Below are 144,179 nucleotides of genomic sequence, written 5' to 3'. Positions count from 1 at the left end.
TATAAAAGGAGATGTATTTAGCTCAATTTGTTGGATTTGTAGTTTAAGGAAATGAAGGTATGGTGTATAACTTCAACTGATGTCATTCTTTGCATGACCCTTCTTTTGAGTCAATTTTGCAATTAAATTGATGTGTTAATTGCCTCAACATAAAAGGACTTTGGGAACATTTCCTTAACAGAGCATTTTGATTCTCGTTCATTGAAGGCAGAAGTTTTAGTATGTCTAGGATGAACTAGTCTTGGTTCACTGATTGAAGCAACACCTATACTTATATCTTTCTCAAAACATATCATTTGTTCTTCAGCCGTGTCAATATCTTCTCTATTTCTTCGTAAATTATACCATCATCACATAAAATCAGCAAAACCATAACTTTTTGTTATGATGTTCTAAATTTTGAAGAAATAAGAGCAAAAATTGACAATAATGAAGAATCAATGGTAAGCATTGAGTTTGAATAAGTGCAAGGGTTGCTTTTGTCAGTGCACCAAGAATATTTAGCAAAAGAGAACTAACATTTATTCCTATAAGAAACAGAAGAAACAAAGCTCTCGAAAGAAAAAGTTGTCAAAGCCTTTTTTGGACAGAGTAAATAAATACATATATTTATTAGCCAAAGACACTTCCAACAAGGGTCGTGGATTGAATGACATCACTTGTATATTTGAACTTCATAAGACCATCAATAAGAATCTTTAAAGTGTTTGGTTCATTATGTTATACTCATGTACCAGCTTTCAAATGGAGAAAGTTTTTGTTGTTACGTGTTTCAGGATCATCTTTAATTGGGTCACAGACTTGAGTGGATTAGTAGGAAATTTCTTTTATTTTAGTCATTATTCAATTAACTAGTTATAGTTGTTCCAATTTTATAGTCATATTACCTGTATTTTAGTAGTCCATGTTTGTTGATAATTATATTGCCCCTCTACTTATTTGATCAGCTTTAAGTTCAATAAAAGTTATTCTTCATATCTCAATTTATCTTGTTGTTTCAGTTTATTAATAACATTGGTATGAGATCTTTATTTCTTATGGGACTTGTGAAAAGCTTGTAAGGTTCTTTTCTAAGTGTTTCTTCAAAAAAATTCTCTACAAAACACCATCAAAACAATGGAGAATGCAGACTCTTTTTCTACTATGGCTCCACAAGTTGTCGATAGAGAAAACTATCAATCCTGGGCAATGAAAATAAATGTTTATTTGCAGTCTTGTGATTTTTGGGAGACTGTCGAGGAAGACTAAAATGTGCATCCTCTTCCACTGAATCCAACTATGGCTCAGATAAGAACCCACAAGGAAAAGAAGACGTGAAAATCCTAATCTAAATCTTGTCTCTTTTCTCCAGTTTCTACCATAATTTTCAGTATAATAATGACATGTAACTCAGCCAAAGCAATATGGGATTTCCTCAAGAAAGAATAATAGGGAGATGAAAGAATTATAGGAATGATAGCATATAACTTGGTTAGAGAATTTAAGATGCAGCGTATAAAGGAATCACAAACCATTAAGGATTATTATTATAGGTCAGTTGTAATTTCCAATAAGGTACAGATACTTGGAACTAATGTTACTGATATTAAAGTGGTTTAAAAGATGTATGTAACTTTACCTCATAGATATAACGCAATTATCGCTTCATTGGAAAATAAAAAATATCTTTCGAAGATTAGCCTGGAAGAGTTATTGAGTGCACACCAGGCACAAGAACAACAAAGAATGATGAGGAATGATGGATCAACATAGGGAGCCATGCAAGAGAAGTTATAGTTCGGTTCAATTTCCAATCGTAACAAAAGAAAAGGAAAGAAAGGAAATCATGGAAAATACGAAGCTACAAGAGAGAATAATTGTGTTGCTTCAACTAAGAACAACAGAGAAGGCAAATATCCTCCGTGCTTATGTTGCTTAGACTCATTAAAAATGTTTGCGGGTGCGTATCGGATTTCCCAAAAGTGGTGTATTTTATAAGAATCTGAGATGTGTGCAGCATCAAAAGTGAAGAGTCCGCACAACTAAGCTCCGTAAGACATTGTGGGGGGGGGGGAAATCATACGCACTTCAAGTGTTAGAGAAAATCTTATATGAAATGCAGAAAGTGTCACCAGCTTGGTCATGTTGACTATCTTCAAAGAAAAGGTATTACAACAATCAAATGATGAAATATTACAGACCAACAAGAAGAACAACAACTATTTGTGGACACTTATTTTACAAGCAAAAAATCAAGTGAAAGTTTGCTTGCTGACAGTGGTTGTACGAATCACATGGCCAGTGATGAAAAGATTTTTATAGAACTTACAGATCATTTAAATTAATTGCCACAATTGAAAATGAAGAATACCTCCTAGTGAAAGGAAAGGGAACCATATCAACTGAAAGTTACAAAGGTACAAACCTTATTTGTGAAGTTTAATTTGTTCTTGAAATTGATCAAATTTTTTATGTGTTGGGAAACTCCAAGAAATTTGATTAAAATTATCATGTGAAGATAAAGCGTGCCCAATGATTCTAGTGTCTAAGAAATATTAAGAATTAAAATTCAAAGAAAAAGCTTTTAACGAATGCATTGAACGAGAATCACATAGATTTTCCAAGCCAACTCACTGTAGCGGAAACGTGGCACCAAATGTTTAGGGACTTCCATCACAAAGCTTTATTATTTATGCAAAGGAGAAAAATGGAAAATGATCTACCAAACATGGAGGGATCCCCTCAAGTTGTAGGGCTTGCATTCTTGGAACGCACACTAAACTTCCATTTAAAAGTTCCACTTGGTGAGCTACGGAAAATTTGCAACTTATTCACACCAATCTTTGTGATCCACAAAGAACTCCTTCACACAATAACAATAGATATTATATTATCTTCATTGATTTTCTAACAAGAATTTGTAAAGTGTTGGAATTGAGCACCAACTCACTGTACCTTATCTTCCACAACAAAATGGAGTGAGTGAGAAAAAAATTAATGAATGATGGAGATGTTTAGATTCTTGTTACATGAGAAGAATCTACCAAAAAAGTTTTGGGCTGAAGCAACAAACGCTGTTCCTTTTTTGTTGAATAGAGTACCAACACGATCAATGAAAGGTGAAACTCTATTTGAGGCATGGTATGGTGTTCAATGAAGGAGGGGATGGCCATGGTAGAAAAGTGACAATCTAGGAAGCTCATGGAAAAACCCCAAGATCGAAAAGTGATTGGAGTTAGATAGATTTTTTGAACAAAGTTAAAGAAAGATGGTTCATGTTAGAAAACTTAATATGCACACCGGAAGTATACCAAATCATACAACTTACATGAAAAATAGACAACACATTGTTTATGCTACAACAAGTACAATCATGTAAGAGCATATAAACTTTCTGAATATAATTTAAGAATTAACTATTGAAGCTTGAGCAAATACCTTCAATGAATCCACAAGCTAGGAAACAAGCAAGAACCTTCAAGAAAATCAACAAATCTAATCCACAAACTGGACCATAGTTCTGCGGTCTTCTATAGTTATCCAAAGTTCACTTCCGAACTCACTCAATACTTGGGTGGGTAAGTAATTTTTAGGTTATTTATCTACTTTCAAGGAATAGAAAATCCCTATTTATAGAAATTTCTTCCAAGTCCAAGGAGAAAGAACACCATGCCTTAGAATATAAAGACATGTACAACTCTCTTTTCTTTGAATAAAGAAACACACTATTTCTCGTTTTTTCGTTTAAAATAAATTCCAAGTTCTAATTAAATATAAACATTGTAGGAACCATATAATTAATTAATGAGGCTTCCTATTATGGGAATAATTCTTAATAATTAATTTGAATTAGTCTTAACATAGTAAATTACAAATCATTCCACTAGAAATTTGTAATTTCACTCCCCGGTTTATATTTCGAAATTCAATATTAAACACATATGTAATTCCCCATGTTATGATTCTAATCAATAACTTAAATTACTAATGAACATAATTCAACAACCAATTTCCTTTAGATTTAACTAATTTCATTTTTTGATTTTTTAAAGCCCCTTGCAAGGCTTAACACGATGAAAACTATTAAGCTTATCAAAAAGACATATAAGTCAATCTCCATATCAAGACATGGATTCTGTCAAATAACTTATTGTTTCACTGATATATATTATCATTATTCAATCTATCAGAAATATTGACCCATCTTCGAATCTAACCTTTTAATAAATGAAAACGATAATTATCATATACACTTTATAATAGTCATGCCCGGATTAAGAGTATATGTACATTTAATACCTTAGCGAATACGCTTTTGTCAGTCACTCTAAAGCAACTATCTCTACTCGGTCCTGTTTAATACATATAAAATTACTAACACAAGAAGTTGGACCTATAAAATTCCCATAATCAAGATAAATTACCTATAATTTTGTGCTACAATTTTACCGATAGCATGTCCAATTCGCATATTAGATTGGAACAAAAAAGTTTATACTTATAAGAATCGATGATTTAATACTCTGTGTATAAGCTTAAATACTATACACTAAATGATATATTATATAAGTAAACGAACACCATAAATGAATAAATGATTATGAAAAATAAATAAATTATTATTCTATAAATAATTCAATATATAAACACATAGTTAATAGTATATATTCCAATAATCTCTCACTTAGACTTATAACCATCTTGATTGTTATAATGTAATATATCTAAATGCATGATTAATAGTATATATCGAACAATATCTCACTTAGGCTTTTAACCATCACGATTGTTATAATGTGCTATATCTAAATGCATGGCTAATAGAATAAACCCTGACAATATCGCAGTAAGATATTTAATCTTTAAAATTGTTAGAATATTATTTCTAAACACATGAGTAATAGAATATATCTTAACAATCTCCCGCTGAAACTGTTAACAATGCATTAACAACATTCACAGATATTTCTTTTATATTTCTGATCAAAAGGATTTTACCAAGTTGTTTTCTTCTGCAATGTCGTGTACTAGTGTTAAGTCCTATCTTATAGATTTTGTATTAGATCTCCCGAGGCCCTAACATGAAACACATGAAAAGCTTACTTCTTAACATGATTTCTATCTTGAAAGTCCTCTTAAGCATACAAAACCAATCAATCTTCATTATGATTTTCCAACTAAAGCTTAGTACTACTATTATTATCACACTTTCATGTTCTTGAGTTTTAATATTCTCTTAAAAATCTTTCAGTATTTAAATATTAACAATTTTTCATGAAGTGTTCTCTTAATTTGCGTAACATCATTCCCACTACCTGAGATAGTAGTTTTCATATGTCTAGAAATGTTTCTCCCACTACTTAAATACAATGGAAAGTCAATTCTTATATGCCCATAGATGTTCTTGAGCATCAGAAATTTTGATTGAATCTTTCATTATTTCTTTGTTCAAGTCCTATAGAAAAGTTTACTTCTTGGAACATGATAAACTAAATGATCATTTTATAGATTTCAGACAACTGTGTTATCAATTTCCTTATTTTCTTTATGTCATTATAATAAACCCTATTTCATTCTTTAGGATATCCAATTAACAAACATTCTATTTTTAATTTCATTTCTTTAATTCTAAAACTCAGCACATGTGCTGAACAATTCTATATATGAACATGTCATAGATTGGACTTACTTTAAATAAAAATAGTTCTATAGTTGTTCAAGGTCCTGACCTGGAAGAAATGGAATTCACAATGTTATATCTAGTTATTGGAACATATCACAAAATAAACAAAATAACTAAGAATCAGTTAATAACTAATATTATCATCATCATAAGAATGTACTTCCTTTCTATTCTATACCAATATATTCTAGAGTATGTGGTGTAGACAATTGAAATGTAATTATTCTATAAGATAAATGACTCATAAGCTCTACAGAGAGGTTTAGGTCACTACAAACAGAATGCAATGATTATATATTTTTCATGATTCGATTTTCATTTGTCTTAAATATTTTGATCAGCTTATCAAGACATTCACACTAACAAAGCATCAAAAAACACATATTCATAACATGAGTAACCGTTTTTGAAAATCTCAAAATATTCAAAGGCATCTTGCCTAAATGTTTAGTTACCTCACATATCAAAATACAGTAATTATAACTTATCAGTACATATTTTTCGTTTTTTAGAAGAAATATCTCATAGTTATTTCTCCTCCTAAACAGAACTCATATGTTGGTAATGACTTCACTTTCAATGTAGCATGATATTCATTCATTAACCAACCTAGAAGTTCTATTGAATATAAATAACCTAAATACTAGTGTACAATAAGTTTCATTCATCTTAAAAGACACTTTCTCTTATGAGTTAAATTAATACAATTAAATTTATGAGAGATGATAATGATAAAACAATATCATGCATCAATATATCACAAGAAATGAAATATTCATCAAACTCAATGATAGGAGAATTACCAAAAAATATATCAAATATTCATATCTTATCTAGTTAGAAATTAAATAATTTCTTATAACATAAGGTATATATACAATCCATTCTTTGAACTAATATCTTATCTCTACCAAAATAAAATTTTAAGTAGTACTAAAAGGGTGTGTAAAAGTCTATTGAGAATTTGAGATCTAATACATTAAATAGATCATAATATATCGAATAATCCTAAACAAAAAAATTCAGGGCTAATTCATACATATATGTATCCATGTATCTCGAAGAGATAATTGATGGGATTGGTGAACTACTCATGCAATAAACATGTACAATGACCGATTATTAACTCCATAAAAATATATAGAACTAACTCAAATGGATAGTATACTGTTAGTGTAAGCCAAGTGTAAATCCTCTAGTTACGTTGATTGAATCATATATTGCTCAGTTTATGAGAGTTGATACCGATTATCAAAACTAAATTATGAAATATAGTGATTTCTATCGATTTTATCCGATAGGGAGAAAGGTATAAGACAATACATTAACTAATTTGTCAATATTATTAAATCAAATAAGATCAGAAAAACTCATATAACGGTCTGAAATATATAAATTTCTTATTGCACCATTTTTATGAATATACAAAAAAATTTATTAATCGAAGTTCATTTTTTATCCGAATTTTAAAACTGTGATAAATTTGGTTCAAAATGTTATTTGAAAAAATTAGAATTGAAGATTTTCCTGCTAAATAATTTTTATCAGATATAATCATTTTATGAAATAGATATACGAATTAAGAATAAAGAGAAAAATTCTAAAAATCTTTACTTTATCTAAGTACTATTTTCCAAAAAATAAATGTTTATGTATACATTTAATATTAAAATTCAAAACACACCTCATAAATATAAATGCATCATAAACAACTATTTATTATGAAAGAATGACTACTCATGCAACATACATAGTGGTATCAAAGATTCACTTCAACAAATTAGAACAAAACTTACTCAAATGAAGAGTACATGTTTATTTAGGTTAAGTGAATATCATTATACCTAGATCCATTGATCCGATAAGATATTACTCACATAGTGAGAGTCAATATAGATAATCAAAACTAGAGATAATATTTAATAACTTGCAATAATTTTATCTAATAGGGAGGAAAGTCTAAGCAAACACATAAACTTAATATTTCACTAAAATTTACTCATGAAGACCTTAAAGATCATAGTTGAGTAATTTTTTAGTAAAATAATCTTTTTCAATATATAGAAATTATCTAAAAACATCAGCAGAATGAGCACAAATTACCAAATCACTACATAACAATGAGTGTTTTAAATTTGATCGTAACCTACCGAATGTCAGATTCAAATGGTTTAAGTTTTTTTAAATGAATACAAAATGATTTTATCATATTCAGATCAAATTTTAATCCGATAAACTACCTAAAATTCTTCTAAATAATTTTTTATGAATCCATCAAATTTCAAGTCAATCAGAGATTAGGAAATTCATGACCACTTAAACTATGATCAAATTTGAAAAATAATTGTTTTAGACATAGTAAAAGATTAAAATAACATAATTAAGATTTTCATTCCCTTTTTACAAATATCTCATAAACGTGAAACAAATGGTGTGTCCTCCCTTTGGCTAAGACACTCAATACCTTCTTATGATAAATTATTCTCTAAATTAATACACTTGAGAATCCAAGATATCTTTTTCTCTCTTTTGAGTGAAAACCTCATACCTCTTATCATGAATTGATCAGGTGCTACTAGTATTTTACGATAAATCACCATTTACCTAAATAAATATTTACCACTAATATTCACTTAGAATAATTTATACATGATGAATGGAGGATGCTCTAGTGACTCAAATAAATTGATCATTTTAGTGAATCCTATTTAATACTCACAATTCTCAATTCATTTTTTCCACAATATATTATCAAATGTATAAAGTCTAACAAATTTTCAACGATTTCAAATAAATAAACCACTTAAGTGATAACTATTTAATAACAAAAAAAAACTTAATTTATACAAATTTATATATGTGTAATGAATAAAAAGTTCAAATAATTATTGAACAAAAAAAAAATTAATCTGAACACTGACTGCCAGAACCAGTTGACAAGGTTTGGAGTCAACAATTAGTCAATAACAAATTTTAAAAAGTTAAAAAAAAATTTCACAATCAGTTCAATGATAATTTATTCATCAACAACCACAATGATTCAGTTTCTTAGTAACCTTTGGAAGATGGATTAATAACAAACAATCCTAAAAAAAATTCCAACTAGCCTCTCATAAAAAAAAATTACATATCCAAAAGTTCTTTAGTTCATTTATTAAATAAAATATGTCCATTAAACATTTGACTTTTCTTTTAACGGTTGAAAAAATTTCAATTTGCGTTTCATAAATTTTAAAACAAAGGACTTCAAATAATCATTAGGACAAGTGTTTAGTGTTGTTGTTCATTCACACGTGAAAGTGAAAAATTGTGGCCGACACGTTTATCCCTCTTGATAATCTCAAAATATAAAAGCGTATGTACTTAATCCAATGAATAAAAATAACTTCAATTTTCACATTTTCTCTGTTTTTGTGATAAAAAAAACAATTAAGAATCATAGATGCAATTGCACATACATATATTTTAGATTATCTATAAAGATGCAAGTATGACTCTATACCAATTGTTAGAAAACTTCTGGAAGGATACCAGAACCATAAAACATACTTAAATAATAGATAACATATTGTGTGTGCTTGGAAAAGTACAATCATGTTTGAGCATATAAACTTTCTGAATTTAGTTTAAGAATTACCTCTTCATGCATGAGCAGATACCTTAAAATGAATCCACAAGCTAGTCGACAAGCAAGAAACTTCAAGCAAATCCACAAGTTGGTCCACAAACTGGACCACAATTCTGTGGTCTTCTACAAAGATCCCAAGTTCACTCTCAAACTCACTCAATACTTGGGTGGACAATTATTTTTTTGAAAAACTTATCTACATTCAAGGGTTAGAGGAGTCCCTATTAATAGGGATTTCTTTTTAGTCCAAGGAGAAGGAATACCATGTCTTAGAATAGAAAGACATGTACATCTCCCTTTTCTTAGAAAAGAAAAATTCATGTCCTTTTCCCTTTTCTTAGAATAGAAAAAAAGTGATAAACATATCCCTAGCCTTAGAACAGAGAAAGATACATTCATCTCCTTTTTCTTAGAATAGAAAAAGACACATGCTTCTCCTTTTTTCCTTTAAAATAGATTCTGAGTCTTTGTTAAATATGGGAACTATATGGAAAAAAAATTATTTACTAAGACTTCCTATTATGAAAATAATTCCAAATAATTTAAATCACTCTTACCATCATAAACTTTTTACGGCCCGAGCCTACACCCTGCACGTGACCGCCAACCAATGACCATTGCTTGTCTGGAGTGAATCCTTGGTCTTACTTACATAACTCAACAGAAGAATTAACTCTAGAAATAACTTAACAATAATACTTAGCCAAAATGACAACTCAAGTCTTATAATTTACCAGAGATATAAAACGACTAAAGATATTAACTTTATTTGTCTATGAAGCCTCTAAATTAAAGATGGATGTTAGGGAAGGACGTCCAATCATCCTAACAACTGAAAACTCAATGAAAATAACTGAATGATAAGGATGTTTTCCGTAATGAAGAGAGTCTCAACAACTAACTCTGAGCTTCCTATTGGATCAACGGTGTGCCAAATGCCGATCCTAGTTACTTGCGTCTGCGTCATTATACAATGCAGGCCAACTAGCATCAGTATATTGAATGTACGAGTATGCGAGTTGGAATGTCAATCAACAACCTAGGCTTGAAAAAAATAGTAAGAAGGAACACTTACCTTGATTTTTCTCAATTCATGAATAACTATCTCATTATACATAACTCATTTCATTATACAAGATTTTCAAGACATAAGAACTATAAAGAAAAGTTGTTCAAATCATTGTTTTTAACTATATGTATGCGAAAATTCAATTGACTCTGAGAAGGTTGTAAAAATACAAAATTATATAATGCAAACTCATAATATTCATAATAAAGAAAACATATAATGTTTCTTCTCAAAATCTACTCGTGCAATGCATGAATGAAATCTCATACCTCCATTCATATTAAGCAGAACCATTTCAGGAACCATACAACTACTTCTGTAGGAGTTTGTCTAACCGACAACCATCACTTAATAGTTCAAGTGATGAAACAACGTTTTACCTCATGCTAAAAAACCTTTTTTGCTTGATATTAAGCTCTTTCTAACTAAAGACATGCCAAAAACTCTTGTGATTGGTGAAAACATCCCCATGAACACTATACAGATAATAGTGTCATTTTTTGAAGCAAATACCTCAACAACAAACACAGAGTTATGGGTTAGGTAGTTTTTATAATGAGTTTTCAAATTTTTTGGAGGCATAAGTTATAACTTTTTCATTCCATATTAATAGTCATCAGAAACAAACTCTTGATGCATCACAATGCACAATAAAAATTGAAAATTTCGTGCATTTGGCACCAATAACTCCAATTTTATTTTTTTCTTTGAGGTTTTCGAAAGAGCATAAATAGCTTAGAAGTTGCACGAGTTTTTCATATGATTGGCATGGGACAACTCATCTCATAATACAAATGTTGACAGAAAACTCACTTGCCGCATTCACCTTCCTTACAACCTTTTTGATATGAATTTGTAATACACTTAATCAAAGATCAATAGAACTCAGTGTCTTACACTATATACAAGTTTCATATCAAAATTACTACCACATTGTTCATAATTAAATTCTGAAGTTGCTTATGAATTTTTATCTCTTTCGCAACTTTGAACGATTTAATAGGAAAGTTGTGACATGGAGTAAGAGTATTGAAACCATGATTTTCTTCTTCTGTTGGAAAGACGAAACAAATAACTACACAATTTATAAAAATCATGGCCAAAGAATTTTTTGATTGGTACAGATATCGCTTCTCTCAACTCCTCATCTTTACACGACTTTGGGTGAAAAATCATTAACTCGGTGCAGGAGCTGCAAACTGATATAATTCTTATTTTTTTTTGAATAATAACTCATAGATGTATAGCATATGTAAAATTACGGCCAAAATCCTTCCATAGCAGTACAAATATATTTTCAAAGTTATCTTCCATTAAGTCTCGCTCAACTCTTAAGCATTGAGCAACTTCGGGAGAGTTAAAATAACTCGGTGTGCGAGCCGCAAAATGATAAAAAAATTTTTACGTCGGAACCATAAGTCATAGATGTACAACAAAAGTAAAAATCACATACAAAAGATATCCAGATTAGCGCAAATATATTTTCAAAGTCATCTCAAATTCCGCCTTGCTAAACTCTTCATGTTTGTGAAACTTCGGGAGAAAATCAATAACTCGACGTGGGAGTCTTGAAATGATTGAATTATTTTTATGTTGGAAACATAATTCATAGATGTACAACATATGTATCATGCACACAAAAACATTTCCAGAGTAGCGCAAATATCGTTTCAAATGCAACTCAAATTCTGCTTCACTAAATTCTTCAGCTTTGAGAAACTTCGGGAGAAAATCAATAACTCACTATAGGAGCCTCGAAATGATACGATTCTTGTTCAATTGGAAGCATAAATAATAGAGGTACAACATATGTAAAAATCACAGACAAAATATTTTCATATTAGCTATGATATCTTTTCAAATTCATCTCAAATTATGCTTCTCTAAACTCTTCAACTTTAAGCAACATCGGGAGAAAACGAATAACTCGACGTAGGAGACTCGAAATGATGTGATTTTTATTCAGTTATACCCAACAGAACTCAAGATTACCACAGATCTTTTTTCAAAGTCAGCTCAAATTCTACCTCGCTAAACTCTTCAGCTTTAAACAGTCAACTCCTCAGCTTTGAGCATCTTGGGAGAAAATTAATAACTCAATGTAGAAGTTTGTGTTTACTAGCTTCTTATTTTGTTGAAGATATGCTTCAAGAATCTACTTCTGTGATCATTTGTGACGCGTTTGAACTCATGTACTAGGTACTTGATTTTAAGAGCTTGTGTGATGATCATGCAATGCCGCAATTTTTTATACTCATTTGAGTGAACATAGGGTGATTACTCAAAGCGCTTACATACATCGATAAAGAGGATCAAGTCATATCGTACTTCAAGATTATGAGTTTTTTTTTATTTTTTGGGCCATACACAGTATATACTCTTTCCCCTACAATGAGTTTGTTTTTTCAATTTTTGGGTTGTACACTGTTTATACTCTTGGCGGCCAAGTGTAACACACAATTTATGATCATACCTTAAGGAGAATAGACGACCTTCATGATAAGTGTTACTTCAGAAACATGGCATACATTGGACTAACTCTTACACCATCTTACACTATAATTTTATAAGCGCCACTTGAATATACTTCCTTCACAACATACGACCCATCCCATTTCGATGTTAATTTGTCACCGATGTTTTTGTTGAGGGTTATGGGTCTCCATACTTTCAAGACAAAGTGTCCCACTTGAATTAATCGAGGTCGCACCTTTTTGCTTAATTCTCTCGCAAGTCAAGCTTGAAAACACTCCAGCCTTTATTGTGCTTCCAATATCTTCTTATCCAATGCCTCCAACTTTGCTTGACCAAGTTGAGCATTTATTTCAATTGTAATTCCCTCTTGGACTCCTATTCGCAATGATTGAATTTGCTTCCCCAATAGAAGGACTGCTTCTACGCCATACACAAATGAAAATGGAGTCGCTTGAGTAGCTGTTCTAAGGGTGGTACAATAGGACCACAAAGTTTCACCAACTATCTCATTCAAGTCCCTTTTATTCTTTGAAACTACTTTCTTCAATGGATTACCAAGGTCATGTTAAAAGCTTCAACAAGACTATTAAAAGGTTCATTGTTAGTTGAAGACTTACACTGCTTAAAATTGATCTTCTCCCACAAACTACTCATGAGTTTATTGTTGAAGGGTGGTCAATTATTCGTGACTATACATATTTTTATGCCATATCTTATAGTTATGTTTGATTTGATAAAACCAACTACATATTACTTCTTTACCTCTTTTAATGGTACAAGTTCAGCTAAACTAGAAAAATATTCAGTGTCATCCTAGATATACATTTGTCCTTTTGACGACTTTTGAAGGGTTCTAACAAGATCAAGTCCCCATGCATTGAAAGACCATAATGCTACAGTCGGATGTAGATCCTATAAGTGATCGATGGATGTAGTTAGCATGGAATTGACACACTTGAAAACGTTTTTGCATGTTATAAGCAGTCCATCACCAATATTGGCCAATAGTAGCCCATCCTCTTGATGCAAAAATAAATTTTAGGACCTGATTGGTGTACTCCAGATGTTCCAGAATGTGCCTCCTCTATTGTTTGTTGAGCTTCTTCTATGTCAAGACATCGCAAGAATAGTCCCTTATAAGAACGGCGAAACAATATTCCATCGTCAAAGATATATCATGGTTCCCTTCTCTTAATATCTGCGCTTACTCATTGATTCTCAGGCAGTCTTCCATGTTAAAGATACTCAATCAGTGGTTTTCTCCAATCTTCTTCTTCAACAACTCGAATAGGTATATGATGGCTTTCATCGATTTGAAGTTAAAGACAACCACGAATAAACCATCGATGACATATAGACACCTTTGTTGTAGCATTTTCTCCAAGTGTCATTGTTGTAGCCATGTTAGCCAAAGCATCTGCAATGCGATTTTCTTCTCTTAGGACATGTTTAAGAGCGCTGATAAAACCTTTCAAGTAAGAAAGTAGCATATTTGTAATATGATAAAATATATTTCATACAAATCTTTGATGAAAAAGATAATGTTTAAAATCCAACTGAAAAAAATAATAATCATTTTCTATCAATTAAAGAAGAGTTTGAGAGATATTTTAGGACCTCCCACTGTAATATGCATCTATTTTTTTAAGAGTCAACCCGTTCGTCATGTAAAAGCTTCTATACAATGAAATGGATTTTTGGCGAGACTGTCCATAGCCATGAGGAGAAAAGCCAAATTTTGGGTCCAATTTAAGAATTTTATTCCCATCGATTCGGAAGGTTTCTAACGTTTTATTTAGGATGTGTCGTAGTAATCGAAGTCTAGTTTCTCCAGAATCAAGCCATTAATCGTTTGAATCCTCCTACACCAAGAAAATGATATTTTGGCGAGATTCAGTATTGCTGTTAGAAGTATTGCAAGATTTGGGATCCAACTTCAGAAATTGATTCCCATCAATTTCTAAGGTGTTTGACACTGATTTTTGGATAGATAGCAGTACTACGAATCTCGTTTCTTCCAAGCATAGAAGATAGTCATTTGGACATTTCTATACTGAGAAAATGATATTTTGGCGGGACTGCATGAAATTGTGAAAAGAAGACAACGAATTTTGAGTTCCACATTGATTTTGTTGCGAGAATTATTTTTTTTCAACGATTCTCTGATCAATCCTTTGTACATAGGAGATTCTTCCATTGAAGTTCATTTGAACAATTTTTTCAAGGAAAGCTTTGGTAAAATTGGAGGAAGCAAATTATATCAATTCTTAACCATCTAAATGGAAGGTGCTAGCACTCAAAAAAAAAGTCACAAGTCTTGAGATTTCGATAATGATTTATAAAAAATCAACGAAAGGAAAGAAAATTTGGTGTGATTATTTAATTACTAATTGTTTCCATGTTGATGTTTGGAAAAAAAAGAAGAAGAAAATCAACTTATTTCCTTTTTTTATTCAACTTTGAGGATTTGTATGACACCCTAGTGTTGGTGACCAAATTTTTATTCAAGTCTACGGCGAAAGTTTTTTGAATTTAAAATTCATACAGCTTTGTCATATTAATTTTCGTATCCCTCTGTCCCCCTGACAAGAGTCCTCCATATCTTCGTTGGTGTGTATTGAAGTAAAACAAGTCTTTAGAAGCACATCGAAATATAGTTGCACATGGGCCTACCATGCGACTTGTTTCATCGCAGGAAATGGAGTCAATCAAATGTCTTAAATGTGATATTGTTGGTCTCATGAAGACTTCAACTCTCATCGTCAAAATCGGCAAGCTTACACGTTGAAAAGTCTCAAAAAATGAAAACCCATTCACGACTACTTTAAGTCTCGTCGCCAAACTTTGGCATGCATACACGTCGACATGTGTCGAAGTAAGGGGCATTCGTAGACACATAAATTTTATTGGATCAAAGTCATACAAAATTTGTATTTAATCCATGTTCATTTCGAATGAATAATTCATTTAGGATTTATAAATAAATAAGTCTGTCTTATTGAATTCAACTCCAAGGTCTATTTCACCTTGAAGCCCAAACCCATGCCACGTGTCACAATTACTAGGCATCGAACATCAATAAGGTGAGATCATGTGTCTAAATGAGGTGTTAGTCTGGTCAAGTGCAAGAACCAATTACATCATGTAAAGTGTAACAATGACATCCTTTGTACAATCATATGAAACCTTGTCTACCCTTACAACTATAAATAGGGGATGGATATGACATTGTAGAAGCATAAAAAATATTCTTCAAAAAGCATTCTGCAATTGAATAAAGTTACGTCATTAACTACATAGGTATTCGGAGGAGTGATCAACGGAGTTCTACCCGAACATCGACTTCAAATAAATAGGAATTTTCCCGATGACCGGAGATTGAAAAATCTTAAGGAGGTCTACACCATCCAAAAATTTGAGAAGTACACTATTGAAGGATATCAAATTGCAGAAAAACCTAGGAGAGAAAATCAAGAGATAAACAAAATTGCACTCACAATTATTCATTAATATAATCAAAAAAATTTTGATTTATTTTGCTTGCAATCATATTTTATTTATATCACCTTGTTCAACTGCCTATAGTCAATACAGATATTCAACAATAAAAAAAACATTATTCTTCATGAACAAAACATTACCACCTCAACGAGAAACACTAGTCCTAAGGAACCCCTTACTCACAAGGTCCTATGATTGCTCCATAAGGTTACTCAATTCAATTGGATCCATCTGATAGAGAAATATAGAAACTAGTCGTGTGTACTGTTAAACATCAATGTTGAAGTCAATGTCACTATCATGAGAAAGACATGTAGAACGAAAAGAAACACATCAAAAAACTTTCTAAAAAAAATCATCCTTGTTAGAAGGAATTTCGCTTGAGGTATCCCAAATATAAGCAAGATAAGCTATACAACCCTTCCTACCAACCCCCACACTATAAAAATAATATCACACCCCTTGACATATGGATATTGACATCCATCTGCACAATCTGATGAATATCGTGCATGCTCAAAGTGATAGTATTAGAAAAGCAATAAAAGACCACATAATAAAGAGACGACCAATCCATGCGTAATATCACATAATAAATATATTGTCCAACACAATAAAGTCTTAGAAGTGAAATACCCCAATATAGACATTACATAGGATTTGTACTCTCGATCCACAACTAAAACATCATCAACGGAGATAGTTACATCCACATGTACATGCAATGTCGTGCAAGATAAATTAGAATGTGTATCATAAAAAGAAGATATAAATGAATAAGTATATCTTATATAAAAATTACAAGAAGGTTGATGAGAGATGAAGATCAAACCTATGATGACAACATATGAAACCTCCAGCTCTAGCCTACATAAAATGTATTTATATTGTCGTATCCACTTCGAACCTGAGCGACTGAGAAACACCTTGATCATCCTAGCGACCAACCCTGCTACCTTGTGTACCACCTTTTATCAACGGTATCAGAGCTCTATGGGCTGGAAACTATTAAACCTATCTTACTTAGTGATGAATCATAGGACAATGTCTAGCATAGTAACCCAACATATTACACTTATAAGATCCCCTACTAGAATAGATTTGTTAAGACGAACTTATTGGACACAACTAACCATAACGACCCATCTACCCCTAACGTGAACACTAAGAAGTATGGGCAAAGCATGGCTACCCTGCCTTATGACACAATGGAACCATTATCCTAAATTTGTGAATAAGCCATAGTTGGCTTACTAGGATAAAACTATTGTTGCTGACCTCCAATTGGGAAATGCTTACATCATGAATCAAATCTTGTTAAACCATAATCAAGGTGGGGACTCTTTTTGTTACTTTCATAGGCCTCACGAAGTATCCCCTCGATGATGTGCACATGATAAATTATCATATATTTGTATAAATGTATTTATTTCCAAAACAAGCATTCCTCTTTCATGAAAACTGATATACTTATCAAAAGTTGCGACTATAATGATAACATGCGACTCTTTATAAATATTGTGAATCTAATGAACAGTTGCAACTGTTATAAAAACTTTTAATTTTATGAAAGTTCCGACTTAAATGAAGAGTTGCGAATTTATGAAAAGTTGTGACTTTTATGGAAGGTTGTGAATTTTCCAAAGGATTGTAACTATAACGCACCCTATATGAACTAGGATTATATAGAGATTCATCATTGTTCTATAGGCTTAAAATAGCTCAATTAATGTGTTGGCGCGTCTTGAAGTCAATCTAGTTAAGTTTGGAATCAAACGTGAAGGGATGACCAAGACGTTTGACGACTTGTCCTTATGTGCTTGCATGTGTTTATGTGTGTGTCATTAGATTATGAGGTCCTTATATGGTTAATAAGATTTTTTAAAGGTAGCATGTTTATTTTGGTATGGTTTCAAGGTCAAACGTCTTAGATGTTCGAAAGTTAGCCTTTGGACGTCCTTGTGTGGTGTGTATCTTAGCATGGTTTACGTGTTCGTTTGTGTTGAATTTTACTGTAGATGTTCCGAAAACCTAGACGTGCATATTTAGGGGTTCAACGTCCGGGGATGAATCTACCTAGGACCCACAAGGGGCCCAAGAAGTGGACCCCAAATTCAAGGGTTTAGACTCCGGCAGTGGCGAACCACGACCTCCAAACGATGGCCACTCGACCAGGCGACGAATCGTCGCTAGGTGAAATTGGTGTTTCCATGTAGCCTTCATGTTTGAGAGTTTAAGACTTCTAACAAACCCCAATAGATGGGACGTAGGACAGTTAACGGTCCGTGGGTGATAGCGCATCGATGGGCACTGCAATTTGCATGATTTAGTATATGGTTGGGGTGTTTTTGGAAAACTAAGCCCAAGACTTACAAAATGGAGGACAATTTATTTAGGTGTATTTAGGTGTTTTAAGAGGATGTAGTCATTAAAATCTAATTTAGACCCTAGCGCCTAGAACAAAACCCTTTCCCTCCTAAAGTTTCTTCAAAAATCTCCATGAGAGCTCAAGATGAAGATGGAGCTTGATTATGGATCTTCAATGGAATGTCTTCTTCAAATCTCTTTGGATTATTCTAAGAAGTTATGTTAGTTATTCATAAGGCTTGCTATATCCTTAGAGTAAATTTCGAAGATGATTTTCAAAAATTTCAAAAAGATGAAAAGTCGAATTTCCACTCTAAGTCATGGGTTCTTTCTTGAAATGTTTTTGAACATTATGATATGATATTATTGATGTTTTTCAAAGAAAATCTCCATGAACTCTTGACCTTCTCAAATCACTATATTTGCCTATGCCAGGGTGAATTGGTTATGGATAAGAAGTAATGAATTCATTTGTAGATTACTTAGAGCTATTAATTATGTATAGGCCATGATTGTATGGTTTATAGGATGTCTAAATTTGATTATCTTCATGGCCATTTATAAGGGCCTTTGAGTATTGTGTTGGGTGATTGTGCTATGGATTGAAGTTGTGAGATTTGATTAGTGATATGTTGCCCTAACTCTCTTAATACTGTATTGCATAAGTCTTAAACTATGATTATGATTAGTACGGTCCACTTATGGTGGCGCTGTTTATGCGTTGTACTTGTGAATTATGTGGACTCGTTGATGTTACTTTATGAATTGTGAAACAATATGGTATTGTCGGCATTGTGTTATGTATTATGATATTACAATTTTATAGTTTTATTATGTGATTATTGAGAAGTTCTTGATGACTTGTGTATATATGAAGTCTAAGAATGAGTTCTGCTAGTTGATGATAGGTGTCTCTAGTAGGCTATAGTGAAGTTCTTATGTGTATTACGTGATGTTGATTTATGATGATTCTTCATGGTTTAAATGAGACTTGTGATAACTTATATTGGTGATACTTTACAAGTGTGTAGGGTGACTTGAAAGTATATTTAGTAGTCACTATGTGGTTATTGAATGATATGCTATGTGTGACAAGGTAAAGAATATGTGTGTCTTGCTTTGGTAGACTTATGCCCCTTACTTGATTCATAAAAGCTGTAAATATGGATCCTTGACTTAGTAAGCTAAAGCTCCTTAGTATTGTATGTGTTATTAACATGTGACGTTGAACATAATATGAAGGTTGTTTATGTAAAACCTTTAGAATGAAAGTTATGATATAGTTGTAGTTGAAAGTCGTAATGGTATCCGTCTTGCAGGAATGTGGACTCTAGGTTAATTGGATGGAATGACAAGAAATCATCCTTAGTAATGTCACTGAGCTATCCTCTTAACCAATGTAAGGCAACCCAAGGTGGCCTCTTTGGTAAGGTGTAATGTGATTGGGTTATGAACCAGATATGGAACCTGTTCATATGCTCCTTTATGTTAATTACACTATGAGAACAAAGGGTAGCATCGAGTCAGTATTTCTTGGGGAGTTATTCTAAAAAAGATGAAACTAGAGAACAATGAAACCCTTCATACTCCATAACCATGTGCCTACATACATGAGATATGTCCATGTTGTACCATTGGAAAGTAGAACACCCTCCATCGGAGTAGGTTCTAAATCCGGATTCCATGCTTAGCTACCATCTATGCTGGTTATAGCCGATTCTCATTATGTGGAATACATGCTAGTGTTGGATAAGTTCTATGAAGTTTAGGTTGTGAAATGAGACACTATCTATACATTGCACGAGTAGGCTTTGAAGATATTAATATGTATTGAGTGTCTCCTAAATGGTTAAATGAACTTAATGACTTAAGTTTAATGGATGTTAATGAAAAGATATCGATATAGAGAAGCTTTGAGGATTGCTTAGGTAGACTTGGAGAGGGTGTATGAGCATATTTTTTTTAATTTATTACTTAGGTGAGGCTTATAGTAGTTCTTGGTAGGGACATGAATATATGAAATGGGAATAATCTTATCTTAGGTAATCTTTAGATCTCTTTGGTGGGTGTAAAGGGATTGTATGGGCGGTCGCTTCATAACTCACTGAAGTGAACCTTAGCATTTCCTTGGGTAGAAGGGTCTCATGCTTATGTGAATTGCTGTGATAAGTGATATATTGGAATAACTTACTTTAGGTAGTCCTGGGGATCATCTAGGTGTATGTGAAGGGGTTGTATAGGCGACCTCTTCATAACATACTTAGGTGAGTCTTAGGATAACCTTTAGTAAGGAGTCCATGTGAATATGCTTATGGTTGGATGTTACTTTAGTATGTCTAATTTATGATAATTGAATTGTTTGTTGTCTCTTAAACCTTTTATGTAGGTTTTATATCAATGTAACTTGAAAGCATGTTTATATACTAAATATCCCTTTTTTCATAGTTTTTACATAACTTCAATACTTAGTGCATTCAATGTTCTTACCCCATTCTTTTTCCTTTTAACTGAACGATAGGGAATTATAAGTCTGATCTGCCATAGAGGATTGATAGGTTTCTAAGGGTTGAAGATGAAGTATTGGTGAGTCATCATCGATGCGAGGAAAATAGTTACAAATTCCTTTTATGTCTTAAGTCTTTATTTTATTTTTTATGGGCTTAGTCTCAAATGTTACATTCCAAAGTATAGATGGGTTAATGAGACAATGTAAACATTTAATTCTTTAAAGAAAGTCTTTCGGTTGCGTGTTGTTCAAAGAGTTCTTCGTGTCAGAAGAAAGTTTTAATTTTTACTCATTATAGAGTGTGTGATTGATACGAGTGTCTTAATTGAGACTTTTTGGAGTCTCATATGCCGTGTGAAAACTCAAGAATGCTCTAACTTCTAGGGTGTACTTGTGCGTCGTTATAAAATTGGTATTAGAGCATATCGTTTGGCAGTGTCTTAGTTCTCTCATAAACCACATCTTGTAGAGTCTTGTTCATTATGTGAAGTGTGCCATATTATGAATAAAAGACTATTGTGTTCTAGGAAAAGTTTCACTTCTTCATTTTTCTAATCGTGCCTAAGAGCTTTGTATATTTTGTCTTTCCCTTGTTCCTTTATGTGTTGGTCCTTGGAGTGTGTCCTTCGAGGAGTTTTGGTTGAGGAAAAGAAAAAGATACAATGTGACTTGTTAGATGGGATATGGAAGGTTGTGATTGTGACCTTAGGTTGGTTGAGTTACCTTTTGAAAGGTAGTATATTTTTAAGAAATGGTGAAGTGTAGTGTTAGAAAGGTGAAGGAGTGGTTGTTGAGGTGATTTGAAGTTGTTTAGATCCGACTTTAGTATGGAATAAGGTGAAGCTAAAAAGAGTAAAAATGAGTTTCTCCTAGTAAGGGGGATGCTTTTGTTAGATAATGAGACTTTTGAGAGTCTTTGTTTTTTTCGGGATGGACTAAATGTTGTAGTTTCAAGGGGTCTAATACATTGAAGAGTTTGTGAGAAGGTGTTAGTGAGGTTTAAGGTTTTTCTGAGAGAGTTCCTTGTAGTATGTTTATTTTGACCTTAGATTGGGTTTATCCTATGTGGGGGAGTATGGTGAAAAGTTTGATTATTCAGAGTGACATATCCTTATATGTTTATTCGAGTCTAAAAGAAATAGTTCCTGGTAAGTAGGTTTATGTTGGAGTCTTTTTTTAAAAATGAGTTTCCAAATATTTTCCTTATGATATGTATATTGTGGTTAAATTCTTGTTTTATGAAAAAAATGAGTTTTCATGCATGTCATCTTCCTCATAGTTCATGTGCTTCTAGTGTAGACTGCTATTTGTTTCAAGGAAATGAATAATGAGCATGTCAGTTTTTTTTATATGAAATTGATTTGTTAAGCATGCTAGTGTGTTTTTTAGAAGTTGCATATTGATTCTTGTGAGAAAATTTGCTTTATTGTGATTTGTTGTAAATTATTTTGCTTTGAGGAGAACTTGCATGATGTGCTATTTGATGTTCCTCACAGCTATCTGTATGATCATGATATTGTGTGCTTAAATGTGGGCTGCTTTCTATGGTCATTTCCCTAAGTTTTTAAGCGTCATTCGAGGACGAATGTTCTTATGTGGGGGAGATTATAACGAATTTAAAATGAACTAGGCTTATATAGAGATTCATAACTACTCTAAAGGCTGATGAATAGCTTAATTTATATGTTGGTGAGTTTTGATGTCAATCCGGTTACGTTTTAAGTCAAACGTCAAGGGATAACCAAGACATTTGACGAATATTCCTTATGTGATTTCATGTATTTATGTGTTCTTAATGTGTTCTTAATGTGTTCGTATATGGCTATTATTAGTGTTTAAAGGCAGCATGGTGAGTTTGGTAAGGATTGGAGGTCAAATGGCTAAGAACACCCAAAACGTTTGAAAATTTTCCTTTGGACATCCTTCTGTGTTGGTGTGTGTCTTAGAATGTTTTACGTGTTCGTTTGTGTTAAATTTTATTGTAGATGTTCCTAAGACCTATAAGTGAATTCTTATAGGTTTAATGTCCGGGAATGACTCCACCTAGGACCCCCAAGAGGCCTAGAAGTGGAACCCAAATTCTACGGTGTAGAGTGTCTGGCAGTGGACTATCACGATCCTAAACGACGGCCAATCTACTAGGCGACGGCTCGTCTATGGGTGTATTTTATGGTGCCATGTATACTAGATGTCTGGGAGTTTCAGAACCAATCAATAGACACCAATCGACGGGGTGTAGGCCAGTCGACGATTCGTTAGTGATAGGGCGTCTTTGGCACTGCAATCTGCCTACTTTACAATAATGTTTGGGGTGTTTTTGGGAAAATCATCCCAAGTCTTATAAAATGGAGGACCATTTATTTAGGTTTATTTCGGTGTTTTAAGAGTATTTAGTCATTAAACTCTCATAATGACCCTAGTACCTAGATAAAGACCCTTTCCCACCCAAAGTTTCTCCAAAAATCTCCATGAGAGCTCAAGATGAAGATGGAGGTTAATGATGGATCTTCAATGGAATTTCTTCTTCAAATATGTTTGGATTCTTCTAATAAGGTATGGTAGTTATTCATCTATGTCTTGCTATCTCCTTAGACTCAATTTTGAAGATGATGTTTAATGATTTCAAAAATATGAAAAGTCCAATTTCTATTCTAAATCATGGGTTCTTGCATGAAACGTTTTGAACATTATGATATGATATTATTGATGGGTGAATTGATTATTGCTAAATAGTAATGAATTCATGTGTAGATTGCTTAGGGATATTAATTTATGTATAAATCATGATTTTATGATTTATAGGCTTCCTCAATTTGATTTAAGTCTATGACTTTTTAAACAATGAGAGCTCATCGATATTACCTCATATATTATGTTATTACTATGTTATAACTTTGTTATATGATTATTGTGAAGTTCTTGATGACTTATGTGTATATGTGAAGTCTAAGCATGAGTTCTCCTAGTTGATGGTATGTGTCTCAAGTAGGCTATAGTAAAGTTCTTATGTGTATTACTTGATGTTGATGTATAATGATTCTTGATTGTTAACATATGATTTGTGATAAATTATATTGATGATACCTTAGAAGTGTGTAGGGTGACTTGCAAGTCTATCTAGTTATCCCTATGTGCTTATTGAATGATATTCTATGTAAGACAAGGTCAAGCATATATATGTCTTGTTTTTCTAGATTTATGCCCCTTACTTGATAAATGTGAAAGATGAATATGGATCCTTGACTTAGTATGCTAAAGCTCCTTATTCTTGTATGTATTATTGACATGTGTCCTTGAACATTTTTAAGAAGGTCATTTATGTCAAAACCTTTAGAATAAAGGTTATGATATCCTTGAAAATGAAATTTGTAATGCTATCATTATTATGTGAATGGTGGACTCTAGGTTGATTGGATGGAACAACAAGAAATCATCCTTAGGAAAGTCATTGAGCTATCCTCTTAACCAATGTAAGGCAACCCAAGGGGACCTCTTTCGTAAGGTGTAATGTAACTGGGTTGTGAACTATATATGGAACCTCTTCATATGCTCCTTTTGGTGAATTACACTATGATAATAAAGGATAGCTTTGAGTGAGTATGTCTTGGGTAGTTGTTATAAATAACATGACATTAGAGAATAAAGAAACTTTTAATATTCCTTAACCGTGTGCCTACATGAGATGTATCCTTATTCTATCATATGCAAGTAGAAAATCCTCATCGGAGTATGTTATATCTCCGGATTCCATGCTTAGATACCATGGACTATGCCGGTTATTGTCTATTCTCATCATGTCCGATACATGCTAGAGTTGGATAAGTTCTATGAAGTTTAGGTAGTGGAATAGGACGCTATATATACATTGCACGCATAGGCTTTGAGGACATTAGTATGTGAATTCCCTAGGTCTTCTCAAAGACCATTATTTGAATGTCCTTAAGTGTTGAGTGTCTCCTAAATGGTTAATTGAACTTAATGAGTTGAGTTAAATGCATGTTAATGAAAAGATATCCATCTAGAGTATCTTTGAAGATTGCTTAGGTAGGCTTGGAAAGGCTGTACGGACGTTCTCTTCATGTTTTACTTAGGTGAGTCTTAGAGTTATTCTATGTAGGTACATATATGTATGAAATTGGAATAATCTTATCTTAGGTAATCTTTAGGATCTCTTCAGTGGCTGTGAAGGGATTATATGGTCGGTTGCATCATAACTCAAGTGAACCTTAAAATTACCTTGGGTAGAAAGGTCTCATGCTTATGTGAATTGGTGTGATAAGTGATGTATTGGAATAACTTACTCTAGGTAGTTATAGGGATCATCTAGGTGTATCTTAAGGGGTTGTATAGGTGCCCGCTTCATAACTTAGTTTGTGAGTCTTAGGATAACCTTTTGTAAGGGGTGCATGTGAATATGCTTATGGGTTGGATGATATTTCTATATTTAGTTTACGTGATTATTGAATTGTTTGATGTCTATTAGACTATTTTGATTGAGGTTTTATATCAAAATATCTTGAAAGTATGTTTATATACTAAATGTCCCTTTTTCATGGTTTTTGCATGACATCCATACCTAGTGCATTGAATGTGCTAACCCCTTTTTTCCCTTTTTTGACTAAACTTTAGGGATTTAGAAGTCTTGATATGTCATGGATGATGGATAGGTTTCTAAGGTCTGAAAATGAAGTATTGGTGACACCTCATCTATTAGAAGAAAATACCCAAATGTTCCTTTTTATGTCTGAAGTCTTTATTTTATGTATATTATGGGCTAGTCCCATGTACAATCTAAAGTATATATGGTTTAATGAAACATTGTAAAGGTTTAAAGCTTTAAATAATATCTTCTGCTTGCGTATTGTTGAAAGAGTTCTTCGTTTGTATAGAAAATTTTAATTCTTACTCATTTTAGAATATATATTATGCGATGATTCATACGAGTGGCTTAACTTAGACTTTTCGGAGTCTCATATATCATGTGACGATCAGGAATGCTCTAAATTTTGGTGTGTACTTGTGGGTCATTGTAATGTTTGTATTAGACCATAAGGTTTGGCAGTGTCTTAGTTTTCTCATAAATCACATCTAGTATAGTCTTGTTCATAAAAGGAAAGGAACCACATTATGAATAGGAGGATATTGGATGCTAGGATGTAACACTCGAGAAAATGCACTAGTCTAATGAAGAGTCAATTAGGTTTTAAGAATATGTATTTGGGTACATAGGCATCCCAATGCCCAATATTGAGTAATATTGGGTATGTTAAAGAATATTGGCTTAAGGGTGTTAGCCTATTTCTATGTATTAACAAGCAACTTAAGATATACTTTAATGTTCAACTACTCCAATCCATTTCTTTTAGAAATTGTACCTTCAATAAAGACCCTAAGCTAAAAATTTTGATTTCATAGCTTACACACAATAGGTACAAGACATCCAACTGTCAAGCCTATGTACCATAGCACATGATCATTTAAAATGATTATGTAGATTAAACAGTGCCCAAGGACATAATGAGGATCCTTGGGACAAGAAGTGAGCTTTACATGTGCAACTACAGAGTGCACGACTAGGAAAGTGCACGGCAACACACGTGAAAGCACATGTGGTACCGACTGAAAGACCAAACGACTAAGCTTAATCGATTCAGTTAGGGCGGTTAGTGGGCCGGCACGCGTCAGGTCAAGCCACGTGGGGACGAACTTCCTTAACAATCATAGGCTCTAACTAAATTGCCTAACTAGATAACTAACTAAAATGAACCAACTAGCGTGCTCGAAATCCTATGACCTAACCGGGTTACACTAATCTAGTAGGTAACTAAAGAAACATCCTAGTACCTAACTTAGGATGGTCCAAAGGGGTTGGTTATGGTCCTAGTGACTTAGGGGTACTTTAGAAATTATCCTAGGTAACTTAATTAACCAAATTAGAAACTTAATTAATTAATTTAAATTCATGGTCAAACCCGAAACCCTTACAAAAATTTCAGAATTTGGTTAAGTCAAAGGCTCTCCTAGTTTTAGTCAATTTTGGAGGGGTATTTTTGTAATTAGCTAATTTATTTATTTAATTAAGTTAATTATCCTAAGTTGAATTAGTCAATATTCAATTCCTAAGACTTAGACTCAAGTTTATCCAATAGAAACCCATGACTGAAAAACAGTGAACAAACGTAAGAAAAATAGAAAAATACTCTCGGTTCTCCTTAGGCAATTTCAAGGCAATTCTTCAATTCTGCAGTAAGGTATAAGTTTTCTCTCTTTGATTTCTTCTCCCATGAGGATTTTAAAATGTTTTAAATTCAAGAAAACCGAAACTAGGGTTGTTTCCAATGAAATTTTTGAATATTCATCTCCCTAATTCTCCGTATTTCCGATTATAGTAGAATATATAATGAAAATCTCGAGCATGTTATTGGTATGTGGTGCTAACTGATCATTATGTCTAGGAATCTGCGATTTGATAATGTTGGATGAGACTTATCAGTTAGATCCGTATGATTAGAGTATCATTTACATGAGATAAGCAATGTTGTAATGCCTAATTGTGTTCAAGAAGATGAAATTATTATAAGTCATTTACGAAATTCAATTTTCTGTTGAAAGGAATGAAGTTTCCGATTACTATTTCTGTTTACAGTCGATATGTTTGTAAGTGTTTGGAATGCAATTTTTCCAAGAACAAATAAGAATCAGAATAAAACCTAGTTAATGAATCTTCAATGCCAAATAACTTTTACAGCTTGGCCAAACTAACGCTAATTCAATTCACCCTACCAGGGTCACATCACTACCTTCCAGCGGGAGAGAGAAGAGTTCCTGTGCCAAGCCTAAGAGGCTTAGACCGCTACCTCCCTTCGACAATCATTATTCCCCCAATAACTGATTCTCTAGCACCGTCGTCTTCCTAGGCTAAAAGCCACTGAGTTGTTATTATGATCTAATAAAATGTTAAAAGTTGGCTTGCTTAAAATGAGGAGATTACTATAGTATATACATGATGTTAATTTACTTGGCTTGTGATAATATCATGACAAGTGTTTAGTGAAAGTTTAGTGTATACCAATAAATTGGCCAGCAACATTATTCCAAAACATGTAATAGAATTGGCCAATGACTAAGTCATACCAATCTTATATGGCCAATGTAAATTATGATGTTTCTTGTAAGGCAAAATACATGTTAAAGATTGACTGACTTCACAAGATGAAACTCAATGAACTAATAACCTAGGGTATGCCAATGATTGGGACAAGTCCCGACATACCCTATCTAAATGAACTCATGAATATAGTAACACATTGAATAAGTCCTTATAAATTTCATAAAGAATGGTACAACACTACCAAATAACATTGAACAAGATAAGGTGAGTAACGAAAGAACTAATAGCTTATGAGTTATGAAATTGACCTAGAATGGGGTGTTAAAGTAAGTGAGATAAGTAGCACTTGCACTTAAATAATTACGTTAAAGATACTCACAAAAGAGAGTGTTAGAAATCGTGAGACAAGTCTCATTCACACTATAATGATAATGTAAGATTTAAGCTCACATTCATCAAGTATAGAAAGGGATGAAAAGTCATCCATTCAGCAAAGAATACCTCATACTAGAAGAAAGCTTCCATAGTGGATGAGTCAACTCTAAAAGTTGTAAAGTATAATAAATTGAGCGAAGCACCGATAGACCTAGTAATGAGCTTGTGCAAGCACATGTAATACTCATGAGATGAGACTACCACCAAGGTTGATAAGGGTCTCAAAATTCTCCTAGTCTTTAAACTATGTCGCCAACATAGGTTACTAGCTAGGGGATCGACCTAAGAAAGCTAGTGTGGGGAAGATATTGGATTTCATGTCAACTCACATGATCTATGTGGGGTAAATGCTAAAGATTTCATTAAGAATGTACGAAATAAAGAAATAAAGAAATAAAGAAAGAACTAGGAAGATGAGGGGTGTTCGGATAGAACAACCAAAGGGTGAGGTTAGACTTAGTAATGATGTAAGTCATTCTTAGTCATTGCACAGAAAGTCTTAAACGAATATACTAATTCAACCTAGCATGTTCAAGGTGAAAATGATATCAAAGAAGAAGAAATGAATGTTCAAAGTGAACTAAGTAAGCAAAATCATGAGTATATTAAATCACCAGTGTTTTGATAAGAATGAAGTTTTAAAAGTTATTGGCTTATTCCAATAAAGGGAGCAAAACAAAATGACTCATCAATTGGAGTATGAATATATGCCCCAGAATCTTTATATTATGCAAATGATCAAAGAGTTCGCATAGCCAATAAAGATTGGCTTGTAAAGGCTTTAAGCCTAATTTAACAAGAATGGAAAGAATAACTTGTGCGAAGTATAGTCAAATCATTTCCTTAGTCTTTTTGATTACTTACATGATTCATTGTAGCAATGGGATTACTATAAATCATTGCACTCGTAAGAAAAACATAGGATCAAAGGATATCATGGAACTACACAACAAAAAGAAGAAAATATTGAAAAATAAACTAAGAGATCATTGAACTACATAACAAAAAGAAGAAAATATTGAAAAATAAACTAAGTCTGGCGGAGGGAGCTCTCGGCCTATGGGGAGCAAAAATAATAAATTTTGCTTGATTTGCTCTAAAATTATGTTCATAATTCGAGGTCTTATGTTAATATATAAAATTATTTGTGTGCTTTAAATGCATGATAACATGTCACATTCAAAGCATGATTCATAAATAACAAATTAGGAAAGATAAGTGACTTCACTTTCGAAAAATGGCATGTTGTTATAGGAAGAATTTTCCTTGATCATGCATTGTCCGTATGTGTTTATGTGCACACACTCATACTTATTACAAGTGTGTAATAACCGATATACAATTACTATCTTTATAGGTGCAGGTCCTTGAAGAAGATTGAAGATTAGTTGAAGCTGTTTGGACTAGTACCTCCAGACTTAGGTAGGTGCTCTTGAGTTCAAGGATGCCTACTCTTTATTTTATAGCTTTATTAGATTATACATTGCTAGTGGATGTTTTCCCTAATGTTTCCTTTCAAACATTTGTTCAAGCTTTTGTATTAAGCCTGGTTTGGAAACTAGTAATGATACAATCTATTAATAGATATTGTTTATTTTGAATTGTTAGTATATCACTCTTATGCAAGAATTATATGAAGTCTAAGTACACTTCATTAAATTTAATAAGTTTGAAGTTTTCAGCTAAATTCAACTGTATGATTGTGATGAAAACAAATAACAGGCTTGTCTGCGACCTCTGAGAGGTTAATGACGCCAGTCTCATCATCTAGGACCCGGGTATCACAAACTTGACATCAGAGCATGAGGGTAAATTACCTAGGAACTAAGTCTCAAAACAACCATGTTGCGTAATATCTAGCTTATAGTTGTGAGGTGCTCCACACCCATGACTTTGATACTTAGTGATGCTATGCATCATCCCTTCTTCTACTCTTTATCGTGCCGTGTAGAGCTCTAATATTTTGTGTAATTCTGGCATCTAACTTCCTTCTTGTGTGTGCGTGGAGAAAAATGAACACAAGAAGAAGCACAAGTAGGAAAAGTCAGCTGATGTGGTCACTGGTATCTTACAAGTCTTTTCTTTATTCTGTATGCATTGTTAGATCAAGGATCCACGTTGTCTTTTTTTACTCCTATAGTATCTAGTAAATTTACTTTCTTCTTGAGATCTTGCATGAACGTTTTCTATTTAGTACTCATATAGGAGACATCACTAGAGTTGAAAGAGTATATAGAGATTGACCAATAGTTTTCTTGATAGAGTTACATATATTGACCTAATAGAATTAACCATGCTTGACTTTGATATAATTTTGGGTATGGATTGACTCCATAAATTCTATGCAACAGTAGACTGTTGAAATAGGGTAGTAAGTTTTTAGTTTACTAATGTGTTAGAGCTGGAACGGGAAGGGCGTACTTCAAATCGAATAGGCCAAATAGTTTCCCATCTTAAAGACAATATGATGTTATCTAAGGGGTATCTATACCACTTAGTAAGAGTCAATGACTTAGAACATGAAGTTCTTTCCATAGATTCTGTATCCAAAGTGAATGAGTTTCAATATGTCTTTCCGCAGGATTTACAAGGAATCTCTCCATCATGAGCAATTGACTTTTGTATGACTTAGATCCCAACACCAAACCAATTTTCATTCCTCCCTATAAAATGGCTCTAGCTGAACTCAAAGAGTTGATGTTGCAGTAAAAAAGAACTACTTGATAAGGTCTTCATCTAGACGAGCATATTCTCATGGAGGTGCTTCGGTGTTGTTTGTTATGAAAAAGGATGGAACCCTTAGAATGTTTGTTGATTAGCGGCAACTCAACAAAGTCACTACATAGAACAAATACCCTTTTCCCAGAATTGATAATCTATTTGATCATCTCAAAGGTTCAAGTATCTTTTCTAAAATAGATCTACGGTAACGCTATACCTGCTTAGAGTGAGACAAGAGGACATTCCTAAGACTACCTTCTATACTAGGTATGGTCATTACGAGTTTTTTTTCATGTCATTTGGTCTCACTAACACACTTGCCGCGTTTGTGGACCTTATCAATAGGGTCTCTGCGAATACCTTTATTATTCTGTCATAGTATTCATAGATGATATCCTCATACACTCTAAGACCAGAGAAGAGCATGAACAACATTTGAGAATGACATTGCAAGTACTCAGGGAACATCCATTGTATGCATAATTCAGCAAATGTAAATATGGCTTAGATCAGTGACCTTCCTTGGTCATGTGGTGTCCAACCAGGTTGTAGAGCTTGATCTGAAAAATATTGAGTCAGTAAAGAATTGGCTGAGACCCCTTACTCATATAGACATCCGGAGTTTCTTGGATTTGGCTAATTACTATAGCAGGTTTATTGATGGATTTTCCGCTATTGATGCTTCATTGACAGCTTTAACACAAAAGAAGGTGAAGTTTGAGTTGTCTAAAACTTGTGAAAAGATCTTCCAATAGATCAAAGACCAACTCACTTCAGCCCCTGTTCTCACATTGCCGAGGAGTAGTGAAGGGTTTGTGGTGTACTATGATGCTTCTCGAGTAGGTTTGGGATGCGTTCTTATGCAAGATTGGAAGGTGATTGCATATGCATTAATATAGTTGAAAATCCACGAGAAAAATTACCCTACCCGTGATCTTTAGTTAGGTGTTCTTGTATTTTGCGTTAAAACTTTGGAGACATTACTTATATGGTGTACATGTTGATATATTTACAGACCATAAAAGTATTCCGTATGTTTTTACACAGACAGAATTGAATCTTTGTTAGAGAAGATGGCTAGAGTTGCTCAAGGATTATGACATGAGTGTCGACTATCATTAAGGTAAGGCCAATGTAGTGGCCGATGCTTTGAGTCGATTAAGCATGGGCAGTGTGTCTCATATTGATGATGAGAAGAAGGAGCTGGTTAAAAAGGTACACCAACTGTCAAGGTTAGGTGTACGGCTGGTAAATCCACCAAGTGGTAGTGTTTTAGTTCATTCCAGTTCTGAATCCTCATTTGTTGTTGATGTTAAAGTTAAGCAGCAACTCGACCCAGTACTCATGGAGTTGAAAGACTCAGTGTTGAGTAAGCTGAATGAATCAGTCTCCCGGGGGGGATGGTGTGCTTAGATACCAAGGCAGATTATGTATGCCCAATATTGATAATATGAGACCTAATATTATTGAAGAGGCTCTTGGCTCCAGGTATTCCATTCATCAAGGTTCTACCAAGATGTATCGTGATCTCAATGAGATCTATTGGTGGGAAGGTATGAAGTGAAATATTTCTAAGTTTGTGGAGGAGTGCCCCAATTGCCAGCAGGTTAAGGACGAACAACTTAAGCCTGGAGGTCTTAACCAGTCGATTGAGATCCCAACATAGAAGTGGGAGGCTACCAATATGGACTTTGTGGTTGGTCTGCCCAGGACCAGGAAACTACATGATTCCACTTGATTCATTGTTGATAGGATGACTAAGTGTGCTCACTATATTCCTATGAAGTCTACTTACAGGGCCAAAGATTATGCCAAGCTATATATATTAATGAGATAGTGAGGTGGCATGTGATCCCTTTATCTATCATTTTTTATAGGAGAGCCAAGTTCACTTCTCACTTTTGGAGATCTTTCCAAAAGATCTTGGTTACAAAGGTAAATCTCAGTACTCCTTTTCATCCTAAGATGGATGGACAAGTAGAGCGTACCTTTCATACCCTTGAAGACATGGTGAGAGCATGTGCTATTGACTTCAAGGGGAGTTGGGATGATCACTTGCCACTTATTGAGTTCTCTTATAATAATAGCTACCGTTCTAGTATTGCGATTTCACCTTTTGAAGCACTGTATGGAATGAGATGTAGGTCGCTAGTTGGGTCGTATGAGGTAAGAGATTCTTCCATCCTTGGACCTGAGATCATACATGATGTTGTGGAAAAGGTGAGATGATCAGGGATAGATTTGCTACTCCTTACAGTCGTCAAAAATCCTATGCTGATAACAGGAAGAGGGCTCTTAAATTCGACGTAGGTGATCAAATGTACCTTAAGATATCACCCACGAAAGGGGTGATGAGGTTTAGTAAGAAAGGGAAGTTGAGTCCGAGGTATATAGGTCTTTATGAGGTCCTATAGCGAGTACGGAATGTTGCCTATGAAAAGAAGTTACTAGATGACTTAGATTCTGTTCATCTAGTGTTTTATGTTTCGATGCTTAAAAAGTATCTAGGTGTTTCAGCATCCATCCTTCCTGTTGAGGGGTTTGGAGTCTATTAGAACCTTTCTTATGCAAAAGTTCCAATTGAAAATTTAGATCGCCAACTGAAGCATCTGAGGAACAAGGAGTTTGCCACCGTAAAGATGTTATGGAGGAACCACGTTGTTGAGGGAGAAACATGGGAGGCCGAGACAGACATGACATCACATTACCCTCACTTGTTGAGTGCTTGAGGTTAGATATACTCTTGCTAAGTTTAATTTTGTTTATGAAACTCTAAATTTTAGTGCATTAGTCGGTGTTGGTGTTTTAACTCCCTAACTGTGCCTTTTATAATTACACTATTTGAGTTAATATGAGTTCATGCTTGCATTTTTGTTGCTTTTTTGTATAGAGTTGACGTCATTTTTGTGTCACATGAGTTGTGATGTGCATTGAGATAAAGTGAGAATGAGAATGAAGTTCCTCAATCTAAGATATGAAGCTTTAATTAAGCTTTGAGTAATGTGCATCATCAAGAGTATGTAGTGAATAAGATATTCACAAAGAGTAAGGTTTCAACTATGTTGAAGTGTTTTTTTGAAAATACCCTCTTTTATCAAAATGATATGTAGTGTCATCTGAAGATGAATGTTCCTAAGGGGGGATAATGTAACATTCCAGAAAATGAACTTGTCTAGGGAAGAATCTAATAGGTCTAAAGAATATGTATTGGGGTACATAGGCATCCCAAGGCCCTATATTGAGTAATATCAGGCATGGGAGAGAATATTGGTGTAAGGTGTTAGCCAATTTTTATGTATTAACAAGTAACGTAAGATATACTTTAATGTTCAAATGCTCAAATCCAAGATTCTTTACGAATTGTACCTTCCATGAATAATCTAATCTAAAGTTTTTGATTTCATAGACTACACACATTAGGTATGAGGCATCCATGTCTCAAGCCTAGGTACCATAGATCATTTTAAATGATCATGTAGATTAAGCATTGGCCAAGAACATAGTGAGAATCCTTGGGACAAGAAGTGAGATTTCAAAGCGCAACTACAGAGTGCACGACTAGGAAAGTGCACGGCAACACACGTTCAAACACATGTGCTACCGTAAGAGAGACCAATTGACCAAGCCCAACCAATTCAGCTAGGGCGGTTAGAGGGGCGGCACGTGTAGGGTCAAGCCACGTGGGGCCGAGCTTCCTAAAAAATCCTAGGCTCTAACTAACTTACCTTGCTATATAACTAACCTATGACTAACTAAAATGAAATAACTAGTGTGCCTGAAATCCTAAAACCTAACCGCGTGACACTAGCCAGTAGCTAACTAAAGAAACATCCTAGCACGTAACCTAAGATGGTCCAAATGGGTTGGTTATGGTCCTAGTGACTTGTGAGTACTTTAGTAGTTACCCCAGGTCACCTTATTATTTAAATTATAAACTTATTAATTAATTTAAATTCATGGCCAAACCCGAGACCCTTAGCAAATTTTAAGAATTTGGCTAAGTCAAATGCTCTCCTATTTTTAGTCAATTTTTGAGGGGCATTTTGGTAACTAGTTTATTTAAATACGTTAATTAGACTATGTTGAATCAGTAAATATTTAGTTCTTAAGACTTAGACTCACGTTTATCCAGTAGAAACCCACGACTGAAAAATAGTGAACAAATGTAAGAAAAAAAGAAAAAAATTCTCGGTTCACCTAAGGCGATTTCAAAACAATTCTTCAAGATATTCGTGCAAAGTACAGGTTGATCTTCGTAGATTCAATTCTACAGTAAGGTATGTCTTTTCTCTCTTTGATTCCTTTCCCCAGAAAGCTTTTTAAACATTTTGAATACAAGAAAACCGAAACTAGGGGTTTTCCCAATGAAACTATTCAATATTCATCTCCGTAGTTCTCCCTGTTTCCTATTCTAGTAGTATGTATAATGTAAATCATGAGCATGTTGTTTGTATTTGGTGCAAACTGATCATTATGTGTACGTTTATGTGATTTGATAATGTCGAATGAGACGTATAGGCTAGATCCATATGCTTAGAGTATCATTTACATGGGATAACCAATGTTTTAATGCCTAATTGGGTTAGAGAAGATAAAATTTTTATAAGTATTTTATGAAATTAAGTTTACTATTGAAAGGAATGAAGGTTTCGATTACGGTTTGTGTTACAGTAGATATGTTTGTAAGTATTTGGAATGCAATGCTTCCAAAAAGAAAGAAGAATAAGAATCGAAGCTAGTAAATGAATCTGCAATGCCAAATCAAATTTATAGCTTGGCCAAACTAAGCACTGAATTATTATTATGATCTACTCAAATGTTAAAAGTTTGCTTGGTTAAATGACAATATTTCTATAGTATATACATTAAGTTAATTGACTTGACTAGTGATAATATCATGATAAGTTTTTAGTGAAAGTTTTGTTTATGCCAATAAATTGGTCAGCAACAATATTTCCAAAATATGTAAAAGAATTTGCTAATGACTAAGTCATACATTTTATATGGCCAATGTAAATTATTATGTTTCTTGTAAGGAAAATAAATGTTAAAGATTGACTTGACAAGATGTAGCTCAAGGAACTGATAACCTAGGATATGCCAATGATTGGGACAAGTCCCAATATACCCTATCTAAATGAACTTGTGATTATAGTAGAACATTGAATAAGTGCTTATAAATTTCATAAAGAATGGTACAAGACTACCAAATAACATTGCACAATATAAGGTGAATAATGAAAGAACTTAAAGCTTATGAGTTATGAAATTGACCTAGAATGGGGTGTTAAAGGAAGTCAGACAAGTCTCACTTGCACCAAAATATTTATGTTAAAGATACTCACATAAGATGGTGTTAGAAATGATGAGACAAATATACTTTACACCATAATGATAATGTAATATACAAGTTCACATTCATAAAGTATAGAAAGGGATGACAAGTCATCCATTGATCTCTGCATAACTCATACTAGAAGAAAGCTTCCATAGTGTATGAGTCAACTCTAAAAGTTTTAAGTTATATTAAATTGAGCTATGAACCGATAGACTAGTAATGAGCTTGTGCAAGCACATGTAAGCCTCATGAGATGAGACTACCACCAAGGTGGATAAGGGTCTCCAAATTCTCCTAGTCTTTGAACTATGTCGCCAGCATAGGTTACTAGCTAGTGGATCCAAATAAGGAAGCTAGGAAGTATTTGATTTCACTTTTGGCCGGTGAACCACCTCTTTTCAGTGTGGGGAAGAAACTGGATTTCATGTTAGCTTACATGATCTTTGTCGATTAAATTCTAAAGATTAAGAAAGAAATTAAGAAAAAACTAGGAAGATGAGGGGTGTTCGGATAGGACGACCAAAGGGCTAGGTTAGACTAACTAATGATGTAAGTCATTCTTATTAATTGCACAGAAATATCCCAATGGAAGTCTTAAAATAATATCCTAAGTCAACCTAGCATGTTCAAGGTGAACATGAGATCAAAGAAGAAGAAATGTAAGTTCAAAGTAAACTAAGCAAGCAAAATCATAAGTATATCAAATTATTAGTGTTTTGATAAGATGAAGTTTTAACAGTTATTGGCTTATGCCAATAAAGGGAGAAAAACATGATTACTCATCAATTGGAGTATGAATATATGCTCCAGAATTTTTAATTTTTGAAATGATAAAAGAATGGGCATAGCCAATAAAGATTAGCTTATAAAGACTTCACGCGTAATTTAAAAAGAATGGAAACAATGGGCATAGCCAATAAATATTTGTTAGTGCTCGTTGATTCGAGGACAATACCCACATGTTACTTTTGATGTCTTAAGTCTTTATTTTATGTCTTATATGGGCTTAGTTCCAAATGTTGTACATTCCAAAGTATAGATGGTTTGATGAGACATTGTAAAGGTTTAATGTTTCAAATAAAGTATTCCTCTTGTGTTTATTGAAAGAGTTCTTCATGTGCGAAGACAATTTTAATTCTTACTCATTTTAGAGTGTATATGATGCGATTATTGATACAAGTTGCTTAAGTGAGACTTTTCGGAGTCTCATATGTCGTGTGGCGACTCAAGAAACATAAACTTTGTTGTTTATGCTCCTACAAAGTTATTCTCTAGTTATATTGAACATATACACATACACTATGTATATAAAATGTTAAAAAAATAATTATTGTAATTACTTCCAAGAATTTATTGTTTGATAATCTATATTAATATATATGACTTAAAAGGACTATATGTAAGCTTACACATTATCTATTTTAAATAGATACGAAAATTTTCACTTATGAATTGAAGAAATTCATTGTGCAAGTCGAAAAGTTGTAATTGTTTTCATGTTCAAGCGTAATTTATTTTTTTAATATGTTGATAAATTTGTGAATTTTCTTGTAAGACATATAACACAATTGTATAATCTATACAACACAAATGTTTCTTCTTATTACGAAATATCATTGTATATATATTATTATTTTCTTCTTTATTTTATTTTTAATTTTGATTAAAGAACCAATGATTTATTATTTCGTGCACAATTCATTCATTAAATGTTCTTGAGCTATGTGATGATGACAAATAATCAAATTCATTTTGGAATATTACTAATATAATTTTAAGAACATAATTTTCCTTTATTTATAATGTACGAATATTAGAAACAAAATATTTGCAAGTTCAATGAAAATATAATTTATGAACGCGCAAAGTGGGAAAGTTACCTAGTTATCTATTTAATTAATATCCCAACATTGCCATATACTCTATATAGAGTCAAAGGGAAAATGGCAACCTTCTAACAAACCTTCACACTCGCATATGCTCTATTACCCTGAGTGTAGTTGTATGATTGGGGTGCTCATGATATCTGTATCATACTCTGATATTGAAATACTTTCTACAATAGATCTGTAAATTCAACCTCTCTTTCAAGATATGAGGTACACAATTCTCCAAAAGGGAATCAAAAAATTGAGCTAGTAACATAGGACGTGAGTGGTGACCCAACTAGTCTACACTCCACAGTTGACCTCCACCACTTTTCGATGGCCATACATAATGAAAGAAGTGTTATCAACTATGTATGACATAAATAGACCAAGGTTATGCACCCTCTCTTAGATATTCACAAAAAACATGTGGGCATCCTCGCGTACAGAACCTGAGAGCATTGGACGGCCTAATCTCATGATCAGTCCTAACATATTTTGTTCCTCAGAAGACATGACAACACAAGCAGCCTTAGGTGGTGCAATTTTCAAAATTGAATCAACCACTAAACGGGGACCCATAGTAGAAAAATTCACCAGTGAAAAATATGCACCTAGTGCCACTGCCCATGCTGAAGTCTGAGCCTCATCTTTAATATGAGGACAAGTTAAAGTGCCAGTCTGAGTCCCCACCTAAGACTCCCCACCTCAGACGTAGCATAAATAATGTTGAGGAACGTTGATAGAATGTCATGTTAAACTTTCTTGGCAATAAATATTGGCGTAGGCAGCAATGGCCTCACGCAATCTGGTTAACGGTGAACCTGCTCGACCTCTATAATACATTTTGCTGACAATGTCTGCTAGTGATCTCAATCTTGACAATAACTTTTATTCTTCCTTGACCTCTAGGTCCATCTCAACCTCTACCCCTTGATGGGCTCTATCTGCATGTGTAAGAGGCTCTCTCCCACCCACTAATTATCTATTCTTACCTATTTGAGGAAGAATGAAACAAATGAAACTTAAAAGTGCAGGAAATATGAAAGGAAAATAGTATTTTTAGAGAATGCTCAAGTTTATTATAGCCTACTTAAGGCCACTTGACATGATTACAATCATAAACTACATCACTATATATACCACTCAAAATAGAAAATAGAAAATCTTTCACAAATAACTAAATACATATATCCCATTCAATAGATACATGTACTATAAAATTCTAAAGAAACTTCTTGAAAAACTAAAAGTCAATTTCGGAAGACAAAACATTGATGCATTAATTCCAACACTCCTCCTTAATTTATTTGCTTAATAACTCCAATGTATTCTCGATGATAGCAAAAATTTTCTCTCAGAAGTGCTTTGGTGAAGATGTCAGCAAGTTGTTCACCCATGTGACAATAAAGCAACTGAATTTCGCCTTTCCCTTGTGCTTCTCGGATAAAATGATACTTGATGGAAATATTCTTTGATCTTTCATTGCTGACACGATTTTTGGCAACTGAAATTGCTGATTTGTTATCACAATACAGACCAATACCTCTTTTTTTGTTTTTCACCAATGTCTTCAAATATTCTCCTAAGCCAAATAGCTTGAAAAATAGTTTTGGATGCTAAAACATATTCTGCTTAAGTAGTGTATTGAGAAACAACACTTTGCTTTTTTGATAACCAAGAAGAAATAATTAATCCAAATAAGAAAGCATAACCAGAAGTACTCTTTATGTCATCTACACTTCAAGCCCAATCACTATCATAATAATCAATTAAGTTCAAATCTCCACAAAATTTGTACATTATCTTATAATCCATTATTCCTTGAAAGTAGCGTAGAACATGCTTTGAAGCTACAAAATGCACTTGGCTTTGTTCTTGCTTGAATCTGGAAAGTTAACTAGCACCAAACATAATATCTTGCCTTGTTGAAGTAAGATATAGCAAACTTCCAATCAAGATCCTATAAAGTGAGTTATAAGCTTTCTTTTCTCAATCATCTTTTCTAAACTTCTCATTAACTGCTAATGGTATGCCCACAGACCTGCAATCCATTGTTTTGAATTTTTGAAGAATACTTTTAGTATATTTCTTTTGAGAAATGATAATTCCTTCTTTCACTTGAGAAACATTGATGCCCAAGATATAATTTAGCAACCCAAGATCACTCATTTCATAAACTTTAATCATATCTTGCTTGAAATTTTTCATGATCTTTACATCATTTCATGTAAAGAAAAGATTATCAACATAGAGACAAATAATTATAATTCTTCCATGTTCTTTCTTCACATACAAAGTGGTTTCACTCTTACTTCTCTGAAATTATTTTTCAGAAAGTATGTATCAATTTCATTGTACCAGGATCTTGGATCTTGCTTGAGCCAGTAAAAAGAGATTTTTAGCTTGTACACGTTCTCTTCTCCCCCTTAAACAAAAAATCCTTGAGGTTGCTCAACATAAATCTCTTCATCAAATTTTTCATTCAGAAATGCAGATTTAACATCAAGTTGAAATATATTTTATTTCATTTGTGCAGCAACAACAATTACAGTTCTAACTATCTCAAGACGAGCAACAAGAGAGAAAGTTTCATAAAAATCAATACCTGATTTTTGCGTGAAACTTCTAGCAACCTACCTTGCTTTGTGCTTATGTATATTTCCTTCCTAATTGAGTTTGATTTTGTAAATCAATTTTAGACTTACAACTTCTCTTTCTTTGGGTATAGCCACAAGCTTCCTAGTATTAGTTTTTTCAATCATTCGAATTTTTTCTTCCACGGCTTTCTTCCAAACATCATTCTTTCTTGCTTCTTCATAATTTTCTGGCTTAACACCGGCAAAGTTACATCTTTGATGAATGTCACTCAACATTTTGTTCCTCTTTGAGACGGTTCTTCATCATCTGAATCTGGGATGCTTCCCCTTGAGAGACATATTCATCTTTCTAATCCTCTTCTTGATGTGAATATATGATATCATTATTCTATGTCTCTTTATCCTTCCGATTTCATGATATTTTTTCATAAAAAATGACATCTCTACTAACAACAAGTTTGTTAGTTTTGACATCGAAAAGTTTATATCCTTTTGTCACATCACTATAACCAAGAAAGATACATTCTTTTACTTTTTTCATAAAATTTATTATTTTCTCAGTAGGTAAATGAGCATAAAAATACACCCAAAAATTTTAAAATGACCAACAGAAGGTTTAATTCCACTCCAACTTCAAATGATGTCTTGTACTTCAGTGACTTTGTTGAACACCTGTTAAGTGTGTGAATTGTTGTATGCATTGCTTCTGCCCCAATATATTTTGGCAGCCTTTTCTCATTCATGATAGTTCTGACCATTTCAACTATTGTTCTATTTCTTCTTTCAGATACTTGTTGAGGAGCATACACTGCTGTAAGTTGCTTCTAAATGCCTTTATTTTTGCAATATTATTCAAATTCTCAACTTGTGTATTCACCTCGTCTATCACTGTGAATGGTTTTGATGCTGCAACCTTTTTGCTTCTCAACAAGGGCTTTAAATTTCTTGAATGTAGCAAATGCTTCTACGTTTTCTTTCAAGAAATAAACCCAAGTCATTCTTTATAAATCATCAATAAAGATTAGAAAACACCTTTGACTTCCAAGAGATGGAGTGTTTATTGGTCCGCAAATGTCGGTATGGATTAGCGCCAAAACTACACTTGCTCTTCAAGACACCCCTTTTGGAAAAGACTTCCTATGTTGGTTTCCCTTTATACAACTTTCACATGGGTCAACCAAAGTATGTATCTCAGGAAGGCCTTGCACAAGGTCCTTGATTGAGAAGATTTAAACCATGAAAATTCAAGGGACAAAATGTTTTGTGCCAAAGCCATTAATCATCTACAATTTCATTTTTTGATGCATTGTAATGAAATTGCATAGGGAAGTTTCTTTTTATCATCTTTACTTAAACAATGAATTTATATGACTCAATTTTATCATTAATCCTACAATAAGTTTCTCTAAACATAATATAATAACCATTTTCCATGAGTTGACCAACACTAAGCAAATGTTCTTGCAAGTCTAGAACATAAAGAACATCATTATTTCTCTTAACCCTTCCTTTCATGTTGATCTAAATAGTACCTTTACCTTTTGCATCGACTAAGGCTCCATTCCCCATTCTCACTTTAGTAAGGATGTTATTATTAATTAACAGGAAAGCCTTTTCATCTCCAGACATGTGATTACTACAACCTCTATAAACATACCATTCATTGCTTTTTGTTGAAGCATCAGATTTAGAAGCAAAGAAAATGTTTTCTTCCCTTTCTTCCTCTTGTTTTTCACAAAAAATTATTTGCTCATTATTTCTTGTGCTAGCAATCCCTTTCAATGTAGCCAAACTTTTTACAAAGGTTACTTTGGGTATTACCTTTGTGCAAACATTTTTATGCATAATGATTAATCTTTTTGCAAACTTTACAAAAAAGACTAGAGTTTTTCTCACCTTTTTCTTCAACCTTCTTAGAAGAACCATCATGATCCTGCTTCTTTTTTTCTTGTAAATCTTCTTCTGTTGATTTTTGAAAAATTTTAAGAATTCTCATTTGTTTTAGACTGGAAAGCCGTCTCTTTGGGTTGAATTTCACAAAAAAATCTTCGCTTCTCGTGTGCACGAAATAATCCAACTAGCTCTTTGATGGAAAGCTTAGAAAGATCATTCGTCTTCTCAGTAATAGTAACGATGTACTCATACTTTTCTGTGACACTAATTAGAATCTTTTCCACAACTTGTTGATAAGAAATTGTATAACCATGATTTCTCATTTCATTAACAATATTCATGACTCTTGTGCAATATTCATATATTTTTTCAGATTGTATCATCTTTAAATTTTGAAGCACTTTTCTAAGAGTTTGAAGATTTATATTACGTACCTTTTCATCACCATACACCTAAGTTTTCAGAGAATACCAAGTTTCTTTTGTAGTCCCACAAGTAGTAATTTTCTCAAAATATGCTCTTGAGACTCCCATTTCGATTTTGCTCAAGGCTTTTGCATCTTGACGATACTTAGCGTCAAGATTTTTAATATCTGTTGGTGTAAGATCACCATCATTTTCTGGATCTTCAAATCCATTTGTAACAATAGTCCACAAAATTTTCAGCTTTCAAATCTGTTCTCATTATTATCTTCTACTATTCAAAATCAGTTTCCTCAAAAAATAGAGGAAGAACAACTGAAGAATCAACACCTTCATTTGTTTTGGATGCCATATTTTTTTCTTCACCTACCCCAGATTAAGAACGAAAACCTGCTCTTGATACCAATTTGTAGGAAATATGGAAGGAAAATAGTATTTTTAGATAATGCTCAAGTTTATTACAGGCTACTTAAGGCCACTTGAGATGATTACAATCATCAACTGCTTCACTATTTATACTACTCAAAATAAAAAAACTGAAAGTCTTTCACAAATAACTAAATACATATATCACGGTTTGCTTGATAGATGTACTACAAACTTATAAATAGACTTTTTGATAAACTAAGAGAAATTTCGGAAGACTAAACATGATGCATTCATTACAACAAAAAGTTTCGTCAGTCAACAATTTAAATACCTTCCAAACATGAAATATCCCGCAAGAGTTTTTCAAGAAATATCAAAGCTTTCAAGATATTTCTTCAGAATTTACCTTAACCAAATAAATTGATTTGCATTTGTGATGTTGTCAAATACCCCTCCTCTGTGGTAGATTGCGCCACTATTTCTATCTTCTTTAAATTCCATGAAACACACCAGACCCAAGGAAAAAGCGTAGGCAGTAGTGCTCTTAATATCGTCAATATTTCCACCCCAATGACTATCTACAGTTCCAAGCAAAGCACTTTATTCCACTGGTATGAACCATATTCCAAATTACAGAGTTCCTTGTATGTATCTAAGTACTCTTTTTGCATAAGTGAAATGAATATCGCTGACAACTTGCGTTAATCTTGAAAGAAAACTAGCAGCATACATTCAAACAGGTCTTGAGCTTCCAAGACAACTTCCAATCAAACATCTAAAAAATGAAGCATCACACTATTTGGCTGCATCATTAAGAAGTGTTTACACATAAGTATAGTATCATATCATTATTTTGAGAATTAATTCTGTCGTACCAAGCCCTTGGATCCTGCTTCAACCAATATAGAGATTTTTGAAGGTTATACACCTTACCGTCACTTCTTTTTACTACAAAAAATTTGTGCTGAGATTATGCATATGGATAGAACATCTGGCATTTAGATAACAAACTTTCTTTCAATTTACTCTGTACTCCGTTTAACTCCAATAACTTTCTTAGTTTCAGGTATGTAAATGTAACGACCTGTTTAGTCGTTTTGAGCAGCAGATTTATTTCTTGAAAAACTGGCTAACTCGACGGACCCCACGACGAACCGTCATGGGCACGACGGACCGTCGTGGGGGTCTTGTTCCAAAACACTCAGAATTCTGAAATTTGAGTACTGAAATCGACTCTCTGAACTTCGTGACGGAATGGCAGGACGGACCGTCGTGGGCACGACGGACCGTCACACATCTTCCACAGAAATTTAGTCTCTAAACTCTGTGACGGACGTGCAGGACGGACCGTCACATTCGTGACAGACTGTCAAAGACTGCGTAATCCCATGCTGGGTCGGATTTCTGTTAAATGTTTTAAGGGGCGTTTTGGACTATTCCTGCTTATAATTATAAAGTTAATGGTTGAATATTAATAACCCAATTTCTTGAGGGTTAAAGGAGATAACCTTAAATTAATTATTGGGTTAATTCATCATCTTTTATACTTAATTATATGCTAATTAGGGTAAAAGAAAAAGGGTTTGAATAAGAAAAACAGAAAGAACAGAGAGAGGGAGAACGATTGATCGAGAGAGAGAGGAAAAACGAAGCTTTGAGGAATTTGCTTGCTTGATCACTAATCGTCAGTGGAGGTAGGTTATGGTTTTTATGTTTTTCGTAGTAAACTCATAATAGCGAATAATATGTCTTGGGTAGTGTTGTAAACCCTTCGATATGCTTAATTGTATGCTTGCATGAATGTGATTATATAAATGTGATGAATAAGCATGATGAGGCTATTGAATCTCTAATCCTAAATTTACCTTGTTATTGATGATGCCTAGGTATAAGAGAAGGCTTGATGAATTAAAGTAATGAGATTAATGATACCTTGGTATAAGAGAAGGCTTCATGAATTAATAGAATTAGATTAGTGGAGCGGGTGTAACGAACCGACACGTAGAATTAGGGGATCGGTTGTCACGAACCGACACATAGAATTAGTGGATCAGGTGTCACGAACCGACACGTAGAATTAGGGGATCGGGTGTGATGAACCGACACGTAGTATTAGGGGATCGGGTGTCACGAACCGACACGTAGTATTACGGGATCGGGTGTCACGAACCGACACGTAGTATTAGGGGATTGGAGTGTCACGTTCCGACACAGGAGAATAAAAGAGAATGAATCTTGAAATATGTTAATTACTCAACTTAACGAACCTAATTCCCAAATGAATATGGTATGGAGGCTTGCGTCCTCATTGATGTGCTTGGTGTTGTGACCAAGGGTTATGGTAAATGCCGCATGTTGAGGATTGTAGTTGATTTTATGATATTATTCGATATATACTGTTTTCTATTTTGAGTTGGCCGATGATATCTACTAAGTACTCGTGTTTTGTACTGACCCCTACTTGTATGTTTTCTTTTTGTTCATTGTAGAGTGCAGCAAACATACCGTCGTCTTCAACCCAACCGCAACTTTAGCAAGTCTTCATCACACCAGATTTCAGGGTGAGCTAAAGCTTCTAGCTTGGACTGGATCTTCTTCTTCATGTCTTGATGCCTTGAAGTTCAGGTATAGACTAGCTATTATTTATGTTTAGTTTCTTAGATACTCTTAGCTTTAGTAATTTGAGGATAGATGTTCTTCTGATGATGACTTTAAGATTTTGGGGATAATGATAAGTTTGAGTTTTATAAGTTGATTATTGATTCTGTTAATGAGTTTTAAGTCTTCCGCATTGTTTTTCTATTTATTATGTTTGAAATGTTGGGGTTTAGATTGGTTGCTTCGCTCACATAGGATGATTCGTTGGTCTAATCACAAAAGAACGAGTCTAGTAGAGTCTTAAGGAACGGTAGGGGGATGCCTTTACTTTTCTTTGAGAGGCTATAAGACTTTAGGAAAATTCCATTCTTTCTTTCTTTCTTTCATGCTATTACTTGGGTCCAATTGATATCTAGGTGATACAAATTGGTATCTGACCATCTTCACTCTATTTCGCAGATGGTTAGAACTAGAGCAACGACTGCACCAACACAAACACCGGCAAGACAAGAAGCGTCTGAGCCAGCCACTGGGGCTGTAGCTCGAAGAGGAGTAGTGGCAAGGGGCCGTGGAAGAGGTCGTGGGAGGATGTACTCTAGAGGAAGAGGACAAGCACCTAGCCCATCTGATACTAGGGTGGTGTCTCCTCCACCGACTGAGGAAGTGGTAAGAGAGGGTGAGGAAGGGGAGAATGAACAAGTACAGAATGAGGGATTGCTACCCCAACCTACCCCAGAGATGATCAATCAGGTTCTTTCTTATCATAGCGGGTTATCTGATCAGGGCCAGACACCTCCAGTGTTTTCTGCACTAGCACCTCAGGTTCCGGAGGCACACCATGCAGCTACAGTGGCTCCCCGCATGGATGCCTCATTGGAAATAGGCACGTTTCCTTGTCTGACTAGAGGGCCTATAATGACAAATAATCAGCATGAACTTTTCAGTAAGTTCTTGAAATTGAAACCTCCTGTCTTCAAGGGTGCTGAATCTGAGGATGCCTATGATTTTCTGGTTGACTGTTATGAGCTACTACACAAGATGGGTATAGTAGAACAGTTTAGTGTTGAGTTTGTGACTTATCAGTTTCAAGGGAACGCCAAAATGTGGTGGCGGTCACATGTTGAGTGTCAACCAAAAGAGGCACCGCCTATGACTTGGGCATCATTCTCTAGCTTGTTTATGGAGATGTATATCCCCTGGACTTTGAGGGATATGAAAAGAGATGAGTTCTTGAGCCTAGAGCAAGGTAGCATGTCGGTTTCAGTGTATGAGGCTAAGTTTCATGCATTATCCAGGTATGCCACCAAACTTTGTTTCAGTCCACAAAAGTGGATTCGTCGTTTTGTGAAGGGGTTGAGGTCAGAATTGCGGATTTCAGCTTTACAGGTAGCGGCTACGGCAAAATCCTTTCATGAAGTAGTAGACTTCGTGATAGAGGTGGAAGGAGTGAAGCCAGATGACTTCACCATGGCATCGGCATCAAAAAGGTTTCAAAAGGGAGGTGAGTTTAATGGTTCTTACTCTAGAGGACAGGGTTCAGGAGGTTACTCAGTCCGACCAATTCAGTCTTCACTACAGACTGTAGTTGGGGGTCCACCTCAGACTGGTCAACACTTCTCTGAGAGACCTATGCTTGACTCCAGAGAGTGTTATTGATGTGGGGAGACTGGACATATTAGGAGGAATTGTCCAAAACAGAGTTATAGACCCCCAATAGCTAGAGGTAGAGGTGGTCATGGTAGAGGTTGTTATTCTGGAGGACGTGGTGGCCGAGGTAATGGTGGTCACTAACACGTCCGGGGTGACGGACAAATGGGAACTACCGCGGAGCTACATGTTAGAGGCAACGGATAGACTGGTGATAGGGACCATTGTTACGCTTTCCCTGGGCGGTCGGAGGCGGAGACATCAAATGCTGGTATCACAGGTAATCTTTTGGTTTGTGATTGTATGGCTTGTGTATTATTTGACCCTAGCTCTACATTTTCATATGTATCTTCCGCATTTGCTAATGGTCTTAATTTACATTGTGAATTGCTTGACATGTCTATTCGTGTTTCTACTCCGGTGGGTGAGTCTGTGATAGTTGAAAAGGTGTATAGGTCTTGTCTTGTGACTTTTGTGGGGAGTAATACTCATGTAGACTTGGTTATCTTAGAAATGGTTGACTTCGATGTAATTCTGGGTATGACTTGGCTCTCTCCAAATTTTGCAATCTTGGATTGTAATGCTAAAACTGTGACGTTAGCCAAGCCTGGGACAGATCCGTTAGTGTGGGAGGGTGACTACACTTCCAATCCGGTTCATATCGTCTCCTTTCTTCATGCTAACAGAATGGTTAGTAAGGGTTGTTTAGCTTTCTTGGCACACCTCCGGGATGATACTACCAAAGTACCTTCAATTGAGTCGGTTTTGATAGTCCGCGAGTTTTTAGATGTGTTTCCTGCAGACCTTCCTGGTATGCCACCGGATAGAGATATTGACTTCTGCATCGATCTTGAACCGGGTACTCGCCCCATTTCTATACCCCCTTATAGAATGGCTCCCGCTGAGTTAAGGGAGTTAAAGGCCCAACTTCAAGAGTTGTTGAGCAAAGGTTTCATTAGACCAAGTGCATCCCCTTGGGGTGCTCCTGCTTTGTTTGTGAAGAAGAAGGAGTGAAGCTTTCGGATGTGCATAGACTACAGACAACTAAATAAGGTAACGGTTAAGAACAAGTATTCTTTTCCTCGCATTGATGATTTGTTCGATCAGTTACAAGGTGCTTGTACCTTCTCAAAAATTGACTTGAGATCTGGTTATCATCAATTGAAAATACGGGCAGCAGATGTGCCCAAGACTGCTTTTCGGACCAGGTATGGGCATTATGAGTTCTTAGTAATGTCTTTTGGGCTTACGAATGCCCCTGCTGCCTTCATGAGCTTGATGAATGGGATTTTTAAGCCATATCTGGATCTCTTTGTGATCGTATTTATTAATAATATATTGGTATACTCAAAGAACAAGAAGGAACATGAGGAGCACTTGAGAATTGTATTGGAAATGTTGAGGGAGAGAAAGCTTTATGCCAAATTCTCTAAGTGTGAGTTTTTGCTAGATTGAGTGTCCTTCTTGGGGAACGTAGTTTCTAAGGATGGAGTGATGGTGGATCCTTCTAAGATTGAGACAGTTAAGAATTGGGTAAGACATACTAATATGTCAGAAATAAGGAGCTTTGCTGGTTTAGGTAGCTATTACCGTCGATTTGTCAAGGGATTCTCTTCCATTTCTTCCCAATTGACGAACTTGACTAAACAGAATGTTCCATTTGTATGGTCGGACGAGTGTGAAGAAAGCTTTCAGAAGCTCAAGACTTTATTGACTACCGCACCAATCCTTACCTTGCCAGTGGAAGGTAAGAATTTCATTGTCTATTGTAATGCATCCTATTCGGGCTTGGGTGCAGTACTAATGCAAGAGAAGAATGTTATTGCTTATGCTTCAAGGCAATTAAAAGTGCACGAACATAATTATCCGACCCATGATTTGGAATTGGCTGCGGTAGTGTTTGCCTTAAAGCAATGGAGATACTATCTATATGGAGTTAAGTGTGAAGTATACACAGATCATCGTAGCCTACATTATGTCTTTACTCAGAGGAATTTGAACTTGAGACAGAGGAGGTGGATGGAACTACTGAAGGATTATGATATTACCATCTTGTATCATCTAGGAAAGGCTAATGTTGTGGCACTCCTTAAGTAGAAAGGCAGGGAGCATGCGAAGTCTAGCTCACTTACAAGTTTCTAGACGCCCATTGACTAGAGAGGTTCAAACTCTGGCTAACGACTTTATATGAGGTTAGAAGTAAATGAGAAGGGAGGATTTTTGGCAAGTGTGAAGGCGATATCTTCTTTTCTTGACAAGATCAAGGGAAAACAGTTTGATGATGAGAAACTAAGCCGAATTCGGGATATGGTGTTGCAAGGAGAGGCTAAAGAAGCAATAATGGACGAGGAAGGTGTTTTGAGGATTAAGGGAAGGGTATGTGTGTCCCGTGTTTATGATTTGATCCACACTATTCTTACAGAGGCTCATAGTTCCGGATATTCTATACATCCTGGTGCAACCAAGATGTACCATGACCTAAAGCAACACTTTTGGTGGAGTAGAATGAAGCGCGACATTGTTGATTTTGTTGCCAAATGTCCAAGTTGGCAGCAAGTAAAGTATGAACACCAGAGGCCTGGAGGGACACTTCAAAGAATGCCCATTCCTGAATGGAAGTGGGAGAGAATTGCAATGGACTTCGTGGTTGGTCTTCCAAAGACAATGGGTAAGTATGACTCCATTTGGGTAATCGTTGACCGATTAACTAAGTCCACTCACTTCATTCCGGTCAAGGTGACCTACAATGCAGAGAAGTTAGCCAGACTCTACATCTCAGAAATTGTTCGATTGCATGGAGTTCCACTTTCCATCATATCAGATAAAGGTACGCAGTTTACTTCTAAGTTTTGGAGAACATTGCATGCTGAATTAGGTACTAGGTTAGACCTTAGTACTGCATTTCACCCTCTGACCGATGGTCAGTCTGAGCGAACAATTCAAGTGTTGGAGGATATGCTTCGTGCATGTGTGATAGAATTTGGGGGTCATTGGGATAACATCTTACCCTTAGCAGAGTTCTCATACAACAATAGCTATCACTCAAGTATTGATATGGCTCCATTTGAGGCATTGTATGGGAGAAGATGTAGGTCTCCCATTGGTTGGTTTGATGCATTTGAGGTTAGACCTTGGGGTACTGATCTTTTGAGGGATTCATTAGAGAAGGTGAAATCTATTCAAGAAAAGCTTTTAGCGGCTCAAAGCAGGCAAAAGGAATATGCAGATTGAAAGGTTAGAGACTTGGAGTTCATGGAGGGTGAGCAAGTTTTGCTGAAGGTTTCGCCCATGAAAGGGGTGATGGGGTTTCGAAAAAGAGGTAAGCTAAGACCAAGGTATATTGGACCATTTGAAGTACTTAAGCGTGTACGGGAGGTGGCTTATGAATTAGCCTTGCCCCCAGGACTGTCAGGAATGCATCCGATATTTCATGTGTCTATGTTTAAAAGATACCATGGGGATGGAAACTACATCATTCGTTGGGATTCGGTTCTTCTCGATGAGAATTAGACTTATTAGGAGGAGTTGTTGCCATTCTAGATGGAGAAATTCGCAAGTTGAGATCAAGGGAGATTGCATCCATCAAAGTTCAATGGAAGAATCGACCAGTTGAAGAGTCCACTTGGGATAAGGAGGCTGATATGCGAGAAAGATACCCACACCTGTTTACAGATTCAGATACTCCCTTTCGCCCTTGTTTTTTTCTTCTTGTGATCGTTCAGGGACGAACGATGGGTAAATTGGTATCTATTGTAACGACCTGTTTAGTCGTTTTGAGCAGCAGATTTATTTCTGGAAAAACAGGCTAAGTCGACGGACCCCACGACGAACCGTCATGGGCACGACGAACCGTCGTGGGGGTCTCATTCCAAAACACTCAGAATTCTGAAATTTGAGTACTGAAATCGACTCTCTAAACTTCATAACGGAATGGCAGGACGGACTGTCATTGGCACGACGGACCGTCACACATCTTCCACAGAAATTTAGTCTCTGAACTCTGTGACAGATGTGCAGGACGGACCGTCACAGTCGTGACGGACCGTCACAGACTACGCAATCCCAAGCTGGGTCGGATTTTTGTTAAATGTTTTAAGGGGCGTTTTGGACTATTCCTGCTTATAATTATAAAGTTAATGGTTGAATATTAATAACCCAATTTCTTGAGGGTTAAAAAACATAACCTTAAATTAATTACTGGGTTAATTCATCATCTTTTATACTTAATTATATGCTAGTTAGGGTAAAAGAAAAAGGGTTTGAATAAGAAAAACAGAAAGAACAGAGAGAGGGAGAACAATTGATCGAGAGAGAGAAAAAATGAGGCTTTGGGGAATTTTCTTGCTTGATCACTAATCTTCAGTGGAGGTAGGTTATGGTTTTTATGCTATTCGTAGTAAACTCTTAATAGTGAATGATATGTCTTGGGTGGTGTTGTAAACCCTTCTACATGCTTAATTGTATGCTTGCATGAATGTGATTATATAAATGTGATGAATAATTATGATGAGGCTATTGAATCTCTAATCCTAAATTTACCTTGTTATTGTTGATGCCTTTGTATAAGAGAAGGCTTAATGAACTAAAGTAATGAGATTGATGATGCCTTGGTATAAGAGAAGGCTTGATGTATTAATAGAATGAGATTAGTGGAGCGGGTGTCATGAACTGAAACTTGGAATTAGGGGATCGGGTGTCACGAACCGCCACATAGAATTAGGGGATTGGGTGTCACGAACCGACACGTAGAATTAGGGGATCGGGTGTCACGAACCGACATGTAGTATTAGGGGATCGGGTGTCATGAATCGACACGTATTATTAGGGGATCAGGTGTCAAAAACTGACACGTAGTATTAGGGGATCAAAGTGTCACGTTCCGACACAAGAGGAATAAAAGAGAATGAATCTTGAAATATGTTAATTACTCAACTTAATGAACCTAATTCCCAAATGAGTGTGGTATGGAGGCTTGTGTCCTCATTGATGTTCTTGGTGTTGTGACCAAGGGTTATGGTAAATGCCGCATGTTGAGTATTGTAGTTGATTTTATGATATTATCCGATATATACTATTTTATATTTTGAGTTGGCCGATGATATCTACTCAGTACTCGTGTTTTGTACCGACCCCTACTTGTATGTTTTCTTTTTGTTCATTGTGGAGTGCAGCAAATGTACCGTCATCTTCATCCCAACCGCAACTCTAGCCAGTCTTCATCACACCAGATTTCAGGGTGAGCTAAAGCTTCTAGCTTGGACTGGTTCTTCTTCTTCATGTCTTGATGCCTTGAAGTTCTGGCATAGACTAGCTATTATTTATGTTTAGTTTCTTAGATACTCTTAGCTTTAGTAATTTGAGGATAGATGTTCTTGTGATGATGACTTCGAGATTTTGAGGATAATGATAAGTTTGAGTTTTAGAAGTTGATTATTGATTCTGTTAATGAGTTTTAAGTCTTCCTCATTGTTTGTCTATTTATTATGTTTGAAATGTTGGGTTTTAGATTGGTTGGTTCGCTCACATAGGAGGATAAATGTGGGTGCCACTCACGGCCCGTTTTGGGTCGTGACAACGAGTTTCCATGTCTCGTTTTTCTCAATCGTTGTTATTTCTCTCTCTTAAATTATTCATCGAACTACCATCATTGCTAAATTAGTTTCCATAAATTTCTAACAGAAAAATCATCATCATTCTACTTCCAAGACTTCATTTGAATCTTCTAAAGGTTGTTCAACATCCATCATTATAACTTGAGAGATATTCCTATCCTAATAAGAATCCTCATCCACCTTCACATCTTTACTTATGAAAACTTTCTCAGATTCAATATTATAAATCCTATAGCCCATATATATAGAGTTATAACAAACTATAATTCCTTTTTCAATTTTGGCCTAAAACTTTTTCAGATTCAAAGTTGGTACATATGTATAACAGAATGAACCAAAAACATTAAGATATATTATTGATGGTTTTATGGAATTCCTAGGTACAATTGATTTCATTTAATGCATGAACTGAGTTGGGAGTTTAATTTGCTAAATTAATCTATGCATTTATCACCTCTACACAAAAAGAATTTTGCAACTTTTATTCAAGAGCTCGGTTGCTTTTGTTCCTTACATGATAAAGTTTTAGTGTATGTGCAATAAACTATTCTTGGTGCACTAACAAAGAAACCCTGTGATTTTTGATGTTTGTCAATTTTGCTCTTATTTTTGTTGAATTTAGAACGAAATCACAAAAAATCACGGTTTTTGCAGATTTTATGTGATGATGTTCTATGTTACGAAGAAACAAGAGGAAATATTGACATGGCTTGTTCATCACAGATATGCTATAACTTCTACCTGCAGGGAATGAGAAGCAATCGATCTCTATTATGGAAATGCTTCCAAAGTATTTTTTGGTCGAGGCGATAAGCATATCGATTTACTTGCGAAATAGACTACAATCAAGGGTCATAGATTGAATGATAACTCTTGAATCTAATAAACCGTACATTCACTTCCATAAACTACAAAATCTTCGGGGTATGCTACATAAATGTAACACTTTGGAATTGTAAACGTCAATTGGAAATTGAAAAATTATAGAAAGTTGTTGGTGCACTTGTATGGACCTAAGAATATTTTACGGGTCGTATGAGCAAGTCATTATTACTTTCCTGGAGTTCAGGAAAATGTTAAATCTTTTATGGGATTCAATGAGCCAACATTATGGCTCGTGGATGGGTATATGGGTTGTGGATGAGGCTCTTAAATAGATATAAGACTTGACGAAATTTTTGGAATTTTAAGTTCTATTGACGGCTTGTCCGGGTCATACAAGGAACTACATATTGCATAATTCTATCCCTATACGGTCTTTAGAGAGTTAACTCTCCAATTATTTGATTACGACTTTCTAGTACGGTCCATCAAAGGATATATGGACAGTACATGGCAATCGTGGTTTGTAGGCCTTAGTATCCGGGCACTTGGAAGAGGGTAACTGTATAAGAAGAGTACGACTCATGGTTTGTAGCACATGTCATGGTTCTTGGTTTGTAGTTAAACTAAAGGACAAAGTCTCCATAAGGGGATACTATGAGTGGAAACTACTTCTGTAGATGGTAGTACGGATAGTAGAAGCCTCTTTGTGGACGGTCCTGTCAATTTAAGTGGGGTTAATTCACTCTTTTTTACGACCCTTATTAAGCCTTAACCCGATGTTTTACACCTATTAAGTTTCTTTTAAGTTTAGTTCATGCCTAACACTCTCATAATTAGTCCCAATACATAGAGCAAGGATCAATAATCGAAAGTTAGGGATTTCAAGAATCTACTTAAAGTTTTGTCAAGAACTTTGTTCTTGTAGGTAAGTAGGTCTATTATCGTGTTGGATTAAGTTGGTCCTCACACCCTACAACTAATTCAGTCAGTAAAGAGATAAATCTAGGGTTCTATCCAAAGTTTCATGATTTCTTAATATGGCTTGTGTTTCTTATTATGAGTACCGATTTCTTAACTATTGAGACTATAATACATTATACATATCTTGATTCTAGTTGTTAATGACGTTATTATCACATGAACCCTTGTTGATGAAACTTATGAAAGCATTTGTGCAATTATTTCCATACACCGATTTCCAAATATAATGTCTGTCCAATAAAATTTTAAGCGTCATTTCAGAAGAACACTTATAGTTCCAAATGTATTATTTTTGCATGGACAAAAGTATTTCTATTTTAAGAAAAGTATCTTTTATTTTTTAGAAGAATTGCCAGTCTAAAGATTACTATTCCTTTAAAGATGTCCTTTTTAAATACTATTGATGTCCTTTTTAAATACTAACTCAATCTAATGAGTGTTATAATATGAGCATTAATACATTTATTTTGGTAATAGTATTGAGTACCACTTTGTGTAAGAGCTAAAAGACAATTTAAACCCCGTAACCTTAGCACCAATGTCGATAGGATCTAGCTATAATTCGGGTGACTCACAATCTTCAAGAAGTTCTTTAGAGGGATTTTAATGTTAAGTTGCCTCCTATATCCTAGTAAGGTATAGAGTGCTTCTGACAACATGGTTAAGACGTTGTATCATTAAAAAATTTTTACTAATACTTGTCAGTTAGAAAAACGTCCCATGAATGTAAAATATTTTATTTAAGTTTTTGTATCATTGCATACCCATTTGTAAAGCTTTTAATAAATTCATTTAATATTTCATGCTTTACTTCAGCGAAATTATGTTAGTCTGTCATTTAGTTCACTTAATTTAGTTGGATACACTATATCTTTTGCTCAACAAAGATTTATCCACACTTTCTCAACTTGTGAGACATTGATTATAGGGTTTCTCGTTTTGAATCATTGTATTTTAAAAAAATTTAATTAGACTATGTGCATTATGTATACATCACTATATCACTTATATTATTATGAGAAACATTTGTAGCATCACTAAAAAAAATCACACAACCATCACCATAAATTCATAACTCAAACAAAAAATATTATGTTTACAATCTAAGCTAAAACATAAATATTCATTATAAAAGAAAAATCACTCAACCATCACCATAAATTCATATCTCAAACCAGAAACATTATGTATAGAGTCTAGCTACAACTTAAATATTTACTAGATTCCTTGATATAACAAGTATATATTTTTTAGACAAAAAGAACAATCAGTTTGAGGTAGTTCATTCAAATATAAATATTCAGGTAAACTTGATTTCCAATTTTGGATAGAGATCATTAGATACCATGAATATAAAAAAAAAGGGTACAGAAACGAAGAGAAATCAAGTGAGTTTTAAGCATCGGGTTTTATCTTCTTCACTTGCCGCAGTCGTGATATCTGGAAACATTGTTGCTGCCTTTCTTGATTTCTACATATATGAATACAAGTATATCTTTGAATTCATGAATACAAGTTGTTTTTTCATAAGTCCGTGCAGGAAAATTTCAATTGTTTGTACTCGAACTTGAATTTTTCTTTTAAAATTCAACTAAATTCACTTTAAATCTGCACAAAAATCTGTCTAATTTGAGAATACGATCTACTCGTGATATACCAATTTTATTTTAAAATATACCATCCACTCCATATTGATAAAACAAAAGAATAAAGTCCGTAGAGTTGATGAAAACATCATGAAAAGAAAGAGGAAAGGAGGATGAGGAAATAAGAGTTGGAGAATGATATGGGGGCTTCAACAAGACTGGTTATGAACTAATAACACAAATTTGCAAAAGAAATTCCTAAAACTCAATCCTTAATGAAGAAACTTCATATAATGGTGCTGACGAAAAAAAAACAAAAAAAGTTTGCTTAAATTGTAGAAAGAAATAGGAATTTTAGCACAACCTAGTTGAAGTGTTTGTTGTAAATTTAATACTTCAAAAGAATCATGCATCTTTTCACTATTGTGAGGTGAACATATCAAGGATGTTGGAAGAAAAAATGTGTAAGACAAAGATGTGGTATATTCTTTTATTTGTCGTGTCTGTTGGATTTGTTGTTAAAAATTTCAAGTAACATAAATGAATTGTCTATATTAAGAAAATCTTTATTTTCACATCCGAAAGAAATAACTACATCGATTCAACAACAACATACACAATATAATCCCACATTTAGGTTGTAGGGAGGAAAGAAATTAAATGGATATTCAAAATGATACAACATGTCATTTCTATTTTATAGAATGGAAAACTAAAAATCCTTCCAATGGAAAAAAAAATCAATTAGAAAGATTACCAAGAACTAACCAAGAAAATTATCGAATGGAAGATAGAGTGACGCCATTGTGATGATTTTCAGAAATTAGACGGCGAAAAGAGCCACTAATACCGTTAACAATAGTTACTCTAAAACAAGATAATCTTGAAGTTCCTATCACAATGTCACTCCATATTACCGACAACGCACAAATCAATATACCTCATGAACTTATAATAATTTTGTGACATCTTCGTCTTCTTATTCATCCAAACTCTTCACATCTTCCATTTTTTCTAATATTCTAAACATAAAACATTTGATAAATCTTTTTCTTGATTTTGTTACCCTATAAAAGTATTGTTAATGTCATGAATATTAGTTACCTAAAAATAATGAAAAGAAACATCTCGAATCTAGGAACAAATAAGTTTGAATATCTCCGGACAACTAAGAGTAAGAAAATGTGAACTCATAAAGAACTTTCATCTTTAAGAGATTTTTTTCCTTGTACTTGTGAATGAATGAAAAAATCCTCCCATCCTCTTTCAATAAGGTTACACGCACTATGATGATCAACTAGGGATAGATCCCCATATAGTTCCCTGATAAAACAAATTGAAGGTACACGAAAGATAATTATTACAATTTATTGACTGGCGGAGTAGTGGAGATTTCGGGATCTTCTGGAATGGTCGAATCCCCAACCTAGCTTGATTGGTCAGTACCTTATCTTAATTTCACATAAAGACATGCTCTTACCACTGTACCATTTTCTGAGTCATATCTAATATAATTTGTTAGCTATTCCAAGTGTCAATGTCCGATTTGTCTTTGTATCGAATCCAATTTTCATCCCATACAGAGAGTTCTCTCTCTTTTCTGATGCCTTCCTAAATCGTAACTTCTAAGGGGAAGGGTTTTTCATTTCTTTGTGGAAAGAAAGGGAAATTTTTTCAGACACTTAACCTTCAATGAACTACCTTTTTTACATTGTTCCTCCACCCTAACCTTTATATCTTCATAAAAAAATCTTTTTGATGAAGATATGTAGGTTAGAAAGGAGGACCAACTTGAAAATTGGGCTTGAAAGTGACACTTGGAATAGGTGTCATATAGATGTGACTTAGGAACTGGTAAATGGTAGTAGTTTATCAATCATAAGGTACCTATCACTCAAGCTTGGATTTGTCATGAGACCATTACAGTAAATAGGAATTTAGAAAAAAATGGACTGTGTTTTGTGATCAAGTTCTGTTTATAACAAAAGATATCAAAATCGAATCAAAATTTGAATGAAGTATCATCTAAAAAATCATGCTTCTAATTGTTTACAAGAAGGAAGTGAAGTGGAGCTTAGAGATAATTAGATTGTATGTCGAGATCACGTTTGACAGTTTACAAAAACTTAAAACCCTCTGTACGTTATTTGACTATTGAAGACCAAAATATCTTCTTTAAATAACATGAAACAATTATTTTTAAAAAAATCTTTTTCTTATGAGTTGAAGACGGGAGGGAGTCTGATTGTAACAAACTACTCTAGAAGAAAAAGTGAGCAAATACTGCACTTCCTAACTCAAACAATCACATCAGAATTAAAACAATGATTTTTTTGTTTACATATATATACGACAAGTTTGACACAAGACAAAACAGAATAAAAAATTCTTGAAATCAAAGGGACACAAAAAATTAGCCGTAGGACACTTGAAACATGTGATCTAATGTTATCTGTTTTAGTGCAAAGCAATGGATGAGGATAACTCTACTTGGTAATAAATACGAAAATATCAAACTATTTAGAGAATTGATAATAACTTGAGGACTATTCTCCATCAAAGAAGACATAATCACTATACACAAAAGTACCATTGCACGTAAGCCTCTATTGTTACTCCTCGATTCTCCAAATTTCATTTCAGCGCTAGAGAGAACATATATTTAAAATCATTTTATGTTGAACCAATCATACAGTAAGATTACAAATCCAAGCAATGGCCAAACAAACATTTCAACCAAAAAAAATCATAAAGCAATTATACAAGAAAGCATAGATATATACTTACTTGAGAGGATTTTCAATTACTTACTCCTTCCTCACATATTTAAGAGCAATGAGGTTTCGGACTTCCTATCACTATGCTGATGATTTACAAAACCTCGACCCCGATTAATTTTATGCAAGCTACTCAAATTTGGTGACAAAACCTTAACCCTATAATAAGTCAAGACCAAACTTCTAGCCTATGAAGAAATATTTTTAGAATCCAAAACATAATCGATACTTCGTTAGCTAATACATAGATCTTTCCATAATCTAAACAAATTTTTTCTAATATAAAAATTAGAGTCACACAAAAGAGTTAGATTCATACAAGTCAAAACCTAAATGTCTTTAATTTCCACCCCAACTCCAATTACTTAAAGGGTAACATTTTGTGATTCAAGATATCAAATTGTTATATATTGGAAGTATATAAATGTACTTGGCAAGATCAACAAGAAAATAAATCAAGCTCATCGCTGAAATTAATAAGATCAATGGAACTAATAATAAAATATCGGTGCATAAGTATTGATTTGGTATTCTGGATGAGAATAGGGGATTTGAGCAAATATTAATGGAGGAGTGCAAAATTGGTGTAAACAAGTCGGATAAGTAACACAGATGACTTAATATAAATATTTCAACATTCTATAGGAAAAATCATGCGCCCATTCGTCATCCATTTATGATAGTTAGCGATTAATATGTGAACGAAATTTATTTAAATAACCATAGATTCACAATTTGGATACCACATATTTGTTTTCTTCTTCCCTTTTCTAGCAAAGTTTTAAATTTAGTAACATGTTGAAGCAAATCTCAAATTTAGTTTACTAGCTTAGAGGCATATAGATGTTAATAATAATCATGTTGTTAGTTATATTATCTTTTCATTTAACTGAATAAGATTTGGTTGGTTAAGTATCATGTACATGAGAAAACAGTAATAGAGCACGCAATAAAAAAGGAAAGAAAAGTCTCCAGTTGAATTAGTTTCTCATTTTTCTGATATTGACCGATGGTTTAAGATGTGTCATATGATGAAAACTTTAAGTGAGTGACCTATTTTTCTTTGTCATCTTAGATTTTGTTTACATATCGAATAGATCTTACAATTAGATGTTGAAACCTGATCGCTAGATATGCAGTTTTGTGGAGAGTGATACTTGATGTTTTTATTTTGTGCAGAAATTCGTTGTCAATGATAGTAGCCAACATTTTGAGTGTCTACAAATCGAAGTGAGTATAGTAACTCAACGAAGGGGTGGGTTCATGTTCCAAGGGAGTTGTAGTGAAAACAATTGCTAGCTAGAATTCCGGTCGAAATAGTAATAGCTTAAGAAATTATCGAATAAAAAAACGTAAAGGCAAGTTGTGACCCCTAAGTGTAAAATATCGAAATTGATTTTTGTCACAAGTAGTAAAAACGAGTAAAATAAAAGGAAATCAAGTATGAGGGAAAGTTCGTGGGGTGTGACCGCATTATATGTTGACATAAACTAATGGGTACATGCTTGTGATAGGAAAATGAGGAAAACAATGGTAACTAGGATAAGATTTAGGTGAAGGAAATTCCCTCTCAGACAACTTACCGCATATCCAATGGGTTCCTCTTGGACACCCACACGTCCAATATTTCCATCCTATGCCATATCACATCCTCTCTTTCGATGAAAGGTTCTTGGATATGAATATAGAATCTCACCCTCTCTTGTTGAGCCTCTTGCCACATTACTCCTTAGGATATAAATCTAGAAGTCTTAGTTTAGCGTCCTCTCTCTCGAGCAAGCCAAAAACACATAGGTGATTTTGTATTTGCAACTACAAAAATCCATTAACTTAAACCATAACCACTAGGTGAAATCACCATTAAATCCTTATAATCCTATCAACAAGCAAGACCCAATAATAATATGAACACATATTTGCTAAATCACACCCCAAAAATAGATTTTTTAGCCAGACATCAAGCAATAATCAACTACCCAAAAAAATGATAAAGAAATCAAAAGGGTATAAGATGTTAACCCTTAATATGAGCAAAGGAAAAAGAATGCACAAAACCTATTCCCCATTTAAGGAATAAGAAACTTTTTCTTCAAACTCCCACAAAACTCTCCCGAAACTTAATATAAAATATAAAAATTGGAGTTCTAAAAGTGAAAAATATTATTATTGTCCGGAGCATTAAAAATAATAAAGAGTTTATCATGAATTCAAATTAAGTGATAACAAATCAGTATGGTGAATTTAATCCCAAGTCACCGAGTTATTCGGCAATATTCCATTCATCTAGTTAGTCATTATTTGTGCTTTTCCTTCATCATCCATGCATAATATAAAATTAGGCGGAATAAAGCAAAGCGCCAGCTGCTTCTTTTCATCGCTTTTTGAGTCGGCTTCCTTCAGGCTTCACTTGATGGAAAAAAGGGCGAAAAGTCCCTATTCGGCGATCGCCAAGCGTGCTTGGTGATGCTCATTCTTCAACTTTAGCTCTTTTTCATACTTATTATTCTGTTTTTCACTTAAGTGTCCATGCTTGCACTAAAACCCCAACTACTTAAAACTTGAGAATTTTCATCAGGTATTGAGAAAAAATAAGCTACTATGGACACTATTTACATTAAAATCAAGACTTAAATAAGTCCAATTCGTGTACTCGTCAACAGTCCCAACTTAAATTTGGCTTGTCCTAATGTTAAATTCAAGTTTACCAGTTCAAATAGGATGTCTCAAATAGTATTTCACAAGACTCAATTATGAATATACATAACAAGACATGAATTATTCATGCATAGTTCAATTATATACTCAAAGATTCAAGTTGTGAAACACCATTACAAAAGCTTTTGTAGCTCACAATACTTACTACTAATGCAAGTTCAAGATTAAACTAAAGTATCTAAATGCCCTCCCACGAAGAATGATTCAATTTTCACATGAAAAAATTAAACAATTTAAGATTAGGAATCAGATGCAACACTCACACTCACAAAGAGGGATACAATGCATGTTTTCACCCATAGGTATTCCCTTATTTTCCGGTTGACCTTCAAATAGGCTTACTCGAGATCAAAAAGGTCTTTCTAAGGCTTGTAATGGGGATGAGTCCAAAGGTATTGTCATTTAGGCTCAGTGACTTTTTTTTCCAATGAGATGTGATTTTGTCAAGACATCCCCTCCCTTCCTTCATCAATCCTTAGTCAAGTGCCTCTAAGTCATCTTTTAATTTTCTTCATGGATTAATTAGAAACCCAATTTGTTTTTGAGCTTTTATTCCACAACCTTCTATTTATTTTACTTTTTTTTATGGAGAGTTTCCAGTTCCTCGCAATACCATGGGTTTGCTAGACTTTCCTTGCACTTCTTGACTTCTCCTTTGCCTTCTTGCTACACTGCTAATGTAGGATTTTGGACTATGTTGTCTATTCACTTATAACACATCTTAAGAGGATTATAGGTGATGGATAATGTAAGGTCTAGGTTTCATCAAGTTTTGAAAAAAGAAGAGGTATATGTCATAGTTGGCTTACTTTCTTTAAAAGTTTCCTAAGATCATCTCAAGAGGACATATCTATAGATAAATCAAACTAACAGGGAAAATTCTATATTTATTCATGCAATATTCAAAGTAAGCTCATCACACAAGGGATTGAAACTTAAGTAAAAGAAGACTACACATTTTTGTTAGTGTGAAATGGTTATTACAACATAATCAATTCAATAATTGGCTAATCACAATGAGATGCAAAGAGTTCACACATTGTCGATGTAAATTCATTCGTTCTAGTTGTAGCCACAAATTCATGTGTGTTCAATTGAGATAACTTTACAAGTCATGGTATTTATCGATGCGACTTAAATTTTCACATGAACAGTCACATTCAAAACAAGAGGTGGCAAAATTTTCAAAACTGATTATTTTTTCGGGAAGGTCAAAATTATTTTTAAATTAGGACCCCAAAAGAAAGTCATGTGCTCAAACAATCACGAAAGCAGTAAAATTAAATTTTAAAACAGATAACCCAAATATTCACAAAACACATAATATTCATACTAAGCAAAACAAGAGTATTTGTCAAAACCGGACACAATGGTGGGCCTCACCCCACCGCAAAAGAACTGTGTTTCTACTAAAATGCAAAGAAATGTAGTTCATAATTTGAAAAAAATAAATAATCCAAAGAGGTGAGTAAAAAGAGGATCCTATTTATGCAGCTTCTTTATCTGACAGGGTACCAGCCCCAAGCATCAATTTTGCACAAAACAATGAATCCTGAAGTGCTCTCATCCTGAGCTTCATTTTTTTAGCTGCCTCAGCTTCAGCAGCGATGTTAGGTGCTACCATTCTTTCTATATAACGTGCTCCAAAAAATTTCATTTACTTCGTTGTATAATTTGCAATGACATGGAGGGATGGTGGGAGTAATAGGAATCCTTCTTTTAACTCTCTTCCTTGGTATATTTTGTTTTCTTGCCCACATGCAATTACCTTCCGTGGCGGATCATTTCTTCCTGCAAGTTTTGGTCTAGCCATTCCTTTAAGAGACTTTTAATACATAGTCAAAACAATATTTAAACAGAGCTAGGAAATGTCCGCGTCACCAAACTAGTTGGTGAGGTGCTTACCCAGGTTATGCGAACCTGTAGAATATGGTGTACAAATGGTATAAGGGCACTAACAAGAAGAGCAATTATGGACCCTTTAGGTGGATCGCAGAGTGAATTTTTGTGCTAAAACTTACAACGGAACGTTACCGACCAATCAGATACCCGCAATCTTCAGTAATTGGCAGAATGGGGATGTTAGGCGAACCTTCAAGATAATCAGTGAGTTGCGTTTATCCCGCCGAATTAGCTAAGTGTGTCTATTTTAAACCCATTTCTTTTCGTGTCACCCAGCAACAAAAATAATGCATTTTAAGCTCATATCACATCATCTCAATGAATATTTAGAAGGGTATCACTCTCTCCACAGCAATAGAATTTTACATAGCGTGAATAAGTAGAGATTTTATGCTACTGACCAGTCATGCAAATGAGTGTGAATTGCAATAAAGTAACAAAGGGGTTTTGTTACCAACCTTTTGATGCTTACTGAAATAGTACCGATATTCTAGGCGTCAATTCAATCAAAATTCGAGCACAAACCAATAGTTTAAATACTGCGAATATGCAAGAGCTATAGCTAATATAGTGAAAGTTGAGTTTGTGATAGGAAAGCAAAGTGTAAGAATAAGTGTTGAATAGGGCTTCTAAACCTGTTACATGTGACCGTCTACCTTCTAAACTTTTAGTGATGTTAATTGATCATGCTCAATGGATCGGCTAAGAGTTGATTATCTATTTCATCGCTAAATAGAAAAAAATTACAACTATAAAGTGATCATACAGGGGGTCTTTGTCGAGATCTCCCATTGATTTGGCAACGCGCCGAGAAAATTTTCATTCCAACGAGTTTTATAGACTCAATCTTTTGAGGGTATTGAGTCAAATGGAGTGAGCGGTCGAATACACTGAACCTGTCGATGTTCCTCTAAAACGCCTTGCTCCCGTCATTTTCCATTTTTTCATGCAATTTGTTCCTTGATCCTGCACAAGCAACACACACTTATTTTATCAAGGTAACAAAAATCAAGTAAAGGGTTTGGATTGCCTCCCAAAAACACCTTTATTAACGTCTTGGCATGACAGGGGTTGACCTTCAAACCTCATTCTTGGGGTTAGCCGTAGTATCACTATGCAAATATCAATGTTTCTCGGATTAAGATGAGCCATGATATAACCCATTTGGGTCTCTATCTTCTTGACTGAAGATGAATGAGAGATGACAACCTTTCTAAGGATGGATATATTTTCTATCATGTCTTTCAGCATATTGTTAGACCCCTCAACTTTGTTTAGGCTACTTGAGAGCATATCATCAGGCCTTCAACCTTCAAAATCCTTAGGATTTTGTCACTGATACGGGGGTACATATCTATGCTTCTTCCATCCTTCAAATTAGAATTCCGGTCCCTCCATTCATAATCTCGATCTTTCCATCCTTCTTCTTTATCCTAACCTTGGTTACCACCCTGCCTCGGTAGTTTGAACGATAACCACCGCCTTGGTTGCTAGAAAGTTGACCTCCTCACTATACAAACCTTCAAATTTCATCTCATCAGGATTCGTGTTCCCAACTAATACAACTTGACACCACGGGTTCCTGTCCCATAACATACTTAGAAAGAATATCAAGTTGTCATAACCTTAGCCATATTTTGGTCCCTTTTGATTTTCTCCTTAGCTAGTTGAAAGGTTACCAGGGAAACTCAGTGCTCAGAAGTGTACCTTGCTCTATTAATGGTTGTAATTCAATATAAAAGTTGGGCTACCAGAAAATATTGTTGCTACATTAGGTCGAGGGGAGAGAGTTGGTCAGCAACCCCTTTGTTGACTGAGTCTAAACTCGTGTAAAAGTACTGAAGTAGTACGTTATCTGGAACACCATTTATTAGGCATATAGCACAAATTCTTTAAACTGGAGCCACGTTTCATGAAGAGTCTCTCCATTAATGTTCTTAAGCTTTGGATACTACCTCGAATGGTCATCATCTTCGAAGAAGGGAAGAAGCGCACATTGAAAGGTATAACCAATTCTTCCCACGAGGTGATTGAATTGTGTGGAAACTCAGCTATCCACATGCATTCCTCTCCCATTAATGAGAAAGGAAAAATGTTCAATCTTACCGATTCCCGAGAGATGTTTTTGAATAAGAACGATACGTACACATCTACAAAATTTCAAATGTGCTTGTGTGGGTCCTCGTGAGATAATCCACTAAAAAGTTTCTTTAGTTTCAAGATTTGCAACATGGTGCTATTTATGTGGAATACAACATTTCCCTCTGCTGGAGGTACAAGGATTTTCCCAACATCTCCCATGAGATGTGGATTATTGACGTTGGGCTCTTGGACAACATTGAGGTTGCCGATAGCATCCAGATGGCCCATTTGTCTCCCGTTAACTCTCATACTTTCTGAAATGTTTAACAATTAACAAAAGAAAACTAAAATTTAATTCAGTAATCACTACACTAAAAAAACTGAAAACCCTAAGAAACTACATTTTCATGTAAAACACTTCCTGGCAGTGGCACCATATTAATGCTTTTATTTTATGGTGAAATTCGTGATCAATGACAGTAACCCAATCTCTAAGTGTATATCACTTAAAGTGAGTATACTAACCCAACGAAGGGTTTGGGTGATGTCCCAATGGAGTGTTAGTTAATACAAAGGACAATGGAGTGGTATTTAATACAATAGCTAACTAGAATTCTTTTCAATATAGTAACTACTGAAGAAATTATTGAATAAAACAACATATATGCAACTTGTGATGCCAAAGTGTCAAATATAGAAAGAGGGTTTTAGCACAAGTAGTAAAAACAAATAAAATAAAATAAAATAAAATGAAATCAAGTATGGGGGAATGTTCTTGGGATGTGAGAGAAATATATGTTGACATAAGCTAATTGGAACATGCTTCTGATAGGAAAAAGTAGCATACTATGCTTTAGGTGAGAGTTAATTTCCTCACGGAAAACTTATCACATATTAAATGGGTTCCGCTTACACACCCACTCATCTAATCTATTCAGCCTACGCCTTATCTACACCGGCTTTTTCGATAAGAGGTGCTTGGATATGAAGCTAGGGGCTCACCCACTAGGGCTAAGCCTCTTGCCACCACTCTCCTTATGATATCTATCTAGCGGTCTTGGTTTAGCGACCTCTCCCTCGAGAAAGCCAAAAATAGATAGGTGATTTTGTATTTGCAACTAAAAGCCCATTAACTTACACCACAACCAACTAGGAGAAATTAACGGAAAAGGCATCTAATCCTATCAGCAAGCAAGACTCAACATTAATATTATCCTTTTTTTCCAAAATTACAACCCAAGACCCATACTTAATGTCAAGGAATAAAGAAGTTTGATGTTCAAACCCTTTTTGAAATCATTTAGAAGTGGCTTTTTGAATGAAACAATGTTCAAGGATGACTACCATACCTTAATGAGAAGAAACCCACTAATTTTTGATGAATAAATTCACCACAACCAGCCCTCCAAGTCCTTTTGAGTCCAAGCTTCTATGGGGTTTTGGGATAGTTATTTTTTGAGGAGGGTTATGAATATTTTAAATGATGGGTCTTGTACAGGTATAGGACTGAAACTAACTATGTATACCTAAAACACACTAAAAATATCATCCATGTTTCATAAATGATTTGGGGTTAATTTACAAAACACCCCAAGCTTGGTAAAAAAATTGTGGCAGCTTTACAGTGACAAAATGACGGACCCCAACTACTGGCATTGACTAAATGATGGCCTGTCCTGTTAGGCATCATTTTGTTCAAAGGATTGATCCATGGGGGTTAAGCTACCAGCACTAAGTATGGAACTACGACCCCAAACAATGGCCCGTCATCAGGACTACGGTCTGTTGATGATAGGGCGTCGATTACCTAGTTTTGGCAGCTTGGTTGCCTAGTCTTGGGTCCTCCTCTACGATGTCTTGTGGCTCTTAGGTGGAGTCGTACCTTGACGTTAAATACCTGTACATAAAATTATAGGTCGTAGGAACCTCCACCATCAATTTCAACTAAAATGAACACGCAAAACTCGCTAAAACACATAAGGACACATAATCACATTCTAAGGTACACCTTTCGAACGTCATGGATGTTCTTCGCTATTTGACCTCTAAACGTCACCAAACTAAGTACATCAAAATAACCAGTGTAGGACTTAGTAACCTCATCGCACTCATGATTGTCTCTATTTCAACATAGTTTGTTTTAGGATGTTACACTTCTCTATGATGTTACAAGGTACATACTGCTCCAAAAAAGCTTTAGAGAACTAAGATAATAACATAGGAGATGACCTAGTTGGTCTACTCTCAAAAGAATACCTCCACTACTGCTTCGCTGGCCCATAAATATATAAAGAAGTCTTATCAACTATGTGTGACTCAATTACTCCAAGGTTATGAAACCTCTCTTTGGAATTCACTAGAAACATGTGGGCATCCTCGCCTGTAAATCGGTGAATTTTGGAGGACCCAATCAGATGATTCTTCCTAACATCCTTTTCTCCTCATAACGCATGACACACCTATTTTCTTAAGGCGGTGCAATTGTTGAAACTGACTCAAACACTAAGTGAGGAGCCATAGTAGAAGACGTCACCCTTGTAGCATCTCCATCTAGTGAACCTGCCTACGCTAATGTGAGATCCTCATCTTGTTGAAGTACCATTCTAAGTCCCCACCTAGATGTTGAATCAATGAGGTTGAGGATCTTTGCTAGAGTTTCATGTAAAATTTGCATGGCAATAATCTTTGTGCATGCTCGGATGTCCTCATACCATCAGATTGAGGGTGAACCCACTCAACCTCTATAATAGGCTCTATTGACAATTCCCTCTTGTGATCTGAATCTTGTACTGTAACTTTTGTTTTTCCTTTATCATTAGGTCTACATTTGACTCTGCCACTTGCTGGAGATCCATTTGCATGTACAAGAACCTCTCACCTGCCGATGAAAGATATCTTCCTACCCATATGAGGAAGAATGAAAAAAATAATTTTAGAAGTTGTTGTAGTTAAGAATTTAAACTAAGGAACAAGAGAAGTAAAATATCTACTATTAATTCCTTATAACCATTCAAAGATTGAATACAAACATCATTTTACCAATATGTTAGACTTAACGTCACTTGATCTTGTACATGTAAGACCGGTGAACTTAGAGTTCGGATCGAGCACTCAAAACTCAAATTCGAGCCATGTTGATGCCTACAATAACCCTCCTCCCCAAGTAGGAAGGACAAAATCTAAAGTGGAAGGCAATAAGAAACTAGAAAGAATTATTTGGAAACAGAAATAGAGACAGGAAGTACGTTACATAACGTAGATATGTAAATACGATACAAAACTATACAAACTTGCCCCATAGTAACCAAGAAATAAGAACCATACATAGGAATCTAAACTCGGGACCTGATGTCATTGTTAAAAGAGTGTGTAAGTAAATAAAATGTATATACATAAACTCTGCATAATATAAATATAAAATACATCTACAAGCGCAAAGTTAGGAATGAAAAAATATCTTGACGCCAAGAACTCACCATGATCCAAGTCGACGACGCCCTCGGGATACCTGTTGCTCAACGAGGATGGCGCGTTCTTAGAGTGGCATTAGAAAAAGACGTAGAAGTGTAGAATGAGTATAAAAACACATGGTACATTGCAGGAATCATTGGCCAACCCAACATAGAAAGATCATATATGTGTGTGTGTATATATATATAATAAGAAGTATGATAGTGCTTATGCTATGACTTTAACAATATCAACAAGAAATAAGGAATCACCAACTATAGTAATAGGAATACTAATATGAAGCAGGTAAGCACCATGATACAAGGTCAACATAGCCATACATAAACACGATGATGTACTGCAATGTGGCTAGTGCATTAAAGTAGAATTCTAGCAAAATCCTTGAGCCTCCTGGAATAGTGCCTCAACTTTTCCACAGATGGAAAGCAAAATAAATATAAAAATTAGATCGACCAACGGGCTGCCAAGAGTAAATCCTCGAGATTATTGGTAGAAGTACATATGTTTTATCCAAAAAAATTTATTGAATCAAGTATTTGCCGCGAACATTAAACCAACATGTTTTTAATATATTTCTCTTTTTATTGACATAAAACCTCCAAAATTGTATATTTATATCTATGTATATCTTCTATATCTATCTATCTGTATCTATCTATATTACCTTAAAAACATGAACTTCTAATTTAAGTGTTAAGTTTCTATAATGTTCCTAACTTAGGTTATGACTTTTTCGATGAGTTTTGACTTTTCTTATAGGTTGTGATTTTTTTCGAAGGATTGAGATTTTGTGATGAGTTGTGACTTTTCAAAAGAGTTGTAACTTTTTCAATAAGTTGTGACTTTTCCAAAGGATTGTGCTTTCTTGAAAAGTTCATGACTACCCTTTGTTCACTATAAATAAATGGGTTTCCTCTTATTTTTCAACCACATTTTTATTAATCATCTATTCTTCTTCTACTACTTTAAATTTTTTTGTGTGATTATTGTCATTGAGTGAGTTCGTCGAAGTCTAGTGGAATATGAGGTACCACTATTCTGATGAAATAAATTGTTCTATCGTAACATATTATATTCTTTAACTATATCGATATCTCTATATATACTACCTTAAAGCATGAACTCTCTAATTTGAATGTTAAATTACTATGAAACACCAACTTAAAACACCCAATTTATTATATATTTATATACACTATATTATATTAAAAACAGAAACCTTTTTACATTGATGGGTACTAACTTTTCCGAAAAGTTACAACTTTTTTTATGGAGTTGTGAATTTTTCGATGAGTTATGACATTTTCGAAAACTTAAAATTTTTCTGAAGGGTTGTGACTTATCTAAAAAGACATGATAAATACATTTTCATACTATCTTTTGTTGCCTATAAATAGAGGGGGTTTCTCACACTTTTAAGCTACGAATTTTGTAAGTTTTCTATTCTTCTACATAAAACAAGGAAGATTGTGAGAGTTGTTTGATTATGCAATTTCTATATTTTTTATGGGCAAATTAGATAAATCAGCAATTACTATATTTTTTATGGGCAAATTAGATAAATCAATAAAAATTAATGAAAAAAAGGAGAACGAAATAACTCAACTTCAAATGAGAAGAGAATCGTGATAATTAATATCCCCTCATTTTCATAACAATAAAATATACTTTTGCAACAACTCTTACTTGAGAAGAAATTTAATGATTTTTCATTGCATAAACTACAATTTGGTGTTCAGAATCTGAAAAGTCTCGAATAGTTGGAGAAGAATTATTAAATCAAAAACTTGTTAGAAGAATCCAAACATTTAATAAGTAACTCTTTAGTTTTAAATTTATTTGTTATACTTTTATTTTTATTCAATTTAATATGGGATGTGTATTTACGACACAAAGTTAAAAAACATTTTTATATATTCTTCAAAGATCCTTAAATTATAAGTATTATTTGTTTTTAGAAGTTTCATATCAACTTAAAAGTTCAGCAATCTATATATCTTTTATTTTTATCTATACTACTTTAAAGAAAAAATTAATAACATAAATAAAATTATTATAAGACCCCCAACATAAAACACCAAACATACTATATATTCTATTCTATTCTATTCTGTTATATTATATAAAATTATATTATATTATATTATATTAAAGGCAGACTATTTTTCAGTTTCAAGGATTGTGCCATTTTTGAAGAGTTGTGACTTTTCTAAATAGTTGTGACCTTCTTGAAGGGTTATGACTTTTCTATAGGGTTATGACTTTTTCAAAGAGTTGTGATTTTTTGAAGGGTTACTATTTTTTCATAGAGTTCTGACTTTACCTAAGGGTTGCGTCTCCGTAGAGTTGTGACTTTTCCGAAGGGTTGCAATTTTTACGAAGAGTTATGACTGTTGTGACTTTACATAAGGGTTGTGACTTCTTTTCGATGAGGCACTTACAAGCAGTTTTTCATGCACTGCCCTTTGTTGGCTGTAAAAAAGAGGGTCTTTATCAAATTTTACAACTACTTTCAAAACAATATTATTATTATTATTATTATTATTATTATCATTATCATCATCATCATCATCATCATCATTAGTTATACTACAACACACCTGCATATGAATGTGAAATTAATGTAATACTTAAGGCAAAACCATCCCATTTAATATGTCTTCTTTAATTGATATCAATATATATTTAGATTATATTATATAAAATGTAAGAACACCTAAAAGTAACAATAAAAAAGTAATGCACTATGGGAAGGAAATATAAAGTTTACTTAAGCGGTATAACTAAGATATTTTGAGAGTGACTAATTTTCTTTAAAGAAATATTAATATTATTTTTAAAAATACTGTGGTACATGATTTGATTTTCACGTGCAACGCATCAAAACTAGTATCTATATGTATGTATGTACATATATATATATATATAAAATTGATATCAATATATATTTATATTATACTATATAAAATGTAAGATCACCTAAAAAATAACAATAACAAAGTAATGCACTATGGGAAGGAAATATAACGTTTACTTAAGAGGTATAACTAAGATATTTTGAGAGTGACTAATTTTCTTTAAAGAAATATTAATATTGTTTTTAAAAATAGTGTGGTACATGATTTGAATTTCATGTATGTATATATATATATATATATATATATATATATATATATATATATGTATGCATATGTGTAGGTATTCATATATGACACGATTGTATTATAAAATAACAAGATCTTTTAATTTCAAAATATATTATTTAAAGTATGAAAATATGTGAATATATATGAATCATTTAAAAATTTATCATTAACAAAATAAATTTTATATTCAGTAATATGGAATAAACATTTTCATTATGTCCAAACACTGAATTAAAATCTAATACCTAAAATTCCTATTTATTTATGTACGTTTAATTAATTAGAAATTCATCTGTTGCACACTAATTAGTTAGTTATAACATTATAAATTCTCTTTGTTATTAACACATTATTGCAAATGTTGTTCACACTCTTTAGTTATAATATTATGAATTCTCATAGTTATTATATTAATTATTTTTATCTTAGCTTTCATAATTCGTGATATTAACTTTTTGACCAAAAACTTTCACATTTTTACACCACCCCTATATGTGTGATTGCACGATGTGACTATTTTTCCTTGGAAATCATGCTTGATTAAATTATTTGAAAATTGTTTACAAGTATTTGAACTATATATTTGTTGGGTGTAGGATTGTTTATTCGGTAAAAAAGAAACATTCCTACGTTAACTTTGGACAGTCAGATAACTATTTTTGATTTATGTACATAGTCAATCGATAGGTCAAATATGAATGCAAACAAAAGAACGTCATCTATTATGTTATAACTGGAGCCTTCACTATGGACTAGGCCCCTTGTGCCGCCCTGACCTAACTCGTGGTGTAATACGGTTGAGCTATCATTATTGGAGCCAATTTAAGAAAAGAGTTTTTTAGCCTTGCCTGAATAAGTCTTTCGATTTGTGGGGCTTAAATAATATGGATAGGGCTGGCCCGTATGCTAGATAAAAGTTAATTAAAAAAAAGAGTATTTAAATAACGATAGTCTTTACTAAAAACCCGTTTAAAATTTGAACGATTACAATTTACATATAAAATATGTCTTACATAAAATAAAGATTCCCTAAAATTTCTAGGAATCACACTACAAAAAAAAAATTCGCGGCATTAAATGTTGACATTAATAAAGAGTGTTAAAGTCTTTACCGACATTAATTAGTTGTCATTAGAACCAATGTACGCTTTAGAGACATATGCAAAGAGTGTCAATTGCCGCTACAAATACATATTTAATGACAATCAAGAATTAATTACCGCTAATGATAATTATTTTCATAGTGTCACTACATATGTCGTAGCCTATGAAATATTATCATAGTCTTATGTTTCATTATGATTATTGGAAACCTATTATGATTATATTTTATTTTAGCTATTTATGCTTTTACCTGAAATCAAAATTACTAAATATTATAAATATAATTTTATTCATTGATTTTATTAACTAGTAATACTAACACCATATAATATTATCTTGTTGACATTTATGTTAATATTTAAAATAGTAAATTGAATTAAAAATTATAAAAATAAACTTTAACGAAAGAAAAGGTTGGTCCGGCTAGCCCATAACCCACATTCTTGTGGGTTGGATCGACCATTGACTAGTCCATACCAAAAATGGGCTAGCCCAGCTTGGCCCGTCGAATTTCCGAACCTGTATGAAATAGCCTGAATGGGGTGGACCATCCCGTATTGACAACTTTAGTTATAACTAATGAAATAAAAAGTAATATGTAAAAATAGTTCTAAAAACTAAAATTTAGTCTTTCTTCACGTGTTCATATGAAATCTAAAAAGATTGAATAGAATACGTCCAAAGCATATCTTATTAGATGACAAATTAAATACAAAACAAATATCATCTAAAAGGTAATATTAGTGAGATATGACTAATCACATGATTGAACCTCATCAAATTGAATTAAATAACTACATTATTGCATTTAACTAATAAAATTTTTCATTAACCCTCTTCATAGGTTTGTGTGAAAAGATATATATATATATATATATACATAAACATATTATATGTATATATACATATATATACATATATATATATATATATATATATATATATATATATATGATCCATATTCACAAAAGAATATGCAATATTATCTTGTGTAAAGTTTATTATCCAAATCTTCGCTTACATTTTATTAATTGATAATCTCGTACGGGTCGAAAAACTACTTTACTTAAAAATTCAAAGTCCCCTCAAGTAAATATTATAAACCACTCCGTGAAAGATCAAAAAGTGGAAATCGTTATAAAATCATTTAAAGTTTTTGAATACATCTTTCATATCATTTACAGGTAAAAATATTCTAAATGCATATTTCTTGTGCGTTTGCATATCAGTAACGGTGAAACAATTCTAAGGCCAAACACACCACACAAATAAGAAGATAAACACTCGTCACATTACACTCGTAATAACCAAGAACTCCAAATAGTCCAAGACCTAAAGTCTATAACTAATAATAATGTAGTGAGAAAAGCGTTAAAATAACTTAAAAGGCACAAATTCATACCAAACAAATCCAACTAATATAATTCGATGATTAATCCACAGAAAAGCATACTAAGGACCCTAAAACGGTAAACAAGATTTGATGTCCAATTGACGTAATATAGTTAAATATCTAAATGATTGAGGTATCTTATCAATAAAATTCACACCAGCGAGATATAATCCATGACCTGTGGATTGGATGATAAAAGTATTTCATGTTTGAAAGGTGGAAAACTCTTGCGGGAATTATTCCAAATAGTTGTGTCTCATAAAGGTCAAGTTCTCTTAATTGGGTTAAGTTTTTAACGAGCAGTTTAAAATTGCGAGGCCCTAGGTGAGTCCATCTTGATCATGTGCATTATTTGTTGAGATTCGTCAAACTTGCAATTTTTAAAGGAGGGAGATTTCAGAAAAGATCGAACCTAACATATTCCAATCTTATAGATAAAGAGGTGTTAAGCTAAAAAAACTCACCAAATTTAGGTTAAATGTGCGACCGAGAGAAATAATTATGAAACAAATCAAGTCTTTTGAGAGAGGAGAGTTAAATAAGGATACTATTAGGATAAAACTTAAGCAACTAAGGTCATGTTCAATCACTTGTCCCGTGCGTCTCTCCACAATAAATTCTAACCCATAAGCAACAATTACTGCTTGTATTCCATATAAATTTCTTTGGATATGACTCAATATTTTTATTTGTCGTTGTGAAGAAACAATAAACATAAGGAGTTTTGGTAAACATTTTATTAAACTACAAAAGAACAAGAGCTTGATCGTATTCCCAAATGAAACAAGGATGAAGATAAACCAAATAACTGACAGAGAAAGGAATATCGAAGAAAAAAGGTTTGTTGTCCATTACTCATTTTAGCACTTAAATGAAGATATCTTTGGTATGTTCCTCTATTAAAAAAATTTGATGAGGTATATACATAAAAAAATAAGCAAAGAAAATTTTCTACGCTGCTTTACACTAAAGAACTACAGGAAGGTCTGACGTGGCTCACCACACTTACTGTGCATGCAATATCTGGTCTTGTATGAGTTATATATATCAACTTCCCCACTAGCCGCTGATAACAAACTTCGTTTGTTAATTGTTTCACTGAAGATATTCCACGTTGTTTGTTCATCACCATCGGTATTTAAGCTGGTTTGCAATAAAACATTCTAGTGTCTGTCAATAAATCCAATACATACTTTCTCTGGGAAAGAGTGATTCCCTGTCTCAACCTTGACACTTCAATACCTAGGTAATATTCCAGTGCATACAATAATATCTACATATTCAATCAATGTTGTTATCTTTCCCTCCTCCTTTTTAATAAACAATGTATGATCAGAGATACATTGCAAGTAATCAACAAACTTCATCTATGAAGCGAACCTCCTAAATCAAGCTTTAGGTTACTATTCTAGTCCGTAAAGGGATTTTTTTCAGTTTGAAAATTTTGTTTTTATGCATTGTTCAATGGTTAATGCCTGGCAGAAACTCCATATATACTTCTTCCGCCAAGTCACCATTTACAAAGGCATTTTTTATATTAAATTGTCATAAAGGCTAATCTCTATTCATTGAAACAGATATAAGAATACGAATAGTATTGAGATTGGCAACTGGCTAAAAAGTTTATTTATATTAAACTCCATACTTCTGAGCATAACCCCTCACAACTAGCCTCGCCTTGTATTTATCAATGCTTCCATCGACATTAATTTTCCCAATATATACCCATCTAAAACAAATTGTCTTTTTTTCTCTTGGCACCGAAACTAATACCATGTTGAGTATATTTGCAAGTCTTACATCTTATTGCCTTGGTCCATTTTGGATTTGTTGATGCATCCCGCACACTACAAGGAATAGATATATTGGATAATTGATTATTAGATAGAGCATATGAATTCGATAATCTATGACTTGAGATATATTTACTAATTGGATATTTGGCCTTGGTTCTATGAACAGCTTGATATTATTTTCTAGAGACATTCCTATTTAATCTTTATGGTAATTAAGAAGGAGTATAGAGAATTACCTGAGGTTCAACATTTTCTTGAACATTCTTTGAGGACTCTTAAGTTGATAGTGTTATTATCGGGTCATCTACGACACCTTCATTATGCACTGATACTTCATCCCTCTCAAATAGCTTTGAAAAATCTGGAGACTCGATAGGATGATCCAAGGAAATATCTTCAATTACATGTGTATTCTTACGCAATCTCCCTTAATGTTCTTCCAAGTCTAAGAACTCACCTTGGCCCAGTGCAATTCCAGTATCTTGCTTGTTCGACCCAAGTGCCTCACCCACATTCTTTTCATAAAAGTTGAACTAGAAACTCCCCCTCAATAATAAGGTTTGTTCTCATGAAAGGATAAATCTAATGTAAATACAACTTTTTAATCTTAGGTTCATAACACTGATACCCTTACTGGAAGTGTGAATACCCAACAAACACACATTTTTTTGCACACGGATCCAATTTACCTTTTAAGACTTATAGAATATGGACATAAATTGTCACACCCCGAGCTACCACCGTTACACGGACAGCAGACCTAGGACCACAAGTGATTCCAAACTAAACTTGTTGGCCTGATCATGAGCATACTAAAGATAATAAATTGATGTAGAACCTAAATCATAATTAAAATGACAAAGATGGGGAGTACCCATATAGTATAATTAAGATATTTGAAACTGCTGAGTTAAATACAAAGAAAACATTAAGTCAATACTAAGATAAAAGTAACTATCTTTGAAAATAGCCTCCAAATAATTAGAAATATTAGGACAAACCCAAGAGCAATCTAGAAAAAATTGAAACTTAAGTACTAAATACTGAAAAGAAATTCATGGCTATTGTCCTAAAAAAAGAGGGCTCACCACTAATTTTGATGAACTGGAAAAATCGGAAATCGCTCTAAACGTGATCTGAAAGATGAGAACCTAAAACTAAAAAAATATGTAGCACACATATGCGTCAATACTTGAAAGGTACTGAGCATGTAGGATAGTAAAGCTGAAATAATACATAACTGAACAAATCAATAAAGCACTGATATTTTGAGCTAACATAATGAAATGACCAAATTTATAACATGTTGATACTGAATACTAAATGTACTGTAAATATGTTCAATGCAATAGAGTCTGACTGAACTGTGGGAGCTACTAATAACCGCTAATAAAACCATATGAGCTAAATGTGGAGTCCGATGTATACGCCCCATCGAAAGGACCAATAGACCCTGCAAAGGTATAAAGGCATGCTGGCATGATCCCTAAGATGATGCCCACAGAGGGCACTTACAACCTACATGCCTAGTAGTTCTTGAACTATTTGGGTACACTGAACCCTAGTCAAACTCGGTATTACGCTACTCCTATTGAATTAAGTGATTAACATATTTTAAATGAATTTATGTAAATACTTGATAGCTAAAGAATGAACATGAAAATTGGGAATGCAACAATTAATTTGATAATGATGTATGAATAATTGAGGCATCTAAATCTGAAGTAACTGAATGATCTGTCCTATCATGTATAATTCGCAGCTAAAGAAATACATAGCTAGGGTTCTGAAATTCATGAAATTAACTATGTAATAACATGGTAATCTTATTTTGAACATATAACTAACTTATTCATGGTAATCTACTGAAATTCTAGACACCCTAAGTCTAATCATGTAAGAGAATAAAGAAACTAACTAATATCTAGAAACCCAATGGGTAAAAGGAACCCACTAGTGAAATCTCACATACATAGTGATGAATTCCACAGATAAGTCTTTAGATTTTGGGGCTGGAGCTGATGGAACCTTGTTGTGTTCTTGAACTATGGATTATTGACTTTTTTTCTCCTCTCTTGTTTTTAATTTTCTATGTTTTGAGAAATGATTTGACTTGGAAAGTTATAGTTATATTTCTAGGCTTAAAGCGGCTAAAATCTCATGATTTAGGGTTAAAACAACATATCTTAGGGGTTAAATTAACTACGAAAAAACAAAAATGCCCTAGGAATAATTGTTGTCGAAGCAATCGACGACCTCAACCGATGAGCCGTCGTTCAATTGATGGTCTGTTGTTTGAGTCTGCTCGACATGCCTTTACTAGAATGGGCATAACCTTTTACTAGGAGGTAGGGTGTTAGCTAACTCGGTGGACCTGCAAAGAGATTTAATTATCTATCATATCATAGGTCATATGACACCTAATTAAGTTTGTGCTATGAATTAGGATAATTTGAAGTTGACCTAATCAACAATTTCCCCCCTAAGTAACTGCAAAATTCATCTACGATAAGACCTATGGACGGTAGATTGAATGATAATCCATGTTGGTCATCCGTGTTTCATGTCAGAAGTTGGGTAACAGGAGTCTTGATCCGTGGACACAGACCACAGACTGTTGTTTGACTTACCAACCATAGGTCTGTCCGTGGATCAAGACATAGCCAATTTTTCCGAGCTGTGTTTGCTAGGAGCTAAAGTGGTGAACTACAGACCCACAATACGAGCGGTAGATCAGACTATGTTCCGTTGATGGTGTCCGTATATTGCACAAACAATTTTCTGAATAACTCAGTTCTACTCTGTTTTTGATACGAGGTGTTACGTTATCTATCTCTTGGGAACATTCTTCCTTTAATGATGACTAAACTAGCTGAAATAGAGGTAAAGAGATGATTTCCCTACCACTAAACAATTAGAATTGAGTTTTTGAATGAATTGAGTTCCAAAAACGTTAAAATATCCTAAAAATACAAGTACTAACTGATGGAACTTGATTCTAAAGTTTAATTCACACATGAATGGCTGAAAAAATGAAGAGGAACTATTACCTCAAGCTGGAAAGGAAACGGAAGGAAAGAGGTGAAGATAGTTGGCTTTCATGGTTGATTCTGCCTTTCATGGTTGCTTCTATTTCCCAAGTAGCTCCCTCTACATATTCACTCCACAAAACCTTGACTGAAGCGAATTCTATGTTCCTCAACCTTCAAGCCTGAGGATCAAGAATCTCAACTGGTACATCCTCATACGGAAGTCTATTTTTTCACACACACACTCTCTTATGGAACTATATATGCTAGATCATCCCACACAATTCTTCAATAGGAAATGTGAAAAATGGATGCAGCGCTGCTAAGTCTGCTTGCAACTCTAACTCATATGCAACTGTGTCAAACCTTTTCACGATCTTGTAAGGGATTAAATACCTAGGAATAAACTTCCCTTTCTTTCCAAATATCATTACCCCTTCTTAGGTGACTTAAAGAAAACCCAATTATCAAAGAAAACCCAATTATCAACTTGGAACTCTAGTTCCTTTCTCATTACATTTGCATAAATTTTTTGAAAAGTCTGGGTTGTCGTAAGTCTATCTCTAATGAATTGCACTTTTTTATAGAATAAAGGACTAAATTTTAACCTATCAAAGTTGTTTCACCTACTACAAACCAAAAAGCATGAGATCTACATCTATGCCCATACATCGCCTCATAAGGAGCCATACTAATGTTGGAATGGTAGCTACTGTTGTACGCGAACTCAATTAGAGGAAGATGATCATCCTAATTACCCTTCAAATCAATTCCACATGATCTAAACACAAATTTAGGGTCTGAATTGTGCGTGCTTCTTGTCCATCCGTCTACAGATGAAATGTGGTGCTAAGGTTAACATTAGAACCAAGACCCTTCTGAAATGACTTCCAGAAATGAAGGGTAAACTGAGGACCTCTATCAGATATGATAGAAAAAGGAACCCCATGCAACCAAACAATAACATTAATGTAAAGCTTGCCATAGTGATCCACCGAATCTATAGTCTTAACCGCCTTATAACGAGAAGACTTAGTCATCTTGTCAAATCTCACTCAAATGGAGTCATGTTTTCTACGAGTACAAGGTAGCCCTGTGATTAAATCAATTTTGATTACTTCACACTTCTAAGTAGTAAAGTCGATCTCTTGAGTCATTTTTCCCGGTTTCAGATGTTCTACCCTGACTTGTTGGAAATTGAGGCACTAACTTACAAAATCTACTATATCCCTGATCATGGCATTCCTCCAATAGACTTCTCAGTTTGCGATACATATTCGTGTTACCTTGATGCATAAAATATCTAGAAATATGGGCTCTGCAAGAATATGTTGTTTTAGCTCACCCACATCAGGAACACACAATCTACCTTGGTAGCGAAGTACACCATCTCCCCCTTGGGAGAAAACCTCCACTCTCTTATTGTGAACTGTACCATTTAGTTCATGCAAGATTAGATCAGTGTCTCGATTTTCCTTAACCTCCACTATCAAAGAGATTCTTCCCTATACTCAAATGTTACTGCATTGTGTGATATGCTCATAAGACAGCTCCCAAGCGAGCAAGCCTGTGAACATCCTTCACTAGTTTCTGCTTTTCTTCCTCAATATGGGATATACTACCAATAGATAATTTGCTAAGAGCATCTACTACTACATTCACCTTACCAGGATAGTAGTGCACACTTATATTATAATCCTTAAGGAACTCAAGACATCTCCTTTCGCAAAGATTCAACTCTTTCTGGATGAACACATATTAAAGGCTCTTATGGTCTGTAACCACATGTACATGAACACCTTACAAGTAGTGTTTGCATATCTTGAGTGCAAACACCATTGCTATAAGCTCGAAGTCATGCGTTGGATATTTCTTCTCAAGCACCATATGTTTTCTAAAGGAATAAGCTATAACGTTATCTCGCTTCATCAATACACAACCTAGGTGAACATTGGATGCATTATAATAGATCACATAACCATTTGAATCCGCTGCTAGAGTCAAGAAAAGAGTTGTAGCCAATCTAGTTTTCAAATCTCACAATAATATGACTATTGAAACTTGACCATCTTTTGAGTCAACATACTAAATGATGAGTCTACATATAGAAATCCTTCCACGAACCTTCTGTAATACCCTCTAAACCTAAGAAGCTTATGATATTTATAGGATAGGTAGTTATGGGCCATTGTTTCATTTATTCTATCTTCTGTGAATCCACTCGGATCCCTTTGCTAGATATAATGTGACAAAGGAAAGTAACGGATTGCAAACAGAACTCACAATTTCTAAACTTAGCAAATAACTGGTGATATTTGAGGGTCTGCAAAACAACTCTCAAATGAGTTGCGTGTTCTTCCTTTTTCCTAGGGTAATTAAGAATATCATTAATAAAGACAATAACGAACAAGTCCAAGTACTGTTTGAAAACTCTATTCATCAAATCAATGAAAGCTACACGAGCATTGGTTAGTCAAAATAACATCACAAAAAATTCATAATGACCATACCGAGTCCTGAAGGCTGTCGTTGGAATGTCACTATCTGTGACTCTAAGCTGATGATAACCTGATCTAAGGTCTATCTTCAAGGAATGGCTAGCACCCTAAAGTTGGTCAAACAAGTATTCAATCAAGGGGAAGGTATATATATTCTTGATTGTAACCTTGTTCAACTTTTTATGGTCAATGCACATTCTAAGAGAACCATCTTCCTTCTTTACAACAACACTGGTGCACCCTATGGAGATTTACTAGATCGAAAGAAGCCCTTATCTAGAAGGTCTTTCAGATAATCTTTCAATTCCTTTAGCTCGTTTGGAGCAATCCTTTAAGGAGGAACTGAAATAGGATGGGTATCTGCAAGGAGATCAATTCCAAAGATGATTTCCCTTTCGGGAGGGACTACAAGAAGATCTTCTGGAAATACTTTTAGAAACTCAATAACTGCTAGAACTGACTCAAACATTGGAATTTCAGAGTTAGAATCCTTTACTCAAACTATATGATATAGATAACCCTTACAGATCATCTTTCGGGCTCAGAAATGAATAGTCCCATAGACGCTGAGCTACTACCTTGCCATTCAAAGATTGCTTCATTATAAAACTAAAAAAGAACAATTCTAGTTCTATAATCGATTGATGCATAACAATAATATAACCAATTCATGACTAGAATGACATCGAATTCTACCATTTCTAATTCTACTAGATCTGTTGAGGTGACTTTCTTAGAGAATATGAAATTTCTGTATACCCGTCTAGCTATAATTGGGTTACTTACTGTAGTAGATACTAACAAAGGTTCTGAGAGAGTTTCTGGACTAACACTGAATTGGATTACTAATTAAGGAGTTACAAACCTCGATCTAACAATGCATAAACATCATGGTCAAAAACTCGGAACATATTAGTAACCATATCAGGAGAACCTTCCTGATCCTGGCAAGCCTGAAGAGCATATAACCTAATTTTGGGCTAACCTCTACATGTACTAGATGCGTTACCCTGCTGGGTCAGGCGACTTCATGTTGCTTCTTAAGATGTAGACTAAGCTCTACCATTACTACCTTCTTGACCCTATCTAAAGGAAAATCCCTCAACTTGTGACCATACTGATCGCACCCAAAGCATCCTTACTTTCCTGCGAGGCACTCGCCCAGATGTTTCTGACTAGATCTAAGAAAGTGGGATAAGTCTTGGTACATGAAATACTTCCTTGATACTTGGAGCCTGGTGCTCTAACCTTCTGATCAAACCAATTCTCGGAGGATGGAACACTAGCTGATGAATGGGCTAGGGTTGAAAACTTCTGTTGACTATGCGAGTGATTTCCACCACCTGATTTCTACTGAGAATGGTCACAGTTCCCACTACAAGCCTTCTTACTCTCCTTATCCAGTTCTTTAAGGTAACTCCCTCAACATATTGTTCATGAGTCATAAGCCTAGAGATGTCGATGTATCCTAGTAACACAAAATAAAAAACTCTGTCATCACCAAATCTGACATTCCACACAAGAACTTATTCATCTGAGCCCTAGAGTCTACAACAATGTGAGGAGCATACCTGGAGAGTTGGTTAAACGTGAGCCCGTACTCTTGGACATTCATGTTACCTTGGTTCATGAATTCCTGAGCCTTTCCTTCTCTCAACTCTATTGGGAAAAACCTGTCCAGAAAGGTCTCACTTAAGCACTCCAATGTAATAGGAGTTGCATTTGTAACCCTATTCTTATTCAACTGAGTGTGCCATATATGAGAAACATCTTTCAGCTGGTATGTTGCCAACTCAATACGATCATTCCCAGTGACCTGCATCACCTTAAAGATGTTCTTGATCTCCTCCGAAAAATTCAGAGGATCTTCACCCGTTCCCAATCCAAAGAACTCAAGCGGATTAATACTTACAAAGTCACGGACCCTTGGTGCTTCTGGTCCATCATTTGCATTCAAAGGAGCTTGAACCCACTGATTTTTCTTGTTGGTGATACTTCAAACCAACATCTGAATGGCATTTTTTAATTGAGCATTGGAGACTTCCTGATCTAGGACTGGAGGAGCTACGTTTTGATTTCTCGCCTTAGCTCTACTATGAGGAATAATCTGAAACATAGAACGTCTAGTTATAATGAAATTACATCATACCTTACTCTTGAAAAGAGTAACAAGAAACTGATATTTTCCTAAAACACTTCATATTGTCCTTCTCATTAGATGTGGTGCACTTCACACCCATTAAAAGGATTGCACTTAATGCGGATTTTTATACATCCTATAATACTTGAACCTAGTTCTTTCACATCAAGTTTTTCATGACCGGAGCAACCCCCCAAACGCGGACATAGACCTAAGACAAGAAGTGATCCCAAGTTAACACTACTGGCATGATCATGAAAATACTAAAGATAATCAACTGATATGGAAGCTAAATCATAATTAAAATGAAAAAGATGGGGAGTACTCATATACTATAACTGAGATATTTGAAACTGATAAGTTTAATAGACAAAATGTAACAACCCAAAGTACCCCCTAGGCGTTACAATTGGCGGCATCCTCAAAGAGGACTAAGACTAGCCTCTAAGCATTCATCATTACATTTCATAGGTCAAAGAGTGCGGAAAATTTAAAACTTTGTATATATTGAGGTTTACATAGACTTATCACATACTACATATGGAGTTTATTTAGACTCTTCACATACTTAGGATTCCCATTTAGACAACATAATCAATGCATAGGAATTTTTTTAATACATTTTTCATAATGAACCATCTATAACAAAGTAGAACATTTCGGCATAGCCATAAAAGAAATCCATAATTGCAACATAGGGCTTACAACAATATCTTGAACAATAGGATAGAAATATATGTCTTTACACTACAAAAAAACTATTACCAAGGTAGATAAAAGGCACCATCCTTAAACTTAGAGGATTCACTAATTACTTGGAGGAAGAACTCCAAGTATCCTTGCAAAATGGACTAGAAGCTCTTCTACGACCAGAACCTACAATGTTGGGGAAAAAGGGGAAGAAATTTGGGTTAGTACAAACCATATGTACTAAGTATGGTTCCTATCCTTAAAATTATCAATGCATGAGAAATGGCACAATTTTTCAAAACCATGCTTTATGTTCAAGAACTCAACATGCACATATGTGGAACATTATAAGTCAACCCAACATGATATTAACTTAACCTATAAGCAACCTCAAGCAATGCTAGTGAAATGCAAAGACTAGTAGCCCATAACCCTATCCAAAGCAAAACATCACATTAAGTTACTACATGCATACAACATAATCTCATACTTTATCATAACATGCTTGATTGATAAGTTCATATAAAGCTTAACGTACCTAAAATGTAACTAACTTTATCATACAACTCACTACTAAAATCATCCTTTAGGATCCTACATGTGCAATGAGTAAGAGAAGTCTCATACCCTCCCTTACCCTATCTAGTAACCTTTAATAAGAACGTTAGTAATAGTTCACATACTTGACTTATTCCTTTACCTTTTTACATTAGGAAATAGTAAAATAACCTTCATGAGACCATGTGAGCTACATGGAATTCGGTGTTGTCCTCCCACACAAAAAAGAGAGGGTTAAAACTTGCCTAAGGTGTAACCAATCTTAAATAGCTATCTAGGTAGATCCACTAAGCTATAGACCTATTTTTGAACATAGGTAAGGTTTCAGGAGATTATTACTAGAAATAATGACTTACTAACGTGGAGGTTTTCATCTCATGACACAACACATAACGTGTGAATTCGGACTTGCTAAACGTGAAGAAACCCATGTGGGTTGCCAAATTTATTAAACGTGAGACCTCCATCTCATTTAAATTCCCTTTTGGTGACAAGAATTTATCCCTTTTAGTAATCATAATATTCATCATATAAGATCACATTCATCTCTTTTAGACCCCTATGTGAACATTTCATCATTATAGCTAATGGGTATTCAAAAGTGATAACTACCCTTTCAGTTTAGAAAACCACATACAAGTGAGTAAACTTTTTGCTTAAGACTTTATTATAATTATGACAAACAACGTTCAATCATATCATAATACTGCCATAAAATACTAGCATGCTTCATAACCAATTCGATAGTCTAGTGTTAAGGACATGCTATCATCATCACATCCACACATTAGACATAGAATCATTACAATCTAAATAACTCATACTTAAAAATTGAATACAAGAAAATCAACCTTCACACCTTCTCGCTCTTTAATTGCATCCATACATTAATTACCAAAGAACACATATCTAATGCATAATTAGGGTAAATTCAAGAAGAAATTACATAGTTAACATTAGTATAGTTGAACAACATATTCATCCTCTTCACAATTTACCCTATCAATTTAATGTTTTCATGAAATTGGGAGAAGACATGGATCCATGGGAAAACTCATAGGAAATCATCAATTAACCATTACTATATACTTAAAAAACATTAGCTCATCCTAATTCAACACAATTTATTAACGATTTCATTATTCAAAGAATACCCATGTATTGAAGAAAACCTTAGTTTTGGGAGACTTATGTCCCAACAAGAGAGCACTCCCTAGAAGTAACCGATGTTGTTATCCTAGAGAGGACTAAGACTAAACTCTTAGCATTCGTCATTACATTTCATAGGTTAAATTGCGGACAATTTAATACCTTTCATCCACATAGACATTATGAGGTTTACATAGACATCTCGCTTACACATTATATATATATATATATATATATATATATATATATATATATATATATATATATATATATATATATATATATATATATATATATATATATATATATATATATGGAGTTTACTTAGAATCCTACTTTTATTTCACATAGATAATATGACAATATAGAGTCCAATATAAATGTATCATATAAAATTATCTAAGTCGAAACACAACAATTCGGTCATGGACCTTACACAAATATATAATTTTCAGTTATGGCTTACAACGATTTCTTGAGCAATAAATTGAAGAGAATGTCTTTAGACTATAGAAAGTCACATAGGAGAATAAGAAGAGGCATCATCCTCGAATCTTGAGGACATACCCACACTTGGAGAAATGATCTATGACTTCCTACCAAATTGGTCACGAATCCTTGTACTAACTATGGAAACGTATGCACACACAACTTTGTTATCATGCTAAATGGACATTTGTTCAAAACAATGCTAAGTTACTTTGAAATGCCTTATGCACAATCAAGAACAAATATAATACAATAAACATATATTCCTTAAGACAAAAGCATATTCAACACAAGATCAACATCATCAAGTAAAGTCAAGTAAACATGTACCATAGCATAATTGAGTACATAACCAAACCAACATTAACATCATGATATAACCACAAATCATATATAATTACAATATATACAAAACCCTTACTCATAACCCAACATAAATTCCACAAGTGCAATGATCAAGTAAGGCCCTAAAATGTTACTCAACCAAGTAAACCCAATAAAGGACCATAAGCAATGTCTAGACTCACATTACATAGCATTAAAAGTAATCATCATCGTACATAGCAATATAGACCAATAGTATGCTCATCAATAAATCCAACACAATATTGTATCATCAAAATTTAAAGTCAACATATGCATATCATTCACTTTATAAGAGCATAAGAACATCCTCCTAAAGCTTTTCTTAAGGCCAACTAGTGCGATGTATAGGTAGTCCCATAGCCTTACCCTGACTAAGTCAAATCCCTTAACTAGTCTTAGTTATAGTTCACTTTATTACTTCATTTTACTTTTGGGAAAACTTTCCTTAACCTACATAGACCACAAGAGATAAATGTAGAATCCGGTGTCATAAAACCCTATACCGAAAGAAGGTAGACTACTTGCCAAGGTAGTACCAAAATAGGAACATAGCATTCTAGGTGGATCTACTAACCAATATTCCTATGGGGGCAACATAGTTCAATAACAAGGAGATATGCTTGGGAACCTTTTTATGGACATGGCTATGTAGTCTCCAATCTCATGAGTACATTACTAAACCTACCTTACCTACTTGGGAAGGGACGCAACTTAATACTAGTTCACTCAGTGCTAAGCTAGCGTCACTTTTGAATTGTCTTTCTTTTACAATCACATATAAGTTTAGGTTGTAGGAGAATAGATCCTTGTAAAGTCATAGTCACTATCTCAATAGGAATTTCATGAGAACATCCTTTCAATACAACCCTCATATGTGATAGCACATTAATATCATCATACCATAGTAAGTCATATAGGTATTTCATAACCAACCTTATACCACATCTTCTTCATTATATCACAATCAATATAATCAAGATATTTCACTTGCATCATTATACAATCACCTACCTCATCCAATAAAAATATATACTTCAATCGAACTTCATCACCAAGTACAAGCCATCACAACTGAAGTAAAGGTCTGAGATTACAAGGACTTACCAATTGTCCTTCAAAAGTCTTTATCATTGGTCTTACCCTCAAGCAATCCAATTTCACCAATAAATAGGTTTAATAACATAACCCAATAGTAATTAACATTAAAACTAAGTAAATTTCATCAATACTAATCAAATCAACATGAGTTCATATCCTAGGCTTAGAGAATTTGGGTTAATTCAAGATCTATTCCACATACGATGTTAATTAATCAAGAAAATCATAATTCAACAATAATACATCATAATATAATGTTAATTATCAAAATAATCCATAATAATACAATTTAGAAGATCAATTTTGAATTATAAAGAAACCCCTATGAAATCATCTATTTGAAAGCAATTTTGGAAGGCCCTTTGGGAAAGGAATCCCAAAGGTGAAAGGTTTCCATACCTTGTTAATCCTTGAAGATTTATGGAAAAAAGTGATCCTATTGTATTACTATAACCCTTAGCCCTTGGTCTTCTATGGAGTCTTCTTTGGGGGAGAGAAAGTAGAGGGAAGGAAGAGCAATTTGGGTTCAGGAATTGTGGGGTGTTAAGTTTATTTTAGGGTTTAGGGTAGGTTATATAGTTTCTTAACTAATATAATTAACCATACCCTTAAAACCTAATTAAACACCTAATTAACTAACTTAATTCTATGAACCAATTAAAACTTAACAAGAAAACTGTAGGCTTGACCTACGAGACCATAACCTATGGTCCATAGGTCAACCTACGCCCTTTCCCCCCAATTGTCCTGCATATCCGTTTATAGTGTCAGAGACTTTTCATTTGTCAACTTTTTTAAAAGTGTCTAAGTGGTGGTCGACAGAGGCATCGACACCCCGTCGATCCACCTACGCCTCCTCACCTGCAACTCATAGGTAGACATTGCCTCAAGGCAGCTTCATGACCAAAATGGAAGGGTCCTTCTCAAGAAACCATTGGTGGTCCTTGCAGATTCATACCCTGTCGTTTTGATCCCAAATATATTTAAATACAAATTTAACACCTTCCCGTTAAATTTCATTAAACTCCAACTCCTAAAATCTTGTGAAATAGGCTAAGGCATAGTCTTCAAACATTATGGACGTTTCTTGACCTCTTGACTCTAAAAATGAATATATCGCTTACAAAATTTATTTTTGACCTTAAACAGTGTTACAAACTTTAGACACTCCGTGAGGCGGTAGATTAGGTCTTGCACTTTCCAAAATGTTAAAACAAAACATCTTTTGGAGGGATCTCTTGTTGCAAGAATCCCAAGTGTTAAGGAAATCAAATCATAGAGATGATAAATCCATGAAAATAGGTTGCAAACTTGAAGAATTGACCTTCTTCTTGTAGCTCCAATGGTCTTCAATGGAGGTTTAAATAAAGAGAGAATTTTAGAAAGATGAGAATGATTTTTTATTTCAACTTTGGGGGTTTGATTTTTTCTGAAAAATGACTTAAAGCTGACCATAAATCAATATGTAGTCATCACCTAAATTACCCAAAAGACCCCAAACTTAATTCGGTCTTTTTGTGAAGTCAAATTGACTTAAAAACGAAGCGAACAAATCTGGGAAGTGGTTGTGCGTCGCGGGGGTAGTTCTAAAATTTTTTTTCTAAAATCAAGCATGAGGCAGTGAGCCTCGTGAATTCTACACATTACGAGTAAAAAATTTTTCCTTCCTTATGCTGGTTGCACGACACGTGGCTGGTTTCAAATCTATGTTGTCGCAAGCTGCTTAGGCAGCTTGGTCGGCAATGTTTGGGTCCTCCTCAAGGACCTAGGACCCTTCGGTAGTTCTTGGGAAGTTTTTACCAGACGTTTTGACCCTGTATACATTATTTTAACTATTTAAAGTCTTTTTACAAGTTTTAGACTTCATATTACGCTCTCGAACCTTCACCAAACGTATGGGCATCTACTACTTCAATTTTGCTAGTTTTCGGACGTCAAGGTCTTTCTTTGACGTTGTGACTCTAAAACTTCTGAAATAGGTTATCCACTATTGTTTTAGGTCTAAAGCAATATTATTCAACATTTGAGGCTCTAGTTGGGTTGACGGTGTTCTCGCTATCATTAACCGAAGATGCTCGTATATCATTCAATGGGCTAGCCTTATAAATCTATCTATACATGGATTCAGTTGATAGAAGTGTTCCTATAAATATTATTTCTAGTGTCTATGAATTATAATAAGAAGAACAAGCTCAAAAACATTTTAGCTCAACCTGGAGAGTCTATGAGTAGTTCTTCGGATAAATTAACTTCATTCTTGAGAGGTGTCAAAATTACCGTATCGATATGAGCCGTTGAAGGAATACTTCTATCGGGGGGAAAACAAAAATGAAATGGCAGTGCTTGATTCTATTGCATAAGGTTTGTATGGCGAATGCTCATGGGCGCAGATCACTGAGAAAATTAAGAAAATATCTCGCAACAACAATGTTTGGAGCACTAGAAAGTGTTACGGCTGGGAAATACCCCTAGATGTGACATGGCGTATTCAACCTCTCAGAGGTCTTATACAATCCCTTAGCATTGAATCATCTCATAAGTATGAAAAATAGTGCAGAATTTCAAACCATTTACAATAAAGTCAATAAGGAAACTCCTTTATAAAATGTAAGAAGATTTAGTCTCATCAGAAGCCACGTAAGACAGATCTCATTATAATAGTTTCATGACCCTTACATTGAAAAACATTATGTCTAATACAAAATATTTAATGAAAAATAGAAAGAACACCATCCCCTCGAACATATTAGTACATACCACGTTTTGAGAGAATTCCACTTCCAAATCATCAACTATAGGAATCCTCACTTGCCACCACCTACACTTATACGAATAAATAAAATATGGAATTAGTAAAATTAAGCACTTAATATGATGACCATCTATGAAATATGCATAAAGGGACATGTTAGTTGAAATATGCTTGTCATGCTATTTTGATAAAAAAAAAAACTTCACGAACAAGTGCAAAAGATATCATACATGTCCATCATACACCATATAAGATAATACTCATTTAATATTAAATATAATAGCATAATCATTAAGTAACCAATTTAGACATTAGACCCTCTACCTAAAGTTATCTTATAGTAGATCAGACTATGATCAACAGATTGTGACCATAGATTGCACCTGCAAATTTTTGAAAAACTGATTTCTCCTTTGTTTTGGATACGGGGTGTTACATAAATTGTTCATCCAAAAACATGAGGTTCAACGTTCGGTAGATGGGCTATTGTGCAAAATCTCTTTAATTCTTGTTGAGGTGTTTGAAAGTCAATAATCCGAGAAGGGGATCAATTGTTAAATAAATAGACGACTTTATTGCTTACTGCCAATAAAAGTGAGTCATGTTCATAACATAGTGAGGCACGAACTAGGTCCAAAATTTCTCTATTCTTTCTTTCTGCTAAACCATTTTGGTGAGGTGTATATGTTCATGAAGTATGATGTCGTCTCCCCAATGACTAACATATTTTGCGAATGAACTATCAATAAATTCCCTAGCATTGTCACATTTCCAAATTCAAATTTCCTTTCTTATTGAGTATGCATCATATTGTAAAATGTCTTAAATGATTTAAATGCATCACTCTTCTTGGAAAGAAAAGAAACTCATGTCTTAGATAACCAAAAGAGATGTGTCCTAGTCTCCTAGGCCATAGCCATATTTTTTCTTTAGGCTTTTCAACTCCACTTGTATGACATGCCTGCCTAAAATTATGCTTTGTATTCTCAATCAACTCCAGATAGTATAGCTTGCCTCGTTTAACACCATAACCAAGACTAATCCAGGTCAGAATGTTCAGAAAGATACAAAAAAAGTGCAAAAAAGTAATTGTACATTTAAGAGATGAGGTAATTTGTCTTATATAAAACAAGTTTTTTTGAGTGAAGGCACTACCAAAAAAATTTCACGAGTCAAAAAACCAGACAATTCAACAGAACCATCCCCCGAAAATTACAATTATTTCCTTGAGCCGTAGAAATAACTTGTTGCTTGGATGGTTAATTTTTTTTAACTTAATAGAGTCTCTAGTCATATGATCGGGTGCTCATGTGTCAATAATTCGTGGATTGTCCTTGGAAGTGACAAAAAAACATCAACCTTACAAAAGTTACATGGTTAAGACACGTTGGTCGTAGGTTCTGATTGTTTTCCTTGTATACCTATTGTTGCTTTGACAGAGATGTTTTTTCATGGTTATTTTGAAAAATCCCACCATTCTAGATACCTAATAATTTCAAAGTAGCACTGTTTTGTGTGACCTTTTTCACCACAATTATTTCAATCCTTGTTATTTATTTTCTAGATGATGAAACACTTTAACTCTTTGTGTGTCACCTTCAACCAGCATGGTTGAATTTTCTGGGACTGGTCTAGAACTTTCCATGATTTGTCTTTGTTGTGCTTCTCTCCTTATATACACATAAAAACTTTCCAAATCAAATTTTGGATCTTTTCTTAAAATCTTACCACGAACTTGATCAAATTCAAAATCAAGTCCACTTAGAAATATGTGAACTCGAAGCCTAGCCACCACAAAATGTCACTTTACAATCCCTTCCACTAATCTCTTTTGTGAAGCTATCCAATGGTCAATTTCCTAAAAAATTGCTATGAGTTCGTTATAATAGGTAGACAAAGGTCAACTATTCTGCATAGTGATGAATGATTATTGATTGAGTTCAAATAAGTGTGTCTCTTCTGATCCATCATATAATGTTTTTGGAGCATCTTCCCATATCTCTTGAAAGGTTGACAGGAACATAAATCTTTGCATCAGATGCGGGCTAATTAAATCAATAAGCCATCTTCAAACTTTATGATTTTCAGTGATACATGTGCCATAAGTTTAATCAGTTGGTGATGGTTTGGTAAATTCTCCAGTAACATATCCAACTTTGTTTCTTGCTCCAATACGCATCTCCATTAGCTGTTACCACAAAGGATAATTCCTTTCATCAACAACTATTCCAGTGGGAAAAGAAGAATTCTCCTATTGGACTATGATTTGCAGTGCAAGGTTTTTCTATTGGTTTATGGAAGTAGATGGAACCACACGATTTAGTTTTGATACCATGTTGAACAAGGTCGCAGACTTAGGTAAAGAAATCCGTCATCCAAATTTTTATTGATTGTACTTGTACATATATTTATACGACAAAAAATAAACCTAGAAATATATTTTAGGTAGAATTCTATATTAGGTAGAATATATATAAAAAAAGCGGCAAATAAGTATTACTACAATAAAAATTCTTAGAATTGCAGTCTCTTGTCGTCAATAGTGTTGTATGTTTATTAGTAACTTAAACAATAGGGAACTATAGTAGATAAAGAAGGAGAAATATCAAAAAGAACAAGGGAGTTTTGGAATTGGGTTTCATCTTCTTCACTTGTCGAAGTTATGATATGTGAAAACATCATTTATGTCGTTCATGATTTCTAAATACATGAATTCAAGTTTATCTTTGAATTCATGAATATAAGTTTGTTTTTCATAAAGCCGCGCTAGAAAATTTCAGTTATTCATATTCAAAAAACTTGAATTTTTCTTTGAAAATTCAACTAAATTGACCTTAAATGTGCAATAAAATCCCTCTAATTCAAGTTATGATCTTCTCATGATATAGATTCTTTTTTTAAAAAATCCAATAAGAACAAGAGGTTCAATATGGATAAATTAAACAAAAGAATAGTGTAAGTTAAGTTGAAGAAGAAATCCTGCAGTGTACTATGTGTTATACCTCACAAATCCAAAGGTCTAAGCTAGATTCTCACCTAAGGAATAATGTTTAAAATGGTGTTTCCAGGCTTAAACAAATTTAATTACCTTGATTTTGAAGTACTAAATCCTAAACGTCTAGAAACTACCATGACGTCCGGAGACTAAAAAAAGTGATATAGTGTGCCTTTAGGTATTAGAAGAGGTTCGAAGAGTCTTATGAAAGTCAATCCTTTTACAAATGATTATAGTACACATGAATAGATGTTAAAGGTCTAATCTTATGGGTATGACTCCACAAGGACCACCATCAGGGACCTCAAGTAGGACACAAACATTTGAACCAATAGTTGTCTAAAAAACAGCAAGCACTTGATGAGTGCAAATGATGCCCCGTCGATGGACTCACTTCTTGTAAATACAAGTTGTGAGTCCACATATAGAATTAAGGACAAATGGATATATTCGAGAACTCTATGAACAAAATAATGAAGTTCACGATGGTTCGTTCATGGAACGACTGACTGTTAATCAATGTCATCAAATGAATTCTGCACGCCATCCTTGGAAATTTAAATGTAGGGTTAGTTTAATTTAGTTATTTTTGTTTTTATTAAGGGATTTTAACAAATAAAATAAGTCTCCCACTTCAAAATCCCAAAACTCCAAAGACTCTCACTTCTCTCTAGAACTTTCTCTCTCATCTCAAGACCCCATTGAAGAATAAGATAAAGATTTTTCTAGGTCTTCAAGAACAAATATTTCCTTCACAAATATCTAAGAATTGATAAGGTATGGATACTCTTCACTCTTGGGACTCCTTTCCTCAAGAAGTTCATTAAAAATTGAATTTCAATGTTCATCCAGAATCTAGATTTCACACAATTTCATGGGTCACCCTTCAAACTTGATTAATTTGGTCTTAAGTGTTTACGAGTGAATTGATGTATTAGCTTAGACTTTGACATAATTACCTAAAATACCCATGAATGTACCTTTTCTCTTAACCCTAACTCTTTAAATATGTTAATTAATGATTAGGATTGATGTAATTGAATGTGTTCTTCAATAATTTACTATTATATGATGGTGGTGATTGAATTATGTGGTAAATATTGTGAATTTGGGGTGAAGTATTGAATGGGTTTATTGTAGGCCATTGGTAAAACCTTGAAGGTCATACTCTTTGTGAGTAGAGATTTTGTATGCAATGTACCTCTAGAGATGAGTTCTCTTTATTAGTGGACATGAGTTACTTAGAGGAAACTCCTTATCCCTTGACTATACACCCACATGGGTCAATATATTGGAAACCAATGTAAAGGCTAAAAGAGAATCACCCAACCTTAGGCAAGTAGGGATCCCTCATTGGGTAGTGGTTCATACGGGGATTCCGTGTCTAACTCTCATGGTCTTTATCGGTTAAAATAGTCCCTACAAATTAATATAAGGAACTAAGACTTTTTAAGGGTGAATTACTTAGGGTAGGTGGTGGAATGGGATGCTATCTATCCATTGCACAAGTAGACATTTGGAGGTAGTCTTGGTGTGCCCTTATATGAAAATGTACGAATTAGTTATAGATTATATTAATGAAGTAAGATTACTTTATATCTAATAATACTGAAGCATGTTGATCTTATGCCTAATATTATTATGTAAATGATGAAGGTGATGTTCCTCCTCTAATGGAATTCTCAAGGAGCACTAAGGTGGGAGTAGTAGTATGGATGCTACTTTAACATTGCATTATGTGTAACATGGGGTTTGTCTTGAAGAATGCTATTATGCGATGTTCCTAAATGCATATATGTTTCCTCTAGAATATTTAGTAGTCAATTGTTGACCTATTGAATTGAAATTAAGCATGTCTATATTTGGTAAACTTAAGGATTACTTAGGTGTGTATTGAAGAGGTTGTAAGGCATGAATAAATAAATTACTTGATAAATGTCTCTAAAGGTTGATTTGATGGATGTTTTACCTTGTATGTGAAATGATGACTCATAAAATGCTTTGTAAACTTGATTCATAAAGGTTTTACTAAAATAGCATGAACTATGTTTCTTTTAGTTTCTTTATTTTTGAGACATTGTTTAAGACTTAGTATGTTTCTTTCAATGTACAGCTCGTGACCCTCTAATGTTAAGATGTGTATAAGTTTACATGTGATGATGAGACTTGTTTCTTAGCTTTATAAAAGAAATTTATTATTAGTTATGTTGTGAAAAGTTCTAATTCAACACTACTTTTCATACCTATGTAATTAATTTAAGATAAGAGTCTTGTACAAGACCTTCTAGATGTCGAGTACGCCATGTAACGCCTACGGGGCACTAATGGGTCGTTACATAGACCTTAAGAGTTTAACCACTCATATATCATGTTCATAAATCCTAGGTTATAGGATAAGAAAAAGGACATTTGTTCAAAACCATGCCAAGATACGTTGAAAAGCCTTATGCATAATCAAGGACTCATATAGGACAATAACCATATATTTATTAAGAACATAGCATATTCAACACAAAACCAACATAATTACGTATAACCATGTCAATATGATTAATATCATACTAGAACCTTAACCAACACCACTCCAACATCATGTTATATCAATAAAGCACATATAAGAGTTTATGTCATAAAAACACATACAAGACCCTTACTCATAACCCCCATCATGTCTAAAAGTGTAAAGACCAAGTAAAGCCCCATATCCATAATCATGTAAACCCAACCAAGAATCATAAGCAATGCCTACAATCTCATAACATAACAATAGTATTCATAATCATATTTTCAATATAGACAAATATCATATTCATACGTAAAACAAACATCATAGAGTATCATCAACATATAAAGTAAAAGCATACATTTCGTTTACTTTATAAGGGCATAAAACATATGAATATCCTCCGAAGACTCCCTTGAAGGCAAACTAGAGCAATGTATAGGTAGAGTCTCATATCCCTACCTAGATTAAGTCAACCCCCTCAAGTTATCCTAGTTACAATTTACTTTATTAGTTCACTTTACTTCCGAGAACATCTTTCCTTAACCACCATAGAACACATGAGCCAATATGGAATCCGCTGTCATGGAACCCTACACCGAAAGAAGGTGCATTACTTGCAAAGGTAGTACAAAAACATGAACATAACATCTATGTAGATGCACAAGCTAGTATTCCTATGGAGGCAACACTGTTCAAGAACTAAGAGATATATTTTGAACCCTCTTTATTCTACATGCATTAAAGACTAGAATATCTTGATTACATTAGTGAACCTATCTTCCCTACTTGGGAAGGGAAACTCCTCACTACTAGTTCACTCCGTGCTAATAAATCGTAGAAGAATAGCTCCTTGTATAGTCATGATCATTATCTCAATAGCAATTGCATTAGAACACCTTTCATTACAACCCTCATATGTGAGATTAGCACATTAACATCATTATATCATAGTAAGTTACATAGATACTTCATAACCAACCTTATATTATTACATCTTGAGCATACTATCACAATCATATAAATGAAGACATTTCATCTTACCATCATAGCAAACCTAATAAATCTTATAATAAGGCATAGTTCAATATAAATTCAGCACTAAACACAGGTAATCATAATTGAAGTAAGGGTTTGAGATCACAAGACTTAACCAATCTCCTTCACAAGCAATCATCAACTATTTTAACATCAACCATCCAATTAAACCCAACAATTGGTGTCATATCATCACATAATAATAATTAATACCATAATGAAGTCAATTGAATCACTACACATCAATTCATCTCTAGTTCATAACCTAGGGTTATGGGTTTGGGTCAATTTCGTGATCTATTCCACAAACTAGGTTAACTCATCAAGTACTAGCATAATTGAATCATAATACATCATAATTAATCAGAAGAAACCATAAACAATGTAATTTAGAAGATCAATTTCGTAATAGAAAGAAACTTACATGAAACTCATCCTTTTGAAATCTATTTTTGAAGAACCCTTTGGAGACAGGAATCCCAAAAGTAAAAGGATATCATACCATGTTAATTGTTGAATATTTATGGCAAAAAGTTTAAATCTTGCTGACCTAAGACCTTGACCTAGATCTCCAATGGAGTTCTTCTTTGGGGAAAGAGATAGTAGAGAGACGGAAGAGCAATTATGTGTTTGTGAAAAATGGGAGTAGAGTTAGTTTAATTAGGTTTAGGTCTTAATATAACACCTTACCTAATTTAATTAGACCTGCCTTAACCTCTAACTAATTAACTAACCAACTAATTAATTAAATGCGTGAACTTAAAACTTACAAGTGAAATTGTAGCCTTACCTACGAGATGACGACCTACGGTCTTTAGGTTAGTCGACGGGCCTTGGGACGAACCATCCTGTAGGTCCGTCGTTTTGTAAGAGAGTTTGCAAAAACTAGGATTTAGCAGAAATGTCTAAGTGACCATAGGCATAGGCAATTGACTCCCCGTCGTCTGCTTTTGTTGGTAGACACTATATCAAGACATCTTTTGGCCGAATTGGAAGGGTCCTCCTCAAGGACCCGTAAGGTGGACCTTTAGTAGTCGTACCTGAACATGTTGACCCTAAACAAACTCTAATACATGTTATACACCTTACCACCATATCTCATCAAATTCTGACTCCTAAAACCCCGTCAAATAGGCTAAGGCATACCAACGCCTTTTGCACTAGTCTTTGGATGTCGTGGAAGTTCCTTGACAATTTCACTCTAAAAATTTGTAAATGGCTTTTATACATTAATGTTGACTTTAAAACAGTGTTACAACTCTTGGAAACTCATTGAGGCTCTAGATTAGATTTTAGATTTTCTAAGTGTGATATTATCCCTCTGTATGAACATTCATCCCCGAATGATACTAAAATTATTTTGAAGGGAAAGGATAGACTCGATACTAGAAGCCCAACCAACAACATGAATCAATATGAGCTACATATCAAGTCATAAAAACATTTCATTTACACAAAATAAACCAAAATATCAATTACAATATATAAGAGCTCACATCACGACATGAGGAATTTCCTTCTCACAACAACATGGGCTCAACATATCATAAAGAGTCAATTATGCAAAAAATTAACCTATCAACACGTTGAATGTCATTTCATGAGGGTAACAACATACTAAAAACACAAATAAGTGTAACACTAGGCAAAAGAGAATTTTCATATGAAACTTCATTTAGTAAAAACCTTTATCAATAACATGCACATCTCTGAAAAACAATTCAAATTCAATTTATTAATTATTTTAATTATTAGTAGGAACAACTAACCTTAATCAACAGAGAGATGAGGGTAAAGGGACTTCATGTTGGCCTCGGCCTCCCATGTTGCTCCCTCAACTAGGTGGTTCTTCCATAACACCTTTTACGGAAGTCACCTCCTTGCTCCTCAACTTCCGTACTTGTCTATCAAGGATTTCAACTCGAACCTCCTCACAGGAGAGGTTCTCTTCTACACCTAGACCATCAATAAGAAGAATGGAATCGGGATCACTGATGCACTTCTTAAGCATGGAGACATTGAATACCGGATGAACCGAAACCAATTAACTAGGTAATCTCAACTTGTATGCAACCTTGCCAACCCTTTGCAATATTTCATAAGGTCCCACATAACGAGGAGTCAACTTCCATTTCTTGCCAAATCTAACCACTCCCTTCATGGGTAAAATTTTTAAATACACTTTATTCCCCTCACAAAATTCTAAATCGCTTCTCCTATGGTGGTCATAAGAATTTTGATTGCAATAGGATATTTTCAATCGGTTCCATATCATGTGAACTTTGTCCAAAGTCTTATAACTCAACTCAGGACCCAATAGTGAAGAATCTCCCACTTTTAACCATCCAATTGGAAATCAATATATCCTACCATACAAGGTTCCGAAAGGATACATTGATATTGTGGAATGGTAACTATCGTTATAAGAGAACTCAACCAAACGCAAGTGTTTATCCCAATTTCCCTTGAAATCAATTTTAGAAACTATAAGCATATCTTTAAGAGTTTGAATAGTACACTCTGCTTGACCATCCATTTAGGGAGTACAAGTGGTGCATAGCCTCACCTTTGTACCCAAACCTTTTTGGAATGACCTCCAAAACCTATTTGTTAATTGCACACCCCTAACGATATGATGGATAACGTAATACAATGGCCACACACAATCGCATCTACGAAGATCCTTGAATAATCCTCTGTCGAGTAAGTGAATTTGACTGGAATAAAATGAGCGGATTTGATGAACCTATCTACAACAACCCATATAGAATCATGTTGCTTTTGTGTCCGAGGCAAAACTAACACGAAGTCCACTAATATGTTCCCACATCCAAGTAGGAACTTGTATTTCTTGAAGTAACCCACTTGTCTTTTGGTGCTCATCTTTCACTTGTTGTCAATTTGGAAATTTTGCAACAAATTCCTCTATGTCCCTATTTAATCCTTCAAACCAAAACACTTCTTTAAGGTCATGATGCATCTTTGTAGAACCCGGATGAATGTAAAAATGAGAACCACGAGTTTTCTCAAGAATCCGGTTTCTCATATTATCAACATTGGGTACACAAAACCTTACTTGATACCTCAAGACACCATCCCCTCTTAGGAGAATGACTCATTAAGCTTACCAAGAATAAATTGATTCAACTCCATGAATGGTTTATCATGGTGTAGCTAAGACTTTAACTCAACCCCAAAAGATGATTCGTAGTTATGATGGACCATAAAACCACCATTTTGAGTATCTTCCAATCTAAAACACCCAATCTATCAAATCTATAAACATCTTTTACTAGGTTTTTCTTGGCTTCTTCTACATGGGACACACTACCCATGGTCATACAACTTAGAGCATCTTGCAACCACATTGGATTTTCCGTAGTCGTAGAGAACACTCATGTTGTAATCTTTCAACAATTCAAACTGTCTTCTTTGTCGAAGATTCAACTCCTTTTGAGTAAACACATATTAAAGACTCTTGCGGTCGGTATACACAACAATGTGGACACCATACAAATAATTCCTCCATATATTTAAGACAAATACCAAGTTCGCCAACTCAAAAAAAATGAGATGGATAATTCTTCTCATGCACCTTAAGTTGCCTAGAAGTATATGCTCCTACTTTCATATGTTGCATAAGGACACAAGTTAAGTGCACTCGGGATGCATCACAATATACATCAAAACCCTTTGTACCCTCCAGCAGAGTCAACACCAGAGCGGAGGTTAGCCTCTATTTAATGATTTGGAAGCTTCTTTCACATGCCACCCATCACTCAATTTCACATTCTTTTGGGTCAAGGTAGACAAAGGAGAAGTAATGGACATAAGAAACTTCTTATGTTGATTGAATTTAATAGTCTAGGAAAACTCTTGATCACTTCGGTTTTTCATAGATAAACTTCATCTTCCTCATTAGATATGATATGACCAAGAAACGCCATCGACCTCATCCAAAACACACATTTTCTATACTTGGAAAATATTTGGTTTTCCTTAAGCACTTGCAACACCATACTTAAATGGTCTAGGTGTTCACCCTCATTTTTCAAATATACAAAGATGTCATCAATGAATACAATAACAAATCAATCTAGGTAACTTTGAAACACCCTATTCATGAGCTCCATAAACGACACCGGTGCATTAGTGAGACCAAAGGACATTACTAAGAACTCATAGTGACCATATCTAGGCCAAAATTTCATGTTTGGTTTATCATCATCCCTCACCATAACTTGGTGTTACCCCAATCTCAAATCAATCTTAAAAAATTGCTTGCCCCTTGAAGTTGATCAAACAAGTCGTCAATCTGATGGAGAAAATACTTGTTCTTAATAGTGACATTATTGAGTTGGCGATAATCAATGCACATTCTAAGGGACTCATCCTTCTTCTTCACAAACAAAACTAGAGCACCCCATGAAAAGATACTACGTCTAATGAAGTCTTGTCTAGTAAGTCCTCGAGTTGAGCCTTTAAATCTTTCCATTTTGTAGGAGCCATCTGATAAAGTGGAATTGAAATGGGGTTGGTATCCGGTATCAAGCCAATACTAAAATTAATTTCCCATTTGGGAGGGATTCTGGGAAGATCATTAGGATGGACCTCCGGAAATTTCCTCACTACAGGGACTAACTCAATGTGAGGATTTTGGGAGTCTAAATCTTTGAATCTTACAATATGGTATAAACAACCTTTTGGGATTATTTGACAAGCCTTAATACAAGAGATAATACAACCTGTAGGAACAGAATTTCCCCCATTCCACTCTAAGACGATTTCATTTGAAAAATTGAATGTTACAATTCTTGTTCTACAGTCAATGGAAGCAAAAAAATCGTGCAACTAATCCGTCCCCAAAATAACATCAAAATAAACCATATTAAGTTCTAATAATTCAACACGAATAACTCTATTTGCAAAATTATATGACAATTTCTATATACCCTCTTTGCAACTACCGACTCACTTACCGGGCTAGTTAGCTGAGAGGTTTGGTAGGATATCGGTGAAAACATCAAACTTCGTAGCTATCAAAGGATTAACAAAAGATAATACAACACCTAGATCATGTAAAGCATAAACATTAATAGAGAAGACTTGTAACATACTGGTCACCACATCGGGAGAACTCTCTTTTGTTCATCCCTAGAGCAAAGAGAAAAGAACAATTCTTCTTTTAAGAATCCACATTAGGATAACTAGCTTTATATTGACAACTTACTTTGTATTTCCTCTTCAAATTAGGGAAATCCTTAACCTCATGGCCACTCTTGCGACACCCAATGTAATTGTCCATCTTAACAAGACAATCTCCATAATGTTTTTTGCTCCATTTTCCACAAGTTGGTTTCATACTTGGTGAACTTGTTCCTTTTCCCTTTTGAAATTTACAGTTAGACACCCGATCATCATGAGTCTTGGTAAATTTGAAAAGAACTTGGTTGGATAACCTCTTCGTCAATCTAGTCTTATCTTGAATTTCCAACATCCCCTTTGAAAAGCCATTATAAGACTTAGTTATCTTGTTTTTGTATTCTTCCTCTTTTTCCTACTCTATTCAACTTATTAAGTATGAACAATGATACGAGATATATTACTTTTATCAAGAAGCATAGCTGAATGACATTCTTCAACCAAGTCTTCAAACACCCTCATTAGAAAACGACTCATCTCATACCTTGGGTTTTAAACCAAGATGGACCGTTCTTGGACAACTTGGTAAACTTCAAAGAATAGTCAAGTACACTCAAACCTTTGTTATGAAGGTTGAGGATTTCTTCCACCTTAGTTTCCCTCATCTCTCTATGAAAGAACCTATGAATAAAATCTCTCTTGAGTATCTCCCAGGTCACCGGGCTACCTCTTAGTGCTCTATTATCTCTCCATTGTGTGTACCAAGTTTGGTCCACATCTTTGAGTTGATAGGATGCTAAATTGGCCTTCTCAATTGAGGTCAAACCCATAGCATAGATAATCTTATAGACGTCAACGAGTAAATCCTGAGGGTCCTAATTCGAGTTCGACCTGAAGAATATAGGTGGATTCATTCTAGTAAGGTCTCCCAAACGAGAGGCCACAGTGTTAGCATGTTTAGGCAGTCGAGGTTCAATCTCCCTATTCACTTGGGCCATCATGTCTTGAACTTTAAAAGTGATGACATTAGCTTTAGAGGTCATGGTTTTGGCCAAAGTGAGAAATGCTTCCCTCATATCTCCATCGTTCATCGGTGGAGGAACAAGTGGAACTGGATCACCCATAATAACTTCTTCGAGTGGAGGCACTTAGTTGTATAATGGAGGCACTTTGTAGTCATGATCTCCAACATTTGCCATTTATTCCTCGTCCCTTCTAGCAACTTTTATTCAAGTATTCATACCTATATCCATGATACAAGTTTTAGGTAAAAGCACATAACAAGACTTTAGAGGCACAACATATGAATACAAACAGATGAGAGTTTTCTAAACATCACATAGTCTCTTATTCAAAAGTGTGATGCGCTTCACAATTATTAATAATAGTTTAAATAGTGTGGTTTAATGAGGCATAAATTTAAGGGATATTAAACCCTTATGCTCTGAAACAAAGTTTGTCATATCCGAGAAGTACCCCCTAGACGTAACCAGCGTTGCCGTCCTCGGAGAGCACTAAGATAGACTCTTAGCAATCGTCATAACATTTACAGCTTTAAAATGTACAGAAAATTAAACTTCTCACCTATCTCTATATCATGAGGTTTACTTAGACCTCTCGCTTACAAATAATATATTCAAAGTGAGTATACATAGACTCATCATATAAGAAGATGACATAGTCTTGTACTTTTATGGCACATATAGACAACATACATAATAGAGTATTAAAAGAGATGTCTCATATAAAACCATCTAAACGGAGTAGAACAACATAACCATATCCCTTACACTATTGTAAAAGTGAAACTTAGGGCTTACAACAACGTCTTGAAACAACATTAGTGAAATGATTGTCTTTCGACGATAGCAATGTAACATAGGTAGAATGATAGAAAGGCATCATCTTTAGAACATGAGGACATAACCGTACTTGGCGAAATGATCCAAGCATTCCTTCAAAGTGTTCACAAACCCTTCAACGGCCGGAACCTTAAATATTCAGAAAATAGGGATAAATGGGCTTAGCACATCACTTGTACTAAGTATGAAATCATATGCACACACAATATGCAAATCATGCTACAAAGTAACATTGTTCAAAACCATACCAAGCTACTTTGAAAAGTTTTATGCAAAATCAAGAAATCATATAGGACAATAACCACATATTCATTAAGATATTAGCATATTCAACTCTAGACCAACATCATCAAGTATAACCAAGTCAACATGATTAATATCATACTAGAACCTTAACCAACACAACTTCAACATCTTCTTATATGAACAAATCACATATAAGAGTTTATGTCATAACAACCCCTATCAAGTCTACAAGTGTAATGACCAAGTAAAGCCCCATACCTTACTAAATAATGTAAACCCAACCAAGAATAATAAGCAAGGCCTACATCTCATAACATAACATCAATAGTAATCATCTATATATGTGAAATATATACCAACAACATGTTCATAAATAACAAACATTATATAGTGTCGTCAACATATGAAGTCAACATATACATTTCATTTACTTTATAAGACCATAAAACATAAGAACATCCTACTAAGACTCCTCTCAAATACAACTAGTGCAATGTAAAGATATAGTCTCATACCCCTACCTAGACTAAGTAAAACCCCTTAAGTCATCCTAGTTAGAGTTCATTTTAATATTTTATTTTACTTTCAGGAACATCTTGTCTTAATCGACATAGACCACATGAGACAATGTGCAATCTAATGTCTTTGAACCCACACTGAAAGAAGGTGGACTACATACAAAGGTAGTACAAAAACATGAACATAGCATCTGTGGTGATCCACTAGCTAGTATTCTTACGGGGTCAATATAGTTCAAAAACTAGGAAATGTCTTTGGGGCCTTCTTTCTGCTACATCCATTATACTCTCCAATCTGATGAGTACAATAGTTAACCTACCTTCCCTACTTGGGAAGGGACACTCCTCACTACTAGTTCACTCGGGGCTAAACTAGAGTCTCTTTAGGAATTACATTCATTAAAAAACATAAATTCAATTAGATCATAGAATAATAACACCTTGTATAATCATAGTTATTAGCTCAATAGGGATTGCATGATGACACCTTTCATTACACCCTCATATGTGATATTAGCTCATTAACATCATTATATAATAGTAAAGTACATAGGTACTTCATAACCAACCTTATATCATTACATCTTACTCATAATCTCACAATCACATAAATCAAGATATTTCAATTCAACTTCATACCAATCATTGTAACACCTCTAAAACGACTTAGGTGGTACTAGACCCTAACGTTTGTGCCTTGACGTTTTGAATTCTTAAAATTAATTAAAAGGAGGTTAGGAGGTAGTGAGTAAAGTTTCATGAAGTTTTGAGGCCAAACATCCAAGAACATCCATGATGTTCAAAAGGTTTGCCTTGAAATTACCTTATGTGTCTTGTTTCGTCGAATTCTACGTGTTCATTTTGGATGAAATTGATGTGATAGACCTAAACTAGTATACGATCATCTTAGGATTGGAAAATTTTGGGCAAATATCCCAAGGAGCAGTCAAGGGTCCTAGAGGAAGGACCCATAATTTAGGCAAAAATCTATCAAACAAGCCAAACCTACGGAAGGTAGTCGACGCCCCGTATATGAGAAGCGTAGGTTGACAGTTAGGAATGGGATGTTTCCCTGCCTTTCGACCTGCCCCTGACCCAAACAACGGACCAACAGGATGGTCCGTTGGTTTGGTGATGGTCCGTAGGTGAGGCTGGCGTCGATTGAGTGCAATTTCACAGCTCACTATTAAATGTATGGGTGAAGTCGTAAATTCACCCCACCTCCAAATAATGAAAAGGAAGTTTTCCTAAGGTTAGTTTGGTTATTAAAAATATTTTTATACTTCTTAAGCGCCTATATGAATTAATTATATCAAATCAAAACCCAAATTCTCTAAGATATTCTTTAGAACTCCGTTGGAGCCAAATTTCAAGATAGAGCTTTGATTGAAGATCTCTTTGGTGATTGTCAATCAATTATTCATCAAATTTGTGGTCTAGAATCAATCAAGGTATGTTTCTTCATCCTTGAATCTCTTTTATTCAAAGGTAAAACTTCATAGTGATTTCTAAAGTCTTTCAAAAAAGGACTTGTCCAATTTTGATATCTATCCATGGGTTCTTGCATAAAATGCTTTAGTTCATTATGTATTTATTATATTGATGTTAATTTTATTGTTTTAAACTAATTAATCTATGAACCATGTAATTTATGAACCCTAGTTTTGAATACTTTGTATGTGACTTGATTATGTCTTAATGCTATTTAATTATTATGATGTTTTATTAGAGATATTGAATTGTGATAGAATCATGTTAGAATTACTAACATGATACTCAAAATTCATTAGTCAATTTTCAATTACCTTTGATTTATTTTCTATTGTAAGTAATGAATTGAATTGGTGATCATGTACATGGGTAAGGGCCTTTGGGTATTGTGTTGGATGATTTAGCTATGGATTGAAGTGGTGAGAGTGGATTGGTGGTACTCTGACCTAATTATATTTATATTATGTAGTTTAAGTCTTTAATTTTGATGTGTTTGTTATGGTCCATTTATGGTGGTGGTGCTATGTACTTTACTTGTGAATTATGTGGCCTCATCGGCGTTACTTTATGAATTATGATGATCATGACCTTGTAGGCATTACTAGATATATTATGATTATTTTGTAGTGATTTATGTCATGTATGATCATATCCATCAACTTTTGATTAATAATAAAGTATGTGTTTGTTCTATTAATATGAGGTGATCATGTTAGACTATAATTGTGTACCTATGTGTTTCGATTTAGAGTTGATGCTTGATTCTTCCTATTTTGTTATGTGAGTCCTATGATGGTTGTATTGATGATATTATATTAGTGAATAGGGTGACCTATAGATGATGTTGGTTATGACTATGTGCTTCTTGAAAAATATGATATAGGTGAATTATGTATGTGTGTTATTTTGGTAGACTTGTATCACTTAATTGATATATGCATAATGTGAATATGAGTTCTTCAACCTTGAACATTGATGAGAAGGTACTTTATTTGGAGCCTTCATTCTAGATGTAAGGTTAAGATACCCTTGAGTTGAAAGTCGTAGTGATATCCTTTTTGTGTGAATGGTGGACTTAAGGTTAATTGGATGCAATGGCATGAAATCATTCTTAAGAAAGTTAGTGAGCTATCCTTTTGAACATTTTTAGGCAACCATATTAGACCTCTTTGGTTAGGTGTTATGATTTGGTGGTGAATTTTATATGGAACCTCTTCAAGTACTCATTTCTGTGAATTACAATATGAGAATAAAGTACAGCACCGTGTGAGTATGGTTAGGGGAGTTGCTCTATTTGAAATATTTGACTAGAGAGTATGTGCCTACATAGGATGTGCCTACATAGGATGTGTCCTAGTTCTACCATTGGCAGCTAGAACACCCTTTATTGGTGTAGGGTTAGCTCTGGATTCCATGCTTAGCTACCATGGTATATGTGGGTTATTGCCTATTTTCATATGGGATACCCACTAGTATTAGAGAAGCTCTATTAAGTTTAGGTGGTGGTATGGGACTGTATCTAGACATTGCACGATTAGGCTTTGAATATGTTAGTGAATGAGTCCCTACGTCTTTTGTAAGACCATTACATTTCCTTATGTGATGAATGTCTCTTAAGTGAACTAATGCAGATAGTTACTTATGTTAGAAAGCATCTAAATGAATAACTACTTATTTAGATTAGTTTAAGGGTTGCCTAGTTAAGTTGTGAAGGGGGCCTAAGAATGGTCACTTCTTGTCTAACCTAGGTATGTCATCTGAATGACTATAGGTAGGAAAGTTGGTTGATACATTAGACATGATCTAAACTTAGGTAGTCTTAAGGATTATTTAGGTAATATGGGATTTCTCTTCTTGAGTTACTTTAGTAAGTCTTTTGATTACCTTTGGATTGAGAATATAATGTGTGTGTGTATATACAATCATATATATAATGCGTGTGTATCATATATATATGTTATTCTATGAGGTGAGAATGAACTCTTGGGGGCTAATCTCCCAGAACTAAGTATGTAGCCACACCCTCATGTACCGGTCATCCCTTTCTTTAGTGGATGAAATGTGAATTTAACCTTACATTATCATCTTGGTGTTAGTGATATTTGTCTCACGATTATTAACACCATCATATGTGAGTAGCTTTAACATAGTTGTGTTATGGGTAAGTGAGACATGTCTCATTTCTTTTAACACCCCATTCCGGTCACTTTCATAATTCAAAAATTTTTATTCATGTAAATACTCACCTTAACTCGTTTCATGTGTTTTTGTAACTTTATACCATTCTTTATAAACGTTTAGAGCTTTGTTTAATGTAGTTACAATGTTCATACTTCATTGTGTAAGGGTATGTTGGGACTTGTCCCAATGATTGGCATACCCTTGGTTATAAATTTAAAGTTACATTGGTCATGATTAATTTTGTTTGCATTATTCATTAGCTAATCTCTCCATCATACTGTGGAAGCAATTACTGTAAGTCAATTCCATTCAACTTTTTGGGAAAAACATTGTTAGCCAATTTATTGGCATGAACCAACTTTACTTGAACTATTTTCAGTATGTTATCACTAACCAAATCAATTATATTCATGGATGTAATATATTTATTCCTCAACATGAACAATTCGAAACTTTAACATTTTAACAGTAACTAAACATCATAGGTGATTCATAGTAACTTCATATTCCCGAAACATAAGTAAACATTATATCATTCCTTAATTCATGTAACTAAAACTCAAATCAGTTGAATCCAATATATAGGTCTCATTAGTCATTAACAAATAAAGAAACTTACACATAAAATCAGTTAGCACGACATACCAACAACATGTTCGAGATCTACATCTACATACTTATTAGATTCAAAAACAAGGATAACTAGAGAGATGGACGTTCAACAATGTCATTGGGCACAACCCTAGTTTCAAAATTCATGAGTTTTGAAGTGTTTTAAAAGCCTCTTGGAGGAATAGTTCCAGGAGATAAAACCCATATATCGTGTAGAATTTAATATACGAAGATCACTTTGCACGATATCATGAAGAAAACATTGAAATCGCCTAGGAGAATCGAGAGAAACTTTCTGGTTTTGCTTTTCCTTCGTTCATTGTTTTGTGTCTTGAATTTCTTTGTGTTTAAACGTTAGTCTATGTCTTAGGAACTGATGTTGACTCATTAAAATTAGTCTAATTTAGTAAATTAAATAAATTAATTAGTTAATTAATAAAAATCCCCTCCTAAGATGACTAAACATAGGAGACTATTTGATTTAAGCAAAATCTAGAACTTGGCCAGGGTCTTGGACAAATGTTGTAGTTTTTATTAATTAATTAAATTTGTTATTTAATTAATTAAGTGACCTATGTAATTACTAAAGTACCCCTAAATTTTTGGGACCATAACTAACCCTTTTGGACCATCCTAGGTTAGATAATAGGTTGTCCCTAACGAGTTACTAGGTTAGTGTCACTCGGTTAAGTCTTAGATTGTGGGGTGCACTAATTCATTTATTTTAGTTAGTACTAGGTTTGTTATCTATTTATGTAAGTTAGTTATAGTCTAAATTTTTTTAGGGAGTTAGGACCCACATGGAAGGACCCTTGCACACGCCTGCCCCCTAAATACCCTAACGAAATTTAGTTAGGGTTGTCATCTCCCTTGGCCGCTTCTTCACATGTGTTTGAACATAAGCTTGAACATGTGGTGCTTTTAATTTCCCAACTAACTATTCATGATGGGTCATTTGGAATGTTTACTTATTGTCCCAAGGATCCTCACTATGTCCTTGGGCACTGTTTAATCTACATTCCCATTTTAATTGGCCATATGCTATGGTGCCTAGTCTTAACACACGGATGCCTCATATCTATTATGCAAATACTATGAAACATATGTTTCTATCTTAGGGTTTTTATTGCACGTACATTTCTTAAACAAGCTCATTAATGTTAGAAAATTGATAAACACCCTTTAAGTCAATATTTTCCAATATGCTCAATATTTTGCTATTTGGGTATTATATAGAAATAGGCTAATACCCCTTAGCCAATTTTCTATACTATGCCAAATATTTCTCAATATTGGGCATTGAGATGCCTATGTACCCCGAATACACAATCTTAAAGACCTATTGGGCTCTTCATTAGACATGTAATTTTTCCAGAATGTTACATTATACCCCCCTTACAAACATTCGTCCCCCAATGACACTAGATATCATTTTAAAATAAAGAGGGTGATTTTCGAAAATACTTTAGCATACTTGAAACTTTAGTCTCTATGAATTTCTTATTCACACTCTCTGGATGATGCATAATACTCTAGATTATCTGAAGCTTCATATTTGAGATTGAGGTCCTTCTCAATCACACTTATCTTAATACACATCACAACACATGCAACACAAAAATCATGTCTACGCTATAAAAAAAATAACAAAATGAACTCATATTAACTCATATAGTTGATATACCGTGGTTTCACGGTATTATTAATACGTTTTCCTTAAGTTTAGTGTGTCCAAAAGCCTTTTTGTGCTAATTTTTATATATTTTTCTTTTTATTTGCAGGAAATCTGTCCAAAGATGAATGCGGAGATTTTGAGCGAAGAAATGTAGAAGAGACCACCTACGGAGCTTGTGACGGTCCGTAGGTGGCACCATAGTGCAGCTGCAGAAGAAAGATGGGGAAGTTTGACCAAGTGTGGGGTTACGAAGTCCATGACGGTCCATCGCATTTATGACGGTCCGTCCTGCATGTTCGTCATGAAGTTCAGAGAAGTAATATCATTACCCATATTCCAAGAGTTTAAGTGTTTTGGAACGAAGACCCTCGACGGACCGTCGTGTCTGTGACGATCCGTCATACTTCCCGTCAAGGGTAATGAAGAATGCAGCAGAAGAAATTGCACAAGTATGGGATGACGGAGTCCATGACGGTACGTCGTGACCACGACGATCCGTCACGAGGTCCGTCGACCCAGCCGCGTTTTGACAGATTTCCAGCAGATAAAGTCCTTGTTTAATTAGGTTTTTATTTTCTATAAATAGTTCGAAAAATCTCATTTTTGAGGTTAGACACCGTATTGTTAGGATCTATATTATTAGTGAGACACGGTATTATTAGTTAGACTCTGGATTATTTGGTTAGGCTTTTGATTATCATTAGACTTGTTGTGAGATTCTTGATTACATTGAGATTCTTGCAAGTGATTGTTGGTGATTTTTGTTGATTAATCAAGCAAACTTTCGGATTTTACTCTTTCTCATTGAAGTAAGTATATGAATTCTTATATAATATATTTGAATATTATGATTATGACAATGGGTAACTAAATTCCATAACTAGGATTGTGGGAACCATAGGCAATAATGAGTAAAATCTAACTAAAATAACAATTCTAGAATAGTGTCTTGCATGTATTAATAATTCTTTCGCTTAGAAGTCTTTTTAACGGATGTCCAACGTTAGGACTCGCCTTAATGCTACTTTTCAGACCAAGGAGGTAGATAATAGGAACATAATTATCAACATAGATTTAGTGTATACTATCTAATAGGCTAGTATTGATTGATACAAGGTAATAACTTAGTCAAATATCGAATACGATGCTTAATATGAGGTAAAGATAAGGGTTAGGATAGCAACACACGTAGCCGGACCAAGGTACGGAGTGAAATTTTATGGATGATGGACCAAGGATTTAGAAATACATAACTTATCACTTTGCATGCAAGATACTAGGAAAGGATTGTTATAGCTAGAATTATCAAGTTATGAACCTATGGGGAACACGTAAACCCTAGTTACTTTGATTAATTGATTAAACTCCAACATTCAAAGTTGTTAAGTGTCTCTTTCCATTTCGTTAGTTATTTTCATTCATTTAGAAATAGAAACCCCCCCCCCACTTTTATTGTTTTTGCTTTCCAAGGAAGTAATTGACCGAACAATAGTAATAATCGGTTAAAGTTAAGTCGTAACTATTTTCCTCATGGGAACGATCCCAACCTCACTAGTTGGGTTATTTACTTGACACGACCGCTTTACTTTTTATTTGAGAAGTAAGTTTAAGCGTATCAAATTTTGGCGCCGCTGCCGGGGATTATAGCTTTTAGATTAACTTAAACTTATTACTATAGTTTCATTGATATTTTCTTGATTTTACTTTGTTTTATTGTTTTTGATTTGTGCAGAACCAACCTCCTTGTATGCCAAATACACGGAGAGGAAGAGAACTCTTGTTTCCCTACGATCACGAATAAGAGCGTACACTACGCAGCATGAATCCAAACTTTGGAATTAATAATGATGATCTAAACCAGAACATACCAGCTCCTGTTGATGTTCATGGTCAGTTGTTACCCGTTGCTCCGGGTGAACACCAACAGAGGGGACAAAATACCTTTCCACGGCCCCAAGCATACTACAGAGGCTATGATAACATAGAGACTCCCATGGGCCACTTGTCTTGCCTCCTCTACCTACAGGACACACCTTTGTGGTAACTAGTAGCCTGATGCAAATGCTCACTGCCAGAGGTTTGTTTTCAGGGCTACCTTCTGAGGATCCACATGCTCATATAGCTAAGGTAAGGGCAGTGTGTAAAAGCTGTGTAGGGAGGCCTGACTTGGACTTATATGTAATAAGGCTCAGAGTATTCCTCTCTCACTGACGGGAGAGGCAGCTATATGGTTCATTGAGCTCCCTTATAACTCAATTACACTTGGAACCAACTAAGGGATGTCTTCTTAGCACGCTACTATCTGGTCTCCAAGAAACTAAACCACAAAGACAGTGAATAACTTTGAGCACTACCAGGAGAATCAGTTAGTAGTTCTTGGGATAGATTTACCTTGTTCTTGAGAAGTGTCCCAAATCACCGTATAGATGATGAGTCACTGAAGGAATACTTCTATCAGGTACAGGATGATAATAATAAAGCAGTGTTGGACACTATAGCAGGTGGATCTTATGGGGAGTGTCCTTATGCTAAGATTGCTGAAAAATTAGAGAAAATCTCTCGGAATAATAAAGCTTGGAGTACTAGGAAGTCATATACTGGGAGAAACACCTTTGCAGTGCATTCCACTCACAACCCATCCACAGATGAGATTCGTGAAGAAATGGCTCAAATGAATACTGAGCTTGGGTTGGTACTAAAACATGTCATTGGGGTGTAGAAAATATAAATGCAGTCAACTACTTGTCGAAACCATCGCCACCTACTGATGAATGTTATTATGCGGAGGACAACTATGAAGTGAATGAGGATACGAGGGGTTTCCGACCAAGCGCCCAAGGCTCAAATCATGATAATTGGTGCCAAAGTCAAGGGAACCAATGTCGAATCAATGGTAACTACAACCGTGAGGGTCATTATGTCCGAGATGGAAACTACAACTGTGACAATAACTTCAACAGGGGTAACTACGGTAACAGAAATGATAGGAATGGGCCCTATGTCCCTCCTCAAAATCGTGAAGTTACTCCTAGGGATGGTGGAGATTGTATGAGCATATGTTGCACAAAATGATAAACAGGTTCGATGCTAGTGATGAGCACATTAAATATTTAAGGTGTGATTTAGCAAGTATTGGGAAAAAAGTCGATACACATGCAATATCGATTAAGCAAATCGAGTTGCAAATGGCCCAATTATCTGTGACAATGAACACACAACAACCGGGCACTCTTCCTAGCAACACTGTCCAAAATCCAAAAAATGATGCGCACTGTATGGAAATCACTACTCGGGGTGGTAAGCAAACCATTGACCCACCTATGTCGTCTAATGAAGAAAAGGTGAGAAAGGATGATGATAATGTAGTAAAGGGTAGTGGTGAAGCAGAAGAGAGCACAGGAAAAGATGCAGAAGTCCCTATGAAGGTAATTTCCATGACTAGACCACCACCATCCTTCCCTCAAAGATTACTGAAAAAGAACGAGGATGGTAAATATCGGCGTTTCATAACAATGATCAAGCAGCTTTCTATCAATGTCCCGTTGGTATAAGCTCTAGAACAAATGCCCGGTTATGCCAAGTTTATGAAAGGCCTGGTCACAAAGAAAAGACGGTCACTTTCGAGGATGATGATAGACTGCAGCATTGTAGTTCTATTGCTACAAGATCCCTCGTACAAAAGAAAGAAGATCCGGGTGCGTTCACTATTCCTTGTACAGTTGGGTCATTACATTTTGCGAAAGCATTATGTGATCTAGGGGCAAGCATAAATATCATGCTTCTCTCGATTTACAAGAAGTTGGGTTTGGGGGATCCAAAACCCACTGCTATGCGGCTACTGATGGCTGATCGGACAGTAAAAAGGACTATAGGGATACTCCATGATGTACTAGTAAAAGTTGAGTCATTCATATTTCTGACAGATTTTGTTATTGTTGATTGTGTAGTCGATTTTGAAGTGTCTATTATTCTTGGGAGACCATTCCTTGCTACACGTAGAGCCTTATTTGATATGGACAAGGGGAAGATGAAATTTTGGTTGAACAATAAAAAAGCGACCTTCAACGTTTGTAGGACTATGAGGCAGAGTGGTGAACTCCAATCGGTATCCGCCATATCCTACAAAGAAATGATGAAGAAGGAGAATGAACAAAAAAGTGCAAAACAAGAGTTTATGGTTGGGGATTTGGTGCTTGTAGACAGTTCTGGGGTGCCTTGACTTGCGGGCAAGCTAAAATCCAAACGGACTAGCCCTTACTTGATTACCCAAGTATTCTATCATAGAGTAGTTGAGTTAAAAGCCAACGAGGGAGTGTGGTTTAAGGTGAATAGAGAACGAATGAAACTCTATTTTAGGCATAAAGCATTGGGGAATGAAGTGATAGAGGCATACCATCTTGATGAAGTCTGAGTAATCAAGTGTCCTCAGTCGTGTCGCGACATTAAATCAGGCGCTTGTTGGGAGGAAACCCAATACTTATAGTTTCTTTAGTAATGGTAGCATTTTTATACTAATGGGTTTTAAATTTGCAGGCACATCACTAGGAAATTCTGCAGAAAATTACTCTGCAGCAGTCACTGACGGATAAAGCGACAGATCGTTGCGCCTGCGACAGATCGTCGCATGAATCCGTCATGCCAGGTACGTCTCTCTGTTATTTTCAAACTAGGGCACACACGACGGAACCAACGACGGATTGTCACAACTGACATGGACCATCGTTGTGGAATCATCGTGTCATTAATGAGGTGTACCCGACCCGACCCGGCTGGAGTTTTTTACAAAATCTTACCGTTTAAACTCCCCAACCCCTCATTTCACCCCCATTCCTTCACTACTCCCCCTATTTCCCTCCCTTTTAAACTTCCACAATCTCTCCCTCTATCAACCGATCATTGTTCCCCCAAAATTCTCCAAAGCCCTAAAATTTATCATCTACTACTCGGAGTTGCTGTTGTGGGTGTCTTCTTGATCACCAAGTACTTTTCCATCTTGTTTTTTCTCCAATTCTCAAGTATGTGTCTCTAATTTCTACTCATTTATCTTGCATTTTTGTTTATTCAATTAGTTTTAGCCTAGTTCTTATTGATATGTTCATTTATTTTATATAAAATTCTGCCTAACCTAGGTTAAAAATCATTGAAATTGCCGTGTTTACAACCTTAGACATAGGTGCTTTGACATTGCTAGTTTACTAGGTATTTGGGATACACATTTGATTTGGGTCATCGGGGATGAATGGGGTACCCCAAGTTCTGTCACTGATCTACAGAACGAGACCCCGATGATAGACCGTCCTATCCACGACGGACCATCATAGGGTCAGTTCCAAAAGCCCTAACACCCCACTGTCCAATTTTATGCAAGTGTCCTCAAACGGACATATGCAACGGACCGTCATACCCACGATAGTCCATCTTGCACAACCGTTCTGGCTGTCCGAGACCCTATTCCTGAGGGTCTCTCTCCATTTTTCTATGTGTCCTCAAACGGACACATGTGATGGACCGTCATCTTTACGACGGTCCGTCCTGCACAACTGTTCTGGTTGTCAGAGACCCTGTTTCTAAGGGTCTCTCTCCATTTTTGTAAGTGTCCTCCAACGGACACATGTGACGGACCGTCGTACCTACGACGGTCCGTCCTGCACAACTGTTCTGTTTGTCAGAGACCCCTCTCCTAAGGGTCCACATATTTTTTAAGTGTCCTCTGACGGACACTTACGACGGACCGTCGTACCTGTGATGGTCCGTCCTGCACATACCGTCATACTTTTCAGAGACTCTCCTTCAGGGTTCTCCCTATATACATAGTCTAAGTAAGACACGATGTACCCCATGACGGTCTGTCATAGTCACGAAGAGCCGTCACCAGGCCCGCCGTGTTTCACTGTTACTATAGAAATGTCATTTTTTTTTGTGGTTTTGCTTGTCTTGTTTGCCATTTCTCATACTCATATTGATCATTTACAGGTACTATATACTATGGCACCTATACAAGAGCGAGTGTATACACGCGGGCGATCGAAATCTGTTGTCCTGTCTGCCCGCATGGTCATTGGCTCTGATAATGAGCGTGACCCCGAGTACGTGCCCCCAGGCACTTCCACCCCTTCCCGTGCTGCACGTGCTGCCAGAGCCAAACCCTAATAGGTGGCATCCGGCGTAGTCACTGCCTCCCAGTCTGATGAGGAGCGCACACTGACCGGCACAACTTCTAGGTAAGCCACCAATGAAGAAGGAGTGTCTGGCTCTTTAGGAGTTTCGTGGTGAGTGGAAGCCTCCGGCTCTGCTGAGGTTCCCGCACCCGCCACCACTGCAACGTCGGCCTCGTCTGATGAGGCTGACACTTTGTAATCCACATTAGGCTCACCAGCTCATGCCCTCACTCCGGCTACTGACCAGCCCAACTGGTAGTGTGTCGACGGGAAATTCAAGTCTACTCCGATGCAAAGTTCCTGAATGACAAAGGAGTTATGACTCCAATACTCACATTGGAGTGGCGGGTCCTTTCAAGGAGTCTCCCGACGATGCCTGAGATCCACAATCTCTTCAGCAGACATCGCCTTGATTGGACAGCACGTCCGTTGGGACGTTATAGTGAAGAAATGGTCCGAGAGTTCTATGCATCCTACGTAGCGACTCTCTGATCACAGATTGATAGGTGGGCTGCCCCCGCAAAACAGGCTCCACTAGCAAAGGTCCGAGTACGGGGCGTTCAGGTCGATATTTCCCTGCCTGCCATTCGTCGGTTTCTATACGGCGAGGGTGTTGATGTAAATCGGACCCCTCTCACTGCCGAGTTCAACTACCGATGACAGATTGTTAAAGATGGCCAATTCCTGCGTGAGCCATCACTGAGGGATACCACCAAGAGGTGGATGGCGCTGCACTATTCCATTGATGGAGAGGGTGCCGACTGCGTGACCGAGCCAAAGGGGGCCATCAAGAAGGCCAACCTGACTTTCACGGCAAAGTTTTTGTGGTTGATTGTCCGCCACTGCCTTTCCCCCACAGACGCCGATAATATCGTCACATGGGATCGAGCAGTACTGATGGCGGTGATGATAGCCGGGTTCGAGGTGGATTTCGCGTGGCTTCTACAGGAAGTCATGCAAGAGAGGGCTTTTAAGGTCACAACTACTTACACCTTTCCCATGCATGATCTTTTCTCTCTGCCAGCCCCTCCGATGTATGTGTCGACTCTTCAGTATGCGGTCGACAGTCTTCGGGCAGATATTGACACAATCTTAGAGGCTAGGGTGCCTGAGTCTGAGGCCCCTTCCGTAAAGCCTAGTGAAGACACAGTGTTGGCAGCCCTATTCGCCACCTCAGAGATTCCACCACCTCCCCCTCGAGATCATGCCAAGAGGCGTAGGGGTCGAGCAGAGGATGATGCGCGAGCATGAAAGAAGGAGTACCGTGAGATGGAGGTTGCGAGGAGAGCCTCGATTGCTGGGGAGGAGGCGCACCAGATAAGAGTAGAAGAGTTAGCGACTGGGGTGTCTAGCTCCCGAATTATGGAGATAGCAGGAGGCACTGCTGATAGTGCCGTTTTTGCTGAGGACACCACTGAGGATGTCCAGATTACAGAGGAAGTGGGTTCCGGGGAACCGGACCCATTAGCTTGCTGATCGTAGGCGCTTTGCGCCTCAAGTTTGCTTCACCTACCACTCTAGTATTTCAATTTTTTATGCATTGGGGATAATTTCATAACTTTTTGTTGGGGGTAGGGTAAATGGAAAGTGAGTGCTAGGATGAAGTCTAAGTAGACCAATTCACTATCCTCTTTTGGGTTTTTCTTGCCTGTGTTCTTTTTCCTCAAGAGACTGATTACTTTTTATGTTGAACCAACATGTCTATATCTTTTATACATAGTTTAATTCTGGAGCATGATGGCTAAAATGATATCTTGATAAAATGGAAAATGATGCATGTCTAGGCATAGAAATTGATAAGTGTGTGGCACTAACCATGACATAGAGGTACACCACTGCATTACCCCAAGTCTAAAATTCGAACTAGGTGTCTGATAATTTGGTAGAGTGATGAGATGTCAAGTGAGTGTGAGGAGAATTAAAGTAATACACTATTTGTACTGAGCTAGAACTTGCCTGGTTAGTCCTGCTAAAAGTAAGTTGTAATACATAATTAGGAAAGGATCATAGGCCCTTATTCAATCTAGCCCATTTTTAGCCTAAATAAAAGAAAACCAAATGAAATTTATTCTTCTTTGATCCAAATGATCTGAACTTAAATTAGACCTTTCTTTTTCACCCCAACTAATCTTTTCTGGGAATAATGTGTTGGCACTGGTCCCTCCTTGGACATGTTCATCTCAGCTTATGACAAAAGCGTAAGTTGAGGGTGGCTAATGCAGTAAACAACCTTCGTTATGGCCCTGACCCAACTTTGGGTATTGTGTACATTGACTCATGGCAAAGCCATGAGTTGAGGGTGGCTATTATAAGGAATGCTCTGGAAAGTGGGGTTGAAAAAACAAAGAGAGAGAAAGAACAAAAGTAAAGTGACTCAATAATTAGTTGAAAGAAAAGTAATAAAAAGAAAAATATACAAGAAATACAAGCAAGAAAAGAAGAGAGTCACTTACACAAATGAAGAAAGAAGAGAAAATAGCAAGGTGAAAGAATATGAGAAACTGGGCTAGATAAAATGATATAAAATGGTATGTTTAGCCGATATGTCAAGGAGGGCAAAAGTCACTAAAGTATACCTAAATATACCCTACCTGACCCTTAGCCTATGTTATAAGCTAAGAAAGTCCTATCGTGATCCTAAGGGTTGTATAGCGAACTTAAGGCAGTGAAAATAAGGCAAGCTTATGGCAATATGTATGAATGAGCGTGAATTTGTTCTGAGAGCGAGTGTTGAAAAGTAATCCTTATACTCAAACTGAAATCATTATGTGAAAAATGAGGATTTTGTTTGAAAGTGAGGACACTAGTTGCAATACTGGAAATATTAGCACCTCAGTGATAAATAGAAGGGGATAGGTTTTAGTGCATGGTGAGTCTGTGTCATGCTCTGATCCCACATAATTCAAGCCTAATAGTGATAGCATGCATAAATATGATGAGATTAATCGGGATTGATAGCCAAAAGATTGCAAAGGATAAAACATGGATACTATTGTAAAAAGATTTTGTATTGAGTCATAGTGCGTCGCTTGAGGACAAACAACGAATTTAAGTTGAGGGTGTTGATATACCGTGAATTCACGGTATTATTGATACTTTTTCCTTAAGTTTAGTGTTTCAAAAAGCCTTTTTGTGCTAATTTTTATATAAGTTTCTCTTTATTTGCAAGAAATCTGTCCAAAGATGAATGCGTAGATTTTGACCGAAGAAATGCAAAAGAGACCACCTACAGAGCTTGTGAAGGTCCCTAGGTGGCAGCGTAGTGCAGTTTCGAAAGGAAGATGGGGAAGTCTGACCAAGTGTGGGGTTACGAAGACCATGACGGTCCATCGTGTTTATGACGGTCCGTTCTGCAGGTTCATCATGAAGTTCAGAGAAGTAATCCCAGTACCCATATACCAAGAGTTTAAGTTATTTGGAACGAAGACCCTCGACGGACCATCGTGTCTGTGCCGATCCGTCAAACTTTCCATCGAGGGTAATGAATAGAGCAGCAAAAGAAATTGCACAAGTATGGGACGAAGGAGTCCGTGACGGTCCGTCGTTACCACGACGATCCAACGCGAGGTCCGTCGACCTAGCCGCATTTTGAAAGATTTCCAGCAGATAGAGTCCTTGTTTAATTATGTTTTTATTTTCTATAAATAGTTCGAAAAAACTTTTTTTTGAGTTTAGACACCGTATTGTTAAACTCTGTATTATTAGTGAGACACAGTATTATTAGTTAGACTGTGGATTATTTGGTTAGGCTTTTGATTATCATTAAACTTTTTGTGAGATTCTTGCAAGTGATTGTTGGTGATTTTTGTTAATCAATCAAGCAAACTTTTGGATTTTACTCTTTCTCATTGAAGTAAGTACATGAATTATTGTATAATATATTTGAATATTGTGACTTTGACTATGGGTAACTAGACTCCATAACTAGGGTTGTGGGAACCATAGGGAAATAATGAGGTAAAACCTAACTAAAATAACAATTCTAGAATAGTGTCTTGCATGTATTAATAATTCTTTCGCTTAGAAGTCTTTTTAACGGATGGCCAACGTTAGAGCTCGCCTTAATGCTACTTGCCGGACCAAGGAGGTAGATAATAGGAACATAATTATCAACATAGATTTAGTGTATACTATCTAATAGGCTAGCATTGATTTGTACGAGGTAATAACTTAGTCAAATATCGAATACGATGCTTAATATGAGGTAAAGATAAGGGTTAAAATAGCAACACACGTAGACGGACCAAGGTACGGAGTGAAATTTTCTAGATGCCAGACCAAGGATTTAGAAATACATAACTTATCACTTTGCATGCAAAATACTAGGAAAGAATTGTTATAGTTAGAATTATAAAGTTATGAACCTGTGGGGAACATGTAAACCCTAGTTACTTTGATTAATTGATTAAACTCCAACATTCGAAGCTGTTAAGTGTCTCTTTCAATTTCGTTAGTTATTTTCATTCGTTTAGAAATACAAACCCCCCTTTTATTATTTTTTCTTTCCAAGGAAGTAATTGACCGAACAATAGTAATAATAGGTTAAAGTTAAGTCTAAACTATTTTCCTCGTGGGAACGATCCCAACCTCACTAGTTGGGTTATTTACTTGACACGACCTCTTTACTTCTTATTTGAGAAGTACGTTTGAGCGTATCAATAGTGCAAGTATAAAACACAGAGTTATGGACTTAGAATACCAAACTCGCCTAATGCACTATGATTTAGAGTATCATTAACGAAATCGAACTAAAAATAGTATATTTACCCTCAAGAACTGAATAAGTGAGAGTAACGGGATCTCATATCGGCGTCGGCCTCCCATGTTGGTCCCTCAAAAAGTTTGTTCCTCCATAACATGTTTATGATGGAAACCTCCTTGTTCCTCAACAATTTCACTTGGCGATCTAAATGTTCAACGGAAACCTCTTCGTAAGAAAGGTTATCATCGGTTCCTAACCCCTTAGATTATATTTTGTTAGCTTTAAGATTAGAAACTATTGACTTGTTGGATTTGAACCACGCCCTTCCCATTTAAACTCTAACTCATTTGGCAAATGAAACCTTATTAACCTTTTTCGATAGTCTATGGTAGCATAGCATTTATGAAGCCAATCCATATCCAAAATTATATCAAAGTCAAGAATGGCTAATTATATTGGGTCAGCACGAGTAACTTTATTGAGAAAACTTATAGGGCAATCTCTATATACTCTCTCTACCCTAACATTGTCTCCTATAAGAGTACTAACTAGAAATAGTTCCTGTAAAACCTCAGGAAGCAAGTCAAATTTACTAGCTACTAAAGGAGTAACAAATGACAAAGTGTATCCTGGATCTAACAATGCATACACAAGAAAAGAGAAGATGTGCAATGTATCGCTGACCATATCAGCTTACTTCTCTTTCTCTTCTCTACCGTTCGAAGCAAAAAATTTGCTCCTCTTGGGAGGTTCGGCTGCAGCAGTAGGATTGGGCCAAGGCTGAGCATCTGTCATGACCTGATTCCTCCTCTGTGTGCCATCCCTGACCATATGCCCACTCTAGTATCACCCATATCATATATTAGTACCTAACCAGACACTCACCTCCATGCAAACAACCACACTTATCATATGGCTTTCTATCATGCTGGGCATTTCTATCATCACCCTCCTTGGCATTAGTGTTCTTATAAGGAGTAGGACTACCTGACTTCTTGTGCCCGTTCTTTAACTTGGGACTATGACAAACTCCAAACGAATTATTAACATTTCTCTAACCGGAATGATCCGAGGACATAGATTTCTTGCTCTCTCGGTCTTTCTTTCTCTGACGATGCTCCTAATGTTGCTGTGCATGTACCATAAACCTACCAAGGTCCATATTATCATGCAAAATTTTTTCCCAACATTCCTTCTCCAAATTCTCTGACACACCATTCACAAACCTGCTCATCTCATCCCTACTATCGGACACCAGAGAAGAAGCATATTGGAAATGCTTAACAAACTTCAAGGAGTATTCCCTAATTGGCATACCTCCCTGTCGTAAGATGATGAATTTCTAAAACTTAGACTCTATCCATTCTCTAGGAAATAACCTCTCTAGGAATGCATTCTTAAAAACGTCCAAAGTAATGGGAACATCTCCTGGTGCTCAGCCATCTCGCCGCATCCTGTGCCACACCTGAGACACATCTTTGAGTTGGTAAGCAACAAACTCAACCCTTTCCTTTTCATTAACACCCATATCACAAAGAATCTTAAGAAACTCATCCACAAACTTTTGGGGATCCTCATTAGTCTTTGACCCGTAGTAGACTAGAGGATTCATTCTAGTGAAGTCCCTCAGTCTACTAGCCATGGTACTAGCAAGTGGGTTCTCCCGGGAGAACCCTTTCTAGTGGCCTGGGCTGTGATAGACTGTGCCTGAGTAGTGATGGCTTGGGCCACTGAACTAGTGTTTCTCTCTCTTATCCATCCGTCAACGCAGCTGGGTTGACAGGCACTTGTACTCCAGCAGCTGTGACTTGAGGAGGAGCTTCGTTGCCTCCAGCTGCTGCTTCTTTGACTCTTCTGCCTGTGTTTCTCCTTGTGTTCATTTTATACACGTATACACAAGAAGGGAATTAGATGATAGAATGACACAAAATGTATAAGCTCTACATGGCACGATAAAGAGTAGAAGAAGAGAAGATTCCTAACATTACTTAGTATCTAATTCATGATTGTGGCGTGCTTCAGAACCATAAGTTAGAAACTATGTAACGTGGTTCTTTTAAGCTTTAGTTCGTAGGTAATTTAACCTCATTCTTTGATACCAAGTTTGTCACACCCAGATTCTGGAAGCTTAATGAAACTGGTGACGTTAGACTCTTAAAGGTCGAAGAAAAGCCTCTTCTTAGCTTTCATCACATTAATATAGTTAAATTTGCAGAAAATTAAAAAACTTTAAAAACATTATGAAGTATGCATACACTTTTTATATTTTCTACATAGATTAGTATTCGACTAAGCTCAAATTAAGACAATCATATACAATTGATGAATCAATTCAAATCAAAATATCAATATATAACATAATATAATAGTTTGCCCAAACAACCTTAATACAAAGCTTCGAAATAAACGTATGAAAAGAAACTCTAGGGATCACATCCACTATCTATGTCTAAAATACTAATCTATATAGATAAGTGTATCATCCTCAAACATTAAAAGGACCTACCAAAGTCTACAGATCGACAATCCAAACAGCTTTGATGAGTCTTCAACCTTCTCTCTAATCTACACCTATAAAGATAATAATAGTATAGGTTTAGTCCGCACTTGTACTAAGTAAGGGTGTATCCACACATACACATCAGGACTATGCATGATCAAGGAAAGTTCTTCCTATAACAACATGCCATTACTGGAAAGTAACATCACTAGACTTTCCTAATTCGTTATTTGTGAATAGTGGTATGAATATGGTGTATTTCAATTCATTAAAATCACACAACTCATCTTCTATATAAAAAAATCCCTTAGGATCATGAACATAATTTTAGATTAACTCGAGCAAAAATTTTAAAATATTATACCCCAAACCTGAGAGCTCCTCTTTCTGTACTTAGTTTATTTTACAGTCTTTTACTTCTTGTTATTGTGTAGTTTAATGATCTCATTTAAGCATATGTTTTACTTAAAAGTGCAATGATTTATTGTAGTCCCATACATACAATAAAACAAGTAAGTAACCCGAAGGACTAAGGAAATGGTTTAACTACAAATTGGCTAGAGATCTTATTAAGTCAATCTTCATTGGTTATGCCTATTATGTGTTTCTTTACATAATATAAAAAAAATTATTATAAGCCAATCCTGTTTGGCTATGATCATTTTCATAATAATATAAATCATTATAAGACAACATTATTTTTCTATAATCATTTTCAGAATAAAAGATGTCATTATTGGCTATCTCCATTATTTGCTGAAAACTTCATTCTTATCAAACACTAACGATTGATATTCTTAAGCTCTTACTTTCTTATCTCACTTTGAACATACATCTCTTCTTCTTTCTTTCTTGCCTTCTTAAGGACATCTTTAGAATTAAGATCATGTGAGCTACCATGAAATCCAGTGTCTGTCCCACAACGAAAAGGAGTGATACACTGATCAATGTGAATCTAGATCATGTGAGATAACATGAAATCTACTGTCTGTCCCACACCAAAAAAAGGTGGTTCACCGGATAAAGTGAAACCAATTTAACTGTTATCCCCACACCAAAAAGAGGTGGTTCACGGCTAAAGTGAACAAAATACTTTCTTTGAGAATTTAATCGACATAGATCATGTGAGTTAAGCATGAAATCCAGTGTCTTCCCCACACAGAAAAGCAGTGGTCTCACCGGCCAAAGTTAGACCAAATCATACCTAGCTCGCTTAGGTGGATTCCACTAGCTAGTTCCTATGCTGGCAACATAGTTCAAAGTCCAAGAGATAGGGGCAAGATCCCTAGCAATCTCAAGAGACAAATATTTTTGGAGTTCAGGGTATGTTCAAAATTTATTCGTTTAACACTATTAAAATACTTGTCTTCAATAATACTTATTAATTGAAAAAATTATTCTTTGATTGTAGAAAAAATGTGCTTGGCGTCCGGAACATGAGGCCAAAATTTGTGCAAACTTTCCCAAGAAAGCTACGCATACTCTTGCTAGTTTATTTAATAAAGCTCGCAAAGATAATAAGAAACCTTGTTGGTTTCTATCAAAGGATTGGGAAAAATTACTTGTGCATTGGAAATATGATCCAAGACTTAAGCAGATGAGTGAGATCGGTAAAAATGCAAGATCATCTACTAAGGGTGGTTCTCTACACACAAGTATGCTCAAAGTCAAGGAAGTGTTGAGATTGGTGTGTATCATTTTTCTTTATGTGTTTATATATTTTATCTATTAATATGTGATTACTCTAGATAATAAGTTTATTATTTTTACATGTAGGAAAAGGAACTAGGAAGACCAGTAACGCAGGTTGAGGCATTTAAGGTAACACACATTAGAAAGAAGAAAAATCTTGAAGATCTAGACGTTTGGGTTGAACCTCGTGCTGAAATGACCTATGTAAGCCTCTAATTTAAAAAAATAATTACTTATTTTCTAAATTAATATTCTCATATAATAAAATTCAATTTAGAATCGATATCTTCAAACTTTGGAGGATTTACAACAAACTCTGCTAGAAGAAAATCGAGGTATGTCACTTACTCAAGAACAGGCTGAGAGAGTTTGGTTAAACTTTACTGGTGGGCCGAGTAGATATGGGTATGCATATGAAATGCCGCAGAAAATCTTTCATGAATTTTCTTCTGATTTTGAAAGCCTAAATAGTTCATATCATGATGAATCGATGAAGAAAATTTTGGCTATGGAGTAAAAGATTGTTGAGCTATCTAGCCAAGCCGAAGAATCACGGGCTAGGGAAAGGCGGTTGGAATTATAGTTTGCGGGTCATAAGGCTCAATTCGATGCACTACTTGCTTCAGGAGGGATTCTCCCTTGTTCCGCTGATGTCACTTTCCCTCCTCAATCTCAACCTACTCAATATCCAGTGTATGGTCAACAAAGAAATATGACACATGAGTCTAGTAGTGATGAAGAAAATAATGATTATGTCGCAAACGCACTACCACATTAGTGAAGTTTAGACTTGTGAAAGATAATCTAAGTTAACTTATGGATAATTTTGTTAACTTTATAATTTTGTGATGGGAATTATTTGTTTTGTGAATACATGATAACTTTGCAATGTATTATATGACTTATGGATATCTTGATTTTTGTTTAATATAGAATTATGTTGAAGGTGAGTTGCAAATGAGTTGATAAGAGAATATTTAGTAAATGTATTGGTTCAATTGATTTTTTGAAGCTCTTTAATCTTGATTTGGGTACTGAATTAAAATGACAGGTGATGAGAAGCAGCAGAAATATTAAGTAGCTGTCACTTTCTTTCCAGAAAAAGAGACCTAATAAGGTGTCTTTTTTGCATTAAATTTTCCAAAAATTTTTATGATAGAGACATCATGACGTCTCTGTTTAACATTTTGTATTTTATAAATGCAGAAAAGAGACCTCATGAGGTCTGTTTTTTGCATTATATTTTCCGTAAACTTCATGATAGAGACCTCATGAGGTCGCTATTCAATAAATGCAGAAAAAAGACTTTATGAGGTCTCTCTTTTAAAATAAAAAATTGAATTAAATAATATAGTAGTGACCTCATGAGGTCTCTTTTTAAAATATAAAATTAAATTAAATAATATAATAGTGACCTCATGCGGTCTCTTTTTTAAAATATAAAATAAAATAATAAAATAAAATAAAATAGTGACCTCATGAGGTCTCTTTTTTAAAATATAAAATTAAATAAAATAATAAAGTAGTGACCTCATGACGTCTCTTTTTTTAAAAAAAAAATGGGCAATTTATTGGTTACCTCGTGAAGTCTCCGTTCGGCGACCTCATGAAGTGTCTACAAAAAGTGATCTGCGGTCTCTTTTCTAAATTTTTTTTTATCATCTTTTTGATAGTGATAGTTCTCATATAATATAATACATAAATGTTTAATTTCCTATCTTAATGTATCGAAATTTGAACTATATATATGATAATAAGAGTAAAAATTGAAATCAGTTGGATACGGAAAATCGTCCGTAGATCCTAACTATTCACAATTGTTAGCTCATATACCTTATTCCTAATGCCTATTGATTAGACTCTCAAATAATAATCATTTCCAATCATTACCCTTCATTAATAACAATCAAATATTGATAAAATAATCAAGTCATAATGTTGCAGTGCATGAATAAATTTGCACATCTATAGTCGGAAATTTCATTCTATTTCTACCCATTATATAATAATATGAATAAGACAAAACCCATTTGCAAAAACCAAAACCCATTTGCAAAAACAAATATTCAGGAGCATACTTGATGTACCTGAAAACTAAGTTCCATATTTCTTCCTCCCTTCATATCCTTCTTTTCAAAAAGAAATCGTCGGCTGCGCTAACTTTCTGACCTTTTAGGTTATTTTCCCTAATTTCTTTTATTATTAATAATAATAATACTAGTACGATTAATATTATTTATTTTTCTTTTTTTCTATTTTTTCTTTTTTCATTATTATTAACAATAAAATAATCCCTTAAATTTGAAAAAAAAAACAATGTTCACTTATTCTTAAAAGTCATAAGTTATTTATAAAAGATATTAAAATATTAATATAAAATAATAGTTAAAATTCATAAAACATCTAAGAGGGTCATTACACCAACATGCTTCTTACATAATTCAATAGCCCAAAGTAATCTACACAAGAAATCAATACAATAGAGCTATGATCACATTATCCATAATATAGTCACAATAAGAATTTGATCGAAAATCATTTCAATTAACATCAATTATATCATAAAACATTGTTTCAAATAATTTCATGCAAGAACCATGGCTAGAAGTTGAAATAGAAGATTTCATGTTTTTTATCATCCTTAAAAACCATTTGAAATAAACCATTTGAAATTGACTCCTCCAATGGAAGGGAATCAAAGGATGAAACATCCTACCTTATATGAAGCAAATTCCACAAAATTGATGGAGAAAAACATGGAAAATCAGCCTTCTTCCTTGGAGATTCAAAGTTTCATAAATGGAGGTTTTGGAGAGAAGGAATTGAGAGGTTTTGTTTTGAGTTGAGGTTTTGATCAATTTGTGAGTTTTGGAGTTTAAAAAGACTCAATAATCGTCAATAAGAAGTTTCCAAAATACCCAAAAGGCCCCTGCAGATATAGGACCATTTAAACAATTCTAATTTGACTTAAAAATTACGCAACCAAATCAGGGACATGGCTGCGCGTCGCGGAATGTCACGACCCAAAATGAGCCGTGAGTGGCATCCACACTTATCCTCCTATATGAGCGAACCAACCAATCTAAATCCCAACATTCCAACCATAATAAACAGAATAAAATGCGGAAGACTTAAAACTCATTAACAAAATCAATTAAATAACTTCTAAAATTTATCAATTACTATCCCCAAAACCTGGAAGTCATCATCACAAGAACATCTATTATTAAATTACTAAAGCTAAGAGTATCTAAGAAGCTAAAACAAATACATGAGATAGTCCATGTCCGAACATCAAGGACATCAAGACATGAATGAGAGAGATTCAAGTCCGAGCTAGGAACAATAGCTCACCCTGAAATCTAACGTGGTGAAGACTGGCTGGAGTTGCGGTTGAGTTGAAGACGACGGTACGTTTCCTGCACTCCACAAATAACAAAGAAAGAAACATACAAGTAGGGTCAGTATAAGCACAAGTACTGAGTAGATATCATCGGCCAACTCAAAATAGAAAGAAATATGCATCAAATAATATCATAAAATCAACTACAATACTCAACAGATAACAACAGCAAGTACCATAACCATTGGCCACAACCCAAGCGCATCTGTGAGGACTCACGCCTCCACACCATACTCATTTGGGAAGAGGTTCTTTAAGTTTGAGTATATTAAGATAATTCAAGATTCATTCTCTTTATTCCTCTTATGTCGGAACGTGACACTCCGATCCCCTAATACTATGTGTCGGTTCGTGACACCTGATCCCCTAATACTATGTGTCGGTTAGTAACACCCGATCCACTAATACTATGTGTCGGTTCGTGACACCTGATCCCCTAATACTATGTGTTGGTTCGTGACACCCGATCCCCTAATACTATGTGTCGGTATGTGACACCCGATCCCCTAATACTATGTGTCGGTTCGTGACACCCGATCCACTAATACTATGTGTCGGTTCGTGACACCCGATCCACTAATACTATGTGTCAGTTCGTGACACCCGATCCCCTAATACTATGTGTCAGTTCGTGACACCCAATCCACTAATACTATGTGTCGGTTTGTGACACCTGATCCATTAACCTCATTCTTTTAGTTCATCAAGCCTTCTTTTATACCAAGGCATCATCACTAACAAAGAGGTTTTAAGGTTTAAGATTCAATAGCCTCATCATGCTAATTCATCACAATTACATAATCATATCATGCAAGCACACAATTAAGCATATAGAAGACTTTACAAAATTACCCAATACATATCATTCGCTATTAAGAGTTTACTACGAATATCATTAAAACCATAACCTACTTCCACCGAAGAATCGTGATCAAGAAATCTACATCTCCAATGCTTTGCTTTCCTCTTCGTTTCTCCCTCTCTTGATCGTTCGTTCTCCCTCTTCTGTTCTTTCTATTTTTCCTTATTCAAGCTCTTTTTCTTTTACCCTAATTACCATATAATTAAGTATAAAAGATGACCAAAGTAACCCACTAATTAATTCAAGGTTATCTCCTTTAACCCCCAAGTAATTGAATTATTAACATTAAACCCCTAACTTTATAATTATAAGCAGGAATAGTCCAAAACGCCCCTTAAAACTTTTAACAGAAATTCGTCCCAGTCAGGGTTACGCAGTCTGTGACGGCCCGTCGTGCCTGCGACGGTCCGTCCTGCTGCTTCCGTCACAAAGTTCAGAGACTAAATTTCTCTAAAGGGTTTGTGACGGTCTGTCGTGCCCACGACGGTCCGTCCTGCCATGTCGTCGTGAAGTTCAGAGTGTTGTTCTCAGTACCCAAATTTTTAGATTCTAAGTGTTTTGGAACGAGACCCCCTCGACGGTCCGTCGTGCCCATGACGGTCCGTCGTGGAATCCGTTGACCCAGACAGTTATTACCAAAATAAACTCTACTGTTCAAAAACGACTAAATAGGTCATTACAATAGATACCAATTTACCCATCGTTCGTCCTCGAACGATCACAAGAAGAAAAACAAGGGCGAAAAGGAGTACCTGAATCTGAAAACAGGTGTGGGTATCTTTCTTGCATATCAGCCTCCTTCTCCCAAGTGGACTCTTCAATTGGCCGATTCTTCCACTGAACCTTGATGGATGCAATCTCCCTTGACCTCAACTTGCGGACTTCTCTATCTAAAATAGCAACAGGCTCCTCCTCATAAGACAAATTCTCATCAAGAAGAACTGAATCCCAACGAATGATGTAGTTTCCATCCCCATGGTATCTTTTCAACATAGACACATGAAATACCGGGTGCACTCTTGACAGTCCTGGGGGCAAAGCTAATTCATAAGCTACCTCCCCCACGCGCTTCACAACTTCAAATGGACCAATATACCTCGGACTAAGCTTACCTCGCTTACCAAATCGCATCACCCCTTTCATGGGTGAAACCTTCAGCAAAACTTGCTCGCCCTCCATAAACTCCATGTCTCTAACCTTTCGATCTGCATATTCTTTCTGCCTACTTTGAGCCGCTAGAAGCTTTTCTTGAATGCATTTCACTTTATCTAACGATTCCCTCAGAAGGTCAGTACCCCAAGGTCTAACCTCAAATGCATCAAACCACCCAATGGGAGACCTACATCTTCTCCCATACAGTGCCTCAAATGGGGTCATACCAATGCTTGAGTGATAGATATTGTTGTATGAGAACTCTGCTAAGGGTAAGAAGTTATCTCAATGATCACCAAATTCTATCACACATGCACGAAGCATATCTTCCAAGACTTGAATTGTTCGCTCAGACTGACCATTGGTCTGAGGGTGAAATACAGTACTAAGATCCAACCTAGTACCTAATTCAGCATGCAATGTTTTCCAAAACTTAGAAGTAAACTGTGTACCTCTATCTGATATGATGGAGAGTGGAACTCCATACAATCGAACAATTTCTGAGATGTAAAGTTTGTCTAACTTCTCTGTATTGTAAGTCACATTAACCGGAATGAAGTGAGAAGACTTAGTTAATCTGTCAACAATCACCCAAATAGAGTCATACTTACCCATCGTCTTTGGAAGACCAACCACGAAGTCCATTGCAATTCTCTCCCACTTCCATTTAGGAATGGGCATTCTCTGAAGTGTCCGTTCAGGCCTCTGGTGTTCATACTTTACTTGCTGATAATTTGGGCATTGAGCAACAAAATCAACAATGTCACGCTTCATCCTACTCCACCAAAAATGTTGCTTTAGGTCACGATACATCTTGGTTGCACCAGGATGTATAGAATACCTTGAACTATGAGCCTCCATAAGAATAGTGTGAATCAACTCATCGACATGGGGTACACATACCCTTCCCTTAATTCTCAAAACATCTTCCTCATCGATTTTTGCTTCTTTAGCCTCTCCTCGCAACACCTTATCTCGGATCCGGATCAGTTTCTCATCGGTAAACTGCTTTCCTTTAATCTTATCAAGAAAGGAAGATCTTGCCTCCACACAGGCCAAAAATCTTCCCTTCTCATTTACTTCTAGCTTCATAAAGTCATTAGCCAGAGTCTGAACCTCTCTAGCCAATGGGCGTCTAGAAACCTGCAAGTGGGCTAGACTTCCCATGCTCCCTGCCTTTCTACTTAAAGCATCTGCCACAACATTAGCTTTTCTCGGATGATACAAGATAGTGATATCATAGTCCTTCAGTAGTTTCCTCCACCTCCTCTGTCTCAAATTCAGATCTTTCTGAGTAAAGACATACTGTAAACTACGATGATCCATATAGACTTCACACTTAACCCCATATAGATAATGTCTCCATTGCTTTAATGCAAACACTACCGCAACCAACTCCAAATCTTGGGTCAGATAATTACGTTCATGCACCTTTAATTGCCTCGAGGCATAAGCAATTACATTCTTCATTTGCATTAGCACTGCACCCAAACAAGAATAAGATGCATCACAGTAAACAATGAAATTCTTACCTTCCACTGGCAAGGTAAGAATTGGTGCAGTAGTCAACAAGGTCTTGAGCTTCTGAAAGCTTTCTTCACACTCGTCCGACCATACAAATGGAACACTCTTCTTAGTCAAGTTTGTCAATTGGTAAGCAATGGAAGAAAATCCCTTGACAAATCGACGGTAGTAGCTAGCTAAACCAACGAAGCTCCTTACCTCTGTAACATTAGTAGGTCTTACCCAATTCTTCAATGCTTCAATCTTGGAAGGATCCACTATCACTCCGTCCTTAGAAACTACGTGCCCCAAGAAGGACACTGAATCTAGCCAAAACTCACACTTAGAGAATTAGGCATAAAGCTTTTTCTCCCTCAACATTTCCAATACCATTCTCAAGTGCTCCTCATGTTATTTCTTGCTCTTCGAGTATACCAGTATGTCATCAATGAATACAATGACGAAGAGATCCAGATATGGCTTAAAAATCACGTTCATCAAGCTCATGAAAGCAGCAGGGGCATTCGTAAGCCCAAAAGACATTACTAGCAACTCATAATGCCCATACCTGGTCTGAAAAGAAGTCTTGGGCACATCCGTTGCCCGTATTTTTAATTGATGATAATCAGATCTCAAATTGATTTTTGAGAAGGTACAAGCACCTTGTAACTAATCGAACAAATCATCGATGCGAGGAAGAGGATACTTGTTCTTAATAGTTACTTTATTCAGTTGTCTGTAGTCAATGCACATCCGAAAACTTCCATCCTTCTTCTTCACAAACAAAACAGGAGCACCCCAAGGGGATGCACTTGGTCTAATAAAGTCTTTGCTTAACAACTCTTGAAGTTGGGACTTTAACTCTCTTAACTCAGCGGTAGCCATCCTATAAGGGGTATGGAAATGGGGCGAGTACCCGACTCTAGATCAATACAAAAATCAATATCTCTATCTGGTGGCATGCCAGGAAGGTCTGCAGGAAACACATCCAGAAACTCACGAACTATTGAAACCGACTCAATTGAAGGTACTTGGGTAGTATCATCCCTGAGGTGTGCCAAGAAATCTAAACAACCCTTTCTAACCATTCTCTTAGCACGAAGGAAGGAGATGATATGAACTGGAGTGGAAGTGTAGTCACCCTCCCACACTAACGGATCTGTCCCAGGCTTGGCCAATGTCACAGTTTTGGCATTGCAATCTAAGATTGCGAAGTTTGGAGAAAGCCAAATTATACCCAGAATTACATAGAAATCAACCATTTCTAAGATAACCAAGTCTACATGAGTATTGCTCCCCACAAAAGTCACAAGAAAAGAACTATACACCTTTTCAACTACCACAGACTCGCCCACCAGAGTAGAGACACGAATAGGTATGTCAAGCAATTCACAATGTAAATTAAGACCAGTAGCAAATGAGGAAGATACATATGAAAATGTGGATCCAGGATCAAATAATACAAAAGTCATGCAATCACAAACCAAAAGATTACCTATGATGACAGCATCAGATGTCTCTGCTTCAGATCTCCTAGGCAAAGCATAACAATGGGCCCTATCACCGGTCTGTCCATTTCCCCTACCATGTTGCGCTGCAGTATTTCCAGTTTTCCCGTCACCCTGGCCGTTTTGATGACCACCATTACCTCGGCCACCACGTCCTCCCGAATAACGGCCTCTTCCATGACCACCTCTACCTCTGATTATTGGGGGTCTGTAACTCTGTTTTGGACAATTTCTCCTAATATGTCCAGTCTCTCCACATCCATAACAATCTCTGGATTCAAGCAGAGGTTTTTGTGAGAACGACGGAGTCTGGGGATAACCTCCAAACTCAGAGAAGTGTTAACCAGTCTGCGGTGGACCCCCAGCTACAGTCTGTAGTGAGGACTAAATAGGGCGGGCTGGATAACCTCCTGAACTCTGCCCTCTAGAGTAAGAACCATTAAACTCACCTCCTTTACGAAACCTCTTAGATGTCGATGCCATGGTGAACTCATCTGGCTTCACTCCCTCCACTTCTATCACGAAATCTACCACCTCCTGAAAGGATTTTGCTGCAGCAGCTACCTGTAAGGCTGAAATCCGTAAATCTGAACTCAACCCTTTCATAAAACGGCGAATCCGCTCTTGTGGACTGAAGCAAAGCTGGGTGGCATACCTAGATAATGCACGAAACATAGCCTCATACGCAGTAACCAACATCCTGCCTTGCTCTAGGCTCAGGAACTCATCTCTCCTCCTATCCCTCAAAGTCCAGGGTATATACTTCTCCATAAACAAGCTAGAGAATGATGCCCAAGTCATAGGTGGTGCTTGTGCTGGTTGACACTCAACATACGATTGCCACCACATTTTGGCATTTCCCTGGAACTGATAGGTTACAAACTCAACGCCAAACCGTTCTACTATGCCCATCTTGTGTAGTAGCTCATGACAATCAACCAGAAAATCATAGGCATCCTCAAATTCAGCACCCTTGAAGATTGGAGGTTTCAATTTCAAGAACTTACTGAAAAGTTCATGCTGATCACTTATCATTATAGGCCCTGTAGTCAAGCGAGGAAACGTGCCTATTTCCAATGAGGCATCCATGCGGGGAGCCACAGCAGCTGCATGTTGTACTCCCAGAACCTGAGGCGCTGGTGCAGAAAACACGGGAGGTGTCTGTCCATGATCAGATAACCCGCTAAGGTAAGCAAGAACCTGATTAATCATCTCTGGGGTAGGTTGGGGTGGTAATTCCTCATTCTGCACTTGCTCATTCTCCCCTTCCTCCCCCTCTCTTACTACTTCCTCAGTCGGTGGAGGAGTCACCGCCCTAGTACTAGATGGGCCAGGTGCTTGTCCTCTTCCTCTAGAGGACGTCCTCCCGCGACCTCTACCACGGCCTCTTGCCACTGCTCCTCTTCGAGCTACAGTCTCAGTGGCTGGCTCAGATGCCTCTTGTCTTGCCGGTGTTGGTGTTGGCATGGTTGTTGCTCTAGTTCTAACCATCTGCGAAATAGAGTGAAGATGGTCAGATACCAATTTGTATCACCTAGATACCAATTGGATCCAAGTAATAGCACGAAAGAAGGAAAGAATGGAATTTTCCTAAAGCCTTATAGCCTCTCAAAGAAAAGTAAAGGCGTCCCCCTACCGTTCCTCAAGACTCTACTAGACTCGTTCTTGTGTGATGAGACCAACGAACCTAATGCTCTGATACCAAGTTTGTCACGACCCAAAATGATCCGTGAGTGGCACCCACACTTATCCTCCTATGTGAGCGAACCAACCAATCTAAACCCCAACATTCAGACCATAATAAACAGAATAAAATGCGGAAGACTTAAAACTCATTAACGAAATCAATTAAATAACTTCTAAAGTTTATCAATTACTATCCCCAAAACCTGAAACTCATCATCACAAGAACATCTATTCTCAAATTACTAAAGCTAAGAGTATCTAAGAAGCTAAAACAAATACATGAGATAGTCCATGTCCGAACTTCAAGGACATCAAGACATGAATGAGAGAGAATCCAGTACGAGCTAGGAACAATAGCTCACCCTGAAATCTGACGTGGTGAAGACTGGCTAGAGTTGCGGTTGAGTTGAAGACGACGGAACGTTTGTTGCACTCCACAAATAACAAAGAAAGAAACATACAAGTAGGGGTCAGTACAAGCACAAGTACTGAGTAGATATCATTGGCCAACTCAAAATAGAAAGCAATATGCATCAAATAATATCATAAAATCAACTACAATACTCAACAGATAACAACACCAAGTACCATAACCATTGGCCACAATCCAAGCGCATCTATGAGGACCCACGCCTCCACACCATACTCATTTAGGAAAAGGTTCTTTAAGTTTGAGTATATTAAGATAATTCAAGATTCATTCTCTTTATTCCTCTTGTGTCGGAACGTGACACTCCGATCCCCTAATACTACGTGTCAGTTCGTGACACCCGATCCACTAATACTATGTGTCGGTTCTTGACACCCGATCCCCTAATACTATGTGTCGGTTCGTGACACCCGATCCTCTAATACTATGTGTCGGTTCGTGACACCCGATCCCCTAATACTATGTGTCGGTTCGTGACACCCGATCCACTAATACTATGTGTCGGTTCGTGACACCCGATCCACTAATACTATGTGTCGGTTCATGACACCCGATCCCCTAATACTATGTGTCGGTTCGTGACACCCGATCCACTAATACTATGTGTCGGTTCGTGAAACCCGATCCATTAACCTCATTCTTTTAGTTCATAAAGCCTTCTTTTATACCAAGGCATCATCATTAACAAAGAGGTTTTAAGGTTTAAGATTCAACAGCCTCATCATGCTAATTCATCACAATTACATAATCATATCATGCAAGCACACAATTAAGCATATAGAAGACTTTACAAAATTACCCAATACATATCATTCGCTATTAAGAGTTTACTACGAATATGATAAAAATCATAACCTACTTCAACCGAAGAATCGTGATCAAGAAATCTACTTCTCCAATGCTTTGCTTTCCTCTTCGTTTCTCCCTCTCTCGATCGTTCGTCCTCCCTCTTCTGTTCATTCTATTTTTCCTTATTCAAGCTCTTTTTCTTTTACCCTAATTACCATATAATTAAGTATAAAAGATGACCAAAGTAACCCACTAATTAATTCAAGGTTATCTCCTTTAACCTCCAAGTAATTGAATTATTAACATTAAACCCCTAACTTTATAATTATAAGCAGGAATAGTCCAAAACGCCCCTTAAAACTTTAACAGAAATCCAACCTAGTCAGGGTTATGCAGTCTGTGACGGCCCGTCGTGCCTGTGACGGCCCGTCGTGCCTGCGACGGTCGTCCTGCTGCTTCTGTCACAAAGTTCAGAGACTAAATTTCTCTAAAGGGTCTGTGACGGTCCGTCGTGCCCACGACGGTCCGTCCTGCCATGTCGTCGTGAAGTTCAGAGAGTTGTTCTCAGTACCCAAATTTTTAGATTCTAAGTGTTTTGGAACGAGACCCCCTCGACGGTCCGTCGTGTCCATGATGGTCCATCGTGGAATCCGTTGACCCAGACAGTTATTACCAGAATAAACTCTACTGTTCAAAAACGACTAAACAGGTCGTTACACGGAGGCACTCCAATTCTTGGTTCTGGAAAATTTTGAGACATAATGGTTTGTGTCGGCCCCGTGTCGCTGGGCATAATTTTTTGCCTTTGAGTGTAGGTTGCGCGAAGCCCAAGGGCTGCCAAATCTTGGCTGCCTCGGCAGCTTCATTGGCCCATGTTTGGCTCCTCTTCAAGGACCCTTTGGCTGGTCCTTGGGGCAACGTTCTCGAATGTTTTGACCCTTTAAATGTCAGGCTATGCATAAGAACCATTGATACTCAATTTCACCATCAAACAACACCCTAAAACTCCACTACAAAACACTACGACACACTAGTTCAACTTGGACTAGTTTCAGGACGTCTTAGACGTTTCACTTCCAAACTCTTACAAACTCCTCAAACTGACTTCTAACATTATTATTAAACATTTTAGTACTTTATAACTTCATGACATACATGTAAGGCTATAGATTCACCTAGTTCATTTTTAGAGGTGTTTTATCGTTGCTTTCTAAGTCAAGGGTAAGCTAGCATCTTCCGGGCTGCTTTAGATTCTTTTTGGGTCCATATCCACATTTCGGACTTAGACTAGCTCTTAGATGTTTATGTTAGTTTGGGTAATGATCCTTCTTGTTTTAGACTTGGTTATCGTTAGTAGTTTTTGTACATTGACTTTCATGTTCTAGGTTGTTTACTTTCACATTTGTTTAGTTAGTTCTTTAGAATCTTTGTTGAAGTTTATGGAAACTTCTTACTTAGTTTATTTAACTTTCTTTCGTAAGTTAAATACCTTAATTTTAGATTAATTGTTTAAGCTTGGATCGTAGTAATGGTTCTCCCACTGGAGAATTAGTATAAGTGTCAATCACGACAGTTGGGATCGTGACAGATAATGTGTTGTGAAATTACCAAAGAAGAAGAAACCCCACCCCAGCCCCACCCTTTTATTTTTAGTAAAATTTGACTCGGTCCAAAAGTTAGGATTCCTAATTTTCTCTAAACGATAGACCTTCATTATATTTATAACATAATGAGAATCTTTCTATTGTAGAGTATTTCAATAATGGAGAAAAGTCCAATCAACATTTAAACCAGTTTTATTATATTTACGATTATTACTATAATCAATAACATTGGAACAAAAAGAGTACTATAAATTTTTCTTAATAAAATTTTAAGTCTTAGAAATGGGAAAACGAGAATGTTAAGCATAATACACATTACGATACAAAGTGAAAATTCAATATTTTTCATAAATAACATAAGACAAATAAATTTCTTATTCAGTTGAACAACTAATACAATTATAAATTTTCTAGGAAAGATTTTCATTGTGTTCCTTGGGTATGTGCTCAAAATCTCAAAGGTAAGAAAAAGTGAATTGCAGTACTCAACGTATCATCTCTTGAGTTGACATGCATTGCATCATCTCCCAAGTTCACTTGTTAATGCCAGTATAAATCTTCATTTTCTCATTTTCTCTTTTTTCTTGGCCATAAAAATATAAAAATATTTAAGAATTAATTAGGTCAAGGACAATGAACGTGAAAGTACAAAAAATACTAATAATACCAATGTATAGAGGAACAATATATGTTTTATTGTGACTTGCTTAACACTTCTTACCAATGTTGGAAGAGATATCATGTTCGAATAAATAGTAATTTTCTCCCGTATTTTTAATGTAAACTCCATTGCAAGATTCAGTACATGTTCCAGCTACATATTTTTTTATCTATTTTTTATCGCGTAGATGTCGATTGCGTCTCGGTGTCGCTTGCAAATTAAATCATTTTAATGGTCATGCATAAAGAGTGGATCTCCTTATTTATTTTAATATAATGTTTTTTAGCTAACCTACAATGGTTCTTCATTTTCTCTTTATTTCTTCGTTCTTTCAGGTGCTTCCCTAGATACAAGAAATTTGTAAACCTCTACCAAAGATCGAAACTTTTTGTTTGTCTCCAAATAATGGTAGACCTATTTGATGGTAATTACAGAGTATTTATTTTATAATAATCTCATCAAATAAAACTTACATAGTCGATTTTTTTGGCAAGAAAACATGTATATTAATCAATAGAAAACTTTCATAATCAATTATACCTGGGCGAGAAATATTCTTGATTCTCCGATTTTGCCTTCTCAGTTCAAAAGTATGTGTAGGCATGAAATGCATATTTTTAGATATACTAAATTAATCCTCATCAGAGTAGCAACTATTTCTCCTTTAATATGGCCAAATCTAAGGATCAATCTCCTCTGATCTGGCCTAGATTTACTAAAACTTGAATCCATAAAATGGATGAAATGAAAAGAAATGGATACAAATAGAGGAAAAACCATGAAAAGCTTAGATCCATCTGGAGTGGTTATGATAAATTTTCACATTGAATAGCTACTATATTATCCATTATAATGATAGATGAAATGACTCACCTAGTTATTGTTGATCGAATTATTTTTTTCTATTCAAAAAAACTTGTATGCATTTTTTTCAGAAGTGTTAAAATATGAAAAGCCATTTTGAGATAGTTTGGTCATGTTATAGGTTGTTCTATATGTGAATTTGGTCTACTTGTGTGAAATATGGTAAGCAGAAGTATTTAATATCATAGGCAAGAAGGTTTCTCTAAAGAGTTATTAGTTTTTGACATAATGCATACTTAACTTAGAATATCACACACCATAGAAAAAGTTGTGTAAGGGTGACATCTAGTAAGTATTAGAATTTATTAGGTCTCATTTGTTTGAATTGATTAAAATTAAATTTTAATCATTCAAATCTCATCTATTAAATATGTGTGTTTTTTAGGTCTAAATCTCGTTCATTAAGTATATTTTGTTATGATGTGGCGATTTGTTGGGTCTGAATAGGTATAAATAATTAGATTTATAACAAAGTCTAATATTGTTGATATGTCTGTTCAAAGGTTTCTAAAAATATTATAGTTCACTAATTAATCCATTCAGTACTAGCTCCATACTCCATCATTACAAATCATCATCATAATTACCCATCATTATCAACTACTACCAATAACTGCCCACAACTTCCATCATCAACAACAATCACTGCCATTCCTACAATCATCAACAACACCACTAACTACCATTTACAATTGTTGTTATCGAGCATTATCAACAATCATTATCATAAATAACCACTCACCACTATATATATTTCCAACCACCATCATCATTTATCATTACCATTATCTATCACTATCATTAACTATTATCCACCTCTGCTACTACCACCACAAACTTCTACAACCATCATCACCAATACATACTATCCACAACGTCAATATTAGTTAATACACCATCCTCAATTGACATCAACTACTACCAGCGCTGGTCATCACAACCATAAACTATCATATAATATTTTAAAATACTTTTTTGATATATAAAGTATTAGATTAGTCTCTTATTTGATTAAATTTTAGGGGGTATTGCTAAAATGACACCTATACTATGGACGGACTTGAAGTAATACACTTATCATAATTGTTTAAAGCATTTCTTTTATATTTATCAGGTGAGTCACTCGATTACGATGTGAGCTTCTGCATAAGCAGTTGTGGGTGATGAACTGGATACCATTTTGGTATGATATATGATTGTGTAATAGATCAGCATCACACATGTACATTACATCTTTAGATAGGGTTCATCACTATTTGAAAAAGATTAAAAGTTTTTGACTATGTGTTTACAGATGAATGATTAATGAGTCACAGATGAGACTAACGAGATGCTAAGTCTGTTTCGATATAACTCAGTGGGGATGTAATTGCATATTCGTGTCTGATTGCTTATATTATTTAGAGTTTGTGATTTTATTATTTCTGCTCTGGTGACGGTTGATCATCTTGTATTTCAAACATACAAAACTTTGAACATTTTTGTAAGACAACAAAGTTTAAGAACATTTTCACAACTAGAAAATTAAAGCTAGTAGCGAAACTAGAATAAAAACAGATTTAAAAAAAATATATACGAAATATTTTTCTTAAAGAAGAATTGTTGTTAATATATGTCTAAAGAATCTTACTGATTCCAACAAACTTTGCAGAAACACGAAGTTACCAAGTGTAATGAGCCAGTGAAGAACAAAAGAATAGAAGAAGTGAAATTAATTCACAAATCTAAAATTTGTAGAGCACGTACCAGAATCTGAAAAAATTTTATTAGGAAAAAGATCAAGTCCACTGAACTCACAATTTCCCCTTAAGGAAATTATTCCCCTCTAGTATCCGAGGTTTGATTTGGAATATGACCTCCCAGGGTAAAATGATCTCAATCACCAGAGTATAGATACCAAAAACTCCAGTGTCAGCGAACCACTCAACGGCAGTAACGTACACTTACAATACTAGATTTAGTAGTTGAAGAAGAATTCTATGAATTCTATATTAAAATGAGAGGAAATCCCTCAATTTATAGAAAACAAATGG

The 144,179-nt window shown here is 35.1% G+C and overlaps 2 protein-coding genes and 1 pseudogene across 2 annotated transcripts; 2 read left to right on the top strand and 1 right to left on the bottom strand.

Moving 5' to 3' along the window:
- The first annotated feature begins 32,639 nt into the window (after positions 1-32,639).
- On the top strand, positions 32,640-33,704 carry LOC138349229 (uncharacterized). The gene is made up of 2 exons (XM_069299550.1): positions 32,640-32,878; positions 33,353-33,704. The coding sequence occupies exons 1-2, from the start codon at positions 32,640-32,642 to the stop codon at positions 33,702-33,704; spliced, it is 591 nt and encodes a 196-aa protein (XP_069155651.1).
- Positions 33,705-48,298: 14,594 nt separating this feature from the next.
- Positions 48,299-81,927, top strand: LOC138349228 (uncharacterized; annotated as a pseudogene).
- Positions 81,928-83,458: 1,531 nt separating this feature from the next.
- LOC138349227 (uncharacterized) lies at positions 83,459-105,171 on the bottom strand. Its single transcript, XM_069299549.1, has 4 exons — positions 104,939-105,171; positions 84,629-85,121; positions 83,993-84,080; positions 83,459-83,583 (listed from the first exon to the last, which is right to left on the bottom strand). Exons 1-4 carry the CDS (start codon positions 105,169-105,171, stop codon positions 83,459-83,461), a joined length of 939 nt encoding a protein of 312 aa, XP_069155650.1.
- Positions 105,172-144,179: the final 39,008 nt, after the last annotated feature.

Source organism: Solanum lycopersicum, chromosome 6 (assembly GCF_036512215.1).
Source record: "Solanum lycopersicum chromosome 6, SLM_r2.1".
Taxonomy (NCBI): Eukaryota; Viridiplantae; Streptophyta; class Magnoliopsida; order Solanales; family Solanaceae; genus Solanum; species Solanum lycopersicum.
This window is presented reverse-complemented; position numbering and strand designations above follow the sequence as displayed.

Excerpts from the sequence above, each read along its gene's own strand:
- LOC138349229 (XM_069299550.1), top strand. The coding sequence starts at position 32,640 with ATGGGCAGTGTGTCTCATATTGATGATGAGAAGAAGGAGCTGGTTAAA. Across the intron at positions 32,879-33,352 it reads TCAGTCTCCCGGGGGGGATG|GAGAGCCAAGTTCACTTCTC; the intron begins GTGTGCTTAGAT and ends CATTTTTTATAG.
- LOC138349227 (XM_069299549.1), bottom strand. The coding sequence starts at position 105,171 with ATGGGTGATCCAGTTCCACTTGTTCCTCCACCGATGAACGATGGAGAT. Across the intron at positions 85,122-104,938 it reads AATCCACCTATATTCTTCAG|TATCACCAACAAGAAAAATC; the intron begins GTCGAACTCGAA and ends GTTGGTTTGAAG. Across the intron at positions 83,584-83,992 it reads TTATGCATTGTTAGATCGAG|TTCTAGCAGTTATTGAGTTT; the intron begins GTTTGTAACTCC and ends TGTTTGAGTCAG.